This window comes from Eutrigla gurnardus (assembly GCF_963514095.1).
Source record: "Eutrigla gurnardus genome assembly, chromosome: 3".
Lineage (NCBI taxonomy): Eukaryota > Metazoa > Chordata > Actinopteri > Perciformes > Triglidae > Eutrigla > Eutrigla gurnardus.
The window spans coordinates 13,359,552-13,480,888 of record NC_139917.1 but is presented as its reverse complement, the minus strand read 5'-3'; the positions used below and the strand labels follow the sequence as shown (position 1 = coordinate 13,480,888).

General features: G+C 43.7%; 2 long non-coding RNA genes and 1 pseudogene across 3 annotated transcripts; 2 read left to right on the top strand and 1 right to left on the bottom strand.

Moving 5' to 3' along the window:
• Nucleotides 1-31,321: 31,321 nt before the first annotated feature.
• On the top strand, nucleotides 31,322-119,101 carry LOC311010616. The gene is made up of 3 exons (XR_014596807.1): nucleotides 31,322-31,333; nucleotides 107,236-107,436; nucleotides 118,963-119,101. It is a non-coding gene; the product is annotated as an uncharacterized lncRNA (long non-coding RNA).
• On the bottom strand, nucleotides 60,085-62,123 carry LOC311010821 (annotated as a pseudogene). Its single transcript has 4 exons — nucleotides 62,003-62,123; nucleotides 61,246-61,603; nucleotides 60,615-60,952; nucleotides 60,085-60,429 (listed from the first exon to the last, which is right to left on the bottom strand). The product of its transcript is annotated as an uncharacterized misc_RNA (transcript).
• Nucleotides 70,247-71,111, top strand: LOC311010901. Its single transcript, XR_014596835.1, has 3 exons — nucleotides 70,247-70,366; nucleotides 70,446-70,578; nucleotides 70,660-71,111. It is a non-coding gene; the product is annotated as an uncharacterized lncRNA (long non-coding RNA).
• Nucleotides 119,102-121,337: the final 2,236 nt, after the last annotated feature.

Sequence of the window (121,337 nt, the reverse complement as noted above, 5' to 3'; positions counted from 1 at the left end):
CCCAAGTGTCCCATGTGGATGCGTGAAAGCATTTCTGCTCTGAGTGAATGGGGCACGATGATTTTCTCTCCTTTTAGCAGGATACCACTTGTCTCTGAGATCTCGTCCCTGTGGTTCCAGTACGCTGCAATAGCAGGTGGACATTTCTTGTGTGACTCAGGCCACCCTGAGGTGATGACCCGCCTCAACATTGAGAGTTGCACATCTTGGGCTGTGGCAGCTCTGATCTCTGCCATTTTGTTGTCACTTACTGGCGCATTACTAACCACGGAGTGTATCTGTAAGTCCATGCCTTCACTCAGTGAACAGTCATTGCATTCAATCGGCTTCCTGGAAAGCGTGTCTGCAACTGGTATCTGTTTTCCAGGCTTGTGTGTGATGACGATATCATATCGCTGTAGTTGCAGTATCATACGTTGGAGTCGTGGGGGAGCTGCTGCCAGAGGCTTCCGCATGATTGACTCCAGCGGTTTGTGGTCCGATTCAACAACCACTTGACGACCATACAGGTACTGATGAAACCGTTTGCATCCAGAAAGCACTGCATAAAGCTCTTTTTCTATCTGAGCATAGTTTTCTTCAGTCTCATTCAGTGCTTTGGATGCGTATGCGACTGGTTTCTCTTCCTGGAGTAATACGGCTCCTAAGCCGCATTTGGATGCGTCGACTTGCAGCTTTACATGTTTGGTGTGGTCAAAGTACGTGAGCACAGGGCCAGGCTCCTGTGTCAGAAGGTCTTTCACCTGTTGAAAAACTGTGTCGTGGTTTGAGTCCCACACAAACTTTGTTCTCCTTTAACAGCTGTGTTGCGGTTCTAACCTGACAAAAGAAACTAAGGGGAGCAGTACGGGCTGCTACGACAAGACTCTTGGACAAGATTAATCGGGAGGTTGAAAAAGAAGATCCCAGCACAGATTTGCTGGATGAATACTTGGAGCATCTGACGGCGAGAGAAAGAGCTTTAATGGATAGTGACCATGACATTGAAGCGGAGACAGCAGTGGATGATTTGGAAGATGAGGTTAATTCAGCCTTGGAATACATGGATCCAATCATGTCAAGAAAGACCAGGATAAAACGCATCCTGAGAAATATGGACGGCAATCAGAGCGCAGCTTCAGTGTCTTCCCAATATTCAAACAATGAGGTGAGAAGACAAGCAGTCAAGTTGCCAAAATTGGTCATTGAGAAGTGTTCCGGAGATGTCAGTAAGTGGCAAAGTTTTTGGAGCCAGTTTGAGACAGCAGTTGACAATAATGCGAGTCTAGCCAAGTCTGATAAATTGACATATTTGAAGTCGTTTTTATATGGCACTGCAGCTAATGTAGTTATGGGACTTTCTTTATCAGACGAAAATTATGACAATGCAAAGAAAATGCTTATCAGCCGATTTGAGCGTAAAGATCTCATCATAAATGCACATATGAATAAGCTATTAAATCTGACACCAGTAAAAAGGGCCTGGGATGTCGCAGCTTTACGCAGGCTATATGATGACATTGAGATACAAGTGCGCAGTTTAGGCTCAATGGGAGTAGTCTCTGACAGTTATGGCAACTTGCTCTGCCCTATTCTCATGAAGATGATACCAGAAGAAATGGCTTTGCAGTTCACCCGTCAAAACGGTAGTGAAAGAGATGATGCAAATAATGACAACACGTTCAGTGTCCAAAGCCTGATGACGTTCTTCCAAAAGGAGGTTGAAAGTCGTGAAAGAACAGCCAATCTCACCCAGAATGTGCACCAACCAGATAAAGAGAAACAATGGGAAAAGTCATATGCGGAGAAAAGAATACCGGGAAAAAAGGAGATCTTACACAGCCTCTACAGCCTCGTTTCACGCTGTCAGCGTCAGAGATGAGCCAAAGTGTATATTCTGTGGAGGAAACAATCATAGATCTAAGAACTGTACAGAACTGACTCTTGAACTGAGGAGAGAAAAATTAAGAAAAGAAGGCAAGTGTTTTGTGTGTTTAGGCAGCAGACATATAGCGCGTAATTGTAAGACGCAGGGAATTACCTGTGAAGAATGTGGACGAAGACACCACAAAGTAGTCTGCCCTCAATTAGCCAATCAACAAGAAAAACACACAGAAGAGAGACAAGAAAGCACACAGCAAGTTGCCCGAAATATCACGCCCAGGACACAAGGATAGGACTAGGATGCAGAGTTTTCAAAAGGACACAGGACTTTATTCAGGCCGTACAGAAATACCAAAACAGAAGACGCCTCAAAGGAGGGATGGCTATGAAAAACTTACAACAAAACAACCCTATGAGCTAAGGGGGAAATAAACAAAACAACGCTCTAAACTGAAAACGCCTCCGGGGAGGGAATAACTACTACTAGGACTGATAACAAAAAACCTACTACCGATACGGGGAAAAACAGGTCTAACATAAAACGCCTCCGGAGAGGGAAAAACAACAACTAGGTCTGATAACAAAAAGCCTACCATCTATAGGAGGGGAAAACAGGTCCAACATAAAACGCCTCCGGAGAGGGAAAAACAACAACTAGGTCTAATAACAAAAAGCCTACTATCTATAGGAGGGGACAACAGGTCCAACATAAAACGCCTCCGGAGAGGGAAAAACAACAACTATGTCTAATAACAAAAAGCCTACTATCTATAGGAGGGGAAAACAGGTCCAACATAAAACGCCTCCGGAGAGGGAAAAACAACAACTAGGTCTAATAACAAAAAGCCTACTATCTATAGGAGGGGAAAACAGGTCCAACATAAAACGCCTCCGGAGAGGGAAAAACAACAACTAGGTCTAATAACAAAAAGCCTACTATCTATAGGAGGGGAAAACAGGTCCAACATAAAACGCCTCCGGAGAGGGAAAAACAACAACTAGGTCTAATAACAAAAAGCCTACTATCTATAGGAGGGGAAAACAGGTCCAACATAAAACGCCTCCGGAGAGGGAAAAACAACAACTATGTCTAATAACAAAAAGCCTACTATCTATAGGAGGGGAAAACAGGTCCAACATAAAACGACTCCGGAGAGGGAAAAACAACAACTAGGTCTAATAACAAAAAGCCTACTATCTATAGGAGGGGAAAACAGGTCCAACATAAAACGCCTCCGGAGAGGGAAAATCTACAACTGGTTCTAATAACAAAAACCTTCTATCTATAGAGGGGAAAAAACGGTCTAACATAAAATGCCTCCGGAGAGGGAAAATCTATAACTAGGTACGAGGATTTCTAAACTAAACAGGCTATGAAATTCTACAACGGCAAAGGCCAACAAAAAACTCTCTAATGAGGCAGACTGCTGAATTGCTATAACTTTGACTTGACTTGATAGATGGCGACTCCACACACGACAAGACACACGCGCACAAGATAAAGGGAGACGCAGACTATTTAACACATGAGGGTAATGGGTGACAGGTGGAGACAATCAGGAATCAGGGGTGACGTCAGACTGGGACATGAGGAAGGGCAAGTGACCTGAAACGAGAGGAGAGTTACTTTCCAAAATAAAACAGGAAATGACAAGACAGACATGGAGACAGGAAAAAATAACTCTACTTGACAAACCGGTGTGACAGAAATCTTACAGCAGATGCAGTGATAGCAAGTGTAGCAGTAGTTCTATGAGTAGTACAGTTTTACTCCAAACAGCTACCGTTTGGATAGACGCACCCACTCAAAGTCAGGTGGCTAGATGTCTTTTAGATGGAGGTAGCTCACGTAGTTTTATTCGAGAAGACATATCCAGAGCACTTAACTTGCCAATAGTAGGTAAAGAAACACTTAATGTTTTTGTATTTGGCTCCAAAACACCTCAAAGACTGACATGCAAGAAGGTGAAGGTGCGTTTAAGGAACATCAGAAATAATCAGAATATCGAAGTTCAGCTCCTGGAGACGCCCAAGGTGAGCTCTTCAATTATTAAAATGGCAAGTGAAACGATAAGAAATGATTTGGAGTCAAAAGGAATGCCTATGGCGGATGTTCCCGTGAGAGGAATGGAATCAGAAGAACTGGGAGTCCTAATTGGACGAGACCAGTACTGGAAAATTGTCACTGGTAAAATGGAAAAGCTGGAAGACGGACTTGTTGTGCTGGAAAGTGTGTTTGGATGGCTTGTGCAAGGAGAGGTCACCACACTGAATATTGCCACCGAAGCTGTTGACGTTGAACTGCTGCATGTCTGTGTTGAGCAAGATCAAACACTCTCCAACCAGTTGCGCAGTTTTTGACTGTGTCACTCGGAATAGGTAAGGAAGAATTACATTCCGAGACAGATGAAACAGTTCTGAAAAGATTTGAAGAAACTGTGAAGTTTTTTTGACGGCAGATACGAAGTTCGACTGCCCTGGAAAAATGAGCATGTAACTATGTCTTCAAATTATGTTACAGCTAAAAACAGATTTGATAATCTAATGAGAAGGCTTAAAATTAATCCAACTCTTTTTGATAGATATGACGCTGTTATTCAAAACTATTTAAGAGAAGATATAGTGGAAATGGTCAATGATAATGTGACAAATGACCCAGTGTACTATTTACCACATCATCATAAAAGAAGACAGAGCTACGATGAAATTGAGAGTATTCGATGCCTCCTCTCATGAGAAATTTAGCTGCTCATTAAACGAATGTCTGCTTATAGGTCCAAATTTAAATCCTGACCTTTTGAACATTCTGATTAAATTCAGACAATATCCAGTAGCTGTAATGGCAGATATTAAGTCAGCCTTTCTGCAAATCTCCGTCGACAAAAGAGACAGAGACGCACTGCGATTTCTCTGGACGGATGACAAGCTGATGTCGCAAAAGGAGATAAAGGTGAAAACACTCAGGATGACGAGAGTCCCGTTTGGAGTGTCATCGAGTCCTTTTCTGTTGGCAGCTACTGTACGACACCATCTGAAACAGCATGAAGAAGAAAAGTCTGAAGTCGTTGGACAATAAAAGAATGTCTTTATGTGGATGATTTCATAAGTGGAGCCGACAACAGTGACGCAGCGGAAGAGCTGTGCGTAAAGGCCAGAGAAATCATGGCAAATGCGGGAATGGATCTTTGTAAGTGGAAAACAAACAGTCCTGAACTTCAACAAAAATGGTCACAGGAACAACAAGAACAAGGGAAGGATTCCACTCCATTAAAGGTTCTGGGCCTCGTCTGGAAAAGTGAAACGGATGAATTCGTCTTTGAAATGGCGGAGGTGATGAATTATGTCAAGGATAAAAAACTCACAAAAAGAGCTGTACTTCAAACAGCGTCAAGAACATTTGATCCCATTGGCTTCTTGTCTCCATTTATTATTAGAGCCAAAATGATGTTTCAAGAAATGTGGGAAAGAGGCTTGGATTGGGATGAAGAGCTGCCGACGGATTTGGTCGCATGCTGGAAGGAATGGTGCGAGGAACTGCAAGATGTGAGTAAAGTGTCAATTAACAGACGTTATGATAAACAATAAAATCAGAACAAAAACTTCCAAGAAATGCAAGAAATCCATGTGTTTTGTGACGCTAGTGAACGAGCCTACTGTGCCGTTGCGTATTTACGCACGACCAAATCGGATGGAACGAGCACTGTGGGTTTAATCTCTGCCAAAACTAAAGTATCTCCACTGAAACGAGTAACTCTGCCCCGACTGGAACTACTGGGAGCCCTCATCGGCGCTAGACTTGGTAATTATTTGTGTAACATCTTGAGTCTGAACAATGTTAAATGTCATTTCTGGACTGACACGACGATTACCGTTCATTGGATTAAAAGCACAGCAAGACAATGGAAGCCGTTCGTGGCTAACAGAGTAGCAGAAATCCAGAGTCTTACACTGCCAGAAAACTGGAGACACTGCAAGGGAAAAGAAAATCCTGCTGATCACGGAACTCGGGGACTCAAATCAGAGGTACTTGCAGTTGACACACTGTGGTGGAACGGGCCGAGTTGGTTACGCACAGCCGACGTGACGTCTGTGGAGGAAACAAACACGCCTCTACTGACTGGTGAGTGTATCGCTCAAAATCAGATAATGGAAGATGAAGAGGATGTTTGTTCTCTAACTGAGCCCATTCTAAAGCTGGACAATCACAGCAGTTTAAATAACTTGCTTAGAGTAACTGCGTGGGCAAGGAGATTTGTGCATAATTTGCGCAACACAGCGAAGCAGCGAGGAGAGCTCTGGGCTCAGGAGATTGAGGCAGCAGAAAGATACTGGATCATGCTGACACAAATGAAATTTTTCTCCAAGGAAATGAGACAACTGGAAACAAAGAGGGAATTGGACAGAACATCAAAGGTTCTCACCTTGAAACCCTTTTTGGATGAGGTAAAGCTGATGCGAGTTGGAGGACGACTGCAAAAAACAAATTGGGCTTATGGCCAAAAACATCCATGGATTTTGCCGTCAGAGGATACGTTTCCGAGTTGTTAATAAAAAGGTCCCACGATGACGTCATGCACTCTGGTCTACAGGACACCTCGACCCAAGTCAGAGAAAGGTATTGGCAGCAATATCTGCCATCACCAGCATGGAAGGAGGACGCCAAGCAAGTAACGTCCTTTCTTACCTGCCTCAGAAGCTGTACCAAACACAACCAGCTTGGGTAGAGGATGCACAGTGAACCAGCATGGTACAGTAAGTAGGTTAGGTTAGTTTATTGGTCTCCACCAGGGAGAAATTTTTAGATTTTTTCTTATCTGTTTCAGAGGCTAAATATCTAACAAAACCAGAGAAGACCACAGAATAACCTGTGGAGAATGAGAAAGCTATACACGGCTGTAGAGATCTAAATCATTGATTTTGAGAGAATACTAAAATATAACATTAAAGTGGGAAATGGATATAACATAGCAACTCTTAGGTCCCATCTAATTATTATTAACTAACCCATGGTGGTAGTACAGATATAAACCATAGAAGGGAGTTGAGTAACGGTCAACTTTAGGGTGGTTATAAAGATGATCAATACTTGTGCTTACTTCTTGAACGTCCGTGAGAATCAGGCTGTTTCTTGGACTTCTTGGTCTTCTTCTTTTTCTTCTTCTCCTCTTCTTCTGAGGATAATGAGAAGCTGGAGTCTGAGGAGGAACAGGGAGACTTTGAACTTGAAGATGAAGAAGTCTTTCCAGAGCCTGGAAGAAGGGGGGTGGGGGTGGGTGGACAAGCATAGAGGTGTATAAGGTAACAAAGCAAAAAAAGAATATACTTTTTTCAATGCAGGCTCACTCTTGGTACTGCCTTAAGTTTATTAAAGCAGACAACTGTAAGTGTCCTAAAACAGGCTTTGTTTTATTACAGATAATGGCTTTTATTATTTTGTGCTGTAGAGTGATCCAGAGCTGCTTACTGGCATGAGGAGAGCTCAGAGTTAATATTTCAAACTTTTAGCAGCAGCAACAGTGAATGAACCGTCTGTGTGTGTGTCTGTTAGCATGTCAGTAGGGCAGCAGCTGCAGCATGCAGCGATGGCTCAGTCCATCTCAGTGGCTTACATTACTAGCTGGGCAAGGGTTTATATCACTTTATGAGTAGCAATGTCATCAGAGACCTACGTCAGGTCACGTGGGAAAACGTTTTTGGAGGGGCTTGGGAAAATGGTATTTCTTGCACCTCATACAGTACAAATTGGAATGGCACTAACTAATGCTCGCCTAGTACAGTTTACTTTTAGTTTCATGTCAGCCCAATTCAATGACAGGATATTATGCAGGCCATGTCAATTAGGTTTCCTAATGACTTTTCTCCTTCCTTCAGATTTGCACAAGGTTTGCAGTTGAAGCAACTTGCCATGATCACTGAGGGGATAGCATCAAGCTCCAGGACATTGACAAAAATGGCGAAAGTACTCAATAAGGTTGTCACATTACATACTAGTCTCTAACTATAATTGATTAGGTAAAAAATAGATGCTTGATAAGTTACTACTGTAGACAATTGGATTCAATATTGCTACACAATTATTTGGTACACTCAGTGACACATGCAATGTTACATAGTCCTAAACTTGTGCATACATATTTATCAAATTCCATACTTCAGCCATTGTTACAACTCAACTTGCTAATGTTTTATTTCTTCATTTGAAGGTGTGCATTGCTGCCCTCAAGCGACTGTGGAAAAGAGGAATGGCGGTCGTCATCGATTTGTTGTTATCGACAAGAGCAAATTTGCCCACAAACGAAAGGTGGGCTGTATATTATATATATATATATATATATATATATATATACACTCAACAAAAATATAAACGCAACACTTTTGTTTTTGCTCCCATTTTTCATGAGATGGACTTAAAGATCTAAAATTCATTCCAGATACACAATATTACCATTTCTCTCAAACATTGCTCACAAATCTGTCTAAATGTGTGATAGTGAGCACTTCTGCTTTGCTGAGATAATCCATCCCACCTCACAGGTGTGCCACATCAAGATGCTGATCTGACATCATGATTAGTGCACAGGTGTACCTTATACTGCCCACAATGCCCTTGGTGCGGCCGCCTCTCGTGGTGCAAGTTGAGACACAAGTGATCGACATTCAAAGCCATCTATCTGTCACGTGCAGTCGTGAAGTGAAAAAACAAAAACAAGTGAAAAAACTACATTTCAGTAACAGAGCTCAGACGTGTGTCACTGCCTTCCTGACATCTCTCCTCCTCCCCCTGTGTCCTCCTTGCCGGCTGAAATGAGAGGAATTAGTCAAAGAATATCAGGTGTGGCTGTTACTTGGAAAAAGTCACAAAATCAATGACATTTCCTGTCGCCAGTAGGTGGCGCTCTGACTGTGAGGCAGTATAACAGTGCATATGTGTTCAGGAAGGAACTGTAATCAAGTATGGAAAGTTTGGAGCAGATCAGAGAAGAAACACTGCAGTTATAATAGTTTTGATGTTTATGGCAAAGGTTAAACTGACAGCTGTGTGAGGTGCATGTGAATGTGCCATATCTCCTCCTCCCTTTGTGTCCAGGCTGAAATGAGAGGAATTTACCTGGCATCGCATGCACCAGAGGCATGAGTTGAAGCCATTTGGGCCTCCCAGTAGAGGCCAAGGAGAGTCTTTCTTCTCATTGTCGGGGAGAGGGGACTCGGCTGCAGCCCTGAGACCCTTTAAAACAAACACATATACAATATTGAGGAGGTACTGCAGCGATTTGTCCTCCATAAAGTCAGGACATGCAGAATAGTGTTTGTGTGTGCGTAACTAATGTACCTGGAAAAAGGCATCCCACTTGGTCATGGTCATGGCGTCAGGGTAACGAGCTGCACAGTCAGCATATGTGCCACATATGAACCACTTTGCCCTAGCCCTCTATGGCAACAAAAATCTGGCCTTAGGGCAAAGTGGTCCAGAGGTATGTTGGCATTTTGGGCCCTAGTCTTGTTTTCTCCTGTCTCACTTTCAGTCTGAGATGTAGAGCTGCAAGTACCTGAAGTTCTGCTCCCATGAAGCCCTGCTGTGACGTAGACCTCAGCCTACGGAGAAGCTTAACTTCCTCAGACATTCTTCCCGATCACACGTTTGCAGATAGAAATCAAACACACAAGCACACACACACACACACACACTCCAGTGCATTAAGCGGCAGTTTACTGCGTGAGGCGCAAAGATCTTTCGACCTCTCACACAGCCGAGCGACACTCGACATGCCGTTCAGTCATTTCTCTACCTCACCGCTCAGCAGACGGCAAGAAGTAGGGTTGCCAACTGTCCGTTGAAAAACGGAATCGTCCCGTATTCAGAAACAAAAGTACACGTCCCGTATTGAGCTGAAAAGGGACGCACTTTGTCCCGTATTACCGTGAGAATCAAAAATAGTGTGTAAAATGTCAATGGAATGAATTAATACATGGCGCTTTCTAAGAAAATTTACGGTAAACCTATTCTCAGCCTCTCCTGCTCTGTGACCAATGAGCTGACAGCACCGTCACAAAATAGTATGACAATCTAGGTCAATCTAGAATCCCGCTCATCTCATTGGTCGAGGTACTGTTGCTTGCGGAGAAGATACCGGAAGACAACAAAGCAGCATGGACGACAGTGCTTTACAGGTTTCGGGCGGTACACCTTCTAGCAGCAATGCCTCCGAGAAAAAAAAAGAAGAAAAGAATGGAAATATACCGAGAGGAATGGGAAGAAGGAAACACATGGGTGGAAAAAGTGCGCGATAACATCTATAAAGCGCACTGCACTGTGTGCCGGCGGACTTTTTCCATAGCCCATGGTGGACTAACTGACCTAAAGCAACATGCTTCCAGTGGTGGGCACACAAGAAACATAAGGGACACCAAAACTAGGGGAACCCTAGACCAATTTATTGTCCACCAGGCAACGCCAGAGGCAGATATGGTATGTAAAGTATGATTTTTAACCCTCTGGTTAAGGTTAATATGGGAAGTACAATGAATGTCTGAATTGTATGGATAAATATATATATTATAATATTATTTTCTGTGTAATAAACATACAATTGCTAGATGAGTACATTAAATAGATAAATAATACATAAAACTAATACATAGATGAATAATAAAGAATACACAGTATACTGTATAACCTTACACATTTCTACAAGTTCAGATAGAGAGATAGTTAGATATAACATGCATCATTTGTACTGTACAGGCAGTGGATATACTACACACAAACTTCGCATTAATTGCGCACTATGTTCTGCTTTGTATTGTTGTAATATTAATTTATACAGTTTTAAGTTAAGCAGGACAGATATTTATTTTATTCTGTTAATTTTGTTATTTTGTATTAAAAATAAATTGCTGATAAGTCAAATATGCATCTAATTCAATTCAGGTTTGAGTCAAATAGTTAAAAAATCGCTTCACACATACAAAAAAGGGCTAAAAAGATTCACTACGCCAGGAAGGGTGAAGGCAATCGGGCCGGCCGGCCCTGCCAATGAGGTGTCCCTTATTTAATTTTCAGGGAGTTGGCAACCCTAGCAAGAAGCCAAAGCAAGAATGAAAATGGCCGATACTGTTTATGTGAAACACTTGTCATTTTAAGCCTAACCCCCCCTGGATTTGAATTCACCTGAGTATGATTTGAAAGATGACTTCTGCTAAAGCTGTTTCACTTGCTGCTCAAGCTCAACAGTGGGTTTGACTAATGCTTGTTTAAACCCCCTCGTCAGTTGCTAGGACACTGTGGGGATCAATTTGACATACATTTCTTGACATGTAATGTTATTATTTATTTATTGATGTAATGATCCAAAGTTACTGTTGAGAAGATCATTGTTACTGTAAACCAGTGGTCCCCAAACTCTTTGTCATGTCCAATGGCAAAAAATAAATAATTAAATACCGGGCCGGTAATTTATGGAGCGAAGCCTGTGAGCTAGTTCAGGCAGACAACTCGAGCTGCTCCCTCATATTCGTGACATACCTCATACTCCAATAATATTCTTCCCTCACATCCTCCCTATTTGTCGGTCTATTTAAGCTACGACACTTCCCATCTCCCCCTTTCGGCTGTCAGTGCCACCGCTGCCACGTCAGTATTGCTGTCTGCTTGCTGCTAACCCTCCACCTCCCCAGCATCCACCTGTAGGCTCCGGGGGGGTTAAGATATTTAGTCATCATCCCTTCCAATCATCTCTATGTAACCACATATGGGGAGTGATGATGCCGAAGCCTAGACGCCAAACTCAAACTATGTTTTGTTGCTACAATAAACATTCTAAACGTGAGTTGTCTGACTGAAATTCTGTTTTTATCAACTGGTTACAATGCTGGGGAAAATCTAGAATCATTTCATTACGTCCTGGTGTTCAGGACAAAAATATGAATTCAATTTACTCAAGAATATTCATATTTCGGATATGATTGACAGGTTTATGGACCTCACCAGCTACACTACAAATTTTTTGTCTCTCTCCCTGTCAAGTCTATTTATCTAACTTTACATATTGTCAGCTGGATCGCCACAGCAACCTCGATAGCAGCAGAGCCCTCTTTGTTTTTCCCTTAATGAATTAATCTGATTCTAAGACCTTTCAAGCAGCAGGCGGTTTGACTCGTAGCAGGAAATGCACGTTGATGAAATAATAGCTCAGCTTCATTAAAACGACTGATTTTTTCACTAAGCCCCGCCCATCTCAGCTATTGTTGCTATCGTTTTGTCATGCTTTTTATTCTGCAGAGAAAACAATTCATAACTGGATAGTAACGCTGTGATTGGACGGTCAGTTTTTGGGGGAGTGGTTTAGTGAACAGTCGTTTTAAAGCTGTTATTATTTACACCTGTGTTGGGCATTTCAAAGCAATCTGCTGTGAAAAAGGTTTATTCACCCTTTTTTGCGGTTTCACTCTACATTTTACCCACGTACCGTAAACCCCCCCTACAATACCTCTGAGCCCCTCCGCAGGGCTCCACCCAACAGTTTGGGAACCACTGCTGTAAATTATCCAGGTCAATGGTGTGTAGTATCAACGTTTGATTGAACAGGCGGTGAAGTGAATCATAAACGAGTCACTGTAGAATTAACTGGCGAGTCCTGCCTGGAAGTTGACACAGGTATAACAATTATTTCTGGGTTTTTTTATGCAGTTACAATGCAACCAGATTATATTCTGGACCCCCACAGTACACATAGTGTGCGCGCCTTCGCAGGATATCACAATCTGCATTGGTGTTGTCGGTTTTTTTTTTTATCGTGAGTTTGTATTCAATATTACTTTTCCACAGACAATCATGCGCTAGCATAGACACAGTAACTGGTGTTAGTAATATGCAGAGGGTTTTATCATGCTTGTCCATGGAGGGTATAAAAACCCTTTGTGTCTTCCTTTTTAAAAATGTATTGGATGTCATTCTTATTTGATGCCATCGCCTACAGTACTTCAACATGTGTGTTGTATTTTGTTAAGAGTAAATGTGATGTTTTGTGTTGAAATAAAGACTTTTTCCATTAGTCTTGATATATTCACAGAAATACTATTTTGGGCATTTCTCTTCCCCTTCAACAGCCTCCAACGCTGTGGATCCAAATAGAAAAATAGACATTGAATGTGTCACGGTTCAGCTGTGGCAGTCTGGCTGTTGTGTTGTGTTTTTTCCCTGTCTGTTTTTCCCTCCTCCTTCCTCTACTTCACCTGCTCCTTCCCTGTGTGTCCGGTGGGCATGGCGGCGGCAGCAGCAGAGTGGCGTACCTGCTCCTCATCATCTCATCGTTCCTACTGCCTTTTTTTTTGCTGACACTTGTTTTGGTTCACCCTCCAGAAAACCTCCAGCGCTCCTCCGCTCAGTTTCCTGCCTGCCAGCCTACCTGTTCGTCTTCCGACCTGCCTGCCTACCAGCCAACCTGCCAGTCTGTCCTCCTCGCCTGCACAAACCTTCTGAACACATCTGCTCAATAAAGCTTTTTTCCTGAAGTCCAGTCTCTAGTCTCTGTATCTGGGTCCACTGAAAACAACACCTAACAGAAAAAGGCTCAGGACTCACCTGTTCAGACTTCACCTCAACTCTTTTTTGAGGTGAAAAAGTTTTTTTTTGTGTTTGTTAAAACAGTATTTCAAGATTGTGCATTTTTGTAAGACTCTGCGTTTAAGTATTCTTAATAAATGGCTTACAATAACACGTAATAGTCATAATTTCAAAATTCAAAAGTCAACTTGTAATTTTTTTTTACAAAAACACGGTGGGCCGCCAGTGGGCTGGAGATCTGAATCTGACTGCGCCTGGTCTACGAAACTAGGGCCCATTTATTCATGTCCCTGCTTTGAACATTGTCTGTTGGAGTGAAGAGCTAAGGCATTTGCATTCTCTCTCTGGGAGGTGATCAGTGATGAGCATGGTATTGACCCAACTGGTACTTACCACGGTGACAGCGACCTGCAGCTGGACCGGATCAACGTCTACTACAACGAAGCCTCAGGTGAGTTGGCGCTGGTGTGGTGATTTAAAGTCCCCCTCCACTCAAAAATGTGTTTTTCTTATTTTTCTGTCCTCTAAAATGACACTGACTATATTTTTATATTATATATATATTTTTTATATTATGATTTTGTCACTAGAGAGGTGTTTTCACATTCCTCTCCTGAAGGAGGAGATTTCTGTGCACCTCTGTGAAATTTGAAATTCAAACGAATCCTGGCAAGCGAGATTATGTACTTCACAAATACACCCAACCAATCACTGTCGCAAACGCCGGCACCCCGAACGGATGCGCCGTGGGCGTTCCGCGTTTCGCACCTTCTAGTCGGGCCTCCCGATCGGACGCATCCATCCTCGTGTCGGTTCATAGCAGGGGTGGATCGGCCATAGGGAGTACCGGGAGTTTTCCCGATGGGCCGGTCAATAATGGGCCGGCAGTGACTGCCTTTTTTTTTTTTCTTTCGCTGCAGCCCAGGGAGAGAGACATGCACCAGCCCACGGAGCTCAGCTGCAGCCCACAGACACATTTGAGGCCCAGTGGCTTGTCTGGGGAGCATACGTCAGTCCGACGGCCCAAAAGTGCGACCGCCCATCTCTCCGACTACCCATTAATCCGACTTTTCTAGCCCCATTGGCCCGACTGCCCATTGCTCCGACAGAAAATAATCTCTGTATTCCGACCAGGGCTAAATCCGACCATCCAGAATTCCGACTTTGGACCGAACCGGCTCTGGGTCAGTTTGGAAAGGCTCGAGGCGAAGGAGATTCACAGTCATGATTTAAATGTTTGCCTCTTTTTGACCATCACTGGCCGCGTTTCCCAGATTCGATCGTTCTTAAGGACTTAAGAAGGCTCTTAAGAAGGGTTCGGCTAAGAAGGAGCGCTAAGATACGGGTGTTTCCCAGATGCGTTCTTAACTGCCTTCTTAGGAGAACCTAAAGATCAAGCAAAAGAAGCTTCTTAAGAAGCTCTTAGTGGGAGCTGTCCACCGCGGTGGTGCTGAAACTGAATCAATGGATGCCAGGCAAATCGATCACCCACCTCTTTATCAGCGCATAAGTCACATACAGCGCCCCGTGGTCCCCCCACACAGGTGCAATTAGGCTACGCATGTATTGTGTGTGTGTGTGTGTGTGTGTGTGTTTGTACCAACAGCTGTATCCAAGTAGTAATCAAGCCCATTAGCGCATATATACCCCCGTGGATATAGGCACACACATGTGAGAATGGAATGAGGGTGCCATCCACCACACCGATCACCCGGGGGATCCCAGCCACTGCGTGGAACCCTTGGTGGACCTGGCGGACATCGTCCCGTGTGGTGGACATCTTTATGTGGGTCCGGGCATGGCGCAGGAGAATCGGTGTCACAGCTGCCACACTCCGTGACACCGATGCCTTGCTGAGGCCGGTGCTGTCCCCCACCACCTCCAGGAAGCTCCCCACTGCGTAAAAACGCAGCGCAGCCAGGAGCTGCACCTCCGGGCTGAGGGCAAAATTGCAGCGGGTTGCTCTCTGGATGTGTGGAGAAAACAGAGTGATCAGCCGTTGGATCTCCGCACGGGGCAGCCAGTACATTGCCTGGACAGCCCGGTCTGACAGCACGTCCAGTGGGGAGAAGTGCTGATGCACGTATGCATTTATGGAAACTGTCTGGCTTCGCGCACTGTAAGGTAACCAAAACCGAACTATTCTTATTCCATGATAACACACTAAAGAAAATGCACGTTTTAAGCGTCACAGTTTGGCAAGTTGGAAAGTGATAGTGTATGTATATATATAAAGAAAAATGAGAAGATACACTGAAGTACAGTTTACAGTCAACATCCAGCAGTGCTTATTTTAGAAACAATACATTTTATGAATTATAGTTACACCTGTACCGAAAGTAGGTCACATTTTTGGGGAAATTCATTTTGTTACTGCAGAGTTTAGATCATGTGCTATCTGACTAAATGAGTAAAGCGTATTCCAGCGTACTTTTTTGGAAATCTCTGTACCTGAATTGGGAGTCTTCTTCATGCTTTGGGTTCGCTGCTGTTCCACTTCTCTCGGTCGTCAGTAAGCTCGGCGCTTCGGTCCTCGGAGGAAACTCTGGACGTGTCCGTCTCGCGCGGTTCCGCCGTCAGATGGACCGGAGTGGACTTTGTCTCCTTGCACGTCGCTGCACAGTGCGTGAAGACCCCGTGTGACTGCGGGCAGAGCAGATGCACAAAAGCCGTGTGATCAGCTGAGCTCGATGATGTGCACTTCGGCGGAGAGTCTCGGGACCGCACGACCAGGGTGAAATATATATGAGCGCACGGGGGGTGGTGGAGTTCCACTGAAAAATAAAATGAATGTGAAGGACTCAGAGCAATATAACAGCCCTTCTCTCTCAAGATCAATTCTTCTTATACTTTGCGTTACATAAACCCGGCCTTCATTATAATATTACATTATATTATAACATTATATAATAAGACCTTCTGGATAACACTGGGTTGTTCAATGTGTATTGTGAGCTTGTAATCAAAAGTGAGCTGGCGACTGTGATTGATTGATTGCCTGATTGGCACCGAATAACGATGGAAACAGCACCAAATGCATGGCACAGCATCTGTCCTTGGTCCCCACTGTGGTACTGGAACTGTGTACTGGTACACAGACTCCCATTCTGCTCAGATACTGACAAACTAAAGTGACAGAGACGTGCTGACGCTCTCTGTGGTCGGCAGGTGCACTGACCCAAGCACAGCGCACCTTACTTTGCTGCCAATTAAACATGTGCACACCTGGGACTGAATACATCAGACAATCTCAGATATAGCACATATTCACTGACACGTTGTAGGGCTGCAGTAAAACGCCTGTCCAATCTCGCCCTCTTCTGGCTAAAAGGGCAATTACACCAAAGGCTTTCACTCTGAAGCGAGAAAGGGGGATGTTGTGCTCCAGCAATATTAGACTCGCATTCATCTGTTATAGCAGGAAAAGCTCCAGTGGAACAAAGCAACATTAATGATGGTTCCTTTCAGGGCTTCCGTTAACTGACAAACGTTCACTCCTCAGATTCACATCCACGTCTCAAAAGCAGACTCAGTAACTTAAATTAGGTTAAATAACAATATTTACTTGGTCAAATAAAAGTCTGTAAGACGAGAGCACACTGCATTAGTGAGAGTCAACGGTTTTAAAATATTAACGAAATGATTCAATTCTAAAAAGGCTATGTTTTAGCTGATCCCCAGTTTGACTTGCTGCCAGGTGCTAGGCGTAGGAAGCACCTAATTGGTGTTGGAACTGCTGGGATACAAGCTACGACTGACCATGAAAAGCCAAGAAAGGCGGAACAAAAAAAAGCCAAGTGAAGTATTTGTCATGGATGATGATGATGATGATGATGATGAAAATTATGCTAATTCATTTACTGATGTGTATTTCCGAGGCAATGTGAACCGTGGAGCCTGGAGAGGGAGAGGAAGAGGAGAAGGATGGGGAGGACGGAGATTTGGAGATGAGAGCTGCTACAGTTGTGGTAAATTTGGACATTGGGCTCGAGAACGTAGAGCTCCAAAGGGCAGAGGTCAAAGAGGCTGGCGGGGGAGAGGAGGAGCAGGGAGACCCAGACGAGTTGATGATTCATCGGCGTGACTTCAATAAATCAGGTCATGCATGGACACACACACACACCAAGACACAGAAGATGAGGAGGAAGAAGAAGTATGTTCACTAGAAAGTGCTGAAATATTTTTAAGCATGAATCAAAAATGGATAGTCACCAGATTATTGGTTAACAATTATAAAACTTTAAAACGTTTTCTATGCGATACGGGAGCATGCAGAACAATTAGAATAATCAGAAAAGATGAAGGCAGTAGTAGACTGCCACTCAACACAGTAAAGGCATGAAGATAGAAAATATACATACACAAGAATACCTCAAGGTTACTGTGAAAGTCCAACTATCTTTTCTATGGCCATGTCCCCAAACTTAGCAAAATTTGAACCCTCGTGAAAAAGCCAGATACTATTACATGACATCTTATGGATGACATCTTAATAGAGTCTAAAACTGAAATAGATTGCAAAACTGATACTTTAGCTCTATTAAAATTCTTAACTGAACAAGGACATAAGGTCAGCAAAAATAAATTACAATTGTGGCAAACGGTTGTCAAATATTTAGGTTTTAATATTTCACAGTCAGGTAAACATCTAGACGAGAAAAGGAAAACAGCTATTTTACAAGCACCAAAACCTACAACCAAAAGACAAATGATGTCTTTCTTAGGTATGACTAATTTTTGCAGACAATGGATTGCTAATTATGCTGAAATAGCACAACCGCTCCAAAATGCTATATATGACCAGCCTATGGAGCTCAAGACAAAATAACATGGACTCAAGAAACTAATGATGCTTTTGTTAGACTCAAACTGTCACAACCGAACAAGGACTTGAACCCAAATGCACGACTCAGGAGGCAAAGTTGAAAATAAACAAATCTTTTATTATTTAAAGTACAACAGAAAATCACTCACAAGGAGGAAAAAGTCACGATTAAAGTACAACAGAAAATCTACTAACAAAACCCAAAGCTTGACAAAGTAGCAAATTAAAGTACAAAACCTGACAAGACGGGCTTGGAACGAAGGCTGAAAATTCTTGGTGAGACAATGACATGGAGCTTAGTTCACTGACAAACAGACAAGACGAACTGGCAACAGACAAAGGGAGACGCAGACCATATATACTGTGGAGAAAAATGTAAATACATAAGCTAATCACACATGTTTTAAATTACTACACATAGACTCAGATGTTCAGGCTAGTGAAAAACTATTGTGAGGGTCAGAAACTGTGTCAGGGCATTCCATCTGTACGCCATACGTTGAAAACAGGAAACACAAGAGAGGATCACATTTGGGTCACACACACACACATGACAAGCTCATGATATACATCCCGACAACATACAATGAACGGACACATTGTGTAGCTGCACCCGGAAGGAGCACATGACAAGCTCATGATATACACCCGACAACACACAATGAACGGACACATTGTGTAGCCGCACCAGGAAGGAGCACATGACAAGCACATGATATGCATCTCGACAACATACACACACAATACATAGAAGACAGCACCCGGAGGGATGGACCGTATGAGCCAGTGTGGGTGGAGATACCCAGCGCTCCAACCAGGCCGCGGCATGCTAAAATTACGCTCCGCCTGCATCTATAGAATGAGCCAATCAGACTCATGCGGAGTCTCTTGAAATACGCTGCGCACTCTGTTGTAAAGCGCCTTTTGAGTGAATTCAACCCTATGTTGAGTTGACTACTAGGTCCGTGCACGTTTAACTGCCGGAATATGTTTTCCTGATATTTGTGCTAATAAAGCGCTGTTATTGATACAACCCATAGACTCTCCTCCTATATTCAAGCTTACTATTTTTTTCACAACAAATCTGGTAGCAGAGGATGGTTTGGAGAAAAGCTTGAGGAGGAAAGAATTGCCCAACGACTACCTCCTGTCTTGCAGAAGGAGGGGGGCTTCCTGAAAGAAAGTGGAGGCCAGAAGGATTCATCCACTCTCGGGAAAGTTGATCACATGAGCGCTCAACCGAAAAGGTAAGCAGAAACCTATTTAATTGAATTCTGTATATTGAAAAATATAAATTAGGTGATCAACAAATACCGAGAGTGAGTATGAATACTTTAGACAAAATTTAACTAAAGGATAAAATGTTAAAAAATAGAAGGAAAACATATTCTGCAAAAGTGATAAAATAAACCTGCCATAGTGTGTACACATGTGTGACTGAACCTAACAGAAAACACGAGATGAAGGACGAATAGAAGGGCTTTTATGTGTACAGTATCGTGAAGTAGCGGACCCACCATACTCCGTGAAACATGAGAATTCTTGCACATAATTAAGTCACTCTATTAACGAACATAGCGTGTTTTGGGTTAACCAACAGACTGCATAAATAGTACTTTGTAATTTGGAACCGATACAACTCCTCCGGGACCTCGCTGTCGAGTAGAGAAGCGTAGGCAGTGGTTGTAATACAGGAAAACTTATAGTAATTTGGAAACGATACAACTCCTCCGGGACCTCGCTGTCGAGCAGAGAAGCGTAGGCAGTGGTTGTAATACAGGAAAACTTATAGTAATTTGGAACCGATACAATTTCTCCGGAACCGCGCTGTCGAGCAGAGAAGCGTAGGCAGTGGTTGTAATACAATAGAAATTTATAGTACTTTGTAATTCGGAAACCGATACAATTTCTCCGGAACCGCGCTGTCGAGCAGAGAAGCGTAGGCAGTGGTTGTAATACAAGAAAATTTAGACATGGCATGGAGTTTTATGACATAGACATAGAAGAGTTCAGAGAGATAGATAACAAAGAAGAAGAGGAAGCAGCCGACACCCTGTTGCACGCTCTAGGAAGTGACACTCTCCACTCAGCAGCAACAGCAGAGACACACATACCAACGATAACGGAAGTGAGTAGACAGATACTAGAACTAGAAAAACTTATCAAGACGAGTCTGTTAAATAAACCTAGTGGGATTGGGGCTGGTCTGGGTAACGTTAGGAGCGATTCTTTTGATTATATTGAGGGATTGAACGAGGGGGAAATGGAAGATTTCGTAGAGACCTTGAAGGCTAGAGTTATGACTGAGGATAGAAGTAAAAAGGGAGATGGGAAGATAGTTAAATCAGTAGCGAAAAGGTGGGAGATAAAGGGATGGATCACCAAGGACGGGCTGCCATCAAGAGAAGCTATGAATATAATGGTGAATGATGTCAAACAAAGATTAGAGAGAGCTCGACAGAACATGGAGGTTGAAAAGGACAAGCGATCAGTTTTCAAACCACTCAAAAAGATGTTTGAAGAACAAGAAGAAGAGACAAGAGTAACAAACCTAATGCTAAAAGATCTATTCCAGCAGAGAAAAATGGAGAGGGGAGACAAACATGAAGAGACACAGGGAGGGGGAGGGGGCATATATCCAGTCCTGCCAGAGAAGTTAACAACTGGGCCTCCAGAAACGACACCTCCCCCAACAGCCCCACCTCCCTACACCCACCAAAGATTTTTGCCTGCACAGACCACAGACACAGCAGTACAAGCACCAGTACTAACATTGGCCGGCGTGGAAGTCCTCGTACAAGACCAAGACAGAGAGGAAATGAAGAGAGAAGTGGAAAGACTGCAACAGCGAATAACGGCACTGGAGCCCCCTGGAGGATCAAGGAGTCAAGGCAGTTCAGAAAAGACCTGGTCAGAAAGTGAACCAGAAGGACCTCTCACAAAAAATCCCTCGAAGCCACCTAGTGGTGGAAACCATATCGACCCAAGGAAGGAGGGGTCAACCAGAGTAAAGTCACCTGCCAGCAGTATTGGCGGCCAGAAAGAGGAAGAGGAACGGGGAGCGGCTGGAGGATACAACCCTAAATCAGCGGCATGTGGATACGATCGGGACTTCATGAGAGATAACGAGGACCACTTTGGCCTCCCCACAGGAGGGGTAGACATATCTCAATTGACTGATCTAAGCAACATGGCCGCTCCAAGTCCAAAAACCCCGCCAAGGAGCCCAAGCCCCACCAGAAGAAGATATGTGGTGCTTCACGGGCCCCCATACCACGGATGTCTCCCTCCCAGAACACATACCACTGCCAAGACAACATGGACTCCCATGTACGGATCACCCAGGAGCCGCAGCGGTTTTGAATACGGTGAACTCACGATTTTGGACTATAACCCCCCATGACGTAGGAGCCCTGGAAACACAACCAGTGATTGTCACCCTGAAAGACCCAGATGCACCTCCTATTTATCGACGGCAGTATCCCCTAACCCAAGATCAAATGAAGGGAATTGCCCCCACGATACAGGGCCTTCTGGACGTCGGGGTAATATACGAGTGCCACTCCCCATGGAATACTCCCATATTACCGGTACAGAAAGCAGGGGGAAAGGGCTGGAGAATGGTACAAGATTTCCGCCCTATAAATGATGCAACGACTCCAGATGTTCATCCAGTACCAGACCCACACGTAGCACTCACGAGTTTAAGCCCAGCATTTCGATACTTCACTGTCATAGATTTGGCAAACGCTTTCTTCAGTGTTCCACTGGCACAAACATCACAAGCCATGTTTGCTTTCACGTTTGGGGGCAAACAGTACACCTACAATCGGTTGCCACAGGGGTTCAGGGACTCGCCAGGTCTCTTTAATCAGGTACTAAAAGCACACCTACTAGAACTCCAATGGCCACCAGGGGTTGTGCTCATCCAATATGTAGATGATCTTCTCTTGGCAGCAGAAACATCTACCCTCTGCCTGGAGGCCACTGCCCTACTGTTCTCAGTTCTGCACAAGAAGGGCTACAAAGTCAAGAGAGAAAAAGTGCAGCTATGCAGAGAAGAAGTCTTATTCCTGGGCCGACAAATCTCGGCATCAGGATTGGGAGTATCTACGGCCCACAGGGAATCAATCCTACACCATCCAAAGCCCACCACGGTGGCAGACATGCTGTCATTTCTGGGACTAACGGGCTACAGCCGATCCCACATACCTGATTACTCCAATCGGACACAACCTTTGCGGACAATGATCAACGAGGTAGGGGCTCGAAACCTCACAGAACGACTACCCTGGACTTCTGAAGCTGAACAAGCATTCACTGACATGAAACAAGTACTCTCCCAAGCTGCTGCACTCACCTCACCGGACTACACAGAAGTGTTCCATTTGGATGTTTCTGAACAAAATGCATTTTTAAATGCTGTTTTGTATCAGAAAAAAGGGGGAGAGAGGAATGTGTTGATATACTACTCTTCAAAACTCGACGCAGTGGAAACCGGACAGTCAATGTGCGCCAGATATGTTGCAGCGGTAGCAAAAGCTCTCCAAAAAACAGCACATGTAGTGATGTGTCACCCATTACAGGTCCACACTGAACATGGAGTTGCAGCGTTTTTGGCAAGTAAGGAGTTTACTTTCAGCATGGCCAGAAAAACCAAGATTCAAAGAGAATGCACCAGGCCACATATAACCTTTGTCGCAGCCGAAAGGAACATGGCTGGAAACTTTGGGAAAGGAACCCCACATTCATGTGAAGAACTTGCGGTCAAGGAAAGTAAGCTCAGACAAGACCTGAAAAATGACATAGATCCCAAAGCAGAACTCTGGCTCTACACTGACGGATGCTGCTACCGAGGAGAAAACGGACTGAACCAGGCATCATATGCAGTGGTTCAGCAACACTCCAATGGAAGACATGAGACGCTCAAAGCAGAAGTAATACCACAACCCGCTTCAGCGCAAATGGCAGAAGTCAAGGCGCTCACCGAAGCCTTGAAACTGGCCAAAGGAAAGACGGTGAACATCTTTACAGATTCTGCTTACGCACATGGGGCGGCACAAGTAGATGCACCCATGTGGCAACGGAGGGGATTTGTAACATCCAGCAACGCCCCAATCAAACACCAAAGAGAAATACAAGAGCTGGTGGAAGCAATCACCCTACCAAGAGGAGTATCCATAATGAAGTGCAAAGGACATGAGAAAACAGGCACCAGGATCAGTCAAGGAAACGAGGCTGCAGATCAGGCGGCCAAAAAGGCAGGAGGATATCAGCCAAAGCAAATGATACTTAAGCTGACGCCCCCCCAACCTAAACTCACCGAAGAGGACCTAAAAAAGATACAAGAACAAGCAGGCCCGTACGAATGGTCGACATGGGCACAAAAGGGGGCCACAAAGAAAGAAGGTCTCTGGAGATCACATGATGGAAGGATAGTGGCACCAGCAAAATTAGTAGCGACCCTACTAAAAGAAGCCCATGGACCAACCCATGAAGGACAAAGACAAACACTGTTGAACATTTCAGCACTCTGGTGGCACCCACACCTAGACAGCATGGCAAAACTATACTGCGAAGAATGCGTCGTCTGTGGAAACCACAACCCAAGAAAACCATTCAAAACGCCCATGGGATCCTACCCCGTACCTCTCGCACCATTCCAAGATATTAGTATAGATTATACAGATATGGGACAGGAGAACGTAGTACAGGGAAAGAGGTACATCTTGGTAATGGTAGACAGATTTTCAAGATGGGTAGAAGCAATCCCCACAAATAGAGAAGACGGGAAGACAGTAATAAAGTGGTTGCAAACAGAGCTAATACCCAGATATGGGGTACCGAAACGTATCAGATCAGACAACGGGACACATTTTAATAATCAGATGCTGAGTGAAGTGGAGGCATTCCTGGGGATTGCACACAGTTTTGGTTCGGTCTACCATCCACAGTCCCAGGGACTGGTGGAACGCGCGAATCAAACATTGAAGGCTAAAATAGCCAAGGTATGTGCGGGCAGTAAGATGACATGGTTGGAGGCCCTCCCTTTGGCTCTCATGGCCATGAGAACCTCAAAAGGGGGAGGCACGCACCTGTCGCCCCATGAGTTGTTGACGGGAAGGCCAATGCCTGGCCCGCCACGTGATGGAGGACATATACCTCCTTTAGATGTGTGTCAGATAGAAAAATCCGACTACATGAGAGAACTAATATCTCTTGTCTCAGCCCTCTCAATACAGGTGCAGAAGGCACAGGAGAAGGATCCCGAAGAGCAGGGGACGATAGTCAAAGTAGGAGACTGGGTCAGGGTCAAGGTTCACAAAAGAAAGTGGACGGACCCCAGGTGGACTGGTCCGTACGAAGTGAAGGAGGTTACTTCACACTCGGTCCAGGTCAAGGGAAAAGCAGGAGCTCCCTGGCACCACCTGACACATTGTGCCCCAGCATCACCACCTACTCGCTCACTCCAGGAAGTGAGAACAGATTTGGCCCAAAATGACGACTCCGAGGAGTTTTAGGAGACTCTCCGGAGATCCGTCTGTTGCACCGGAGGAAAGACGGAGGTGGAGATATGCAGACTATCTCCCATGGGGGAAAACGATGTGCACCGTGATCATGGGTGTAACCGGGGTGGCGGTAATACTCCTTCTACTAGGACTCGAACTAATAAACAAAGAGCGAGACAATTCCACCAACATTTACCTAACACGTCCCAAAAGGGAACAAACGAAAACTTTCCAGATCCCCGAAGTCGCGTGCGGTGCTAAAATAGTTTTAAATTATACTGCCGGGGATACCACAATGTTCACATTCGACCTGTGCTCCGTGATAGACTGCGGGGAATCCCAAGCAAGTTGGCGGGGCTACGATGTCTATCTGTGTAATAGTCCACGAATAGTGGAGAGCTGCGAGGCCACTGGGAATGCTTACCAACATGGGTTTGGGTTCTCGGTGGATTCACAGCCATTTTGTCCCGATTGGTATCAAGTAACAAAGTTCACTGGGACTTGGTCCGGTTTTACCAGACACACACACAGCGAGTTTTGGGACCACATTTCGTTCCAAAGAGATTTCAGTCCAACCGGCAATCCGCTCACTCTCTCTATCAATAACATTAAGGCAAGCTCCACGGGAAAAAATCGCATATGGATCGCATTAGGAGTAGACGTCACCGGAAAAGACCAGATACGAGGAATACAAGTAAACATATACCCGCCCAAATACGCCCCCACTAGTAAAGGTAGTGCAACGAATACGACCACAGCTAATTCCACTGCCCTAAAGCCGCCCACTACCAGTCCGATAGTGATGACCCAGGATTACACAGAATTAACTCCTTTAGACGTCGTAAAAATGGCTACAGGCTTCGGAGAAAGTAACATTTGGTTAAGGTGGATTACGGATAATGCTAAGCGCCAGAACATGACGGGATGTGTAGCATGCGCGGCTGCGCGTCCTGCCATGTTCATCGAACCTGCCCCCTTATATCCAGACAAAGACAAAGTAGGTTATGAATGTATGATGAACTTAACCAGAAAAGCCACACCCTCAGGATGCCAATCCCTGGCATCAGTCTTCCCACCCATTGATAATAAAACTAGGGCCGGCTATTTTACCGCCATAAAAGGAAAAGATCCCAGGTATCAGTGTTTCAACTTCGCCAGCAGCAAACCAAAAGTTAATGTGGGAAACATACCCTCAGATTGGTGTAATAGGACAACATCTGGGGATGTGATAGGACCATGGGCCCGAGCGGGACTGTTTTACTATTGTGGAGGGTTGCGTCTCTATTCTCGAGTAGAGGCCGACACCACCATAGGCACCTGCGCCATGGTCAGACTAGGGATGCCCCTTACGTTAATAGGCAGTCGAGTGATAAAAAACCCCTCAGGACCTAACGCCCTCGTCCGGCGAAGAAGAAGACATATACTTGCTAAAAGGGACACAAGCTTGCAAGACCCATTTGGAGGGACCACATACGTGGACGCCATAGGTATCCCTCGAGGCGTGCCAGACGAGTATAAATTGGCCAATCAAGTAGGGGCAGGGTTCGAATCAATCTTTCTCTGGATACTCCCCAATAAAAACGTAGACCGCATTAACTATATCCACTATAATATTTTGCGCCTCGCTAATGCCACTAGGGATGCAGTGGAAGGGCTGGCGGAGCAGCTCGCACCCACATCGATCATCGCTATGCAAAATAGAATGGCGCTAGACATGCTCCTAGCTGAAAAAGGGGGTGTCTGTGCCATGTTTGGAAAACTTTGCTGTACCATAATCCCCAATAACACGGCCCCAGATGGCTCAGTCACTCGAGCATTAGAAAACCTAAGAGCACTCTCCAAAGAAATGCACGAAGCATCAGGGGTCGATGACCCGTTCACCAAATGGATGGAAGTAGTGTTTGGAAAATGGAAAGCGGTAATAATATCTTTAGCAGCCTCAATAGCTATCTTCCTGGCCATACTAGTCACCTGTGGGTGCTGCTGCATTCCATGTCTGAGAACCATGGTTTCCAGGTTAGTGCAAACTGCACTGACTAAAGAAAAAGACCCACCAAAATATATGATGCCCCTACTAGATAATGAGGAACTTGAGGATGGGAGCCTGGACATGGAAGACGAGGAAGGAAAAGAGTACCTTTAAACAAAATGTTCACACCTAGTTGGTGTGAAAAGGGGGATTTGTGGAGAAAAATGTAAATACATAAGCTAATCACACATGTTTTAAATTACTACACATAGACTCAGATGTTCAGGCTAGTGGAAAACTATTGTGAGGGTCAGAAACTGTGTCAGGGCATTCCATCTGTACGCCATACGTTGAAAACAGGAAACACAAGAGAGGATCACATTTGGGTCACACACACACACATGACAAGCTCATGATATACATCCCGACAACATACAATGAACGGACACATTGTGTAGCTGCACCCGGAAGGAGCACATGACAAGCTCATGATATACACCCGACAACACACAATGAACGGACACATTGTGTAGCCGCACCAGGAAGGAGCACATGACAAGCACATGATATGCATCTCGACAACATACACACACAATACATAGATGACAGCACCCGGAGGGATGGACCGTATGAGCCAGTGTGGGTGGAGATACCCAGCGCTCCAACCAGGCCGCGGCATGCTAAAATTACGCTCCGCCTGCATCTATAGAATGAGCCAATCAGACTCATGCGGAGTCTCTTGAAATACGCTGCGCACTCTGTTGTAAAGCGCCTTTTGAGTGAATTCAACCCTATGTTGAGTTGACTACTAGGTCCGTGCACGTTTAACTGCCGGAATATGTTTTCCTGATATTTGTGCTAATAAAGCGCTGTTATTGATACAACCCATAGACTCTCCTCCTATATTCAAGCTTACTATTTTTTTCACAACAATACACACAGGGTAATGGGGAACAGGTGGAAACAATCGGGGCAGGGAAGACAATCAGACTGGTGGGAAAAACACAAGGGGAAGGGCAAGTTACCTGAAACGAGAGGAGAGTAGAATTTCAAAATAAAGCAGGAAACCATAAGATAACATTGACACAAGACATTTAAACACCGCCAGCTTTCTTGGCCATGACACAAGTTCTAGTGAGCTCTGTAGTATTAGCTTTCCCTGGTTACTCAAAGCTGTTTGTTCAGACTTGCGATGCAAGAACTGGTCTTGTGACTAGTGTTCTAACACAACCATTTGGAGGAAAACAGAGACCTATTGCATATTATTCATCAAAACTCGATAACATCACAAAAGCTATGCCACCTTGTTTGCAGGCAGTACAGGCAGCTGCACTCAGTGTGCAGAGTTCTGCTTCTATAGTGTTATTTCACCCACTGACACTTATGGTGTCACATGCAGTCTCAGCACTTCTAATGCAGAACAAAATCACTTTTATGTCACCAGCGCGACATCTTAGTTGTATGACTATCCTACTGTCACAGCCACATCTCACTATAGAGAGATGCACTACATTAAACCCATCAACCCTGCTGCCAAACGAAACAGATGGAATAGCACATGATTGTGTAGGAGAAACTAGTGCTAGAGTTTTACCAAGACCAGATCTCACCGATGTACCACTTGATGCTGCTGATATTGTGATATTTGTGGATGGCTCATGTAAAAAGAATCCTGACGGAACAAATGTCAGTGGATATGCTGTAGTAACATCTGACAAAGTTTTGAAGTCAGGCTCCTTACCGTCGCATTTCTCTGCACAGGCAGCAGAACTTGTTGCACTTACAGAGGCGTGCAAAATAGGAAAAAATAAAGATACAACTGTATACACAGATAGCCAGTATGCATTCTCAACACTTCACGTGTTTGCACAACAGTGGAAAAATAGAGGCATGGTAACATCTACAGGGAAACCTATTACACATAAAGATCTCATTTTGCAGCTACTGGATGCCGTTCAACTGCCAAGAAAAGTTGCAATATGCAAGTGTGCCGCACATACTACGGGTAAAGACTTTATTTCAATGGGGAATAAAAAAGCGGACGAGGAAGCAAAACGAGCGGCTACTACTCAGAAAAATGTAGATGACATTTATACCACCGAGACTACGCTTACACATATAGATCATGACATTTTGAGAGACATGCAAGATAGCTCAACTGAGACTGAAAAAAAACGTGGCGAAATAAAGGAGCCACACAGACAGAAATGGGAATTTGGGAGAGCCTCGACGGAAAGCCTATACTACCAAAAAATGTATTTAGATGTGCTGCAATATTGAGTCATGGGATTACCCATGTCTCAACAGGAGGGATGGTATTCACAATAGAGAACATTTGTATGCCTCATGATTGATATGCTCTAAGCACAATGCTCAAGGTAGACTACGTCCTAAACCAGGTAAATTCCCAGAAGCAACTTACCCATTTCAATGTATCTGTACGGATTTTATTGAATTAAACAGAGTTGAAGGAAAGAAATACTGTTTAGTAATAGTGGATATGTTCTCCAAATGGGTAGAAATTACACCAACAGTGAACAATGAGGCAATAACTGTGGCCAAAATTCTAGCTACAGTCATAGCTCCAAGGTATGGTTTTCCAGAGAAGATTTATTGTGATAATGGTCCTCATTTTAGGAATCAAGTAATACAAAAGCAATCTGAAATATTTTCAATCCAACTCAGGTTCCATTGTAGCTATCATCCACAGTCAGCAGGACTGGTGGAAAGAAACAACGGAACTATTAAAGCAAAACTAAGAAAGGCTATGGAAGAAACAGGGAAAAGTTGGGTAACATGTCTACCAGCTGTAGCATTAAGCTCACACATTCAACCCAACAGTACAGGATTATCACCATTTGAAATATTATATGGAAGGCCATTTAGGGTACCGCTAATAGATACAAAGGGAGATGATACAAGATTGACTGAAACAATCGTTGACTACATATAAAAAATGATGAAGAACAAGAGTGTTATCTCTACAGTATCTCCTCCTACAGATCCAGCACCAACAGGAGGGCCAATAAACCCAGGAGATTGGGTGTTTATCAAAGTCCTGAGGCGGGGGATTGGTCAGCTTCCCGCTGGGAAGGGCCCTATCAAGTACTATTGTCTACACCCACAGCAGTCCGCATAGCTGAAAGACAGACGTGGATCCATCTCACACACTGCAAAAGAGCACAAATACCACTGTCAGATAAGTAGAAGCATTCACCATGCCGGAATTAAAACTATGTTTAATAACTGTTTTATGTATGACCACAATTGCATTCCTTATCTCAAATATAGCGACACAAGGCCAGGTACATGATAAAACGAGGGAAAGAGCTATAGGAATACAATCCAGGTGGGACACTAGTAGAGGTGCAGTGATAATAGAATGTACTTAAGGGATGAATTGCATTGCTCAGATTGATGCATGTCAGGTTTGCCCCTGTTCAGGACAACACTTTTACAGGCTGGAGACAGAAAAATATATCTGTGTCACCACGGCGGCATGCACCACATATGTGTGTGGGGTAGAACTGTTCACGGGTATGGGTGTGCATGCGAGAAGTGGAGTTGGGTAATTGCTAATACAGGAACATGGGATTGGGGATACAACCCAAATTCTGACTTAAAAAAAAACGACTGAAAATGATCAAGATACTTGCAACACAAGATATTTGCGGAACAATTGTAATCCTGGAAACGTATGCTCTAGAAACAAGATTCACAGACTTAAATGTATGGCTACAATGAATTGTTCACACAGCTCGAAACAGCAAGTTATCTTCTTCCAGTTGTCTAGCATGTGCAGCAGCCAGGCCGGGGTTAGGCACAGTGCCTTTTCCCCTTAATCCAGATAATGATCCAAAAGGTTTTCGTTGCATGCTAGATTTATACAAATCATAGAATGCTACAAACTTCCCCACTTTGAAACTTCTGTTCCCACCAGTGTCACCACAGATTAAACCACCTTGGTTTACGCCGTACACCGGAAATTATACCTGCTTGAAACGAAACAAAGGTACTGTGTCAGTAGGGATATTGACAACCTGCAAAACCATCATTGATGTAATTAAGGGCGAGAGCAATGTCACTGATGGCATAGTGAGTGATCAAACCATGGCCAGAGCTGATGTATGGTGGTTCTGTGGAGGTAAGATACTCAGAGCAAAATTATGATTGGAAGGGAACTTGTACTATGGTACAATTATTAATGCAGACATATATTTTACCATATGACACGACATTAGAAAAAGTGACGACACATAATTCACGTATTAAGAGAAATGCACCAGCAGGATCATTTGATAACAGAGTCTATATAGATGCAATTGGTGTTCCTCGAGGTGTTCCTGATGAGTTTAAAGCCATAAATCAGGTTGCTGCAGGATGTGAATCACTCCTGGCTTGGTAGGTAACCGTTAATAAAATGTGGATTGGATAAATTACGTCTATTATAACCAACAAAGATTTTTGAATTACACTAAGGAAGCAATTGGGGGCATACATCAACAGTTAGATAAGACTGGTTTAATGGCATGGCAGAATAGGATGGCGTTAGACATGTTGTTGGCTGAAAAAGTATAAAGAGTATGTAAAATGTTTGGAGATATGTGTTGTACGTTTATTCCTAACAATACAGCACCTGATGACAGCATCATTAAGGCGGTGAATGGATTAACCTCTCTATCTGTATGGAGCTAGAACAGTCTCATAATTCACAAATGCACACAGAAATTCACAAATGCACACAGAAATTCACAAATGCACAAAAAAGATTTACAAATGTATTTGGGGATTTGTATATACATGTGACTCAAAACACAAATACATTTTCAATGCACACACATATGTTTCATTTCATATGTAAGTAAAACATATTCACATATAAAAAGCAATATTCATAAACATATTTCCAATGCACACACAAATCTAAAAAAAAATCACAAATACATGAATGTTAAAGTATTTGCAATCTTCATCAAATATGCATTTGGGGCTTGTTACATTCATATATGAACTGTTGGACCTGTATTTACAAAGTGCTTTTAATTTGTAAACCTCCCTGCATTTGTGTGTGAAACTTTTGAGACTCCCCTGACGTGACTCTGATCCACAAATGCGTTTTTTCTAAGAGGAGGTTGTCTGTAGCCAATCAGATGTCTCCCTCCTTTACAGCCAATCACGTGAGTGTCTCCCCCAAAAGTCTAAAACACAACTCCGCCCGCACCGGTTCATCTTCCCCAGAATGAGGGAATAAATTACTTCCATAAAATGCTTCTTTATAAAAGAAAAATAGATATTTATATAACTGTACACCTAATCTATACAGCATAAAGACAGGGAGCACAGGAAGAAGGGAAATTATCTCCAGAAATAAGGTCGATTCTGGCTCTAGCACCCATATCCCTCCAACGCAACGCACTCACGTGATTGGCTGTAAAGGAGGGAGACATCTGATTGGCTACAGACAACCTCCTCTTAGAAAAAACGCATTTGTGGATCGGAGTCACGTCAGGGGAGTCTCAAAAGTTTCACACACAAATGCAGGGAGGTTTACAAATTAAAAGCACTTTGTAAATACAGGTCCAACAGTTCATATATGAATGTAACAAGCCCCAAATGCGTATTTGATGAAGATTGCAAATACTTTAACATTCATGTATTTGTGATTTTTTTTTTGATTTGTGTGTGCATTGGAAATATGTTTATGAATCTTGTTTTTTATGTGAATATTTTTTACTTACATATGAAATGAAACATATGTGTGTGCATTGAAAATGTATTTGTGTTTTGAGTCACATGTATATACAAATCCCCAAATACATTTGTAAATCTTTTTTGTGCATTTGTGAATTTCTGTGTGCATTTGTGAATTTCTGTGTGCATTTGTGAATTATGAGACTGTTCTAGCTCCATATATCTGCAGTGTCTGAAAATTCTGGTTTTGATGATCCTCTGACAGGATGGCTCCAGGACATTTTTGGAAAATGGGCCGGTTCTATAAAAGCTGTGATGTTATCTGTAACCGTAATGATTGCCATTCTAATCGTTTGTGGATGTTGTTGTATCCCCTGTTTGAGAGGACTGTTACATAGACTCATAGACACTGCTGTGACCAAAACAACTATGCTGTATGAAAGGATCCCCATCACCGATGATCACCAAGGGGACTATGAGAATGCAGCACAAGAAAATGTTACTTCTGATCTGACAGATGATGATTTATATGGTAACCTCTTTGATGAAGATAAGGACACCACGGACTAACAGATAATTGCTGTTATATGTTTATTCTACTGATTATGATGAGGCTACAGAAAATCTAATTGAAGTTGTAGATTTCTGAATTGACCAACTAGAGCCACTTAGGAGAAAAATATTCACAGCATTTGTACATATTGCAGGTGACCCCATTTCTTTTGTTCTTTTTACGTGCAAGGGATAGTTTAACTAGGTAGGGATAGGTCCGTAGCCAGGGCCGATAGGTTGACTAGCTTGGCGAGGACATTTATGTTTTGTTTTTGGGGGCAACAATGTAATCAAAATGCTTTTGAATTTATGCTTATTTTTATATAATTTCTGTGCCTTGTCAAATGGAGTACCTGCGGGTGGTAGCCGGGGCAGTGGGACCGTGAGAGAGTTTCCCTTTCTAGAAGGATAATGGATAATAAAGAATGTTTTGAACTGCCCGGTAGGGTTTTCGCTCTCACACTTCACAAAATGTATGTTATGATTATGCTTAGAATCAGCATAAACAGGAGGGATATGTGATGGAAATGTTGTACCTCTTGATGAGAAATATCTGAACTGAAGACCAACATGAGAAGGTTTAGTGTAAATAGACTTTAGACTTTAGACCTTTATTTATCCCACAACGGGGAAATTTACTTGTTACAGCAGCAGGTGGAGCAGACATACAATAAATACACCAGCAGGTAGACAGACAGACATCCAATATACAGGGGACATAAAACAAGTAGACTTAAAATACTAAAAGTACAAGAAGGGATTTCACTAAGAGACAGAAAAATATAAATGTGTAGAAAAATAAAATAAAATAGGATAAAAGGTATTTACAAGGTAATTATTGCACACAGTAATTACACAGTAATTACACAGAATGGAGGAGGTAGAAGTGGTAGTAGTGCAAGATATGGTTATGTTAAGGTGCTTATGGTGCTACATTAAGAGATTGTGGTGTTGTACAGTCTGACTGCAGATGGAATGAACGACCTGCGGTAGTGTTCTGTTTTGCACCGTGGATGGAGCAGTCTGTTACTGAAGGAGCTGCTTAGGGCCCCCACAGTCTCATGTAGGGGGTGAGAGGGGTTGTCCATAATAGATGTCAACTTGGCTAACATCCTCCTCTCACCCACCTCCTCAATGGAGTCCAGAGGACAGTCCAAGACTGAGCCGGCCCTCTTGACCAGCTTATTGAGTCTCTTCCTGTCCCTCTCTGAGCTTCCACAGCCCCAGCAGACCACAGCGTAGAAGATCGCTGATGCTACCACAGAGTCATAGAAAGTTTTTAGCAGTGACCTGCACACACCAAAGGACCTCAGTCTCCTCAACAGATGGAGACGACTTTGGCCCTTCTTGAACAGGACATCTGTGTTGTGTGCCCAGTCCATTTTATTGTTTATGTGAACACCCAGGTATTTGTACTCCTCCACGATCTCAATGTCCAAACCCTGGATGTTCACCGGTGCAGATTGAGGAGGCTTCCTCCTGAAGTCGATCACCACCTCCCTTGTCTTACTGGCATTGATGCGCAGGTGGTTCAGTTCACACCAGGCGACAAAGTTGGTGATGACCTTCCTGTACTCCAGGTCGTTCCCCTCTGCCACACGTGCAACGATGGCTGTATCGTCGGAGAACTTCTGGAGGTGACAGCTGTCCGTGTTGTAGCTGAAGTCAGATGTGTAGAGTGTGAAGAGGAAAGGGGAGAGCACTGTACCCTGTGGAGCTCCTGTGCTGCAGATTACCACATCAGACACACAGTCGCGGAGCCTCACATACTGCGGTCTGTTTGTGAGGTAATCGGTGGTCCATGCAGCCAGGTGGCAGTCGACTCCGGCTCCTTCCAGCTTCCCCCTCAGCAGTGAAGGTTGGATTGTGTTGAAAGCACTGGAGAAGTCAAAAAACATGACTCTCACAGTGCTCCCGGTGCTCTCCAAGTGTGAGAGTGACCTGTGCTGCAGGTAGGTGACAGCGTCATCCACACCAATGCCAGGTCGATAGGCAAACTGCAGGGGGTCCATCTCACTGTTCACAAGCTGTCGAAGGTGGGTGAGGACGATCCTCTCCATGGTCTTCATGAGGTGCGAGGTCAAAGCCACTGGCCTGAAGTGGTTGGGCTCCCTGGGGTGTGCATTCTTGGGGACAGGAACCACGCAGGATGTTTTCCACAGGAGAGGAACTCTTTCCAGACTGAGGCTCAGGTTGAATATGTGCAGGAGAACTCCACAGAGCTGATCTGCTCTATAAGTGAGTTAACAACTGCTCTATAAGTGAGTTAACAGAGCTGATCTGCACAGTCCTTCAGCAGTCTGACCTGTGGCCTGTGGCTATTTGTGTGTGTTTTGCGACCCATGTGTGGTTTACGACCTAGGTGTGGTTTGCGACCCATGCAAGGTCTAGATAAACATCTGAGTTTACTACTTCTATCTCTGTGAACTGAGAGTGAGAACACACCCACAAAAGATGGATAAATACTACTGTAGCACCCTACCCTATGAACTAAGGAATCACTACTTTACTTTAATATTAGGGCGGGCTCTGGGTTCTTAAGTTTTGGTGTGTGGTGCCGTATTAACCTGTGCTAATAAAATGGAACAAATGACAAAGCTATGTTTTCCCTTTTCCGAGATAAGGTAAGTGTATACATTATTTGGTGCCTCCACTTAGTAGAACTACAAATTAAATAGAATGTAAATCCTACTAAGAATAAACATAAATTCCTCCGAATGTAATTTGTCTCTTTTATATTAAAAAAGAATAAACACACAGCACATTACTTCACATGTAGTACATGGTGACAATCTTTCTTACACAACAAAAAGAAACTCTCAATATCAGTGTCACTTAATATTTTCTGAATGCTACACACTTTTCAAAATCCTACATAAACACTTGTGTGCACACAACCCCAATATAGAAAATAACAAAAGTTGCAGGCCTGAATCGTGGCTTGTGAGTGGTGAGGTCTCAAACCGGGTGACCACTTCACTTAAACAAGCAAAAATAAAAGGCAATGAGTCAATTCCGGTGTATTGGTAACTGTTTGTACTCACAGTCTGTCCTCAGTCAGTTTGTATGCTGCTTGTTGGAAATGAGGATGAAGGGATGAATGGTGTGAATGAATAAGGAGGGAGAGAGGAAAAGAAACCCCGGGGACTCCTGACCGGTCGCACGCACTGCCGCCGCTAGCCGCCGCTCGCCGCGTCGGGTAAAAGCACAAAAAAGGTCCAAGATGTGTGTCCTGGTCCGGATCTCTGGCGAGCATACACACATGGCTCCAATCACTCATATTCATAGGCTCTGTGCAATTCCATGAGCTCATTCCGAGTTCACATAGCATACTGTAGTAACACACACTTAACACATAGAGTAACGTTAGGCTACTACATTCAAAGGTGCGTAAAATCACTACTAGCATGTTAGCACAAGCTAATCGCTAATCGCGGTTAGCATTCATAATCACAAACAGTAATAAAACATTCCGTATTTATCACAAACATACAGAAACAACATTTACCTTCGGTACGCCTAAGTATGCTCCTGTTCCGCTGATAAACTCTGCATTTACCACTTGAAATGAAGACAATACTCAGCACAATAGCAAACGCTACATTGCATGCGTCGCTTCCAACACGTGTGTATCCCGTCTCTCAGAGCAGCGGTACGAGCAGCGGTATGAGCAGATGAGAAACACGGAAGAGAAAGTCAATAAGAAGTCACGAAAACAGCAGTTGTTAACTCACTTATAAACACAGAATAACCCGTGAGAGTGTACCTACCTGAAGCAGAGAGGTGGTCGAGGACCTGTGGGTTATTGTTTTCGGCAGAGACTTGGTGAGTCGCTCGAGCTAACTAGCGCTAGCACATGCTAACCGGGGTAGCCACATCGTGATTCAGTCTGTGAGAGGGCAGAAAGCTTGTTTACTCATGAACGTGACCTGCCGCTACTGTTTACTGTGTGTTTTAAGTTGAGAGTTAAAGAGTTAAAGCTGCATATTTTGCTCTGATAATCTGATTAAAATATGAGGTGTGCTATTTATTTTCATGTGTGTGTGTGTGTATTCACTCTGAGATGCACTGTTTAGGGTGTGTGTCTGTTAAATACTGCTAAACATGTCCATTTATCACAGAGGCAGAAACTCTGAAGCACTGAATTGATATTGTGATGTGTGTTAAAGGTGCATTTAGCTAATTTTCAGTTCATAATTCAATGAAAATGTGTGAAATGGTTAAAAAGGATTCAAATGAACAATATTTCATGTGGAAAACTGAGTTGAAATGATCATAATTCATGGTAAAGAAGCTAAAATTATCATAATTCATGGTTAAATAGCTAAAATAATTCATGTTGATTTAAAATGATTAAGAATGTGTGAAAATACTCACCTTGAGATAAAAAAAAGAACTGTACAGTTAAAAAGATACTTCATTTAATCACTATTGTGTTCCAGTAGTGTGTTGAGATTTATAGTATGTATTGAATATGCCCATAAGAGAAGTTTGGTGATTCTGTGTTAAGTGATAGCCCTGTCTCTATACAGGCTAGGTTTTTTGAGACCCTTGAGAAACCTTTTGATGTGGATCTGGATTCTCCTGATTCAGGGAGATGGTGAGCCAGTGAAATGTTCCTTGCCCAAAGGAGCAGAGAACCAGCACCTGAGCCCGAGAAGGACATCCAGCCCTTCTTCACCTTAACTGAGTGTGTCTGTGGTAGGACCACCACACACACACCTGACTCTTTGAACTTTCCCCTGACTTGACTTACACACAATTGACTGAAGCGCGCTGACCAACAACAAGAACATTCAAGAACATTAAAGGAACGTTACGGTTCCTATTGGACACTTTTATTTGGTTTTATGTTAAAGAGAGACTGTGAAACATTGAGCAATCAGATGTCATTGCATTGAATTTTATTTTTATTTTATTTTATTTTCATACAGTTCAATACAGTCAACTTACTTTAAATATACGCCGTGGCTCCATTTATTTATTGTGTCTGTCACTTCCTCTTTAAACCCTCCTCTACGAACCTAGTCTCTGGTCCAAACTCTATAGTAACTAGTGGGTTACACGCTCATATATATTTCACCCTGGTCGTGCGGTCCCGAGACACTCTGCCGAAGTGCACATCATCGAGCTCAGCTGATCACACGGCATTTGTGCATCTGCTCAGCCCGCAGTCACACGGGGTCTTCACGCACTGTGCAGCGACGTGCAAGGAGACAAAGTCCACTCCGGTCCATCGGACGGCGGAACCGCGCGAGACGGACACGTCCAGAGTTTCCTCCGAGGACCGAAGCGCCGAGCTGACCGACGACCGAGAGAAGTGGAACAGCAGCGAACCCAAAGCATGAAGAAGACTCCCAATTCAGGTACAGAGATTTCCAAAAAGTATGCTGGAATACGCTTCACTCATTTAGTCAGATAGCACATGATCTAAACTCTGCAGTAACAAAATGAATTTCCCCAAATATGTGACCTACTTTTGGTACAGGTGTAACTATAATTCAGGAAATGTATTGTTTCTAAAATAAGCACTGCTGGATGTTGACTGTAAGCTGTTTTTCTGTTTATCTTCTCGTTTTTCTTTATATATACACTATCACTTTCCAACTTGCCAAACTGTGACGCTTAGTCTTCGCCCCCTCTGTTGTTTTGGGCCAGTTTGTTTTTCGGCTGAGTGTGCAGCACCCAGAGGAGCACCTCGGGGTCCCCTGGGTATTAAAGTCTGATGTGCATCATCATCATCATCATCATCATCTGTCCTTCTCAGCCTGACCTTCTGTGTGGATGTGCTGGCCCCTTCGGGCTGCGCTCTCCACATGGACTCTGTGTGTTTGGCTTTAACAAACGTTTCGGACATTTGCTTGCTCATGATGTCAGTGCACATGCTTTCGCCTGCTTGTGTGTGCTTTTGCATTGTAAACACGTGACTATATATATATATATATAATGTGTGCTTGTGTGTGTTCTTCAACACATCTCTGGCTTTGCTCAGGCACCATCTGTGCGTATCCCCTCTCCTCATTTAGGAACACAGGATGGACTCTGGGAAGAGAGAGCAAGTGCTGGAGATGAAGCAGACAGAAATGTGGCCCAGGCTGATGCTTCAGGCTTGGGTTGAACATAGGACACATTTTACTGAGTTTGAAAGAAAAAAAAAGGTGTCGCATTCATTCAAAAGACTAAAACCAGACCATGAAAAAAAGCTAATATCCGTATCTGACCATCATCGCTGTCCAAGTCATATCTAAAGAACAAATTCTTTGTTCAAGTTATTTGTGAGTTTTGAGGGGGTCTTTGAAATAGGATATTTTAACATTTTTTTTCTAAGCTCTGTTTATAGTATTTATGCATGTTAAAGTGCATGTTAAAATCTGAATTTTCTCCTGGTGCTATGACATGGTCCACATTCAAACTTATGTGAGAAACAAACAAACCAACGGCTTATTAAAGTAGTAATTATGTGCAAAGCAACACAGCAGGTTGGAGATGTCAGTGCTTGACCTTTCAGGGAATAGAAATATGGCAAAGGTCATAGAGGTGAGAGACTGGCCTGTTTAAGAAATCTTATCACCGTCAACTGTCAGTTTCTATCTCTGGAGATCCTCAATGCTGCACCTGCACTGACGGCACCGTTCTACAAACACCCTCAAACTGTTTGCTGTTGTCTTTCTCCAGCGGGAGATTAGCCCTGTAGGTGGTCAGCCTGCTCAGGAGGCTGCCAGCGGGCAACAGTCCTCGTCACTCATCGTGTGTGATGATACTGATGCTGACTCAAATCGCTGACCGGGTATCGGAGACAATGGGTAGTTATATTTAATTCTCTGTTTATATTACGTACTAGAATTTTAATTCCTGTTTAAGTGTTGACCAATTTGTTGCTGCATTAAAAAGGTTTACACTTAAATACAATTCTTCTAAACTTAGATTTTTTTTTTTTTTTACCAAGTTGCTGGTATATAATTTATTTTAACAATAACAATTTATTACATTTATGTCTATGCATTTTTTTAGTGCTGTCAGACTAGTTTGTAGCCACAGCTGTCCTGGGGCAGACTGAGGGAAGCGTGGCTGCCATTTCGCGCCAAACGGCCCCTCCGACCACCTTCAAACATTCATATGCATTCATACACAATATACATACATAGTCCTTGCATGTTAATTTTACGTCACTGTTCCACAGTTCCCTGTTTGTCCTTTACCTATAGCACTTTGATGATAGCACTGTTGTTCTTAAGGTATGTTTGCTGAACAGCTACTACTTTACTCAGATGAGGATCTAACACTTGTTCTATTTTTAGCTCTTACTTTATCGGCAATGATATGTTGTGGTTCCTTTGTTTCTTTCTTTTGACAAATGTACTTATTGTAAGTCGCTTTGGACAAAAGCGTCTGCTAAATGACCTAAATGTAAATGTTGTCCAAACACTCTTTCAAGCAAGCTCTGTCTACACTGTTGTGTAGCCTTTTTGCAAAAGTATGAAAACATTAAATTACAGTACAGTCCACAGTTACTAAAGTTGTTTTCTTTTCATTTGACAAGTGCCTCTTCAAGATAAATCCAGACAAGGGATCAAAAGTGGGGTGGAACACCACCAAAAACAACCTGCAGTCAGTCCAAAGGTTTTCACACTGATCACCAAAATATCAGACTACGAGTGGAGGGAATAAGAAGTGCTCACAAGTAATGGATGCCTTGGATAGAAATAATACTGTGAATTGGTAACTCAACTTTTTTTTTTTCTTTTCCAATTCAGTTGATTTTTTTTTTGTTTTGATTTAGAGCCAGTCATTTTAATGTAATTGATTTTTGAATATTGCTGTAATATTGGTTACCTGTTACAGTTGAATAAAAATACTGAGAATGGGAAATTGTAGCTGTTCTTGTTTCAATGTTAATTTACCATCTATATGGGTAATTTCATTGTTTTAAAACCTAAAATGTTTGTAATTAAACGTTAAAAACAACATAAAATAACTAAATATACATTTGATGTGATCTAAAATTAACATCATTTCATGTTACAAACCTAAAATGTTTGTAATTAAACGTTAAAAACAACATAAAATAACTAAATATACATTTGATGTGATCTAAAATTAACATTAAATTGTTGCAATTTTAAACCCAATATCTAGTTTTTCAACAGTTTTATGACATGTTTTGAAAGATGAATCACATTATTTTGAGTGTCATATACCGTTATATATATATGGTTAATTGGAGACTCTAAATTGCCCATAGGTGTGAATGTGAGCGTGAATGGTTGTCTGTCTCTACATGTCGGCCCTGCGATAGACTGGCGTCCTGTCCAGGGTGTACCCTGCCTTTGCCCAATGACAGCTGGGATTGGCTCCAGCCCCCCCGTGACCCTAAATACAGGATAAGCGGTAGAAAATGGATGGATGGATATACTGTTATATTACATCAAATATAAATGATTATACAACCTCTTTCCATAAAATAATGTCATTAAAACCAACTAATAACCACACATTTGCTGGACAATAAAAGTTTTTTTTGCAATTTATTTATTTATATTTTTAAACAGTGAAGTTAACAACTGATCAGTTAAACTGAAGCCTGCCACCGTCCTTTCTAGCTGCCAAGGAGCGTCCCGGCCTCAAGTTGGGTGCTTGAGGCCGGGACTTGCTGGTTGACCCGCGGCTGGACCGGCGTCCTGCAGGAAACAAATGCAAACACTGAAGGGCAGCAGAGTGACGGAACCGGCAACTTTTTCTGATGTATGGTCTTAGTTTTTTGAATAATGTTCTAATAATAGAACAATAATGAATTAATTCTAGTTTAAATTAGGCAAATCTTCCAAGGAATTTCCTCTGGACATCAAAGACTGCTTATAAAGTCACAAATAATAACTTTGTCAGAACTTTGGCTCTATTTTCCTCAAACTTAGTGCCGAGTTTTCCCAGGGAAACGCCTAAACAATGCTCTAATTACAGTTTCTCTACAATTGCTAAGCCACAATTTCTGAAACTAGTTTGTCAAAATTCTACGAACCAAAAACATTTACACAAAACGTCACTCACAGTGACACTGACAGTGTGACTTACTGTTGGCGAGAATCTCCTCCAGCTGTCTCTGGATCTGGGCCACCTCGTCGGAGGTAAAGCGCCAGCGCTCCTCTGCTGCTTGCGGCGGTGGCTGCGGCGGTCGGGAGCTCTTCTTCACCTTCAGCTTTTTGGGAGAGGTCATGCATGAGGTTGGGATGGAGCCCGTCGTCAGCCCTTCTGGGAACATCTGAGCGATGACCTTGAGACCTGGCAGAGGACAGCAGAGTGGGACGATCGCTCTTCTCATACATGCAACCACACGCACAGATGTGAGCTCCACTCAGCTGCTACTTTACCTCCAGACAGCAGAAACAGATTCTCGAATCCCCGTTCACACATGATGTTGGCGGCCTGGATGGCTACAGTCTCATCCACGTCGTACACGATGACCATCTTCCCAGCTGCGTTTTTCTACGGATGGTGGGTTAAGTTCAGACAAGACGATGGTCAGTTGACTGCTTTTCAAAAGGGCTGGTCAGGTGTGTCGTTTGCATTGAAGGATACATATTTCAGCATGTCTTTGGTGAAGGGGTGCATTCTTTGAGACAGCTTGACAACGGGCCAACTGTGTGCTGTAGGGGAGAGAGAGAGAGAGAGAGAGAGAGAGAGAGAGAGAGAGGATTAAAACAAGAAATCCTTTTTCATAAGAGGCTTGGTGATGCTGACACCTACCACCAATAATGTGGCAGCAGTCGTATTGGTCGCGGTCCCGTGCGTCCAGCAGCAGGAAGGGGCAGTCGGAGTAGGGCCTTTCGCCGAGCTGGGGGCTGGACACCAACGTGGTCTCCATCTCCTGATGCTTCCTGTTGAGGTTCAGCTCTCCCACTCCGGTAATAACACTGTAAGTGTAACAAGTTTGAAGCTGTAAATGTGTCAGAGATGCAGTAATGTGTTGTTGGACGATTCGACGAGGGACTTTCATCTGGTTATGATTTTAGTAGTGTTTCAGAGCACCAGATTCCCTTGAGAAAACCTCTCTTTTTACTGCTACAGGGTCTGACAGTCTGCCCCACGCTGCCCTGGTCCTTGATCTCCCATGCCTCCCTTCCCACCAGTGGAACCAGAGTCTGAGATCAAGGAGTTTCTGGTGAACTATTTCGTCTTGTGGGGAATTGAGGTATTAATTGGAGGCGGTTTTATAACCAGTTAAAGGTTTCATGTCGTAACAATAAACTTTTTCTACACTTTAAATTGAGGATTCCTTAAGTTCCTTGTTTGTACGGGTTTTGAATTCATAGACATTTTGGTTCCAGCACTCTTAATAATGTTAAGTAAGCAATAAGACAAAATTAGTAATCCAATTTAAGAAAATAACTGATGAGATGAGGTACTTTATTGTTATACGATGCAAGTGTGGGTTGCCAAACAAATGCAGTGGCAATTTAGCTACCAAAAAGGAAAAAATATTTATTGAAATGATTTTGGTGAATGTGACGGGTTTCCTTAAAGTCGTTTACCATGACAAGGTTAAATATAAGCAAGCGTATTCTAACTTCATTTTTAAGAGGACGCAGGTGAAAACATACTGAGTGAGGTTATTGTGCTGTGTACCAGAGGGGGGACACGTTGAGTGTAGATACAGGTGTGGTGGGCGTCGTTTACAGGTGTGCTTGTTTTTCGGGGTTGTGATCGCTAGATGTGTGTGTGTCAGTGTGTGGATGTGTGGAATACAGTAAAGGAGCAGATGGCAGGATCCCCGTTATGAGTCACAGCCCCCTACTACCTGGGAACGCTGCCGCTGCACATACTCAGAGGTGCAAACACACACAAACAGTATTTGCCTTCAGACACAACACCAGGTAAGGTAGGAGCGATATGGCGTGTTGTGTGCAGTATGATGTATTCAGTAATGTTTCCCAGGGTGCATAGCTGCACGGTACCTGAGCAGGGTTGACCTCTCAGCACGGCAGACGTCTTCGGCTCTTGCATCCTGGCGATCTGACAGAGGCGAGGGGGAAATTAACCCACATCCACTGACAGCGACAGACAGTTTGAATCCAATTTTAAAATGTTAAGGGCCCATCTGGACATAAATAAAGTTTCCCAATGTTGGCTGAATGAGTAATTGTGTTAGTTACCTCCTGGGTCGTGTGATTCGCTGTCAATCTCATTTTCATTCAGATCGGCTGCAGAGGCGACCTGAAGTATCTGAGAGGAAAAACAGGTTTAGGAATCTGAGACGTTTGCACCGGGAACACAAAGAGGAAACGCAAAGAGAATATTATCCTGCTGTCTGTAAATGAACGTAACTAACCGAGCTAAAAGAATTCAAAGCCGTCCACTCAAAACCATTCTAGCAAGTAGTCCATCAACTATTAAACACTGTAAGGGGATCAGGGTTTCTCTTCCCGCCATCTCCAATACAGACATAACTGGACAATGGATTTTCCCAGGAATACGACACATGTATTGTGCAAGCCTTCACAGTATTGCAAGAAAATAAACATTGATGCTCACCATTTGTGCAAAGGTCGTCAACTTTAACCGTTTGAATATTTCATCGTTTCGGTAATTGAAATCTGAAAAAAAGGGGGTTTGAGTAGGAAGGAGCCTGAAAGTCCTGATGATACTCAAAAAGTCAGACACCTGATGGGATCGCTGGGTTTGATTATTACTTAAAACAACTGTGTAGTTACTTTAGCCGTCCCAGGGAGCCGTACTGAACACAGCTCACCTGGCTCTCCCAAGTCCTCCTCCTCACCCCCCTAGTGCTTCACTTAACACCAGCACTGCCGTTTTTGGGCAGACTGGAAAGTGTTTCTAAGGACTGTTAGGACTGTTAGGAAGACAATACTTATATCTATACAATTTGGGACTTGGAAATTACAGTTAAGTCATGTAAAAAAATAATAATTCTGGATTCAAGTTTTCTTTTTTTACTGAATTTAAAATATAAAACAAATGTGATGTTAGAGTGCATCAAATAAAGTGCATAGAGTAGAAATATTAACATTTTAAAATGACTTGCCAATGCTGATCCCTCTTCAAATGAGTCCTGTTGTTTTCACCCTTATATATATTACAGTGTTTCAAATAAAAATTGGGTCACAGAAATAAATGAGGAACTTACTTCTTTGGATGTAATCCTGTCTTTCCATATACTTAGTATAGCTACATCCTGTATTATAAATAAAGAATATAAGCAATAAGCATTTATACCTGTCATAGCAAATGACGCCAGTTTGTTACATTGTAGTACATGTACCTGTGTCCAGCTTGGTTTTGACATGTTCATATTTGGGATTCCTTGGCACCCTTTTATCCATGAACTAGAAGGAACAGACAACGAGGTTGTGTGTTAGCTGCAGGCCCGGTTCCAGAACAGAATGCCTTGGGGTGCATCTGAGATTACAGAGGGTGCACCAGTACTATACTAAAACCAGCTACCCAGCTTCAGTTCAGACTTCGCTTTTATACACACAGGCCTCTCTACCATAGACAAGCACTTCTGCGTAGTTCTACTGACATGTTGGGACAACAAACATTTACTGTGCTTCACTGCCGTGCGCGCCATAGATATACTAAGGGTGCGCGCATTTTGCACACGACACACGACGCGGCCGGCCACCGGCCGCCGAAGGCTATCACAGCAGCGCTGATATAGAGCGACAACATTGCGACCTCGAGCGTGATATTACTTTATACAACAGTTATATTTCGTAAAATGTACTGTTAATAATAATAATAATAATAATTGACAATAGATTGTGATTTGTTTGTTTATTTAATCATATAAACGGATGAAATTGCTTCCGCCAACAAAAATAGATCCCCACTGAGCGGACTGTTGCCAAGCAACATATAAACAAAACACCATACATAAATGCGGAGTGATTTTGACAGTTTGGTGAACAGTCAGAGTGATGTTGGAAGCTCATATCTCAACGGTATTTAATGGAAATTGTCACAAGTTTAACTACAATTTGTTTTGTGAGCAAGTATTTTATTATTGTTATCATATTTCTAAAAATGAAAATCTTTTTTTTTTTTTTTAATTGAGGGTGCAAACTATTTTTTGGGGGGTGCAATGCATGCTTATGCACCCCCGTAGAACCGGGCCTGGTTAGCTGTGTGACCGGAAACAAACACTGGCTGTCAAATGTCTGACGGTAGTTCAGTTAGCTTGCAATCATGGGAGTTTCCCGAAAGAGCTAATTTAGCTAACGACATTTTTGTAACGGGTGCATTGCGTTGATATGGCAACATGATAACTTAGCATAGATCATAGCTAACTAGCTAGCTCGCTAGGAAAGCTATATAGCTTCGCTGTAGCTACGTTTTATTATCTACAGTTAGCGTACTTAAAACAAGAAATACTACAGTTAGCGGTTACATAGAAGAAGAAATGCTGTCAATCGTACCTCTTTAGCTCCAAGGCTCTGATACGCCATCCTTTCCAACTGTCAATGTCCAAGTGTACGATCAGTGAAACAGCGGTTTGTCGCTGTTTCACTGGCCAATCAGAGACGCGGATACTCCGCCGCCTACAAATTCTTTGAGCATGCGCACTGGTTGCCCAGCGCAGCATTCAGGCCGTGCTGCATCCATGTCACAGGGGAATAATATCCCTTGTTATAAATTAAAAAAACTACTGTTTTTTGGCATAGGGGTCACACATTCTATCCGCGATGCCTCTCAATTATCAAACGCTTTCTTAATTAACTTAATTTCCTCATATTTTTTTTAATTATTTGATATAAACCAATTCATATTAGGCTGCGGGTCCATATTCAGAGCCTTCACTAATTTGATGTGCCGCAAAATTCAGTTAATTCAGTTAACCCTATAACGCCAAACGTATCATATGTGATACATGAGTTTTTGAGCCCTCCACATGAGCAGTGTGGCAATTTCTTCCCTGAAAAACCCGATGTATACAATTATATACATGCAGTACACGGATAATCCACCAGGGGGCAGTAATCTGCTCACTAGAGGGCTTTCCAGCCATGTTACAAGACTGCCATTAACCAGGAAGTGGACACATGTGAATTTTGCAGAAGAACTTTGCCAATCTTGAAAAGGTTAAGGTAAGAAAAAAATTATAATTTTTTGTGAAACATCAATAGGAACAGTTACTGGGTTGATGCAATGTGAAATTACTTAATATTTCATAATCTATGGTTTAGTAAAACCATGTTAAAAATGACATATCAAATTTTATACAGCGGGTGTATAAGGTCATGTAACTCTAAATAAGTCAATTGTCATTTTATTGTATTTCATGCATTATAAATAATATCAAGCAACATACAGTCTTTTTATTTTTCAAGTAAACAAATTAAATGTTTAAATTACATTATTTGGTACATTCAGAGCAAAGAATTAGATATGCAACTTGCTGACTAGTTGGGTGTTGCAATGGTATGATTGATAGCAACTTCGTTTTGCTTACTGATTTTCACTAAAACCTGACAAATTCAAAGAAAAAATATACAATAATCTGTTTTTTTGTGTGCATGTGTGTTTAAGATGGCAAAACAAATCAGTGTTGAAGATGCTCTGAAGATGATTATGGATGGGAATTCAAGTGACATGGAGCAGCTCGAGGAAGATGATGAGGATGAGGAGGAGGATGAGGAATGGACTCCTACTGCAAGGATTGGGGAAAACCCAGATAGTAGTGATGATGAGGAAGAGGAAAACCCAGATGGTAATGATGATGATGAAGGCCCAGAAGTCCCAGGAGAGGACACAACACTAAAGCAGTTGGCAAGGGGCAAAGTGAAAAAGAAGGAGTATTGGTGGAGAAGAAAACAGTTTGAACCTCCATCTGTTGAGTTTGTGGAATGTGTTGAGGAAGACTCTGAAGAGAGGCTTGACTGGACACCATATATGTATTTCAAAGATTTTGTGACTGAGGAAATGCTACAGGAAATTGCAGAAGAAACAAACTTGTACAGTGTGCAGAAAAATGGAAAGTCAGTGAACACAAATGCCCAAGAAATTTAGCAAATTCTGGGTATGTACATGCACATGGGGTTAGTACAGATGCCCAACGTACGAGCTTACTGGGAGATGGAGACAAGGTACCCCCCAGTGTGTGATGTGATGTCACGGGGTCGGTTCCTGAATTTGCTGACGCTGATTCACTTTCAGGACAACCTCAATGTGTCTGAGGATGCAAAAAAGGATAAAGTGTGGAAACTCAGGCCATGGTTAGAGAAACTACGCCAACGATTTCTTTGCATACCTCCTGAGGAATGTCACGCTGTTGATGAAATCATGGTGCCTTTCAAAGGAAAATCACATCTACGATGCTACATGCCAGGAAAACCTCACAAGTGGGGGTTCAAGATGTGGGGACGTGCCGGCCAAAGTGGCTATCTCTATGACTTTGACGTGTGCCAAGGGAGAGAAAATCCAGACAAAGAGAAATCTGATGTTGGTGCTACAGGAGATGTTGTCCTGAAAATGACCTCAACCCTTCCAGCAGGAAAAAATCACAAAGTTTTTGCTGACAACTTCTTTACATCAGTTCCATTGGTGGAGCATTTGAAACAAAGAGGAATCTACTACATAGGGACAGTCCGAATGAACAGGTTGAAGAACTGCAAAATGATGGATGAGAAAGAACTGAAGATAAAGGGAAGGGGGTCTCTGGACTCCAGAGTAAATCAGGAAGAAAACATCATCGTGAGATGGTATGACAACAAAGCTGTGAACCTGCTCTCTTCTTTTGTTGGTGTTGAACCACTGGGCAATGTGAAGCGTTGGGATCGGAAAGCCAAAACCTACATAATGGTTCCCAGACCAGCCATTGTTGACACATACAACAGGTTCATGGGAGGCGTTGACCTTCTTGATATGCTATCTGCACTGTACAAGTTCAACTTCAGATCCCGAAGATGGTACATCTACATTTGGTGGCACACTGTTACAGTGGCAGTAATCAATGCATGGATCCGCTACAGAAGAGACCAGGAGAAACTGCAGCCCAGGCAGAAAGCCCTGCCCCTTCAAAGGTTTCAGGCTTCTGTTGGCACCGCCCTCACAAGCGCAGGAAAGGTCAAAAAGTGTGGCAGACCACTGTCCTCTCCAGAAGCAACGCCAACCCCTCCCCTTGATGTGAGAAAGGATGGCCTTCATCATTTCCCAACATGGGAAACCCGACAGAGATGCAAGCACTGCGTAGGCCACTTTGCCCATGTGTACTGTGAGAAATGCAGAGTGCATCTTTGTCTGAACAAGGACAGAAACTGTTTTCAAGCCTACCATTACTCAAAATAAAAAGGGTGTGAACCGCCAAATGAGTAAAAATAACTGAAATGTTATGTCTTCCAGACTTCCACCCTGCCAGTTCCATTTCTGCATTGTTTTTGTTGGATTTGTTGGATTTGTTTATGTATTTTTTGTTCAAGAAAAAAAAGAATCTTTGAGCATTGTGGCCCACTGTATCAAATATGATACAAATTAAAACTCCTATATGGAAATTGATGTTTGAAAAAAAGATTTTTTGTTTGCTCAAAGAATTGGAATTTTCTGTCAATTATTTAATGGTTTGGGCTTTACAGGGTTAAATGAGGATTTTATGGTAACCAGTGGCGTAGGGAACAGTTCCGAGGAAGCGAGACACAACCTCTAAGATGTTTTACGGGGTGGGAGCAGAAAAACGGATGTTGCAGTTTATATGTTGCTATTTCCCGTGGTCAGAGGAACTAGAGCGCCCAGCATCATTTTACCAGGACTGACACACGCCTCTCTCTCTCTCTCTCTCTCTCTCTCTCTCTCACACACACACACACACACACACACACACACACAGGAGACAGGGCCAGCAGAATAGCCGCTGTAGCTTGGCGCTACCAGCTAGCCACTCAGTGCGGACGTAATTCTCCTCATTAAAGGTCCGAAAACCTCTCTTCCTCTCCGTACTACGGAGCTCTAGTGTTGGCCGGCCGTCAGATTTAATCCGGAGTTGCTGTAGTAGAGGCATCCATCCATCCATCATCAATGGCCTCTGCAAGAAAACGCCACTTACAGCAAGGAGAAATGCATTATTTTAAACACTGCCAGGTGGAATATGGTATAATAATATATCATCATGTATTATTTGTTTTTAATTTTGTATTACTAATCAATCTGCAAAGGGAATAGTAGCTAATGTTGTTAAATAAATACAGTGGAGTATCTGAAATGCAGGCCTAGTCTATAAAGTAGTAGGAAATGTTACAACATGTTTTAGATGTGCCTGTGCATTAATGTGTGTGTGTGTGTGTGTGTGTGTGTGTGTGTGTGTGTGTGTGTGTGTGTGTGTGTGTGTGTGTGTGTGTGTGTGTGTCCAAGCAATCGAGTGGCAACAGATTCATGTAACAGCTAAGGCGTGCGGTTGTGTGGGAAAGGCTCAGGGTGGATGTGGGATGCGGTTGGAGATGGGCTTCAGCCTGGTGGTGGGGTGGGGTTGCATAAGTCATAGGGAAGTTTGGGGTGAGCTGCAGCTGTGCAGTGGTGCTGCAGCTGTGCAGTGGTGCTGCTGCGTCTCTGCCTGAGTCCTCGGCTCCAGGAAACGCCTTCAGTTAGTGCTGTCTCATTGACGGCCAATGAGTTTCCTGGAGGAGAGGTGGTGGCAGGGGTGAGTGTGTGTGTGTGTGTGTGGGTGTGTGTGTGTGTGGGTGTGTGCGTGTGTGTGTGTGTGTTTGGACATGTGGCAAGGCAACCACTGCATGGGAGAAAGGGAGAGGGGGAAAACGAAAAACAAGTGGATGCTCTAGGAAGCCCTTATACACCCGGTCTCAGGACCACACAACAGGAAGAGGTGCTTTCACAACGCTGCTCTACAGTCGCCTCTGCCCGCTCTGCTGTGTCAGGCTGTTCCTGCTTGGTTGTGAAACCACAGAGAGGACTGATGGGTCACACATTTAATTGCACAAACTAAAGGTTTTTTTGTTGCAACACGATGAATTTACCGTGATGTTGGGAGTTATTTAGCAAAATATGATATGTAGATTTGATATTACTGCAGCACACTGGTGTCATGCCTCAGAGCAGAGGTTCTCAACCATGTAGCTTAGAACTTTTTCAACCTTATCTCCATCTGTCCAAATTAGCTATTGAGTTTTTTTTTTTAAAACACTTGCGGATGTTGCTGATGTTCTCTGTGTCTCTGGGGCGCAGCTGCAAAGTCTGTTCTTCATCATCACAGAGACATACTTGGTAAGGAAGAACTACAGAGAGCTACTTCACCTTAGTAATCTCTTCACTTGACCTTTCAAAAGGCAAAAACGGCATCCCACAATGAGTGTGGGAATAATATGTATTTTTTTTTTTTTTACAGTTTTCACATTTCACAGCATTTTGGTTGTCTTAGATATTCAGCAGAGTTCAGCTGCGAGAGTATAACTATTTGTGCCTAACGTGCTCAAAGCTCTGCTCACACCTTCAAACCAGCTTTATTTGTGTTCCATCATCTGCCCTTTGAGTGGAGATGGAGATATATATATATATATATATATATATATATATATATATATATATATATATATATATATATATATATATAAATATATAATATTATATTAGAGGAACGCTAACGTGTGATTTGATCTGCAGTACTGTAAGTTAAATATTGCAAAGATGTCGGTCAGTAAAATTAAACCGTATAATGTTGGCTGGGACTGCTTGTGTGTTAACCTTCTTTCCTTCATTCGATACACGAGGCCAAGCAGGGTGATGCTGGCCAGCCTGGGTCTTAGAGATAAAGCCCTGGCTTCCCCCCCTCCGTTGTGCCCCTCTGGACACACCCACTTCCACACAGAAATACCAGCAGCGCTATTCCATCAGACTAAACCTGCAGGTCTCATTGGAAAAATGGGACAAGCTAGAAGGTTGTTACTCCTAAAGCAGCTTTAACGTGCCAATAATGAGGATGCAGAGATTTACTGCAGAACATATTTGCCCACACACAAATTATTGTATAATTAATGTTTTGAATTATACGTAGTAGAGCATAAGAGGAGAAAATACTCAGTGACGATGTACAATGTATAACTTGCAAAATGTCATAGATAAAATAAGTTTATTTATCACCTTGAAGATATATAAAGCATGTTCAGATAATAAAGCATAGGTTAAAAATAATTGCATTTTTATTTTCTTACATAATTTGACACATCTTGCAAACAGACAAGCACCTTAACTCTCTTATCATTTGCATCACCAACATCGTGTAACAGGGTAAAGCTGTATCGGCTAGTAATCTTTGTATTGGTGTGACACTGTGGTGGATTTTGCTGTGAGTGTGTCTGCAGTGATTGCATGGTGACGGGCTAACTGGAAACAGGTGTGCTGGATAGGTCGGCAACCAGCTTAATTACCCACACACACTCTCTCCTTCAGCCTCCCTCTGATCTTCCCTGTGACAGGTGGCGTGTGGCGTAGGCTGGAGTCACTTTGGACGCTGGGTCAGGTTGGAACCTCAAGGGCTGAACAGAAGCGCTTTACAGCCACGAAGTGGAGTGCAGCAGTCTGCAGCAGTTGTAAGCAGCACAGCACATAGCGCCAGCAATGATGATACAGCCTTGACACCGAACCAGTTCACCAACTGACCAGCAGATCCAGCCAGCCTGCCAGCCTGTGTGAGTGAAGCCCGGCCACTCACCAGGCCACACGGAGCCACGCTCTCAGCCACCTCCTCCAGACTCTTTTAATTACTTCCCCCATAGACTTGATTAGTTTTATATATTTCTATAAATAAAAAGGACTCCTTTAAACCGTACCTTTTTGTCTTGTGTTGCCTTGTCCACTTTCACTGGTTGGTCAAAGAACACTTTACAACTGGCGTTGTCGGCAGGATTGACCAAAAAAGAAACCAGTGGTGGGCAAGGCCAACATGACAGATCAAAGTGAGCCTCAACCTGGTCCTAGTCGAGAAAACCAAGCTCCTAGTGCAATGTCCAGACCGGTTGGTATGGTTCCTATGTTTAATCTGATGACATCTAAATTTAAAGGAAGAGATTCAGACATTGGTTTAGGAGAGTGGAAGAGTAATCTGAAAACTACCTTCGCTTTACAAGGAGTCCCAAACGATTTTAGAGCTAAATTAACGCTATGTTGTCTGGAGGGAAAAGCTAAGAGAGAGATTTTGATTTTACCTCCAGAGAAGCGCAACACAGCTGAGCTGATTTTTGGGGAATTAGATAAGCTGTATGGGGATAGAGCCACTGCCTCAGTCCTGCGCTCTCAGTTTTTTAATGCCCGCCAAGAGCCACATGAGGACATTAGTTCTTTTGCATTGAGACTGCAGGAAGACTTTCTTAGGCTCAAGAAAAAAGACTCAAGGGGCATCAGAGATGACGATGTGTTGCTCCGAGATCATTTGATTGAGGGGCTGAGAGACTCTGCGACGAGGGGGGAGTTCAGAGCCAAGATTCTATTGGATGATAGTCTGACGTTTCAGACCATCAAGGCAGAGCTCTCCTTAAAGGAACAAGCATATGGGGAAACATTTGAACAAGCACACTGCCTTGCCATGAGGGGACACAACCAAGTTAATACTCCTCATGTAAAGGATTTGGAACAAATCAAGACACAATTAAGGGATGAAATGAACACACAAATGTCAAATAAATTTAATGAACTGTCCCAGTCTTTAATTCAAGAGATCCGGTCAGAGCTGCACCAGAGGGCACCACGGGGTGCAGAGTGGAGCCAGCCTGCCCCTCGAAGTGGACCACCGAGGAGGAACCAACCCCGGTTAGGTTCAGCAAACCGGTATGATGGTCAGGGTAATCCCATTTGCAACCTTTGTTCTCAACCTGGACATATAGCACGCTCATGCACAAACAGACAAAGGTCAGCATCGTTAAACTAGAATACACCACTGTGGCGGCCCAGACAGTGGGGTGTTCAGAAGTGAATGGGCCTCTACATGAAGACACACACAAATTAATTGGAGATGTCCCTAAAGTTAACCTGTTGCTTGGTGATGTCCCTGTTAATTGCATCCTTGATACAGGGTCAAATGTGTCGTTGATGAAGAACAGTTTTTTCTTGGAACATTTTGCAGAAAAAGGTGAACGGCTTAAGGAGGCTGACAGCTGGCTGACCTTAGAAGCTGCTAATGGACTGGACATTCCTTATTTAGGTTATGTGTTGTTACCTGTTAAAGTTGGAGAAGTCGAAGTTCCTGAGGGTGGGTTTCTGGTTGTTAAAGATCACTGCCTAACTGATACAGAAGGGGTGGTGGGCATGAACATTATTAGAAGTTGTTGGAGAAACATGGACAACAAGCCCTTGCACTGTCTTTCTGGCAGTCGGTGCCAACAACAGGCGTGGGCTATGGCCTTTAAAATCTGTTCCACACAGGCACAGTTTGTGGCTCCAGATGGCTCCATTGGGCACGTGCGCACCATCAATCGCCGTCCTGTGAGAGTTCCAGCTCAGAGTGAGGTGCTGCTGTGGGGCCGGACCAAGGCGGGACCAGGTGGAAAAGACTACCAGTGCCTCGTGGAACCTGAGGAGGTGGGTGGACTTTTTGTAGCTCGATCCCTGTCAACAGTTCAAAGGGGGAGAGTTCTAATTAAAATCAAAAATCCAAATGACTCCCCAATGTATCTTTATAGACATCAGAAACTAGCTAAGACGTGTGAGGTTGATCCAGCCGATATCACACCAGAGCATAGTGTGAGTATGGTCCGGGTCAGCACCAATGCTGTTAAAGTAAGCCTGGAGAAAAGTAAACATACTGAAAAGAGTTCATTGCCTGATGTAGCTGACCTTGGTTTATCTGCAGAGGAGAGAGAAAAAATGCAGACCCTGCTGCACAAACATCGAGCAGTTTTTGCCACACATGATGAAGATTATGGCAGGACAAGCACCGTCCAGCATGTGATTCCCACTGGTGATGCTCCGCCTGTGAGGGAACGCTACAGGCAGATTCCACCAAAAATGTATCAGGAAGTGAAAACCCTGCTTCAAGGTATGTTGGATTCTAAAATCATTACACCCAGTGCTAGTCCTTGGGCTGCCCCCATCGTATTAGTGCGCAAAAAAGATGGAACACCACGATTCTGTGTGGATTATCGGAAGCTCAATGCAGCAACCCACAAAGATGCTTACCCACTCCCTCGAATTGAGGAGTCATTGGCCAGCTTGAACAAAGCAAAGTATTTTTCCACATTAGACCTGGCGAGTGGATATTGGCAGGTTGAGGTTGCCCCCGCCGACAGGGAAAAGACTGCCTTTGTTACTCCCATGGGGCTATATGAATTTACCCGAATGCCTTTTGGGTTGTCAAATGCGCCTGCCACATTCCAAAGGTTAATGCACACCTGTTTAGGAGACCACAACCTACAGTCTTTGTTGATTTACCTTGATGATGTCATAATATATTCTCCTGACTTTGATTCACACCTAAAACATTTGGATGTCATTTTGGACAAACTGAAAAAAACATGGCTTAAAATTAAAGTCTGACAAGTGCCACCTGTTGAAAAAAGAAGTGCAGTACTTGGGACATCGTGTGTCAGCAGAGGGGATCTCCCCAGACCCCGAGAAGGTGAAGTGTGTTCAAGAATGGCCGACCCCCAAGACAGTGAAACAACTACAGTCTTTTTTGGGACTGGCCGGCTATTATCGCAGGTTTGTGAAAGACTTTGCTAAAATAGCCAAACCATTAAACGAACTCTTAAGAGGAATCAGTCCAAAACACTCAAGAGCCTCAGGTCATCAACTAATTGCTAACTGGGACTCAACTTGTCAGGATGCTTTTGACACACTAAAGAAGACCCTAACCTCTGCACCAATACTGGCTTATGCTGATTTTGACCTTCCTTTTGTCGTGTATACAGACGCCAGCAGCCGAGGCCTGGGAGCTGTACTGAGTCAGGTGCAGGATGGAAAAGGGAGGGTAATTGCATTTGCCAGCCGGGCCTTAAGCCCCACAGAGAAAAACGACAAAAATTACAGCTCCTTTAAGCTGGAATTTTTGGCTTTGACCTGGGCAGTAACCCAGAAATTTGCAGAATACTTGCACTGTGCTCCATTTGTTATATATACGGACAATAATCCTCTGGTGCACTTAAACTCGGCTAAACTTGGGAGCTTGGAGCAGAGATGGGCAGCGCGCCTGGCGAGCTTTCAGTTTGAAATAAAATATAAACCAGGACGTACTAATCAAAGTGCAGATGCTCTGTCTCGTTTTCCCCCAGAAGCCCCCACATCAGACTCTGAGGAGAGAAAAGAGGGGCTGGAGATACCAGCTTTCACCCATATTGGAGCCAGGACTGTGAAAGCACTGTGCATCGGTGCAGGAAAGAACATTACAAAGCCGAGCCTTCAAAGTGCTACACCGGGGATACCCTTGTTTCCGGAAAGGACACCTGACCAGTGGAGGAGTCTTCAAAATGCGGACCCCACTTTGGTCAGAGTAATCAAGTATGTACAAAGGGGCTTTCTGCCCAATAAAGGAGAGCGACAACGAGAGACCAAGCCAGTCCAGCAGATCCTGCGTCACTGGCCCCGGCTTTCCCTGGTGGATGGAGTGCTGTGTCGGACACGACAGGACCCAAAGGAAGTTGACCCCATAACCCAACATGTGGTTCCTGAAGGGGAGCGACATTATATCTGGCAGTTGTATCATGAGCAGGCTGGACACTGGGGCCCTGAAAAGACTGTCTCTCTGATTCAGAGGAGGTTTTTTTGGCCACAATTGGCCAAGGAGGTAACAGATCGGTGCGCACGATGCCAGCAGTGTGTTTTGCGTAAGGCTCCTAACTCTAGGCCTGCGCCTCTGACCCCTATTTTGACCTCTGCTCCCTTGGAATTATTGTCTGTAGATTTTGTCCATAGGTCACCCAGAAGAAGCATACCACAATGTGCTGGTTATGGTAGATCACTTCACCAAGTACGCCTGGGCAGTAGCGACCAGAGACCAAACAGCAACAACAACAGCTAAGGTACTGTGGAATAAAGTAATCCAGCCTTTTGGTGCACCTAAACGTCTGTTGTCTGACCAAGGCCCTAATTTTGAATCGCATCTCATGAAAGAACTCTGTAACTTGCATAAAGTGGCCAAAAGCCACACTACGCCTTACCACCCAGCAGGAAATGGCGCTTGTGAACGCTTTAATAGGACCCTCCTAGGACTGCTGGGGACCCTGGGGGAGGACAAGAGGAACTGGCATGAACATCTCCCGGAAGTGTTACAGGTATACAACAACACAGTGCACAGCTCTACTGGCTATCCCCCACACTACTTAATGTTTGGGAGGCAGGGATTTCTCCCACAGGACCGCCTCCTAGGACTCTCAGAGAATGTGGGCTGCTCATCAGCAGAGGATTGGGTCAAATGTCACCAACGGAGGCTGCAGCTCGCATTTGAAAGGGCCGTACAACACAGAGACTCTGAGATGGCCAGACAAAAGACCTACTACGACCAGAAGGCGGATGGCTCACCACTGACCACAGGCCAACAGGTACTTTTACAGGACATGAGAGCCAAGGGCCGGGGTAAACTGGCCAATAAGTGGGAGCAACAACCGTACATGGTGATTAAGCAGCCAGACCCCGAACTTCCAGTGTATGTCATCAGACAAGTGGGGAGAAATGTTGAAAAAGTTGTGCATCGTAACCTCTTGAGACCCCTGTCAGCACCACTACAGCCTGGGATGCAAGGCCCCGGTCAGGTGTCAGATGGCCCGAATCATCGAGTGATCCAGCCCATAAGCCCCCAGCCACAGACCTCAAACAGGGGTCCCGTCGGGCCCCCATGGGTTGGGTTCTGGGTTCCTACAGATGCTGAGGCAAGACCAGCGTCCAGGACTCCAGAGCCCAGACGATCCACCAGAGCGACCAGAGGCATGCCCCCACAGCGCTACCAGGACCGTTAGAGCCAGTGTGCCGTGGCACAGTGGTCATTGGGACAATGACCGTTTCAGCAGGGAGGGGTGTAACAGGGTAAAGCTGTATCGGCTAGTAATCTTTGTATTGGTGTGACACTGTGGTGGATTTTGCTGTGAGTGTGTCTGCAGTGATTGCATGGTGACGGGCTAACTGGAAACAGGTGTGCTGGATAGGTCGGCAACCAGCTTAATTACCCACACACACTCTCTCCTTCAGCCTCCCTCTGATCTTCCCTGTGACAGGTGGCGTGTGGCGTAGGCTGGAGTCACTTTGGACGCTGGGTCAGGTTGGAACCTCAAGGGCTGAACAGAAGCGCTTTACAGCCACGAAGTGGAGTGCAGCAGTCTGCAGCAGTTGTAAGCAGCACAGCACATAGCGCCAGCAATGATGATACAGCCTTGACACCGAACCAGTTCACCAACTGACCAGCAGATCCAGCCAGCCTGCCAGCCTGTGTGAGTGAAGCCCGGCCACTCACCAGGCCACACGGAGCCACGCTCTCAGCCACCTCCTCCAGACTCTTTTAATTACTTCCCCCATAGACTTGATTAGTTTTATATATTTCTATAAATAAAAAGGACTCCTTTAAACCGTACCTTTTTGTCTTGTGTTGCCTTGTCCACTTTCACTGGTTGGTCAAACAAAGAACACTTTAAAATCGATTTAACCAAGTTTAGCAGAGTTCATTTAGTCCAAATCTTCATATGATTAAGCGTGAGTGGCAGTCACACCTAAAACAAGTCATACCCATTTTCATTCAATAAGTGCTGGAATGAAACTTATAGCAATAAACGTATTTTGAGATTAATCCTTGAACTTGTGGTCCATTTGTGTAGAAAGAAAGCAACAAAAAAAAAAGAACAGAAGAGTGTCGACCCTTGCCTTTGTGTTTGAGTCATACCCTCTGATGGTACTAATTCACAACCAAATGTTTTTACATTTGTTAATCATTTTATAAACATTATCTGTTCATTCAGTTTTCAGTACTTTTCCTCCTTGTGTCACCAGAGAGTCTATGCCATCGTTCACCGTTCTCTCTGCATTTTTTGCAGTCTCGCCCGGCTTTTCCAACGTGTTTTTGTTGCTGAGTTTCCGTCGGCCCACTTCAGTTACCGCAGATCCAGCAGCGGCCCCGATGGCTCCACCAATCACACCCCACAAAAACACACCGAGTACCAGACCCAGTAATGCGCCCGCTATGACGGCCTTGGGCACCTGTTTAGCAGTAGTCCCAATTTTCTCCCACAATGAGCTGTCCGCCACCATTTTGGCCCCTGCTTTGGCCCCAGAGCCCACCTTCCCCCACACCGGACTCTCCGCCACCTTCTTTGCACCGGCACCAATTCCAGCTCCAACTCGCGCAGCTCCGGTTTTGGCCCCGGATCCTACCTTTCCCCACATAGGACTCTGTGCCAAATTCTTTTTCCCGGCTCCGATCCTAGCTCCGACACGCATGGACCTGTCTGCCACCAGAATGGCCCCCGATTTGGCCCCTGAACCAACTTTTCCCCACACTGGACTAGCCGCTACAGACTTTGCTCCAGATCCCACCCATGTAGAACCATCCACCACCACCTTGGGGACTCTATCTCCTACTAGTTTGGACGCATGTCCAGCACTCGCTCCCACCTTATCTCCAACTACTTTGGACATATGTCCAGCACTCTCTCCCACCTTGCCCCATACAGAACTATCAGCCACCATCTTGTGGACATTTTGTGCTCTGCTGCCGACGTTCTCCCACACCGGACTACCTTTCACCTTCTTCGCTCTCTCACCGACCCACACAGAGCTGTCGGCCAACAGTTTGGGTAACATCTTTGCACCATACTCCATTTTCTCCATCACGGATTGGAGAAGTGAAGGCGACATGGTGGAGCGTGTAATAGGAGGAAGGCTCTCAATTTTCATTGTTCTTAAACTCATCTCCACCTCATCCCTCGTTTTCTCAATCTCATCCTCCCTCACTTCCTCTTCTCCCTCGGCCACAGGCTGCATGTAGGGATAAAGTAACCGTCGTTCAGAGCTAAGCTCCAGTTCTCCCCTCTTTCTCTCCCTTGCTATCTCTACCTGCCTCTGCCTCACTCTGTCCTCCGCCTCCTGAAAAGCAGGATGAGAATAGCACCTTCCTTCACCATCTGCTCCACCTTCTCCAGCAGCTCCGCCACATTCCTCCTGTCCCTCACGCCTCCTCCCGTCTCCATCACATGGAACCTGTCCCGCATTTCTCCACAAGCTTTAGCAAATCCCCCCGCTGACCAGCGATGTACGCCTCCACGCTCTCGTTCCCTGCCTTCCCGCTCTCCCTCAGTTTATCTGCGTACGTAAAGAGGAGCAGGGTGTGTTTTCAGACCACCTCTGGGCCAAAAACAGCCTTGAGGGCCCCGAGAGCCTGCAGCTCGGTCTTTGCAGGCTGGTCTAGGGGGACGCACATGAGGAAGGCGTGCGGACCAGGACTGGACAACGCAACACATGAGGAGATCTGAGTTCGCACCTTGTCTGGGGTTTGTTCTGAATTGAACCAGTCTGGGGTATCCACCACTGCCACCTGCAGGTGAGAGAGGAGAGATGCAGCAATATGAAGAGTTGATTCATGGAAAACCAGCAATATTTAATTGTTTTATGACACAAAACAAGAAGAGTGTAAAAGATTAGATATGGTAGAGGAGGGACATGGGATGGCACATGGATGGGATGAGTGAAAAGAACTGAAAACATCAGGTAAACACTTACCGGTTTTCCTTCAACCACTGCTTTCTTTTTCTCACACTCCTGAGTGATCGCTCTGAGACTGTACGGCCGTGACTCAAACTCCTCCCACCCCAGTATGTTGTTGCCAGCCGCACTCTTGCCTGCTCCAGATCGCCCGAGCAGCACCAGGCGTAGCTCCGGAGAGGACGAAGATGAGGGCGATGAGGCGAATGAGGAAGGAGAGTAGGATGAGGGGAATGAGGTGGGAGAGGAGGAGAGGGTTGGTGTGGAGGGGGAAGAGGAAAAGACGGGCGTACGAGGAAGGGAGGTGGGAGACGCCTCCGGGGATCTCTCTTCAAAGCTGTTCATTCTGTGGTGAACTGAAAAACAATCACCGGAGAGTTAGAGTTTAATGTGGAAAATTGCAATGATTTATTTTGTGTTTTTAATAATATCCTAACATATTAGCAGTGCACTTTTAAGGGGCAATATGAGACAGTGGGAGCCTGCGACTCACAAGTTGTGACCACTTTCGGAGTTGATTTAACCTCAGACATTTGAGTATAGCTCCATCTACAGAGGGAATACAGCAAATATGAGTGCTGTGGGTTTCATTTTTACACATGGCATTGTGATGTAGAATAACAGGGATAAAAAAAATGAATACATTCACCTGCATTTAGTCTTAAACTGGGCGTCCTGTCCACCTGCCCGTCGTGATGCAGCTCTGGCTGTTGCTCTGGTGCTGGAGTTGAATGAAGCCCGTTAGATCTTTGGCTCACACCCACACTTCCCTCCACCTCAGCCCTCTCCTCTCTCCTCCTCCTCTCCGAGGCGCTGCTGTACTCCACCCTCCTCTGCGTTTCAGTGTTTAGGACGTGCGTTGCAGCGACCGTCTCTCTTCTCTCTTCCTTTTGAGCTCTGTAACTTTCCATAAGTTCTCGCTTTCTGTCGCTCACCCGTTTCTCCAGCTCTCGCTCCTGGGCTGATTTCATATAGTAAACCCCATTTTTCGTCACCATATTGTCCACCTGTTACATAAAAAGATAAACAATACATTTAGGAGATGCCCCCATACTCACATTCCCTATTATAGTGGCACGTAGTCCCCACTACGGCTGTGTGATTGTAGAAGTGTGAAACAGGGCGTTGATGGGAAATCATGCATGCTCATCCACCTTCTCTGACAAATAAAACAAAGAGCTCTACCACGTCCAGTATGCAATAAAACAGAATTTCACTTTGTGGATTTAAAAAAGTTCTAGACAGAAATCTACAAATGTTTTTAACTATACACCAACACTGATTCAACTGCGAGATGAGAACCATAATCGGTGTGCGATCAGTGAAACCAATCACAACACGGGCTGCGAAACGCCTGCAAACTCTACTCTTGACGCCGTAAATTGTTCTCAACGCCAACGTCTCACCTTCTCCAGCAGCTCACGGACCTGCTCCCTGCCCTGACGCTGACGATTACTGATGACATGGTACCTCCCACCACAGCGCTCAATGATCTGCCTCAGGCCGGGGTGTTCTTGCTGCAGGTATTCCTGAAGAAAACAATTTAGATTTGACAGGGGTTACCACTTTCTCCTGCTGTTATTTAAAATAATTAAAAAAAAAACCACAAGACTTTAAACATACTAAAACTAAGAGTGCTTGAAATGTAGATCATAACACACCACAGAGTGTATAACTCTTATACCTGCACTGTTTTTCTCATCAAGTAGTCCCCCCCGGGTGATCGGTGTGGTGGATGGCACCCTTGTTCCAATCCACAATCCCTCCCTGGTGGATCCATGCTGGATCGGTAGGAAGCACTACGCCCATCTCCTCCGCGGTGAACGCCGGTGCCCGCTTGGTTCGCTTGTTGCTGCTTTCTTCCATTCTCACATGTGTGTGCCTATATCCACGGGGGTATATATGCACTAATGGGCTTGATTACTACTTGGATACAACTGTTGGTACAAACACACACACACACACACACACACACACACACACACACACACACACACACACACACACACAATACATGCATAGCCTAATTGCACCTGTGTGGGGGGACCACGGGGCGCTGTGTGTGACTTATGCGCTGATAAAGAGGTGGGTGATCGATTTACCTGGCATCCATTGATTCAGTTTCAGCACCACCGCGGTGGACAGCTCCCACTAAGAGCTTCTTAAGAAGATCTTTGGCTTGATCTTAAGGTTCTCCTAAGAAGGCAGTTAAGAACGCGTCTGGGAAACAGCCGTATCTTAGCGCTCCTTCTTAGCCGAACCCTTCTTAAGAGCCTTCTTAAGTCCTTAAGAACGATCGAATCTGGGAAACGCGGCCATTATATGTAGCAGCAGTGAGTACCCCTATGGAGTCAGAATGGTACGGTCTTTTTTTCATAACCACATTTTGCGATGATTTGATGAACAGTGAATGAGACTCCTCCGAATCCAATCAACGACTATTCGGGATCACCTCTAGTGTTAACAAAAGTCAAAACTAACGGAACAGCCTACCCAGCACCCCTCAAAACAAACCAGTATATGGTTATTGTCCCCAGCACTTTTCAAAATAAACTGACGCCCCACTTCTGCAGCCGTCTTGTCTGTGGATTTCACTGAACAAAATGTCATGCAGAGATTATTATTTTATCTTTTTTAACTTTAGTTTCTTTGGGATTTTTGTGCGTATTATGGAGCCGTTTTGGTCCGTGTTTGTAAGTCTTTCTGGATAAAATGTTCTAAAGTTGCAACAGTGTGTGATTGAAATCCACCACGGTCTGCTTCCCGTTCAAGGCATCTCCTCCTTCGGATGCCGAGACTTTGTGTTTATTAATTAAGCTTTCACTGACTGTATCACATCTGTGCACATGTTTTAAAAAATAAAAGGAACAGGAGCAGGACCCACGCACTTTTGACTACACTGTGGCGCCGTCAAAATACAGGAGATTAAGTTGATATCTCAGTCTATCCTGCTTCTGGGCCGGATTAGTCGGTCTAATACACTGTCGTAATTACTGGGAGTCGTAACACCGGGCATACTTAGGTCGGGGAAATGGGAGGTCGGACTAATGGACAAAAAAATATAGAAATGTATGGTCGGAGAAATGGGAAGTCGGAGAAATGGGAAGTCGGACAGACGCCATGCGCCCCAGACAGACAACCTGCAAAACTAAAATGCACCAGCAGTAATGCAGTCATCAGTAGCTTGAGATGAATACATTTGTTACAGTTTTTCATAATTGTTAATAACTTAAAACCTTCCAACCTTTCATCTAAACTGTAAACACAAAACCCAGTTTTCAAACTACATTCACAAAACCTCTGATTCTTCTGGATAAATCAAACCATCACATACTGACTGTAATTGTGTTTAACTTCTGCAGCCTGTGGTCAGCATAATGCATCAGAAGTAAACGTTTTGTACAAAGTCCATCCAGACAGGTTTATCCAGACACAAAACAGTTTTTTTGTTTTCCGGTTGGTGGCGGTGATGCACCACAACGTTGTTTGCCAACCGCTAAAAAAGACCAAACGAAGAAGAAACCGCGACGCACCCGGATGTTCTCTTTTCAACAATGGCGCCTTTTTTCAGTAGAAGAGTTCCTTCGTGGTGTTGAGAAAGTGTCTGTTAGCTTCACCAGTACTGATCCATCAGAGTCTCTGTGTGTCTGGATAAACCTGTCTGGATGGACTTTGTACTCTTCACCTTTTATTCTGAATATTTTAACTCTGAATCATCTCCCGGGAGCCTACGAAGCTAAGCTAGCTAGCTTAGCATGCTAGCTGGAAACAGATTTTGACGGAGTTTGTGTGGAGTCAAAACGTCTCTCTCGTCGCGGGAAAATGAGTAAAGTCCAAGTGACGAGAGCTTTGGTGGAGCAGCGACTAAGTGCGGCTGCTGAAGAGATATTTGGGCTGTTTGAAAGAACGGTAGCAGAATACGAGGAGGAACTTTCTCGTTCTAAAGAGGAGAACGAGCGACAGCGGAAGCTACTTGACGCTGTTTTCCTGCCTGAAGTCCGGTTACACAGAGCAGGTTGGTGCTTACTTTTTATACGTTAGGTATGGCAGTGTTCTAATCTGAGTTGCGTTAACGTGTGACATGAGGTAACATGCAACACGCATAGGACCAAAACGTTTACTTCTGATGCATTATGCTGACCACAGGCTGCAGAAGTTAAACACAATTACAGTCAGTATGTGATGGTTTGATTTATCCAGAAGAATCAGAGGTTTTGTGAATGTAGTTTGAAAACTGGGTTTTGTGTTTACAGTTTAGATGAAAGGTTTTAAGTTATTAACAATTATGAAAAACTGTAACAAATGTATTCATCTCAAGCTACTGATGACTGCATTACTGCTGGTGCATTTTAGTTTTGCAGGTTGTCTGTCTGCCTGTTTTGTTTCAGAAAAAAAACAGTGTACTGGTGACTGATTGTTCTGCTGTTTGAAACGTCTCTATATTCTGTATGTATTTATTGTTTTCCTGCAGACGTCCAGCAGCTGTTGGTGACTAAAGACGAGGTTCCTTTTGAGCAGCAGGATTGGAGCCCCAGTCTGGACCAGGAGGACCCACACCCCCCACACATTAAAGAAGAACAGGAAGAACTCTGGACCAGTCAGCAAGGAGAGAAGCATCGAGGCCTGGAGGAGGTTGGTATCAAGTTCTCGTTGACTCTTGTCCCTGTTAAGAGTGAAGAAGATGACGATGAAGAGAAACCTCAGCCCTCAGGGCTGGTTTCAGCTGCAGCCAGAGACTCGACTGAACAGATGGAAACAGAAGCTGTTGAAGAGGACTGTGGGGGACCAGAACCAGCCAGGAACTCAGATACACATTTACAAACAGATACTGATGACAAGACTGGAGACTGTTCTGAACCTGAGACTGATGACAATACTGGAGGCTCTTCTGAACTTCAGACTGATGACAGTGCTGATTGGCAGGAGACCAGAGAACTTCGGTCAGGTTTAAAGGCTTTGAAAAATTATCCTGACAGTGATTTTAGATGTAGAACTGATAAGAAACCATTTAACTGCTCTCAGTGTTGGAAAACATTTAGAATCAGTGGAAATCTAAAGAAACACATGAGAACTCATACAGGAGAAAAACCTTTCAGCTGCCCAGTGTGTGGTAAAGGTTTCACTGTAAATGGAAATCTGAAGACACACATGATAACTCATACAGGAGAAAAACCTTTCAGCTGCTCAGTGTGTGGTAAATGTTTCACTGACAATGGTACTCTGAAGAAACACATGAGAACTCATACAGGAGAAAAACCTTTCAGTTGTTCCGTGTGTGGTAAAGGTTTCACTGTAAATGAAAATCTGAAGAGACACATGAGAACTCATACAGGAGAAAAACCTTTCAGCTGCTCAGTGTGTGGTAAAGGTTTCACTTTAAATGGACAGCTGAAGGATCACATGAGAACTCATACAGGAGGAAAACATTTCAGTCGTTCCGTGTGTGGTAAAGGTTTCATTAAAATGTATGATTTAAGGGGACACATGAGAACTCATACAGGAGAAAAACCTTTCAGCTGCTCAGTGTGTGGTAAAGGTTTCACTTTAAATGGACAGCTGAAGGATCACATGAGAACTCATACAGGAGGAAAACATTTCAGTTGTTCCGTGTGTGGTAAAGGTTTCCTTAAAATGTATGATTTAAGGGGACACATGAGAACTCATACAGGAGAAAAACCTTTCAGCTGCTCAGTGTGTGGTAAACGTTTCACTGTAAATGGAAATCTGAAGACACACATGAGAACTCATACAGGAGAAAAACCTTTCAGCTGCTCAGTGTGTGGTAAATGTTTCACTGTAAATGGACATCTGAAGGGACACATGAGAACTCATACAGGAGAAAAACCTTTCAGCTGCTCAGTGTGTGGTAAACGTTTCACTGTAAATGGAAATCTGAAGACACACATGAGAACTCATACAGGAGAAAAACCTTTCAGCTGTTCAGTGTGTGGTAAATGTTTCACTGTAAATGGACATCTGAAGGGACACATGAGAACTCATACAGGAGAAAAACTTTCAGTTACATAAGAGTCTGGCAGCTGACGGTTAATCAACTATAGCAATGAAGTGAAGTTTGCACTGTGCTATCTAGATTTGCATGAGGAGAAGATGGAAGTGACAGGTTTCACTCAATAACATTTTATTCATTGTGTCATATCACAACAGAAGTTATCTCTGGACACTTAACACACAGCAGGACACACGTTTTCATGACATATTTTGGATGATTTGTTTGATTTCTTAAATATATTCTACTTCTGATGTTTGTATTTGTGCTAAAATATGATCACATAATTTTTGTATATTAGAAATGCTAACTTATGCTTTTTGGACCTCTGTGAACACGGTCCTGTCAAGATCTTGTAAGTGTACATCAGCATTGATACAAATAAAGTGGATGAACGCCAGGTCTGTGTCTGCCCCATCATTACAGCGCAACTTATTCTTTAATGTTGTTTTGGGGGGTCAAGAAGCGAAGCTGCGAGACCCCCTATTAGTGATTCTATGTTTTCTTATTATTACTCCTCTGCCATTGAAGTCTATGGCAGCCCATAGAACGCCTTGGTAAAAAGTGCTGAAATTTGGCTGAAAGTTTCGGACCACTGTACTGACCACTCACACTCATTTACGGACCTCTAAACCCAGCCGTCTAGCGCCACCAACGGGTCAAAATTTGGCCGAAAATTGAACCGCTTGGTCAAAAGTTATGAAATTCAGCACACAGATTCGGGACTGTTCCATGATCACTCTCACCAATTAACAGAACTCTATGCCCAACACTCTTGCCCCACCAATGGGTGAAAGTTGGACATGCATTCCTGATGTGGACCATGACTCGTGCGTCTGATTTTCACTAAAGAGGTAGGGTTGTGATCCTTGGATCAACCCAAGTTCAACGATACATGGTCCGTCACTTTCGGCCTTATTGGACCTCCGATATATTGGATTTATCTCAGAAAGCTTTAAAAACCTTCACGGGTCACAAAGTTCGTTCAATTTGCTCGAAACTTGACACAGATGATTTTAAGACCAATCCGCACAAAAGTTATTTCAAAGATTTTTCAAATTCATGTTTATTCTCCTGTGAGAGGCAATTGAAAATGACGGCGAGGCTGCCAAACAGGAAATGAGCTGACGTCTCACCGATGCTTTGACTCAACGTAACCAAACTTGGTACCTGGAGTCAAGACACTGTCCCAGTCACTCACACCAATTTACAGGCCTCTTCATTGAATGCTGTAGCGCCACCACTAGTTCAATGTTTGACATGCATTTATGCTTGTAAATCCTTTGAAATGCATGCTGCTTACTTTGCTTACAACTCTGTGCTGCATAACGTTGCAATCACTCATCAATTTGTGTGCCACTGCATTGAACGCTCTAGCGCCACCATCAGTTCAATATTGGACATGCGTATTTGCTCTTAAGTTCATTAACGTGCGTACAGGTTACAATGCTTACAGCTCTTTGCTGCATACCTTTCCAATCACTCAAATCATTTTTGTGCGTCTGCATTGAAAGCTCTAGCGCCACCATCAGTTAAAACAGGAAGTGAATCCATATCTCAGCAACACTTTCATGTATGGAAACCAAACTTGGGACATGGACTCGGGACCCCATCCGGAGGATGCTCAACAGATTTAGTGATTTTTGACCACTAGTTACCTGTTAATGTTTGTTAATGCTTATCTAATGCTCAATTAATGCTATGATGTGACCATCATTGTGAAACATTACCCAACAAAAACATAGTATATTCTCAAAACCACACTATTGATTCATGATTAAGAATGTATGCAGGTGTGCAATAATAATCCAAATTTTTCTGTATCAACACCAAACTTGCTACATAGACTCAAGATAGCCAGAAGTTTCAGCCCAGCAGCGTTGCACACATGCATCACCTCTTCTGATACACGATGTTGTAATATTACATTCTGAAAGGAATACTTCACCCATTTGAATTAAGCTTTGTGTCGTTAGAAACCCGGTAGTATTTTTGAATGGTCATGCATAATTTCCTCATTTTCCCCAGAGATGGGAGATCTCCGCATTTCTATTCTGAAAAAGAGCATCCGATTACTCAAATATCCTCATTTTGCGTTATCGGAGGCTGCTTGGTTAGAGGGAGTAAGACTACAACACCAGTTCCTCATGTTTTCAATCTGCCTATAGGGGGCTGGACCCACTGAGACTACAGACCTGTAACAGACCAGAGATGGGACCTCACTTAAGACTCGGGTTGTGAGCGGAACTGAACCGGTCGTTTTAGAATAACCAGCCTTACCACCTGGTAAGCTGGCCAACGGACAGCCAGCCCGGTAAGTTCGCCACCGACCATTCTAATTTGTTTCATCAATCATCTGCATTATTAAAATGGTTATACATCCTGTAGACAAAGTAAGAACCCAGGATATGAAGAAAGGGAGGTCAAGGGATAACACTGGTTTACTTGGAGTTTAGGGAGTCAGATGAGGAAGTTAAAACAAAGAGCAGATGAGCAGGGACAGGCAGACGGTCAATCTTTTTTTTTTCCTACAGGGTATCGATTCCAGGAAGCAAGGTTGTGTTGCCATGGAGCTGGGACCAGCTCTTGCACCAAGAAAGGGAGGGTGGTGATGCACCACAACGTTGTTTGCCAACCGCCATAAAAAAGACCAAACGAAGAATAAATCGCGACGCTCAAGGTTTGCAAATGTATGGGCAAGCAGTAGAGAGGGTAAAAGAGTTGAAATTATTGTGAGTAGTTTGTGATGAAAGACTGACTTACAAAAATCACGTAGACAGTATTGTGAGCAAGTGTGGAAATGTTATAAATGTCATGCGGTCCCTATCAGGAAGTTTGTGGGGTGCTGAACAGGATACACAGATGATGATTTACAGGGCAATGGTCAGATCGAGGATAGATTATGGGTGTTTGTGTCACGGGACGGCAGCAAAAACAATTCTCAAGAAATTAGATGTAGTGCAGGCAAAGGCACTGAGAGTCGTCTGTGGGGCCTTCCGTTCCACCCCAATTGCAGCCTTACTTGTGGAAATGGGGGAGACCCCATTGGGTATCAGAAGGTCTAAGCTGGCAATGCAGTATATCTGTAAATTAAGGGGACATCAAGGGGAGAATGTGGGGGAGCTGGCTTTGGAAGGTGCATGGGAGTGGGGAGGAGCAAGAGTGAAAAGGGAATGTTTCATTTTTAAAGTCAATGAGGAAATGGGGAGGATGGAGTTTGGGGAGGAGGGGGTGGCCCCGGTAGTGTACTGGCCAACTATACCACCATGGATTCTACCAGTGCCAGAGATAGATGTAAGTGTGTTAGCTCATGAGAGAACTGCAACAGTTGGGGGAATTGTAAAGGAAAGGCTAAATAACACGTGGGGACAGTACATACAAATATATACTGATGGGGCTCAAGACCCAAGGACTGGGAAGTCTGGGTTTGCTTTTTGCATCACAGATTTGGATGTTGTTAAGTATAGGTGACTGTCTGAGGGGGTTTCAGTTTACACCACAGAGCTGCTTGTGTGACAGGATGGTCGGGTAGTTTCCACCGTTCCCCCTCCTCCTTGCTTGATCCACACCAGGTGTGTGTCAGTGCGCTGCACTGATTGTAGGGCGGAGCCGCCAGCGCTCCTGGCGCAGGTATCTATTTAATCCAGTCTGTCCTTCATCTCCCTCATGGCTGGTATCTTGGCGTGGCATGGCGCTGTGTGTGGTCTGAGCTGTGTGGCGGTTGGCGTCGCCGATTTTGCCGGACCCTCTCCACCTTGAAATTGTAAGTCCTTTGTGTTGCGCTATTGGGGTATTTCTGCGGTCTCTGGGCATTACACCTGCTTTATCCTTGTGCCTTGCAGCGTGGCGGTCAGCTGGCTACTGCTGTGTGGGATTGGAGTTGTCCGTGCTGCGGATTCACTCTCTCCAGGATTTACCTGTGGCTTGTCGCTCTCCCTCTCCTCTGTGTTAGCAGAGCCGCACCTGTGCTTCGGGGTATGTGATCTGTACCGGTTACTCCTTTCGGTCAGATAGTGATTAGTATTAAAATTGAAATCTTTTGTGCATGCTTTCCAGGTACGCTCTCGGCCTGGCTGTGCGCTGCGGTGCTCCACTTACCGGCGTCTGACGCTTCGGTGCACCGGGACTCTACTGCTGTCTTGTAGTGTTTTAATGTCCAGTCTCACGATCACCGTTTACTTGCTCCCTTTCCCACTTACTATTGGTCCTATTGGACCTTAAGTGCTCCACCGTTGTGTAGCCAACCAGTGAGCTCTGATTTATTATCCTTAGTATGTTTATTGATTGTTTTGCATGAATATTGTTTCCTTTTTTTTGTTTATTATGACTAATTGCTTTGCTTTTGTGTGCTATTAACTGTTTGCTTTTCTTTGTTTTTGTTTAATGGTTATGTTTGTTTTCTTTATTCCAAGGTTTATTTGTTGTATATAATTGATTGTGTCGTTGTTTTGTTTTTGAGCCACTGTTACCTGAGTGAAGAAAAGGTGGTTGAAATATTGCAGCATTTAAAAGAGTAGGATGTCACTGACTAAACTATTTAACTTGTATTTTTATATTGAGAATGAATAAAATTAATTATTTTCATAACTCACGTCTTGTCTGGGTGCATTCGGACTTGTGTCCTTTAAAACTAATTTCCTGGGGGCGAAATTCCCCCAGGTGGCGTTGTCGAGCAGCACTTTATCCGCAATTTAAATTGTTAATTTTGCACATACCACCCTCATGCCACACTTGGCGTTGTCGGCAGGATTTGCACCCTTAGAGACAGACGTGATTTATTTTTAGTAAAATAATATTTTTAATTGAAAAAAAAAAAAAAAAAATTACTCAGTATTGTGTCAGTGGGAGACGTACATTACTGAACCTTGTTTTTTTGTGTATTTAGAGACAAGACAGCAGTAGTTGTCCAGATATTTAACCTGCCTGTTATTTCAGGACTCCATTTGGTGTGAAGCTTTGGTGCGGCTTGCCCCCTACAGTCATGGAGGAGGAGATGCAGCAGCTCAGAGATTTGGTCGCCCAGCTAAGGGCAGAAAATGAGCGCTTGTATGGTTGTGTTAAGTCATATATATCCTTGCAGGAGGCTTTCTTTTCCAGGAAGCAGCAGGAGGGAGAGACATTGTTGGAGTTCTCCTTGGCTTTGATGGCTCTTATGGGGCAGGTGAGACAAACGTGCACCTGATGGTTTGCTTAATGCAGAGGTCTTACTTCGGGATCAGTTTGTGGAACATGTCTTGGACAGTGTTCTTCGCCGGAAGCTGAAACAGTTTGTTCGCCGCCAACCCACTGCTACCCTGTTGGAGGTGCGGGGGGAAGGTAGGCAGTGGGAGAGAGAGGGATTCCCTGGGGGTGCAAGGGAAAGCAGCCACTCCCTTCCCTCCATGTACGGCCTGCAGTATGGTGTGCAGGGCAGTTCTCGGTCAGCTCCTCCTGTCTCTCCACATGGCTCTGAGCTGGGTGAATTAAAAGAACTGTTGAAACGCCAGCAGGAACAACTCGATCAACTCACCCGCACTGTTGCCTCCATGCAGCCTTCCTTTCCACCAGCTAGATCCTCACGTAGTGGTCCTGTGATCTGCCGGCGCTGCCGCCAACCTGGTCACTTTGCTAGGGACTGCGAAGGAGAATGGGTCCGTGCTGGCCCCTCTGCTGGTCTGTCTTCTACTGTGGCCAGGTCCTCCAACTCCTGTCGCCAGCCGGAAAACTAGAGCCCACTGAGCTGCCGAGCCACAGTTCAGATGGGGAGTTAGCAGGCTCACAGGTAGCAGCTGCGGCCGGGTTAATGGCATCCTGTCCAAATATTGACGTTGTCATGAGTGGGGTCACTGTTTCCTGCTTGGTGGACACCGGGTCAATGGTGTCTACAGTCACTGAGAGCTTCTTTCTTGAGCACTTTGCACTTTGGGGGAATGATCGACTCCAGTCATGTCATTGGTTGCAGCTTCGGGCTGCTAATGGTCTCGCTATTCCTTACCTGGGTTACCTAGAACTGGATGTCATTCTTTGTGGGAAGACGATCCCTCGTTGTGGTATTCTGGTGGTGAAGGACCCTGTCAGCACTGGGTCTTCTGTCCCTGGGATTCTGGGGATGAATGTCATTCGTCGCTGCTACCGAGAGCTCTTTGGAGCCCATGGCCTTTCATTTTTTAACCTGCCTGCAGTCACACAGTCTCCTGATCCCGTTATTCAGGCCTTGCAGCAATGTCATCAGGTGGTTAATCAGCGCCATGCTCCATTCACTGGTGCTGCTAGAGTTCGAGGCTCCAGAGTGGTGCGTGTCCCTGGTGGGGTAATGCAGATGGTTGCTAGCACTTGCCCAGAACAGTTCTCTGGGCAGTCATTATTTTTCGAGCCCCCAGAGTCTGGTTTGCCTGCTGGGTTGCTGGCTTCCCCCTGTCTCATTCAGGTTGTGCGAGGTACAACTTACATCCCAGTGGTTAATGTTGGGACCACCGAAATTGTCCTCTACCCACGAACCTGTCTTGGCATCCTGAGTCCAGCTGAAGTGGTCAGTCTTCCCCCAGGTGTCACAGAGGTTAGACCCTCTGCCACTGTTTCTTCTCAGGTGGCAGCTGGTTCAGGGCACAGTGACATTAAATGTGTTGATTTGTCTAGTTTGGCAGAATCAGAGCAGGTGCAGGTCCGGTCATTGTTGCAGAGGTTTAGTTCAGTCTTCTCTGCCCATGAGGATGATCTTGGTTGTACCAATCTGGTCTCACATGACATCCCCCTAATGGATGACATCCCAGTTCGGCAGAGGTACAGACGTGTTCCACCTTCAGAGTATGAGGCAGTCAAGACTCATATAAATCAACTTCTTGAAGCCCAGGTGATAAGGGAAAGCAGCAGTCCTTATGCCTCTCCAATTGTCTTGGTGCGGAAGAAGGACGGCAGTCTACGCATGTGTGTCGACTACCGCCTGCTTAACGCAAAGACGCGAAAGGATGCTTTTCCGTTACCTCCCATTGAGGAGAGTCTAGACGCGCTCTCTGGGGCCCAGTGGTTCTCCACTCTTGACCTAGCGAGCGGTTACCATCAGGTACCAGTCTCAGAGCAGGATAAGCAGAAAACCGCCTTTTGCACACCATTCGGCCTCTTTGAATGGAATCGTATGCCGTTCGGGCTGTGCAATGCACCAAGCACTTTTCAGTGTCTGATGCAGAGGATGTTTGGAGACCAGCAGTGTCAGTCTCTCCTTTTGTATCTGGATGACATCATTGTGTTCTCCTCTTCAGTCTCCCAGCATGTTCAACGGCTGGAGGTGGTTCTGGATCGTCTCCAGAGGGAAGGCCTAAAGGTCAAACTGGAAAAATGTTCATTCTTCCGGCGAGAGGTCAGCTACTTAGGTCACATCATCTCTGACCAGGGTGTTGCCACTGATCCTGCGAAGATTGCAGCCGTAGCCAAGTGGCCGCGTCCCAGTCAGGTGTCGGAGCTGCGCTCATTTTTGGGCTTTGCCAGTTATTACCGGCGTTTTGTTGAAAGCTTTGCTAAGCTAGCTGGCCCGTTGCACAAATTGGTGGCCAGGCTGGCTGGTACAAAGTCCAAGAAGGGATCTGGACAAGTGTTCCAGATTGCGTGGACTCCAGAGTGTGAAGAGAGCTTTGAGGCTCTCAAGTTCAAATTGACCTCTGCACCTGTGCTTGCTTTTGCTGATTTTTCACGCCCTTTTATTTTAGAGACGGATGCCAGCCACAGTGGACTTGGTGCTGTACTCTCACAGGAGACCGAAGGTGGTGTTAGGCCAATAGCATACGCAAGTCGGGGCCTTCGACCGACGGAGCAGAACATGGTCAACTACAGCTCCATGAAGTTGGAGTTTCTCGCTTTAAAATGGGCTATGACAGAGAAGTTTCGTGAGTACCTGTTGGGGCACAAGTGCATGGTTTTTACTGATAACAATCCCTTGAGCTATCTGCAATCAGCCAAACTAGGGGCTGCTGAACATCGCTGGGCTGCTCAACTTGCAGCATTCGATTTTGGGATCAAGTATCGATCTGGTCGCAGCAACAAAAATGCTGACGCACTCTCCCGGCTGCCCACATCCAGTGCTAACTTAGCAGAGCAGGTCTTGCCCAGCACCTCTGTCCCTGAAATCCTCCAGTCAGTGCCTCGTTCTGGCCAGGTTTCAGCAACGCAGGCTGTCGTGTCGGTCTTTCCCCTTCAGTCTTTCTCTGACCTCTGTGCTTTGCAGGAGGCTGATCCCCTCCTGAAGGACATCTTGCCGTTCTGGCGGAGGCAGATCCAGCCTACATCAGAGGAGAGAAGGCAGCTCCCCAAGCTGGCTCTGACTTTATTAAAACAATGGGCTCGTCTTGTGGAAGAGGAGGGCGTGTTGTACCGCCGGGTCCATCGTTCAGATGGGGGGGAAGAAATCCTTCAGATTGTCTTGCCAGCTGTCCTTCAACAGGACATATTGACACAGCTCCATCAAGAACATGGGCATCAGGGTGTGGAGCGCACCACAGAGCTTGTGCGCCAGCGCTGTTATTGGCCGGGGATGACCTCTGACATCAGGCAATGGGTCCAAGGTTGTGAGCGTTGCCAGGTTGCGAAAGACACCAGAGCAGTGTCTGGTAGCTTCATGGGGCACTTATTGGCATCACGGCCAAATGAGATTGTAGCCATAGATTTTACAATGTTGGAGCCCTCGCAGAGTGGTTTTGAAAATGTTCTGGTGATGACAGATGTGTTCAGTAAGTACACTGTGGCTGTCCCAACTCGGGATCAGAGGGCATCCACTGTTGCCCACGTTTTGCTAAATGACTGGTTTTTTAGGTTTGGTGTCCCAGGTCGCATTCATTCTGATCAGGGCAGGAGTTTCGAGAGCTTGTTGATCCAGCAGTTGTGTCACCTGTATGGGGTCAGCAAGTCACGCACTACTCCGTATCACCCTGCTGGAAATGGGCAGTGTGAGCGGTTTAACAGGACGCTCCACAATCTCTTGCGTACCTTGCCAGCCTCACAGAAACGTGACTGGGTCTCTTGTCTTCCCCATGTACTTTTTTGTTACAATACCACCCCTCATCAGCGTACTGGCGAATCACCACATCTTTTAATGTTCGGTCGTGAACCCCAGCTCCCCATTGATTTCCTTCTGGGTCGTGTCCAGGACCCGGCGCCAGGGAGAGTTGAAGACTGGCTGGTCGAGCACCAGGCCAGGCTTCAGGTGGCTTTTGGGAATGCTCGAGGGCGGTTGCTGGTGGCCGCTGAGCGTCGTAAAGAGCGCCATGATCAGGCGGTACGTGATGTTCCGCTTACAGTGGGCCAGTTGGTTTACCTTCGTGATCACAGTACCAGGGGTCGCCATAAGATCCAGGACATCTGGAGCTCAGTTGTTTATCAGGTCCTGAGAGCTCCTTCTGGTGGCGGACCTGTCTACACCATTGCACCAGTGGATGATTTGCAGAAGACCCAGAACGTCCATCGTGACCTGCTTAAGGCCCAGATCGGTCCTGAACCGGTTCCTATTCTCCATCAGTCTCTCAACCTCCAAGGACCTCAGAAACCTCTGATGATTCTCTTGGGGGTGATCTATGGGTTCTGGTTCCCGACACTCCCGCACCACTTGTTTCTGGGGCCTCAAGGCTATCAGGGTCCACAAGGCCCCATCAGGAGGCTTTGGCCAGTCGGCCTGTTCCTGCGACCCCTGCAGCAGTTCCTTCTGCTCAGAGGCATCTAGCACCTGCTGGTCAGCCAGTTCTGCGTCACACTCCTCGGTCAACAGCTGGGCAACATTCAAACATGAATCATATTCCTCGGCCGGTGTCAAATGCACAGTCTGCGGTCTTTCGGCCTTGGTGCTAGTGTGTTTTGTGCTTTACCCATCGTCGGGGCGACGATGCAAAATTTGGGGGTAGAATGTGACAGGATGGTCGGGTAGTTTCCACCGTTCCCCCTCCTCCTTGCTTGATCCACACCAGGTGTGTGTCAGTGCGCTGCACTGATTGTAGGGCGGAGCCGCCAGCGCTCCTGGCGCAGGTGTCTATTTAATCCAGTCTGTCCTTCATCTCCCTCATGGCTGGTATCTTGGCGTGGCATGGCGCTGTGTGTGGTCTGAGCTGTGTGGCGGTTGGCGTCGCCGATTTTGCTGGACCCTCTCCACCTTGAAATTGTAAGTCCTTTGTGTTGCGCTATTGGGGTATTTCTGCGGTCTCTGGGCATTACACCTGCTTTATCCTTGTGCCTTGCAGCGTGGCGGTCAGCTGGCTACTGCTGTGTGGGATTGGAGTTGTCCGTGCTGCGGATTCACTCTCTCCAGGATTTACCTGTGGCTTGTCGCTCTCCCTCTCCTCTGTGTTAGCAGAGCCGCACCTGTGCTTCGGGGTATGTGATCTGTACCGGTTACTCCTTTCGGTCAGATAGTGATTAGTATTAAAATTGAAATCTTTTGTGCATGCTTTCCAGGTACGCTCTCGGCCTGGCTGTGCGCTGCGGTGCTCCACTTACCGGCGTCTGACGCTTCGGTGCACCGGGACTCTACTGCTGTCTTGTAGTGTTTTAATGTCCAGTCTCACGATCACCGTTTACTTGCTCCCTTTCCCACTTACTATTGGTCCTATTGGACCTTAAGTGCTCCACCGTTGTGTAGCCAACCAGTGAGCTCTGATTTATTATCCTTAGTATGTTTGATTGTTTTGCATGAATATTGTTTCCTTTTTTTAGTTTATTATGACTAATTGCTTTGCTTTTGTGTGCTATTAACTGTTTGCTTTTCTTTGTTTTTGTTTAATGGTTATGTTTGTTTTCTTTATTCCAAGGTTTATTTGTTGTATATAATTGATTGTGTAGTTGTTTTGTTTTTGAGCCACTGTTACCTGAGTGAAGAAAAGGTGGTTGAAATATTGCAGCATTTAAAAGAGTAGGATGTCACTGACTAAACTATTTAACTTGTATTTTTATATTGAGAATTAATAAAATTAATTATTTTCATAACTCACGTCTTGTCTGGGTGCATTCGGACTTGTGTCCTTTAAAACTAATTTCCTGGGGGCGAAATTCCCCCAGGTGGCGTTGTCGAGCAGCACTTTATCCGCAATTTAAATTGTTAATTTTGCACATACCACCCTCATGCCACACTTGCAATAATCTGGGCTATGCAGTGGGTGGAGGAGGTCAGGCCAGGGTCAGTTGTGATATGCTCCGACTCTGCTTCAGTGCTGATGACATTGAGGGAGGGAGGGCTTGGAACCAGGTCAGACCTCATGGTGGAGCTTCTTACCCTGATGTACAGGATTGAGCAGGTGGGAGAGTCGGTGGGGTTTATGTGGGTCCCAGCTCATGTGGGGATAGAGGGGAATGAGCTAGCTGATGGGGCAGCAAAAAGGGCTTTAAGAAGGGAAGAAATCGATGTAAAAGTGAGGCTGGGAATAACTGAGTGTAGGTCAATCATTAAAAAGAACATCATGGCTGTGTGGCAGGAGGAGTGGGATAAGGAAAAGAAGGGGAGGCATTACTACAGCTTGCAGAATAGAGTGACAAAGAGCCAGTGTTTTTTGGGAAAGGAAAGGAGGCATACAGTCATGATGACCAGACTGAGGCTGGGGCATTGCGGACTCGCATGGGACCTACAAAAACTTGGGAAACATGAAAATGGACTATGTGGAGTGTGTAAAAAACAGCAAACAGTGAAACATATCCTGATGGAATGTACTGGACTCACTCGACAGAGGGAACATCTGTATGCAGCTGTGGAAAGCCTGTGGAAACACCGGTTACACTAAAGAGCCTTCTTAATCCCACTGAGAACCAGCCTGGGACTAAAAAAGCTGTCCTGGACTTCATAACGGCCACTGGATTACTCCTATGGAAATAGGATGGACTGACTGCGTTTGAAATATATATATATTTTTTTTAATTTGATTGATTTATTTATTTTTGTTTGGTGGTTTATTTATTAGGGCCCGAGCGCCGACAACGTCGGGCTGCGAAGCCCTATTGGCTGCGAAGCCCTATTGTTATTCAAATGTTTTTTATTATTCTTACACATGTTCGAGCTGCGTTTTGGGGGTCTTCGCCTGAAAAAAAACTAACGCAAATTGGAGTGTCTATAGGGCCTGGTGAAAAATTTGAGAATTTGGCGTCGGTCAGGAAAAAGTTGCTCGCTAGCGCCACCTAGTGGGAGATTTGCCATCCTCGCCGCACCGTAAGTCCGATTGACATGAAACTTTGCACACATGTGTAAGCAAGTCTCCTCTACAAAAAAGCCACTGGGAGTATAAAAGTCCGCCTGGCAAAATTTTCCGCCATCTTGGATTTTATGAAAAAAAGGAAGTTGCGCATTTCTCCGAAACCGTTGGTCCGATTTGGACGAAATTCGGTACGCATACTCTTTAGACCTAGCTGGGGGGATGGTCCCAAAAGGTTTCGAAAATATGCATTTTATCAGAAGATATCGGCCAATGAACATTAGAGGGTGGGGCTACCAAAATGCAATTAGCATAACTCTATAACCTTTGCCCCCATAATTACAAAACTCGAAACCTATGTTGCAATAGCTTCACAGAACATGCATGTCAAGTTTCATTTAAATTGGGTCATGTTTGGCGCTGCCACAAATTTCCAAAAAGTGCCATTTTTGGCCGTTTTTGCCTGTTTTTGGCCATTCACAGGGGTCACGCAAAATCAAAAACTGATTATACCGTTGATCTGATCGATACCAAAATTTAAAATGTGGTTGGAAAGTCCTAAAGGAGAAAAAGTTAGTAAAAGATGTCCAGAATATTTAGGGGCGTGGCCACAACGACGCCTTGACTGCGCTACTATTTTCAACTTTCGCCATAGGCATTAAAGCTGTTATAACTTCACCGTTTCTTCTCCGATCTGCTCCAAAATATTCATGCTTGTTAACAATCACGTCCTGAACAGAACTGCATTGCAATTTTAACTGACAGGTAGAGCGCCACCTAATGGCAAAATGAAATGTGACCGATTTTATGCCCATCTTCTCAGCAACAGCCCCCCCTCTAGGTAGGGCGTACACGCATGAAATATTTTTTCCTAGATAGCCCAAGTGGAGCTGTACAAAAAAGCCTCTTGGACCCACAGCCTCAAGTCATGATAAAGTAGGTAAAAAAATGTTTTTAGCCAAGTGTGTAAATCAGCCAGTTTCTCACTCAATCTGATTTTATGCCTTTTTTCTAAGCAGCAGCCCCCCCTCTAGGTAGGGCGTACACGCATGAAATATTTTTTCCTAGATAGCCCAAGTGGAGCTGTACAAAAAAGCCTCTTGGACCCACAGCCTCAAGTCATGATAAAGTAGGTAAAAAAATGTTTTTAGCCAAGTGTGTAAATCAGCCAGTTTCTCACTCAATCTGATTTTATGCCTTTATTCTAAGCAGCAGCCCCCCCTCTAGGTAGGGCGTACACGCATGAAATATTTTTTCCTAGATAGCGCAAGTGGAGCTGTACAAAAAAGCCTCTTGGACCCACCGCCTCAAGTCATGATAAAGTAGGTAAAAAAAATGTTTTTAGCCAAGTGTGTAAATCAGCCAGGAGGAGAGATGGCATAGAGACACAGGCGCACAGCGACCACCAGATGGAGACAGAGAGAGATCAGTCAGTGACACATGGAGAACTGTGAATCTCACATGCAGCTTCAACAGATCAACAGCCATGCCACTTTTAATTCCTTTTTTTAATTCCTCTAATTTCAGCCTGGAAACAAAGGGAGGAGGAGAGATGATCTCCACATGCATCTCACACAGCTGTCACTTGAACTCTGCCATAAACATATTAACTTCAGTGTTTCTTCTCTGATCTGCTCCAAACTGTGCAGACTTGATAAGAGTTCCTTCCTGAACACATCTGCACTTTGATATACACTCACAGTCAGAGCGCCACCTACTGGCGACAGGAAATGTCATTGATTTTGTGACTTTTTCCAAGTTAAAGCCACACCTGATTCTTTTTAACTAATTCCTCTCATTTCAGCTTGCACGGAAGACACAGGGGGAGGAGGAGAGGTCACACTAGGTGGAGGAGGAGAGATGTCAGGAAGGCATGAACATGTGTGTGAGCTCTGTGACTGAAATGTAGTTTCACTTTGGATCACACCAGATCAACAGTCATGCCACTTTTAATTCCTTTTTTTAAATTCCTCTCATTTCAGCCTGGACACAGAGAGGAGGAGAGATGACACACTTTACATGCATCTCACACAGCTGTCAGCTGAACTCTGTCATTAACATCCAAACTATTATAACTTCAGTGTTTGTTCTCTGATCTGCTCCAAACTTTCCACACCTGATAAGAGTTCCTTTCTGAACACATCTGCACCTTGATATTCACTCACAGTCAGAGCGCCACCTACTGGCAGCAGGAAATGTCATTGATTTTGTGAATATTTCCAAGTAAAAGACACACCTGATTTTTTTTAACTAATTCCTCTCATCTCCGCTTGCAAGGAGGACACAGGGGGAGGAGGAGAGATGTCATGAAGGCAGAGACATGTGTGTGAGCTCTGTGACTGAAATGTAGTTTCACTTTGGATCACAGCAGATCAACAGTCATGAAACTTTTAATTCCTTTTTTTAAATTCCTCTCATTTCAGCCTGGACACAGAGAGGAGGAGAGATGGCACACTTTACATGCATCTCACACTGCTGTCAGCTGAACTCTGCCATAAACATCCAAACTATTATAACTTTAGTGTTTCTTCTCTGAGCTGCTCCAAACTTTCCACACCTGATAAGAGTTCCTTCCTGAACACATCTGCACTTTGATATTCACTCACAGTCAGAGCGCCACCTACTGGCGACAGGAAATGTCATTGATTTTGTGACTTTTTCCAAGTTAAAGCCACACCTGATTTTTTTTATAACTAATTCCTCTCATTTCAGCTTGCAAGGAGGACACAGGGAGAGGAGGAGGAGAGGTCACACTAGGGGGAGGAGGAGAGATGTCATGAAGGCATGAACATGTGTGCATGTGACAGACAGATGGCTTTAATTCAATCGCTTGTGTCTAAACTTGCGCCACGAGGAGGTGGCTGCTGCACAGGTAGGCGGCTGCCACGCGTGTGAATGCAGGCACTCCACGACCGCACGTGACAGACGGATGCCTTTCGGTGTCCATCGCTTGTTCTGGACTTGCGCCAGGAGAGGCGGCCGCGCCAAGGGCAGCGTCCACGACACTGCCCTGTGACCGCAGGCACTCCACGACCGCATATGAGCTCGGGCCCGTCAAGACACTGCTCGCAGTTTTAATTTATATAATTTTTTGTCCTGTGGGTGGCAGCAATGTGCCGCAAAGGCATACAGCCTGCCGAAAATTAAAAGACGAAGAAGAAGAAGAGTCGCTGCGGATGTTCTCTTTTCAACAATGGCGCCTAGTGTCAGTAGAAGAGTTCCTTCGTGGTGTTGAGAAAGTGTCTTTTAGCTTCACCAGTACTGATCCATCAGAGTCTCTGTATGTCTGGATAAACCTGTCTGGATGGACTTTGTACTCTTCACCTTTTATTCTGAATATTTTAACTCTGAATCATCTCCCGGGAGCCTACGAAGCTAAGCTAGTTAGCTTAGCATGCTAGCTGGAAACAGATTTTGACGGAGTTTGTGTGGAGTCAAAATGGCTTCAACTCATGCCTCTGGTGCATGCGATGCCAGGTAAATTCCTCTCATTTCAGCCTGGACACAAAGGGAGGAGGAGATATGGCACATTCACATGCACCTCACACAGCTGTCAGTTTAACCTTTGCCATAAACATCAAAACTATTATAACTGCAGTGTTTCTTCTCTGATCTGCTCCAAACTTTCCATACTTCATAACAGTTCCTTCCTGAACACATATGCACTGTTATACTGCCTCACAGTCAGAGCGCCACCTACTGGCGACAGGAAATGTCATTGATTTTGTGACTTTTTCCAAGTAACAGCCACACCTGTCTGCTTGCTGCTAACCCTCCACCTCCCCAGCATCCACCTGTAGGCTCCGGGGGGGTTAAGATATTTAGTCATCATCACTTCCCATCATCTCTATGTAACCACATATGGGGAGTGATGATGCCGAAGCCTAGACGCCAAACTCAAACTATGTTTTGTTGCTACAATAAACATTCTAAACGTGAGTTGTCTGACTGAAATTCTGTTTTTATCAACTGGTTACAATGCTGGGGAAAATCTAGAATCATTTCATTACGTCCTGGTGTTCAGGACAAAAATATGAATTCAATTTACTCAAGAATATTCATATTTCGGATATTGATTGAACAGGCGGTGAAGTGAATCATAAACAAGTGTTGGGGATGTAGCAGGAGCAGATTTGGTTATCAACAGCTAATTATTAATGTCAATATGATTATCGATATTAATAATTATATTTAATATATTATCATGATATAATCATGAATAAACGGGGCACTACCCTGGGATCAGGGAAACGATAACCTAAAACTGTATTCAGTCTCAATATATAAAGGTTTTACACTCACATGTCAATCATCGTGATCATTGGCATAGAAGTATAGAACCAATCGAACAATTAAAAAGGCGTGAAATTCAAGCACTAGCCTTCACAACCTGCTGTTATCCAGTGACATATACACAACAAGCACAAGAGACCGCTAGTTATAATATAATAAGATTTATTAAAATCAGTAATAATGATCACAATCAATAACACTGCAATTAACAAAGCCATATTACCTAACTACCAAACACACAAAGCTAAGCTAAACAAAGGAAGAGACACACGTGGAGTGCGTGTGCGGGTGTGTGTGTGTGTGTGTGTACCCACCCAGCAGCAGCAGGTAGACTCCAATGATGTTCTCTCCCTGGTCAGACAGAGGGGGGTCCCGCCCCCCTCCCAGCACCAGGCTGCTGTTCCTCCAGGGTGGGGGGCCTCCGGCTGCAGAGCTGAGGGACATGTTGCTGCTGCTGTGAGACTGAGGAGCTCTCTGAGGGACAACAGGAAGTCTCTCTGCTGATATTCTCAGGTAAATATAGGCACCTGATCCTGGTGCAGCTCAGAGCTCAGCAGTGGGCGGGCTGGCACCACACCAGAGCACCACAAGGGACCAGGTCTGAGGTCCGGTCTCAGAGCGGTGGAAACAGCAGGTCTGTGATTAGCTGATTGATTGATGACGCCATAAAAACTTTATTGTACAAATACACATACTTCACTGCAGTATTTCCATGTTATTCTACTTTGGTCATCTACTACTCTGACAGCTGCAGGTACTTAAAACACACACACACACACACACACACCCACACACAGACACACACACACACACACACACACGCCTATCTATATATACATATACATTCAATAATTTTCACATTTCTTTTTCTATCTAGTTATTCATATATACATACAGTATGTATAATTTTGCACATACATGAGTCTACTTTTTCTATATATGTTTTGTTTTTTTTATCTATTATCTATATTTGTCCGTTCCGGGGTGGGGAGTGCACCACCTGGGACGTTACTTTCAACTCCACTCTTCCCCAGGCAAAATATTGCACCTGTGGGATCATGCAGCATTGACGAACTGCAGCCTGGTCCCTCAACTGCCACTTCATCGGTCGGAAAATCCACTAGCAAAAAAAAGGGTGGCAGCAGCAGCAAAGATTTGCACGACACTTACCTGTTGAATTATGAGCGCAGGACAACTGTGTGGAATCCCTGGTAAGGCCGGAGTTGGCACAGTCGGGGAGAATGAAGGCAAAGAGAAGAGAGCGATTTGAAAAGAAAATGGTCACATGCATGGGTCAAATATTAACCCAACTGAAAAATATTTCCCAACAGCAACAAAATGTGATTGCTTTGATGGAGTCACAAATAAATGTTCAAAAATAACTTTGTGTATTTGTGTGTTTTTGATCTCCTCAAACTGAAACGCTACATTAGCAGTGGTAGGCTGCATGTTAAAATGTACAATGGTGCTGGGACTGCCCCTGAGAACACTGATCATCGATCCCCTGCTGATTTTGCCTGGGTTCTTGTACCCAGTTACCATGAACTGCCACGTGGAGGCACAGCAGAAGTCTTGATGATGTAGAGGCACTTCAATCAATAGGTAATGCCTAATCAAAGGTTACCTTCCACCTATTTGACCTGAAGTGTCTCTCATCACCCTGTGGCATATTGCACACCAGCTCACAAAAATATAAAGTGCTTCCCCTGTAGGCCACAAAATAGACTGTGTGTTGACCAGGGAACAAAAATAATGGAGATGGGTTGACACAGTTGATTCTGAGATGTTGAATCTGTCTGCCACACCCCTGTAGGACTCCTGGTTAGCCAGTGTCCACAGACAGGCAAGAACACCGTGCGACACCGACAACTTGGTTTGCTGTCTGTTGATGTAAAATGGCCCCAGTGTCACCATGAGGTCCTAGTTGGACTCTCGAAGCTTAAAAGTTTTTGACGACTTAAACTTTGACTTCTTTATCTCAGGCCCCGACTTTTGGCCTGTGTAGACTAGACTTATCGTTCACTTAGTTTATAGACCAGAAGGACTGTTACATGACATCAATTTTGTGCCAACTGCACAGAAAGGAGAGTGAAAATATGCTGCGATCGTACCATTTATAAATAACTTTGCTTTGCGGTGTAAGTAATAATCAATTAAGACAGTTGTAGGTTCAACTGAGGAGAATGGAGATAACTTGTGCAGCTTAATACACAACTCTGTCCAAGAGAAAGAAGAGAAAGATTGTGCCATTCAGAGCAGACTGGGGGCATTTGGGATGTGGAAATGTGAGTCAGAGAAGAGAAAAGAGACAGAAAGAGAAAGCATGTGATACATAGTGGATGCAGGAGCAGTCATTACACTGCACCTCGCACGTAAACGTAGGGATAGACAGAGATTTTGAGAAAGTATGGTATGAAGTACAGAAAGAACCAGAAAAGTTATGTTTGAAGCCTTTCTATTGGACAGATGAATGTTCTGCTGTGTCAGTGACTCCTCCCCTCTTGTAAAAAGAGAAAGACGGACACGGCACCGCAGGCCTTGTGATGTATTCAATGATTGTCAGAACTACGATTAGCTTAAATTTGCCGTGCATCATATACGTGTTGCTGTGTACAACGACGGCCTTGTACGAGCAACTACCGGCTTTTTATATGCTTCGGATCGACGTTCTCAGCTAAACTCAGCTTGTCTAGTCACGCATCTTCAAAACGTTGACGTAAATAAACACAAGGTACAGCGCAGGCATCTCCCCCTCCCACCTCAACTGAAATGTGATGCCGTCGGCATAGGTTTCTGATGTTTTTAATTTTGCAGAACGTGTTGTAAGGACAAATGCGGTTCAACCGTTTGCATAAATTTAATGGGTTTAGCCACGTACACCAAAACCCTACTCAGACGTAACACTTGCTGTTTCCCATATTTTGCATGCTCAGCTTCCTACCACAGTCCAAAGACATGCAGGATGGGGATAGGTTAATTGATGACTCTAAATTGCCCATAGGTGTGAATGTGAGTGTGAATGGTTGTTTGTCTCTACATGTTGGCCCTGTGATAGACTGGCGTCCTGTCCAGGTGTACCCTGCCTTCGCCCAATGTCAGCCTGGATCGGCTCCAGCCCGCCGTGATCCTGAATACAGGATAAGCGGTAGACGATGGATGGATGGAGAAGACACCTCATCAATCTGCTGAAAGATGGCTTGGATATCATACAACGTTGATGGAAATGGCCTTCATGCACAGGTGAAAGCTGCACTTCCATCACCACCTAGTGCATTCCAGCATCACCTGAAGACTGGGTGATCATCAAAAATCACAGGAGAAAACCCTGGAAGCAAAGACACTACACAGATCCCTTCCAAGTTCTCCTGACCACAAAGATGCATTCAATGCAAACACATTCCAAGTCCGGAGGGAGAAGATCCTCTCACTGGTTCGACTAAGAGGCAAGGGTGAAATAACACCTTCCTCCACCAGTAGCATGCCAAGCTCCAACAAGTGACAGCTGTGTCACCACCGACAGTGAGTAGTCAATCGCATCACCACAACCTAACACTCCAGTGCGAGGGGAGGAGTGCAGACTGGGTTCTGCCCGCACTCCGAGCTTCAATACACGTCAAGAAGGTGCGACAGTTGTGGTGACGTAGGAGACGTTCTCTGTCCAACAATGAAGCCATGGCACCCTTTCAGGTTGCGTGGTTGGAGTTTGAGAGAAGAAGCATGTGTGTTACTATCACTAACTAGTGATGGCACTTTTCCTCATCTGTGAATTACAGCCTTTGGAAAAGTCCTCCACAACAACAAAATCATCCACGAAGATGGTGACGACGATGATGTGTTCCCAGAGCTGCCTCAGAGTGGAGAATATCTTGTCAATGGCAGACAAAGGAACACAGGCAAAGACAAACAGAGGAGGAGAGATACTGTGAGTACAGAAATCAATCGCACGACCAGGAGGTATGGTTATGACATGGAGGAGGAGACCAGCAGTAAGAAGGAGTCTCTGCAGGTCAAGTCTTCATGGTCGGAGTCAATGAACCAGCTGATAAGGAAACTGGACCACCTTAATCTAGACATAGAGGGGGCTCTGAGTGCAAACTCCTCCCCCTCCGACACACCCTGCACCCTAGGATGCTTTTTCAAAGTCCACGTTACAACAAGCCCTGAATGAGCGAGTTCTCCAAAGACCAGACAGAGGGAATCATTGTCTCCCTGAAGCTCACTGTGGGAACTGGATGAAGACATTCACAAGCGGGAAGCTGTGTGCTTGCAGGAGCCTGGACACTCATTCTCAGCAGAGCACCCGTGGACCCAAGTCCACAGGTTCATGAAGCAAAGGGTCTGTGCCCTACTCTCAATCTGGACTCCAGTCCTCTACTCACTATCCTCGCAACTGATTTCAGGCCGAAAGTCCTGAATCTCCTACGCATGGTAAAGCACAAACCGAGCTCCATCACCTTCTCACACTACAACCGTCAATCCGGATCTGGCGGACATTCTTTTATCAATGAGAGTTCGGACGATGAAGTCTTCACGGAAGGAGCCCACAGAAAAGGAGAAGATCAATCTAGAGGATGAGAAGACTTCTGCAAACAAAGCTAAGGATGACAAAGATAGTGATGAGGATTGTTTGTAAGGAATGAAATCATGTGTCTTCTATGAGTTAGAAGGACAGCAAAAGCTCTCAAGGACTAAGAGTTGTTATGATGTTATGTTTTAAATCACTGTGAATTTACATCATTGATGTCTGGCTCTTAAAGTCTTTGTGTACTGAATGAAGTTGTATGCTTAGCTGTTCGACTGTCTTTTCTGTTTGTCAGAGAATGACAAAAAGGGAGAAATGTGATGGGAATTTTTCATTTAGTAGTTCATTATAGTATAATTAGTAGTTTGAGTAGTTTTAACTCATACTATTCCAAGTGTCAGTAACCTGTATTCTGCACTTATGTCATGTCATGTGTTGCATGAGTTGTGAAATGCATCTTGTGACACCAGCACAGCTGGCAAGTCAATATGGATCTATGGACACTGATGAGTGGTTCAAACACCACATTCTGGACAAAGTTCTCCGTCTACACAAACAACGGAACAATGCTTCTCTGATGACACATCACAAACAACTGTATAAAAAGCCCTTCTCAAGACTGAAGACTTGGTCAGACTCTTAAGGAGTCTGCCCCTATCTGGCCAGATAGTTTGCTCTGAAGCTGTGTGTCGGTGATGCGGTCCGCTTGGACACCCTGTTTGCGAGGGCTTTGACTTATTAGACTTTGTCTGTTTACAGTCTGTCTGTAGCGACTGCTAGCCTGTTTTGGACTCTTTATAGAATAAATGACTAAAAGCGCTGTTAGGAGTTGTATTCTTATTTCTCATCAGGTGATCATGAACTGATTTCCACCACACCATGTCTCAAGGGCTTGTTTGTGAAAGTTAGCGAGTTTGACAGGTAGTTTACCTGGGATAAAATTACAGGAAAGCAAAAACCTTAATCCACCACACTTGTCAAACATCATGTTGGGAATAAAAAACCATGGGGAATTATTAATTAAACAATGTTTTAGCCAATTAATCTTAAATATTCTATTAATGGTTTGAAAATCCAAAACATTAAGGCCTCCTTCTGAATATTGTCTAATAAGTGTTTTCCTCTTTACATACTCCATCTTATTTTTCCAAATGAATTTGAATAAGAGTGAGTCAATAGCACAACATATAAAGATAAAGCTGGATATACCAATCTGGATAAACCTTCCGCCTTAGAAAGTAAAACACGGCCCAAAACGGTCACGTCTCTTTGCAACCAGCAGTTAAAAATGGTTTTGGTTTTTCCAACTTTTGGTAAAAAAAATTTTAGAGATCCTTTCATCTTTAGATTTACTGATAGTGATTCCTAAATAATTGACAACTTTTTAAACCTTTATTTAATCAACTGAGAGGATATTAGAATCGTGTACAGTCATTATTTCACACTTATCTTTATTAATAGTGAGGCCTGATGCAAGAGAGAAAACTTTAACGGCGTCTATAATGATGGGTATTTGAAGCTCATTTTAAAAGGAATAAACAAGTATCATCAGCCAGCTGGCTAATGGTTAACCTATCTTCATCCTTCTACACCTACGCAGTTGACAATATACAAATTAAGAAGTTCTGCAGTAATCAAAAACAAAAACGGTGAAATAGGGCACCCTTGTCTAATCCCCCGCTTGACATCGAAATGAGAAGAAGTGTCATGTGCTAAGTTAGCCTTCTCACACTACAACCGTCAATCCGGATCTGGCGGACATTCTTTTATCAATGAGAGTTCGGACGATGAAGTCTTCACGGAAGGAGCCCACAGAAAAGGAGAAGATCAATCTAGAGGATGAGAAGACTTCTGCAAACAAAGCTAAGGATGACAAAGATAGTGATGAGGATTGTTTGTAAGGAATGAAATCATGTGTCTTCTATGAGTTAGAAGGACAGCAAAAGCTCTCAAGGACTAAGAGTTGTTATGATGTTATGTTTTAAATCACTGTGAATTTACATCATTGATGTCTGGCTCTTAAAGTCTTTGTGTACTGAATGAAGTTGTATGCTTAGCTGTTCGACTGTCTTTTCTGTTTGTCAGAGAATGACAAAAAGGGAGAAATGTGATGGGAATTTTTCATTTAGTAGTTCATTATAGTATAATTAGTAGTTTGAGTAGTTTTAACTCATACTATTCCAAGTGTCAGTAACCTGTATTCTGCACTTATGTCATGTCATGTGTTGCATGAGTTGTGAAATGCATCTTGTGACACCAGCACAGCTGGCAAGTCAATATGGATCTATGGACACTGATGAGTGGTTCAAACACCACATTCTGGACAAAGTTCTCCGTCTACACAAACAACGGAACAATGCTTCTCTGATGACACATCACAAACAACTGTATAAAAAGCCCTTCTCAAGACTGAAGACTTGGTCAGACTCTTAAGGAGTCTGCCCCTATCTGGCCAGATAGTTTGCTCTGAAGCTGTGTGTCGGTGATGCGGTCCGCTTGGACACCCTGTTTGCGAGGGCTTTGACTTATTAGACTTTGTCTGTTTACAGTCTGTCTGTAGCGACTGCTAGCCTGTTTTGGACTCTTTATAGAATAAATGACTAAAAGCGCTGTTAGGAGTTGTATTCTTATTTCTCATCAGGTGATCATGAACTGATTTCCACCACACCATGTCTCAAGGGCTTGTTTGTGAAAGTTAGCGAGTTTGACAGGTAGTTTACCTGGGATAAAATTACAGGAAAGCAAAAACCTTAATCCACCACACTTGTCAAACATCATGTTGGGAATAAAAAACCATGGGGAATTATTAATTAAACAATGTTTTAGCCAATTAATCTTAAATATTCTATTAATGGTTTGAAAATCCAAAACATTAAGGCCTCCTTCTGAATATTGTCTAATAAGTGTTTTCCTCTTTACATACTCCATCTTATTTTTCCAAATGAATTTGAATAAGAGTGAGTCAATAGCACAACATATAAAGATAAAGCTGGATATACCAATCTGGATAAACCTTCCGCCTTAGAAAGTAAAACACGGCCCAAAACGGTCACGTCTCTTTGCAACCAGCAGTTAAAAATGGTTTTGGTTTTTCCAACTTTTGGTAAAAAAAATTTTAGAGATCCTTTCATCTTTAGATTTACTGATAGTGATTCCTAAATAATTGACAACTTTTTAAACCTTTATTTAATCAACTGAGAGGATATTAGAATCGTGTACAGTCATTATTTCACACTTATCTTTATTAATAGTGAGGCCTGATGCAAGAGAGAAAACTTTAACGGCGTCTATAATGATGGGTATTTGAAGCTCATTTTAAAAGGAATAAACAAGTATCATCAGCCAGCTGGCTAATGGTTAACCTATCTTCATCCTTCTACACCTACGCAGTTGACAATATACAAATTAAGAAGTTCTGCAGTAATCAAAAACAAAAACGGTGAAATAGGGCACCCTTGTCTAATCCCCCGCTTGACATCGAAATGAGAAGAAGTGTCATGTGCTAAGGATACACAACTATTAATGTTAGTATAGAATGTACTTATGATATTCCTGAAGTTCTCTTCAAACATATTGTAAAGCCTCCAGAATGAAAGAATGCTCAACAGTATCAAAAGCTTTGTAAAAGTCCAAAAACAGTATCAATGACTTGTCATCAAATAGTTCTGGGTAATCTAAAATGTCTAAAACCAACCGGATATTATTAGAAATGTGCCGACCTTTTATAAATCCAGACTGTGTTGCAGAAATGATTTCTTCCAAACCAAATTTTAATCTTTTAGCATACAACGCAGCAAGTAATTTGTAGTCTGAATTAAGCAAGGTAATAGGTCGCCAATTATCAAGTAATAGAAGATCTTTGTTGTTGTTGTTTTGGAAGAAGAGATATTACGCATTGCTTCATAAAAACCGTCAACTCCTTATTTTTGACACAATCTACCAAGGCTTCCAAAAGCATGTGTTTTATATCTTCCCAAAAGTTTACATTAAATTCGTAAGGTAATCCATCTGGGCCAGGACTTTTATTAAGTGGCATTTTTATAACAACAGACTGTAATTCATTTAATGTTATTGGACTTTCACAAAGCTCACAATTTTCTGCAGATATTTTTGGTATAAACGGGTTTACTTTGTCAAAAAATACACGACAAGCACAAGCGTCAAAGGAGGATGTATGTCTTTTACGAGTAGCTTTAGGTCAGTCACAAACTGGTCGAAGCTCTCACTTTCCCCCTGTTTTTTCTCATGAAACTTGTAGCGAGCAAAAATGGGGTTTGCTTTTGGCGTTACATAAGCTCCAAACCTGTCGTAGTATGTATTTAGTAGTTTTCTTTCATCCGCCGTAAGAGTCCATGTGTTAAATACGTCGCGGCCTTTCTCGCCGACCCAAAGTAGCAGGTAGCTACATCGCTCCTCTTCGTCTTTAGAGCGTAGCGGACCCGAAAACATTAGCTCTACATGCTGGCGAAACTTTCTCCATGCATCAGGCAGGTTAGACGAATCCCAGTCCATCCGTGGCGTGAGGATACCTGTGCTGTCCATCTTCCATCGGCAGGTCGATGAGCACTTAACTCCGACACAATGTAGTATTCACAGCCCGGATATAATAAATACATACAATGTGCTTCGGTCTCACTCCGGCGTGCGTGTGCCGCTAACCTTTATTATGTTTTACATGACCGTAGCTGTGTCCCAATTCAGGGTCTGCAGCCTTCGGAGGACCCAGCCTACGCGGTCTACGGAGGCAACACCTTCAGAGACTCCTCCGAAGGCTGGGTCAACCGTCGGTAAATGGGACGGTCTAACCTACGGAGCATTTCCTGATTGCGTCGCGACGTCATTACTTCTGCCGGCTAAGCCCGGGAAAAACACCGGTCAAAACAAAAATACGACAGACGAACATGATGGAGAGTTTTTAAACTTTTAATTTTTTTTTTTTTTTTTGAGCAAGAGGAGGCGGCTGCGGCGACACCGGCGGCTTGTTTATCTCCGGCTGGGAGAGAGCCGTGGGGAGGTAACGTTAGAGCCGTTATTTTAACCCATATTAATGTTCATACATAGCTAGCTAGTACGTGGTAATTAATATACCCGTTAATAAATGATACCGCTAAGTGACGAGCCATATTAAGTATAGATTGACATGGATAATGTCATTTAACCATAAGACTTAATACAGGGTTCGTACAGGTGCTTAAAACATAAAATCTTTGAAAATGCTGTAATTTTAATGCTGTTTTTCAAGGTCTGAAAAGTGCTTGAATTTTTGTTTAAATGCTTGGCTTATAAAGTGATTAAATTGAATAGTAAAATGTGTACGAACCCTGTAAATAACCCCGACTTAATTCAATATTTTATTCTTGCCTCTCTTTTAAACATTTTAGTGACATGGCAGCCGTCGATTGCATCAGCCCTGCAAACCCCGATGATGGACGATGTGGTGGACAGTGGAGACATGCATCCCACACGATGTCCCATGCATCCAGATGATGTCCCACTCAGAGCCAGAAGACTCCAGGGTCCTTAGCATCCAGTCCAGCAGCACCACCAGGGACTCCTGCTCAGTCAATACTGTATATATATTCTCTGTAAATAGTTATTTCTGATGATCTTTTGTAAATAGTTCTACATGTTAAGAACACCCACTTGTCAATAGTTATTGTAACTTTGTAAATATTTGTTAATTACACAAAAAAAAAATTATTTTCTTGTCACTGAAAAGCAGTTCAAAAGTTGACTTTAGTTGTAAATAAGAAATGGAACAGATAATGTTACAAGGTAATAAGATTTTAATTTAACTATATACAATATTTGGAAAAGAAAATGGAACAATACAATATTTTTAATTAACAATTTAAATTACAAATCAACACAGAACTTAATCGAACAGAAAAAAAACATCTACCACCCCAAAAAAAATCAACGCCCCTCAACCATTCTCTCCAATAAACTAAAAAGTCTCTCCATCCTCTCTCTCTCTCGTTTCCTCGCTCTCCCTCTGTAACTTCATGTCCTCCCTGATCAAATCCAGCAAGTCATCTGTTTTCCTCGTTCTTGCTGCTGTCGGTGGTCCTGTGTTCTTGGCCTCAACAGGTGGTCGTTCTCATCCCGGACCCGGAGTTTGATCAAATCCTCAGTCTGCTCCTTGCTCTCTACAACAAAACGACGTGTAAAGCACATTTCCTGTTATGTCAACATGCAAAATGATTGTACGATATAATAACGATATTAACAGTAATAATGATCCTAAGGTTAGCTCTGTATTCAATCCAAACGTTTACTGTTTTACAGCCTAGAAATACAGCGGGGGTCACAACCCATCGTTAACGTTATATATTCAGCTGCGAGAGGAGCGAACTGTAGCCTACACAACTTACAACGAGAACAAATTAACTGAACAGCACCACGGTTACAATAAGATATAAGTTACCATCGGAGCTTGTAACATTTGAAAGTGAAGGGTTTTAGGCTTACGTTACGTTTAAAGGCTTAACGTTAACTGAGCTCCTCGTATTAACAGCCTTAAGCTACATCACGTAGCTGGCCCTACATTCCGGTGGCTACACGTATTAGCATTATTAACTTCACGCATTTTAACACTCAAATGTGTTTTACGGCACCTTGAACGTCCGACGTTAAGCAAAAACACGTTACTTACATTTAAATGTGTATTCGGCACTGGTGCCGGTGCCGGTGCTGCTGCCGTCTTTCGCCGCCATTGTTGGTTGAACAGCGGCGCGCAAAGCATCTTGGGATATGGGAGGCCGCGAAGGATAGTAGCGGTGCATCCTCCGAATACGGGGGAAAGGAGGACACATTTGTCGGCCGCATTTGGAGGAGCCTTCGAATTTAGACGAATTGGGACAGCCTTCGCGCAGCTCTGTGACGTAAGCGGCCTTCGAATGCAGCCTCCGAAGGCTGCAGACCAGGGGCTGTATCCGAAACCGCATACTATACTGCTAGTACGTACTGATTTGGCCAAAATGTATGCAGTATGCAGTATGCTACGGAGCCCCCCTGGTGACATTGGATAAAAAAAAAATAACGCGTGGCCACGCATTACTATCTCGTGGCCACGCATTACTATCTCGTGGCCACGCGTTATTATCTCGTGGCCACGAGATAGTTAATGCGTGGCCACGAGTTAATTATTACAGTCATTTCAGAGACTGTTGATGGTTAACATGGACAAGTTTGATTTGATTTCATTTTATTTTAATCTAGGAATGAATTACAATGACATACTTAAGTCACTTGCGGTTAGGCATGGAGTCATTCTTAGCAAGAGACACTTAATTCGGGTGCTCAAAATGCATGGGCTTAAACGCAAGGAATATGCTGATGTCGGGGAAGTCATAGATTTCATCATTCAGCAGCTGGAAGGACCTGGGAGACTACATGGCTACAGGTGGATGCACAACAAGTGCTTAAAGAATGGCATTCGTGCAAAAAAGGAAGATGTTCGTTTGATTCTTGCAGCTCTGGACCCTGATGCCTCAGCCATCCGTCGATCCAGGAGACTAAACCGTAGGCAGTATTTTGCTCAAGGACCGAACTATATCTGGCATGTAGATTCTTACGATAAGTTAAAGCCATATGGAATCTGCATCAGTGGTTGCATAGATGGCTTTTCGCGCAAAATAATTTGGTTGAAAGCTGCATACACAAGCAGCGACCCACGCGTCATAGGGGGCTACTTTATACAAGCCGTGGAGGAGTTCGGTGGCTGTCCCCGGATCGTCCGGACAGATGCAGGAACGGAGAATGTGGTTGTCCGAGACATCCAGACCTACCTCCGCCGCAGTGATGTCGACAGTAGAGCTGGTGAACAAAGCTACATCGCAGGAGCAAGTAGGCTACTACAAATCAGAGGATTGAAAGTTGGTGGGGTGTGCTGCGCAAAGAAGGTATGGAGTACTGGATACAACTTCTGGGCGAAATGAAAGATGAGGGCCTGTGTGTTGGGGACTACCTGGACAAATCACTTGTGCAGCTGTGCTTTCGGCACATTATTCAGGTGAGATTGGAAGTCTCTATCTTCAGTGGACTGCTCTTCCATCCCCATCCTATTTATGTTAAAGCACAAATATTAACAGTGATCTTAACACGATACTTTTATTACAGTACCAGTGCATTTATTATTACATTTACTGCCTCCTTTTTGTGCTTGGAGGAGCAACTGATGATTAGACGGTTTGTTAAAAAATTAGGAAATTTGGCAGTAAAATGTAGCCTAAGTGTAATTGATAAAGTTCTGTAGGCCTGAAGTCTTCATATAGGCTATCAAGTTAAAACTTTGGACAAAATAACGTCGACCTAACTAATTTAAAGGATTAAATGGGACTGTATCCTATAGGCCTATTGTTTGTTTATTAGTGATTTAGTGGGCTGTTAAAAATTGCGAGGGGTCAGTTGTTATGATTAAATAACAAAAAAACGATGATTGATTTAACCGTGAGTTTATGCACGTTGTCTTTCAACTTCTAGGAGGAAGCGCTCACACAACGGACGTATAAATCAAGCGTTACAAATCCGTCCTCCGCTCTGTATATGGACAGCTCCATACTACACGCATACACACTAGGCTACGCAGCGAATAGCGCTGTCCATGGTTCTGAAACAACAGCGGTAGTCGATCATGTGTCTCTGCAAATAATTTTATTGTTTTGCTAGGGGTGTGGTGTAGGCTATACCGGTTCGTACAGAAAAGCGGTCTTTATTAATGAATACCGGTGAATACCCCGAACAGCGTCCGGAACATGTGCAGCAGGAAAGTGTTTCAACGGGGACCGTTTCACCGCTGCTCACCTATGTCCATGGGCGTGCTTGACGATCGCGATCGCGGGCCATTTGTGTAAAAAAAAAAGCTGTAGACTAGGCAATTGTTTTCATTTGAAAACTATACAATTACAGTATATTGTATTAAATTCTGCAAAAACAGAATATTGTGGCTATATTGACTTCTGACTATTGTATTCATTTCAGATGAATAAAACAGGGCCGACTAGTATTGAAAATTATTAAAAGAAGCAGCATGAGTAATAGGTTTGGATCCCAGGTTGAAATGAAGTTAATGTTTCATATAATTATTTTCTGGAAGTCATTAAGGAATGCAAGATCAAATTATGTTATTGTTATTGTAAGACTCAGTGTTTATCATGAACTGCAAAACATTACCTGGAGTAGCCCATGAAGCTCATATTCATTTCTCAACAAGCATGTTTATTTTTATTTTTTATTTTTTATTTTTTTATATCTGGTTAGTCTTTAAACTTTTCTTTTAACCATAGGTACATATTCTCTTTTTAGGAAGAGCTTGATGAAATCAAGGCAGTCTGGAACATCCACCGCATCCGGCCAACAAGGAATCACAATGTACCCAGTGGGATTCCTGATGTGATGTACACTGTGCCACAGCTCTGGGGTTCTGAGGACTTCATTGTTCCACATAATGATCTTGATGTCTGCAAAGAGGCATGCAAATTCCTCTCAGTTGTCCCATGTAACGAAGATATATTTGACCTGTGTAATATGATCATGTCAGAGTTGGACCTTACTTTTCCCGAGAACATATTGCAAGCTCAAGAGTTTTACTTGACAATTCGGGAGGCTGTTCGCTCACTCATCTTTAACTGAGCAGCCTAGCAAACTGCATAAGTGACAAGTGAAACGATTAAAAATACCCTCCAGATACGTTTTAAGACTTCAAATACTCTGCTTTTAATAATAATTTGCCTCGCAAGGATTTCCTCAAAAACATCGTGGTCTGATTCTAATGTTTTTCTATTGCTTTGGATTACAATGACACAAAGCAGGATAGGTAAGCTAAAACGATCAACAGTTGACAGCAAGTCTATAGTTCACCTTGTTTAAAAGTCTTGAAATTGCATGAATAAGCATACACTTTGATGCTTACAACCTGTTTTACTTTAGTTGATTCAAAGGCTTTGCATTCTGTTTCTCTTTTTGCTTTTCAATTAGTGTAAAGGTAATATGTTTCTTATTAATCAATGGTACAATGCCAATGTTGGCATATGTTTATTCTGTGTACAGCACAGAAAATAGCAAACATGTGTATTTAATTGTATATCAAGGCTTATGGATAACACATGAAAAAGCTTCTTTCTACATAAAAGTTAGGGACATAGTCTTTCAGTTTATATTTTAAATGTAATTTCTTTACCTGTGGTTCTGAATCTAAATTTAATTGTCAGTGTCACAGACAATGAATGAGTGTAAAATAAAATATATTTTCTTTGTCCAACTCTTGATTGCTCTGATGTTTGTTTGCTGAGATTTGAGCAAAATCTGTTTAAAGTATACCAGCAAATATAGTGTTAGTGTGCAATGAATGGTATAAACAAAATACTTTTTAGTGGTTTTTATTTCAACAGATATATGGACAAAGACAGATTTTGTTCTGGACCAGTAAAATATTAACTAAAGTTGAACATTGTAATACTGGTATGAAAATACATGTCAAAACAGCTGCCAATTAATTTCCTGTGTGCTACACAAGAGCAATTGGTTTTTTAAAGTGAAATTTCCACATCTTTTTGTATATTTAAGTAAAAAATAATAATAACAATAATAATAACTTGGTGTGGTTCTCTCCAAAATGGCAGCTCACAATTCACAACTTGTGAATACTGGATAACAGGAAAAAAACATAATAATAATTGTGTTTGCACAATTAAATCTGCCTTAGTTTGCTTCAATAATTTAGATTATGTCCATAACCCAAATGGAGCTTCTTAGCACAAGATCAAAGTCATTACGAAGATCTGGGTAGCTTTGGTAGTTGATGGGTAACATCAAATAGCACCCACATGTATGTGCCTGAGGTCGACACTGGAATGCAGTTAGTGGCGCTTTCGGGCTTCCGTAGTTATGGCATGAGGAGGAAGCGGGAGTGAAACACAGCTGCTTTTTTTTTTTCTAGACGTCTCTATGAACTGAACACTGATGAGGTGTCCAAACAGAATATCTGCCCCTGTGCAGAAGCGAAGGAATGACTTCAAAGTAGTGTTGTCTGATTCCCCTATGTACCTCTTCAGATGTCTTGCCACAGTGTTCTGAAGTGCAGTCATCTGTTCTGGGAATTTCAGAAGTTCCTTAACACGTTTTGGTGTTGGTACATGTTCCTCCATTATCTCAACAAGCCTCTGTGGATACAAAGTATCTGCCAAAGTTTTCAAGATGGGTTTCCAGCATTCAATAACAAACAATGGAGTCTGGATTAGGGTTTTGTGTCCTAACTGTGAAATTAATCCAGCCATTGTGTCTTCAGAGGCAGAGTAGTGGCAGTCATGTGCATCCATCCAGCACATCCATCAGGTCATCTTTGTCAACAGACTCAAATGATTCCAGTGCAAGCTCAAGAATTTTCCTCTCTTCTTTTGAGACATACTGCAGGAAGCTATCTGTCACACTGCTGTAACTTGTACCATAGAAAGCTTCTTCCAAAAATGGAAGAGGGAGAAGCAGTGGAAAATACCTGACAGTTGTCCAACCCATCACAAGAATCCTTGCGATTGCCTGCCATTCCTGGACTTGATATACTGCCTAAGGTAAGGTGTCTTCACTTCAGTACCTAATGTGCATTTGCTGTAGAATTCTCCCCAGAATTCTGAGAGGCAATCACGTAAAACGCCGGAGCCTTCCCCCTCTTCCAGTTTACCATTGGGAAGTTTTCTTTTAATGTGCACATCTTTGTTCATGATATCTGGGTCAATAAAGGCTGCCAAGAGGTCAGCAAGGCAGTTACCCCTTCGCACAACAATGATGACCTTTGGTTTTGATCCCTCCCAAGGCAAAGTTTCATCCAGTTCAGAAGGATCCTCGGTTGTTGCTCCAACTGTCACTTCACTATCATTGGAATTGTTAAGCAGCATCTCTCCAGCTTGGGTCTCAGGAATAACATCTGTTACATATCCACCTTCTTCTTGTCCTATACTTTAAGACTCTGTTGTCATTTCTGGGGTTTCTTGGTCTGGTCTTTCTTCATTGTGCAATCCTCTCTCTTCTTCCTCTACTTCATCTATGATATAGTCATGAAGCATCTGCATATTTGTTATTTCTTCATCCAATAGTATGACATCAGATTCATGTAGCAAAGACAAGTCAATAGTTATGACCTCTGGTTCTGATGCCTGAGCTTGGCTAAAATCCTGAGCAACATTTCCTGTGACCTCTGAGGTTGTTGCTGGGGGAGTATCAGTCAAGTCCTCGTCTTGAGCATGTTTCTTGGTGTAGAGGTACAATCTCAGTATTTTGACTTTGTTTTTCAAGTACAGGTCCTCCACTGTGCAGTCTTGGTCAATCTCGTTTTGTGAAAAGTCACTAATGTAACAAACATGATCCTCTAGCTTCAGCGACATGAAGGCCCCATTTGGGAAAAAAAGTGATTCTGCCATTTCTTGGACCTCTCTAACTGTAGTGTATCTGTCAACACTGACATGCCTGGTTCCACCTCCCTTCACAGCTCGTACGTGCTTGAATTCTTTTTCTTTTTCGTTGAAGTTCATCCATCCAATTTCTAGCCTCTTTGCCTGTCTTTTTGCATTTTTATTCCCTTTTAATTTCTCTGAAAACCCTGCTCTTTTATCAGCCTTGCTATCTGGAATAGAGACCTTTGCCCTTATTCTTTCAAGCAGCTGACCTCTCCTGGATGTTTCTGGATCTGAACGATGAGTGTTGCGACAGAAGGCAACAGCTGCCAATCTGTCTCCATAAAGTGGGATGTACTTTGACAGATCCTTTTCGGACATCAGTGGAATTACTGAAGAATCAATCTGCAAAAGAGACATCAACATTTTTGTTTTCTATTAAAAACAACTTAGGAGCCAAAATATTTAGCAAATTGAACCATCACAGAAAAACATGTGATGGTTGTTCTATGCCTCCTAAAAAAGCAATGAAACACTCAGAAATAATTTTGCACCAGCACCAACAAATTCTACACAAATAATGATTTAAATAAGACTATCCTCGTGTCCACAGGCTTAGTTCAGACCGTTTTTTTTTTATTTTAGTACAAAACTTCAGCAACACCACCAAACCTTTCCTCTTGGCTATACCACCATGTATAAGGGCATTCTTTTAATTCTATTTTTATTTTAACTATTTTAAGTTTTATAGCAGGAACTAGCTTAAAGGAATAGTTCACTTTGGGTGAAAGTCCAAGTGTTAGGAAGCTCCGCGATGCCACGCTGACTTGAAAAGACCTCATTCACACCATGTTTTTAGCCAAAAACTTCACTTTATCCATTGAGCTGAACATGAAAGTAAAGAGCACTAGCTATTTGACAGCTACAGTGAAGATTTTGGCTAAAAACATGGTGTACATGAGGTCTTTTCAAGTCAACTTGGCATCTCTGGTCTTGTTGAGACTTGAAATTTCACCCAAACTATTCATTTGACACATCTAATTCATTAAACAGTCAACATTTTCCTACCTGGACTGAGACATGGTACACTAATATTGCAACAAAGCATATTAGGATTAATTAATCCACAGAATCAATGCAAATATGTATAGGTTTATTGAGTCACAGGTTTGTTTAGTAAATGTGAAATGTTTATGACATTGTTAACCAATAATTGCAATTTACAAATACAATAACCTACATGATTGTTCAAACGACTAATATAGACTGAAACTTCTTACTGTGTTAGAGCTTCTACTTCCTTGTTGATAAGGTATAAGGTGAACAATTACCATTAACAAGAAAATGTTCAGCAAAACATACAGAAAATCCTAGTAATATTCAAATAAACTAGGCTATTTTGGGTTAAAATAGGATCTCTTCACCTTAAGGCGGACTGTGGGTGTGCCCATGTGAAGCTGAATAAAAATACTATATATGTAATTATGTAGACTATGTTTATAAGTCTAAGGTATGACAATTAACCATTGCAGGACCTTCTTAATTGTATATTTTCAACATCCCAACTAGAGCATTGCACTCCCAAGATGCAGGGTTCTGATTTGATCTGGGGAAGAATAGCTCACCTTGTCATTTTTTAGTTTTTTTATGATTTCTTCTTGAATTCCACGGTCCCGCAGAAACTGCAGGATGGCGTCTTCCTCTCTCTCCATTTCATATGTAGCCTTTGGAAACATAAAATTTAACATGTTAAATTTCACAATTTACAGATTTGACAGAAAAATTATTCTCTAATCATAAAAAATCGTATGAAATTGAACAAACATGACAGGATCACAAAGTAGTCTCATGAAAATCTGTTTCACTGGTAGGTGATTGGCCTCGTTCCTGCTGACTCTACAATAATGTAAAGGAAGAATGTGATCTAACAGACCTAAACAGTAACACTGTAAACACCCTGAAAGGGGAGTATTTGAGCGAAAGAATTGTAGACAAACTTCCTTCAGGTCATGTATGTATTGACTGAATAGACATGGTAACCACATACTATACAGTCACAATTAAAATTCAATTACCACTGAATACCAACCTGAAACATTAGGCTACATATCGTATAAGACTAAACTGAAATATTAATATTGAAAATATACAGCTACATTGGTAATTCAACATGTGTATTTTGTAGCACTCTCCTTAAGTAAACAACTTTGGATGCCTGTAATAAAGTAAACATGACTACTAGTGCAAAATAGCCGACAGCATTTCACAAAATACAGTGTAAATTGGCTTACTTCTACTGATACTTCTACAGAAACATGGCGTATTAATTTTATGGGGTTATTTACTTCACAATGGAAAAAAATAGCTCTGAATGAACAACAGCTGAGCAGAAGCGCTTGTGGACTGTCGCGGAGAAATACGCGTCTGGTGTGAACAGGGGGCAGCGGACCACGCGCGATTTTCATCGGCGCGCCGCGGCGCTTCCGCGGCCGGTGTGACGGAAACTCCTCCAGCCTGTCATAGCTGTCATAGCATTATTATTGACATTACAGTTGCCATGACAACAATAACAAAGCTACTCTTGAATACAAAATCAGACTAGGCCTATTTTACCTTTATTCACGGACTGACAGGCAGCTCCATGGATAACATTCCGCTACTGAAGGTGAACAATATGGCCACGCATTAACTATCTAGTGGCCACGAGATAATAACGAGATAATAACTCGTGGCCACGCATTAACTATCTCGTGGCCACGAGTGGCCATGACAACAGCCGTCATTTGGGTAAACTAACCGCACATTGGGGATCTAAACGGTTACTTTCTCGCATGAAAAAATATTAAAATTTAATAAAGTGACATAATAACAGCGCTACAGCGGGACATAAAACAGCTTTTCGCCTGTTTTACAACTACCGCTGCCGGTCGCCACGAAATGCATTCTGGGAAACTTGCATACTGCATACTGCGGTGTGAACGGCGTCGGTCTGCTGAAGTAGCATACTGAATCCCACATTCAGTACGCAGTATACAGTATCTAACGCAGTATGTAGTAGGCAGTACGGTAGTATGCGGTTTCGGATACAGCCCCTGAATTGGGACACAGCTCCTGTCTCTCGCCTTGGCGCATCTTGCTTACGTCATCAGTTAGTGAACTCGTAACTATGCCCAAATACTACATCTACAACATGTAATGTATTTATTACACTGTCACTGTTACTTTGTGATTTAGAAAAATGTAAAATGCAAACTAGTGGAAGTTCACTGTGACAGGTAGGCTTTTAATTTGAAGAAACAGCATCCCTTTTCTGTGATGACAGTTATATACATTTACAATGCTTATATTAATCTATAAGGGCATGTACTACTGTATCAAAATTAAAAAAGACAAAAATAAAATGGTTGCAGTGTGTCTATGGCTGATAGAGAATAAAAGTCTACCAAATATATAGTGTTGTATCGTTTCATATCTCGTGAATTTGCAGAGTCCAGGTCACACAACGTGATGTGCAACAGCATCTGTGTAACCTGGTGCTGCCCTCTGCTGGGCCTGAGATGTAGTGCAATAATTGAGGAATCTCATCAGCAGATCAATAGAAGCACAGCATAATGTGAACGTGAAAATAAAAACACAATTCCACAATAGCATTTTAATTTTCTTTTATATTCATACAAATTTGAGTGAAAATTCAATAATTAAATCATAATTATAACCCATATATATTATATATAACCCATTACCAGCGATAGACCAAAGGTGAGAGCATTAACATGACACCAGATTGTGACAGACTTACCAGAGCAAGTCTGGTTTCTGGGCCCTCAGTGGTAAGCTCCACTAATGTCCTTTCTAAAGCTGGAAGTTCAGCACAGCTCCCTGTCTGTCCTGTACATTGACTACTGGCTATGGTCCTCTCTTATCGAGGTTGTCGAGCTGGAATCTGATTTTGGAATCTGGATTTTTTTTCCGACCTTCTATATGAAATTTGCATGACTTTTTTCGACATACTATACTATGACTTTTTTTCGACATGCTGTAGCTACTATGACTTTTTATGATTCAAATGGTTAGAACATGGCATTTTCACTTCAGGTTAACCAAAAATAACACCATGCATTGGCTCTGAATATAACCTCTTAGAATCTAAAAGGAATCAGCTCCCCTGCAAAAAGAACCAAAATATTCAACCATGTACACAAACTGAAATCAGACAGCTACACCTACATTCACCCTGTAGGGTGTTGGTTTTATGACATGCATATTTTTTGTCTTGTGCGGGCAGTATATTTTATTTATTTTATGATATTTTATTACTTTTAACTTTATATTTTGTACTTCATCTTTTTATTGTGTTTTTATTGTGTTATCTATGTATTGTGTTTTATCTTGTTGCACAGCACATTGGAAACCTTGTGTTTGTTAAAATCGTGCTTTATACATAAAGTGGATTGGATTTGATCTGTCCATTACAAGAAGCCCATCTCGGAGGCAGAGTCTTGGAAATTGAGGGCTGGATGGAGTAGCCAGACTGTCCATGCAATTTACAATAAAAAAAAAGTCGTATTTCCATCCTGCTAAGCAAAGACACACCATACTCCCATATTTCAACTGTAACTGACACAGAAGGGCATTTCATCATAATTAACGGTAACATTGACAACGTAACACTAGCGGGTATCTATGGCACAAACACAGACTCCCCCACATTTTTCCACTCCCTATTTGCAGAATAAGCCATCTTCCCAAACTCACATATAATCTTAGTAGGCGACTTTGACACTTTGACACTTTGACCCAGACCTAGACCGCTCCACCAGTGGCGTTTTCTTGCAGAGGCCAAGGGAAGCCAGGCTTCCTCAGTTGTTTCAGAATATAGCATCATTTAATAAAATCACTTTTTTTAACAGTTTCCGTAATCCCTCTGTGATGTATCTGTCGTCTCCTCCTCGTCTCTCTCCATTAATTATTGAGCGTTTCATGATGTGTAAAACAGCGCCCCTCTAAATGTTACGGGGTGAATGAGCGTTGAAAACATGTTACTGCACCCTGTTGTCTGTGAGGAGGCCAAGCTGCGCTGGACTCCCTTGGTGAAAAAAAAAAGAATGATTGACCAATCAGGTGAGGCTATTGTCACGACACTGCTCCCCTGTGATTGGTCAGGACAGTGTAAAGGGAAGCCGTGAATAGCCGGCATCAGGCCAATCAAATCACAGTATGTTATCGACGTCAACGTCAATGAATGAAATAACGGAAGATTCGTTGCTTTGTGTTCATCTCTTGATAAGATAGCTATTTTTAAGCGCGATTATGGAGGGTGGAGATTTGGAGTATTTAGTAAAAAATAATTTCTGGGTATTTTATTTCTCTAACATAACATATTACAAATAACAAATTTAGCAACATCTGGTCCTTTTATTTCATCCGTGCATATTTTGATGATGCAGCCTGTCTTACCGATGTTTTCACTCCTTGTTTAGGGCCCACATGCATAAAGGTCGAACCCACAGACGAACAGAGGTGAAGAGAGCTGGGCAGCGCCAATGGGTCCTTCTAGAGCAAGTGGACAACCCGAGAAAAGGGTCAAAACCACGTGGCCTCCAGCAGCATCTCCACCAGCTCTTTCACCGCTATGATGAAGAAGAAAAGGACAACAATGAGGAGGAAGAGTAGAAGAATGTGTAACACTCTCCCCCGCTCCCTGGCTCTGCCCATGTGAAAATCCCCCCTAATCCTATGCATTTGCCACATGCAATCCCAGTGTGCACCACGGCACCTCAAAGCTACCACCGTCTTCCCACTTACGTCCTGGAAGATGAGCTTTTGTTAAAAAAAAAACACAGAGGAATACTATTCACATCAACTAACTCACAAACCTAAAAGGTAACTTTACCTGCAAAATACTGGTACTACTCTCCGAGTAGGTGCTTGGACTGAAAGACAATATCCCTCACACTGCACTGCCTCTCACAACAAGTTTCTCAGATATCCGTTACTTAAAAACGGTCTCACTCACTGTACTAGCCTCTCTGCTTCAGATTCAGATTGTCAAGATGTCACACAGAGAAAACCAGACTGTATCGACACTGAATTTAACCGCTGCTGCTGCTGTGTTTTGTGTAGGCTGTGTGTACTCTGTCTTTGGGAATTATATATTATCTATAATCTAGACATTACTGACATCAGTATCCTAAGAATTAATAATCACCCATGTGAAGTAGAGCAGGCATGACTAACCAACATCTGTCATTACAATCCAAGCTTTGACTGCTTTGTAGTTCTATGGATTGCTCTTCTGACTCTCTTTCCTTTCTGTGTGTCTTTCTTGCCTGTGTTCTTATGTTTAGGTGTATTTGTTTTGTTTTTTTGCCTTTTTCTCTTAAAATGTTGATCTTGGCTCATGTCGTGTGAATGGTGAGTATGTGAATGAGATTGTACTGTATGTAAGAGTGTGAGCTGAATACTGTAATGTCAGCAGGTTTGGAGACGGTATTTGTAACAGAACAGCTTCGGTGATGATACGCTGGCTGTATATATACTGGCCTAATCCTCCGGTCAGAGAAGACGCAGCAACTTCTCCACTTGAGATGACTTTATTGACCTCCAAATGAACAGGACACTGTAGTACACTGTAGTGTGTGTGTGTGTGTGTGTGTGTGTGTGTGTGTGTGTGTGTGTGTGTGTGTGTGTGTGTGTGTGATGTCTGCAGAGGACAACAATAATAAAACAATATTAGTAATAATTGACCTACTATACAGTAATAATAGGATAACATGAATTACAATAGACATGAATAACGTGTCATACTGCAAATCACCGACAGGGGTCAGTGTAGGATCGTTGAACAACACTACGGCTTGGTGCAACAGGCAGGTCACGTGACCAAGCTAAAATGAGACAGCCACGTCGGCTACCGGTCCGGTCAATTTGACACGCTAATATGATAGCCGCCTCAATGAACGACAGCTACATTGATAAATAAACAGTCACAGAAGGAAATCAAATGTATGGTAATTAAGTTACATGTCGGGCCGTCCATGTTTCATGGGGTTCAGTAAGACATGCTAAATGTAAGCTAACAAAGCAAACCGAGCTCATTAACGTGGTAATATTAATAGCTCTTGTTACATACAAAATATAAACAATATCCATTCATCAAGTAATTTACATCATCACCGACGCACACTGTTGTACACAGGAATAAAGAAGAGCGCTGACGATCGGTGGAAGATTAACTCGACTATTTAACTGCACATAAAGTTTGCTGTGACGTGTACTCCTCCCAGCAGGGAATTCACAACAGTATTGTCAGAATTATTACAAGCTGATTTTAAATGGTTTCTTCTGAAGATGTCTTAGTATATTTTTGATTTTGAGTTTAGTTTACAAGTATATATCATTTTTGTTTGCCACTGGTGAATAAGTTCATCACAGCTATTTAACTGTCACTTGTCTGATATTACATTAGTGGTAAAGGTGATGTGGTGTTTCTGCTTTAATTATTGTTCAACTTTATCTGTAGTGGCACTTTCAAAGACAATTAGGTGACACTTAGTCAGCGGGAGTTTGATCTTCGATGCGTGTCCACAAACCAAAAAGACGTCACTTATATCTCAGTTGTTTCTTTTATTTCATATAGTTCTTTACAGCTGAAAAAATATTACTCACGATCGAAAGATGTAGCGTGACGCTCCCGCTGATTCTGAACAAAGACTGAAATCAGTAATCACACTTTTCACCTGCGCTTCACCTGGCTGCGCCCACAGTCCCCTTTGGGCGGGGAGCCCATCAGCACCTCAAATAATAGAATTAAATCAATCGGCCAATACAACCCGGCCCCTAATTATAAGGCAGGGGAACTTATAATTAACTAAAGCAGAGCATCATCACCGTTTCACTGTATCACAAAATTCTAACTACTTACTATCCTTATAGTTCATACATGTACATAACATAATATAGCAATACAGAAGTACTTGATCTTATGGGTCCTTGCTGTAAAAGAAAATAGTCGTTTCTGGCGATCCGCCTACACCCCTTTGTCAATGTCAGTCAGTCGTCCGTCATTAGTTATTAGTCAAGTGTCAGTCTCACAGACGAGGCAGAGCTTGTCGATGGGCCTTTCAAGGGTGCTGCTCCTAGTCTTGACATGTACCCTCCGAACAAGACCTCTGGCGTCCAGCGTAGTCTGCTCCACTCTGCCTAGTAACCATGAATTTCTTGGCGAGTTTTCATCCATTATCATAACGACGTCCCCAACTTTGAGGTTCCTTTTTATCCTGTTCCACTTTTGGCGCTCTTGAAGGCTTGGTAGATACTCTTTTGTCCATCTTCTCCAAAATACATTGGCCAGATACTGGGCTTGCTTCCACCGCCTTCTGGAGTAACAATCATGCTTGCTGAAGAGACCAGGGGGAAGCAGTGGCTTTTTCTTAAGTAGCAACAAATGATTTGGCGTTAATGCCTCTACGTCACCTGGATCATCCGACGTAGTGGTTATAGGCCTATCATTAACAATTGCTTAAACCTCACAAAGCAGAGTTTGTAGGCATTCATCGTCCATAGTTTGTTCACCAAGCACTGACTTTAATATTCTCTTCACCAGCCTTACTTGCCTCTCCCATATTCCACCAAAGTGTGGTCCAGCCGGTGGGTTGAAGAACCACTGTATTCCTTTTTTGGCCAGAGTGTTTTTGATTTTGGGGGGTTTGTCAGGAATCAGCCAATCTTCAGGCAAGTCTGCCATTTTTTGCTCCTGACCTCTTGCATGATATTTTCTGCAAACCACACAATGAAATAAACTTTTCTTACTGCTGCGTTTGCTGCAGGTATCCAGTAGCGCTGTCGGAGGCGAGAGAGCATGAAGTTCCTGCCAGAATGTCCAGTTTTTTCATGAATGTCTTGCAATAACAAGTAAGTAGCATTGAGACCTTTCGGCATTATCATGGGATGTTTTGAGCTTTCAGGCAGGGCGGATTTATGTAATCTTCCACCAACTCTGAGCAGGCCATCCTGGAGGCAAGGATCCAACCTATAGATTGGGTTGTTTCTTTTTGGCGCTTGCTTTCCTTTTTCCAGAGCTGAGATTTCTGACTGAAAGCTGCAACGCTGACAGTACCGCACAATCGCCACTTCTGCTTTGTTCAATTCTTCCACAGTCAGCGGTCCTTGAGGGGGGGAGGCAGAATTTACTATTTTTCTTCCCTGTGTGCCTTTGAAATCAGATAGTCTCTTATTCTCAGGATCCAGGCTATGGCCCGTTTTAAGCGCCACCAGCTAGAGTAGTAGTCTATCAACCTTTCCACTGCACACAAGCCTTCAGCGACTGCAGAAAACGCCAAGATTGTTTTTCTCACCTCTGGATCATCCTCACCAAGATTCAAGCATTGAGGCTTGTCCACCGCTCCCACAGTTGCACACTGTAGGAAGGCAGGCCCTTGCAGCCATGTTTGGTTGGCCAGGAACTGCTCCACTGTGAGTCCCCGTGAGGCACAATCAGCTGGGTTCTCGGATGTATTGACAAAGTTCCACTGCTCCACACTTGTGGCCTCCTTAATGACATTAACTCTATTAGCCACAAAGGTTTTCAGCCTCAATGCTTCATTTGTGATGTATCTTAGCACGGCTGTGCTATCTGTCCAAAAAGCTGAGGCTTGGAGGTCCCACTGGAGCTCCCTTTTCATCACCTTATCAATGTTTACAGCCATTGCCGCTGCAGTAAGCTCTAATCGTGGTATGGTGGTTTGTTTCATCAGGGCTACTCTAGCCTTGCCCATCATAAAGGCGCAATGAACATGGCCGTTCTTATTTGTCAGCTTCAGGTATGACACCGTCCCATAGCCACTCTCACTGGCGTCTGAAAAGTGATTGAGCTGGGCTGCGGCTATCGGACCAAAATCCCTTGGCTTGATGCACCTTGCTATTTGGAAGTTGGATATTTGGGGCAATTGGTTCACCCAATTTCTCCAATCATCCAAGAGGGTCATATATGGAGCTGACCGTAGAAAGAACTGCTCTTCTTGTGTTTGGCTTCTCTTTTGTAGAAACCTTGAATTTAAAGGAGTCTGAGTTTTCACACCACAATACACCCAAGGCTCTCTCTATGGGAAGGGCGTCTTTAACAAGGTCCAATGCTCTCACCTCTTTTGCTCTGTCATTCTCCGGCACCGACTTCAAAAGGGCACGGCTGTTACTCGTCCATCCAGACAGTTTGAAGCCTCCAGTGGCGCATAGTGTTGTGAGCTCTTTTCGTAATGCTATGGCAGCCTTCTCACTGCTAACTGACTTTATGCAGTCGTCAACATAAAAGTTTCTCATTATTGTTTCCACAGCTTCTGGTGATGACCTTATCCTGTTGTCCAAAGTTCGCGCAGCTGGCAGATGAGGTGGCTCAGAAAAGAACTAAGTACTACCTTGTGCTCAGCCATCTCTTGGGACAGGTCTCCGCCTGGCCACCAGAAAAAGCGTAGGAGGTCAGTGTCCTTCTCCGGGACTCTCACCTGGTGGTACATGGCTTCTATGTCGGCCATCATGGCCACACTTTCTTCTCTGAATCGAATCAGCACACCTATGAGTGTGTTAGTTAGGTCCGGGCCTTGGAGCAGCCTTTGGTTGAGAGACATCCCCTGGTAACTGGCAGCACAGTCAAACACAATGCAAAGCTTTTTCTTTCGTGGATGGTATACACCATGGTGAGGTATATACCAAGCTGGGAGTTACTGCGTCTTTAACTGCATTTCAGGGAGCTTGACAGCATATCCTTTATTCAACATGTCTGCCATGCAGTTGGAATACTCTGCATGAAAGTCAGGATTCCTGCTCAGTCTTTTCTTAAGGGTGAGTGCACGCTGGATTGCTGCTTCTCGATTGTCCGGCATCTTTATCTCTGCGTCTTTCATTGGTAGCTCAATGTAGTAGTGTCCCTCCTTGAATTCCACGGACTTTGAAACTGATTCCATGAATCTTTTGTCTTCAATTGACATTTCCAGTTTGTCATCACGGCTGTGTTCTGGAAAGTCTATGCTGTACTGCTGCAACAGCATCTTTTCTATGTTTTCCACTGCTATCCAGTTAACTGTGACAGCCTGCTGTTCTCTTTCCACATGTGCCCTTATTGGTCCGTTAACTGTCCATCCCAGGATTGTCTTGACAGCATATGGTCCATTGTTGCGACTGTGAATCACTCTCCAAGGCTCAAAAACTTCAGGAGTGTCATTTCCAATAAGGAGCCCTGCATCAGCATCGATGTCTGGTAATTTCACGTCCCTGAGGTAAGACCACTTGCTAATGTCCTTTTGGTGAGGGATGTTTTTCTTTCCAACTGGAATCCTCTTTTGGACAAACACCTTTGAGAGAGTTACATATTTGTCCTCATTGATCCCACAAACTTCCAGTTTTCTTACAAGACAGCCCTTTACACGCTTGGTTGAGTTCATGGTGCTTAAAACTATCTCTGTTCCTTTACCATGCAGGTTAAGCTGTTTGACCAGTGCATCCGTGCAAAAGGTTCCGGAGCTCCCCGGATCGATGAATGCATAGGTCTCCAGAATTTTTGTCCCCAGTTTTGCTTTGACACGCACGGGAAGAATTGCCAGGGTGCAGCTGTCTCCGGCCCCAGTAGCGAGAGAGACGCTTCCTCATCCAGACCCACGAGAGCAGTTGAAATTATTTGCTGATTTTCAGTGTATTCAGTTTGACAGCCTGTGTTAGTTTGCTTTGTAACATTTCCATCTTTATGAATGTGCAACAAGCTTGGGTGTTTTTGTGAGCACACCTGACATATCATTCTTCTGCTGCAATATTTGCTAAGATGCCCCCTCAATAGACAGCCGAAACATATGCCGTTCTTTCGTAAGAAGTCCAGCTTCTCTTTGTGTGATTTTTCTAGGATTTGGTGACACTCAGCCATTGCATGATTTTTCCTGCAATACAGACATGGCCTGGTGAGGGCAGCATTGTTACATTATGCGGTGGGCCTGTTGCTTGTATTGACAGCTTCACTGCACAATGACACGCTGGTGGCAAAACTACTGCCTCTTGGATTTTCTTTCTTTGACATTTTTACAGCAACAGGTATTTTTCTTTCTTTTCCTTCACCTGCCATTCCATGCAGGTCGCCAAAGAGGGGGTCATTTGCTATTCTTGCCTCTTTGTCCACAAAGGTTGCAAGATCCACAAATCTTACCCGGCTTTGCTTTGTCTCAGTGATGTCAAAGGCTACAGCTCTCCATTTTTCTCTCATTTTATAGGGGAGTTTTGCAACCACCACTCTCATGTTGGCCGGGTTATCCAGTTCCTCCATATATTCAACATCTCCCAAAGCATTTATGCAGGTCACAAGAAAAAGGGAAAAACTGTGGAGGGATTTGGCATCTTCAGATTTAATCTGCGGCCAGTTCAACAATTTATCAATGAATACTGTTGCAATCTTAAGGGGGTTTCCATAGCGGTCCTCCAGTAGGCGCACTGCTTCTCTATAGCCCCGGCCAGAGGGCATATGTTGGCAGCTTTTCACCAGGTCATGTGGCTCACCCTTTGTAAACTGCTCCAAGAAGAAGAGTTTATCTGCATTGTTGTCAGTTTTTGAGTCTATAACATGTTCAAATGCCTTCAAAAAAGACCTGAAATCAAGTGGGTTGCCACAAAACACAGGCACATCACGATGAGGTAAACAAGTTGACTGTTGTTGTTTGACAAGCAATTCTGTTATATCCGTCTGCCTTTTTATAACATCATATAATTCATTGTCATGCTTTATTGTTTGTTGACGACCAGTGTTGGGCTTATGCATTGTCTCACGTGGCCCTTTAATCTTGGGTCTTGCTCCCATTGATGAGACTGGAGGCTGCATGGGATATGTGGGGGGAATTGTCACCCTTTGCAAATCAACACCCTTTTGAACATGTGAAACAACTGCTTCTTCAAGATATTCATTCATCCCATCAATTGGTCCAGAATCATATTCTTCATACACTTTAATCTTTGCATTAGACACCGCCAGTGCAGTTTGAATCTTTAGCTCCTCCTTTTCAGCAGCAAGCTGTGCCTCCTTTCTTCTTTTTCTTCTTCTTCTTCTTGTGCAATTCCGGCAGTTTAAACACTATTTAGCGTATTACTGCCCTCCACAGGTTCGATGATGAACTATATTTTCACATATAATCCTGTATTGCGCAGGAATTGCAAAATTGCCTTAGAGATCAACTGATGGTTCTCACGATGTCCAAGCAAAGAAAAAACAGAAAAAGCCTGAACTCCAGGTCCTAACAGTCTATCAAATAATGTATGTCTTTCTGATCCATATTTTGGACACTCCAGAAGAACATGTTTTGTTGTCTCAGGACTCCCACACTCACATAGACCAGACACATGTTTCCCTACAATAAACAAGGAGTGATTTAACCCACAGTGACCCAGTCTTAGTCTACACAGTTTAACTGAATCCCTACGGGACTGAAAAGTGCAGGTACATCTTTTTTTAACAAGAGGTTGTAAAGAGAAATAGTGTCTACCCCTACTTTCTTTTTCCCACCCTTTCTGCCATTCCTTCATTAAGCCCTCTTTAATTATTTCTCTCAGCTCCGCTCTCCCCCAGGATATATGGACATCTACTTCTCTATTCAAACTCTGTTTTGCAATCTGATCCACCTGCTCATTCCCCTCAACCCCTGCGTGTCCCGGAACCCAGCAAAAGGTGATGTTAGATCTAAACCCAATTCTAAAAAACACAGTTAAGATGTCAATAATAATATCAGGTCGAGCCTTAGATTTTCCCCTTCTTAAGGCTTCCAGAGCAGCTGCAGAGTCTGAACAGATGATAACCTCTCTAGATCTGGTTTCCTCAATCCAGTTTAATGCCCATAAGATTGCCATCAACTCAGATGTAAAAACAGAGCTCCCATTAGAGATGCGCCGGCCAATCTTCACCCCAATCTGCTCCACAAACATCCCAAACCCAGCTCTCCCACTAACTGGATCTCTAGATCCATCTGTGAAAATAATCAAAGTGTTGTCTCTGATTGAATTTAGATTTTCTACTACTTTTGGATTTACCCGCTTTTTTTTTTTATCTTTTTCTTGTAAAAAGACCAGTTCAATGTTCAGCTCAGGCAGCACCCAATATGGCATAGGTAGCCAGCTTGTATGTTCCGCTACGCTTCCCTGTTCCAAACCCAGCCTCCCAGCCCACTGATTTATATTTGCAAAGAATGTTTTATACTTGTTGCCTCTGTCAGACTCTTGTAACAGGCACCTTGCTGGAAAAGTTTGATGACACCCACAATTTCACCCAGTACTGTAACCCTAACTTAATGCGCCTTAACCATAAGGGCATTTCTCCCATTTCAATAAGCAGGGCAGGGACTGGGGATGTTCTGAAGGCCCCACAACAAAGCCTCAAAGCCCTGGCCTGCAACAAATCTAGCTTTGCCAGAACAGATTTAGATGCAGACCCATACACAAAACACCTATAATCAAGAGAGGATCTGATCATGGCCTGGTAAATTAATAGCATTGTCTCCCTGTCAGCCCCCCACTCACAGCCAGCCAGACTTCTGATAATATTCAAAACTTTTTCACATTTCAGCAAAATTTTTCTGACATGCACAGCCCAAGTCATCCGCTCTTCAAACCAAACACCCAGAAATTTGAAAGCTTTGACCTTCTCCAGTGGGGATCCATACATATGCAATCCAATATTAGGCAGCTTCCTTTTAAAGCCAAATACTATATATTTAGACTTAGAAGCAGATATTTTGAAACCCCATGTGTTCCCCCATTCCTCTACTGACACTAATGCTCTTTGAATCTGCTTTAAAATAAACTCAACATTTCGCCCTCTTTTCCAAATAGCCCCATCATCAGCAAACAAAGACAACCCAAATGCTCCCTCCATTTTGCAGAAAATGTCATTAATCATTATATTAAATAAAACTGGACTAATAACACTTCCCTGTGGGGTTCCATTCTCTATTTCTACACTCTCTGAACTGACACCACCCACCATAACTTGTATAGTTCTATTCATGAGAAAATTCTTAATCCAGTTAAACATCCGCCCCCTCACTCCTAAGTCAAACATTTTAATCATTAGACCCTCCTTCCACAAAGAGTCATATGCCTTCTCAATATCTAAAAATACACTAACTACACTTTCCTTATTGCTAAATGCCCTTTTTATATCCTGATCTAAGATCGCAACTGACTCCATTGTGGATCTCCCATTTCGGAAGCCATTCTGAAAACCGACAAAGACTCCTTTGGTCTCTAAAAAGTACACTAATCTATGAGTAACAATTCTCTCCATAATTTTACATAGCACTGCTGTGAGTGCGATAGGACGGTATGAACTAGGGTCAGATGCTTCTTTGCCTGGCTTCATGATAGGGACCACAACCGCATGTTTCCATTCCTTTGGCAAGCAACCCTCTGCCCACACAGTATTAAACAAAGCCAAAATGTCCTCGAGTACCAAATCATCCAAATGTTTAAATAACTCATACGACAACCTATCTCTCCCTGGGGAGAAGTATTTGCCCCAGACATAATTGCTTCTTTCAACTCTTTAATAGTAAAAAACAGATTAATGGGATTAACATTATCTGAACTCACCTCCAATTTCCACTTATTAGCTGTCAACAACTCTGTCCTCTTCCTACATCTCTCAACTCCCAGGCTCCCTGAGCTGTGTACTGCTTGAAAACTTCCAACAAACATGTCTGCTTTTTCTTTATTGGAAACTGCTGCAATCTCTCCTTTCCATAACATTGGTATTGATCTGCTTTTATATACCCCTGACATTTTATGTACAGCTAACCACAACTGCCTTACTGGAGTCTCAGGACCTAGTGTACCACAGAACTTCCTCCAACTACATCTCTTCGCCTCTTTAATGACTCTTCTCGCCACTGCCCTTAGTCTTTTATACTCTGTCACATTAAACGTTATTGGATATTTTTTTAATCTTCTATATGCTACATTCCTTTTCCTTACAGCTTCGTCACACTCTTTATTCCACCATGGAACCAGTATACGGGGCCTCGGTGCCTGCTTCACAGGAATGGAACATCGAGCAGCCTCGTGTAACATGGAACTAATAGCAGCATTCCAGTTGTCCACAGAATCACTATCAACCTCTCCAATTAAGCTTCGAGCACTTTCCTGAAATTCATCCCATTTGGCTTTAGAAAAATTATATTTAGGAACTTTCTCTTCCACTTCTCTCCTCAAATCCCTTCCAAACCTGCAATTAATTGGATAATGATCGCTACCCAGATTATATTTGTCCATTACCTCCCATTCACCAATTCTGGCTAAGTTTGAAGAAGCAATTGATAAATCTATATGACTACATGCATTTCTAAGAATATCACATCTAGTTGGTCTTCCATCATTTATCACTACCAGATCATACTTATCTAAAAAATCTTCTATTATCCCACCATTAATATCCCTGTGATCACTGCCCCATAAGGGATTATGCGCATTAAAATCTCCAACCCATATAACGGGACACCTTACCTTCTCCATTATCTGTGCCTCCTTTAATGCCAGTGCTTGCTTTTGTCCAAATGCGCTGCCTTTGCTGCCAAGGCTGCTCTCCTCGTTTCCTCTTTAATGCGCGCGGAGGATGTTGATGTTGCGCTAGAGCGCGCACTGTGTGAAGTCGATGATCTTTGTTTTGACACGTTTGACACACTGTCCAGCGGAGATAATGCATCCCCCTCATCAGCAGCCCCGTCACTGTGGGGTTTTGCCTTGGCCTCTTTGCACCACAAAAATACTGTGATGTGAATATGCTGGGGGACACAATCGGTGACGTAATTAGCATCAACTGTGTATCAAGGGAATTGAGTACAGGTGTGTGTGTGATTGCGGGCGGGAGGTCGTCTGGAAGGTGACAAAGGACAGAGCAGAGGGGGCACGGGAAAGCATCTGACTGCTGTGGTTCGGCACTCTTGGGAGGGAGGGTGTCGTTCGCAGCCGTTTAGGACTGCCGGCGATGAAGATAGTTAGAGAGGGGGTCAGAGGTTCCTGTGTGAGGAGGGGAGGTTTGCTGCCTCCTGTAGGAAGTTAGGGCCGGGCTTTAGAAGAGTGCAGGAGCCGCCACTGCTCTTCATACTCCCTGCTGCCGTGCGCGACACTGACGCCAGCCGAACTGTCTGTGCCGTCCAGCGAAGCGGGAGGGTCTTGTCAAGCGGGCGAGTTAAGTTTGACCAATATTGTTGTTAAATGTATTTCTGTATGTGTGTGTGTGTTTTATATAGGCCGTTGTGTAGTGCAGAGGGGGAGGAGATTACATGTGGGAGAGCTATCGTCATATGCGGGACATCCATACGGTTTCACTTTAAACGGTGAGAGTGGATTGCTGTGATTTCTCAAGTTGCTGTGATTGATCAATTGCAGTGCCTCCTGCGTTGAGGGTGTTGCGTGCTGTGATTTGAAATGGTGTGCCTTAAGCTAGAAACTAGCCCTGTGTGTGCTGTGTAGTGGTTCTTCACCTAGATGAAAGGTGCAGTGATCGTCCTGTGGTGACTGTTGACCTCTAGTCAATTGTAGTCCTCCCTACCTCTATGCAATAGTTTTATATATTCAACGTGTGATAATTGAATAAAGATTGTATATTTTCCTATACCGTTGTGATTATTTAAAGGCTCTGACACTGGCAGTATTTTCCTGCCAAAGGATAAAACCCATATTTATTACAATACCTTTTGAATGAATATCTCAAATCTCTTCAACTTTGGCTGAAACCATTGCTCCTGGTCAGTGCGCAGCTCCTCCGCATTTAAACGCCGTTGAACGGATTCGTTAAGCTCTTTGAACGTCTCGAACACAGCGTTGAAATCCTTCATCCTCATCTTTATGTCTCGATAGTCCGCTTCCTTGCCCAAAAGATCCTCGATCTGGTTTGACTTTAAGGTGAGCTGCCTTAACTTTTGTTCTCCTTGCACCGATGTCATGATACAACTCATCATCCTCGCCTCTTTCCGCAGGATCAGTATCACCGGTGTTTCCACTCGTCATGTTTCACAGCCAAATCATTGGGCGCGTTTCGGATCGCATGCATTTGCGCCGATGCATGCACAAGACTTGAGAGGATCCGCCGGAACTCGTCATAAACACGTCAAGTTCCCACTATGTCAAGTCGGACACAGGTGCACTTCACGGACTTTTTTTTTTTTTTTTTTAATTTAAACTTTATTAATAATTGTATACATAACAAAAACTATCGCGCCAGGGGAAACTTCACGGACTTTGCACAAAGAATATGGCCTGCCCAGTGGCGCTGGCTTTCTTCGTCGCTGACGAACTCGAGCCGAGGCATTTGAAGTCCCGTTGTTGACGGAGGCTGAGGAATTTTCTCACGTGGGAAATACCATGTGATAATTCTAACCAACTAGGGCAACGTTGAGGGGAGTGTCTTATGTCCGCACTTATTTCAGACCATCTGCAGAGAAAAGCATGCGAAGGGAGGTACCCTGGAGATACCGCAAGTTTTTAAAGTCATGTGACATGTCGCAAAGGGAAGTTATCACCAGCATTTGTGACGTTTTTTTCCCAGAATGCCTTGTTTTGCGAGGCAAATGCATGCGCATGCTTGATTCGAAACCAGCCTATTTATTTCATTCGTTATGGAGGCAGAAATCACGGCTTTCACTCTTATGGCATGTTTGACCCGATGGATTCCAATTAAATGCAACAGTCGATCTCCACGTTATCTTTCGATTTATTGTAGTGGCACTTTCAAAGACAATTAGGTGACACTTAGTCAGCGGGAGTTTGATCTTCGATGCGTGTCCACAAACCAAAAAGACGTCACTTATATCTCAGTTGTTTCTTTTATTTCATATAGTTCTTTACAGCTGAAAAAATATTACTCACGATCGAAAGATGTAGCGTGACGCTCCCGCTGATTCTGAACAAAGACTGAAATCAGTAATCACACTTTTCACCTGCGCTTCACCTGGCTGCGCCCACAGTCCCCTTTATCCCCGCCCATCAGCACCTCAAATAATAGAATTAAATCAATCAGCCAATACATTATCAGTTTGTCTTTGAACAAGTGTCGGACCAGTTCTTGGCAGTCGCGTGCTGTGTGTTTGTGAGTGAATGAGTTGCAAAAAAAAAATGCGCCAGTTTCTGTCGGCGAAGAAAAGAAACATTTATTTTACACAAGCTGCATATGCACTCCTGAATGTCAGGAGGGAGCACCTCCATGTTTTCTGTGCACAGGATATGAGGTCGAGTATATCTTAGCCACAGAGATTCATTTTGGCAAGGCAGATGATAAATACAAGATAACGATACACCAGGCACAAATGCAAGCTTATTCACAGCTCGGAGCATTGCTATTGTATGTATCTACTGTAGTATTCACAGCCCGGATATAATAAATACATACAATGTGCTTCAGTCTCACTCCGGCGTGCGTGTGCCGCCAACCTTTATTATGTTTTACATGACCCTGTCTCTCGCCTTGGCGCATCTTGCTTACGTCATCAGTTAGTGAACTCGTAACTATGCCCAAATACTACATCTCCTTTCTTTTAAAGAACAAAAGACCATTGCAAATACTTTCTGGTAACTTTTAGCAAAATCACACGAGCTGGTGTTTCTTTGTCGGTGCTGTTCTCAGTATTTAGGAGGTGGCGTCTGGTGCGTCTCAGCACCTGACCTTCTTCTGTGAGGATGTTGTATGATCTCTGGGTGCCTGCTGGATCCACAACTGTTGCAGGCTCCCATCTTCCATTTGGCAGTTGGAAACGGACTGCAGCTCCTGCAAGCAGGGCAGGTTGTGCTTTTGCAGTCTTGTCAAAGTACAGTTTTTGCCTTGTCTGAAAAACCTCTCTCTGAATGTGAACTGTGTTGCGACAGACGAGCTCCGGTTGAAGTTGTTTCTCTGTGGACGGAAGGATTGAGCGCAGACGCCTGCTCATCAACAACTGTGCTGGCGATTTCAGTCCATCGACCGGAGTGTTCCTATACTCTAATAGGCTAATGTAGGGGTCTGTCCGCTGTGCATGCGCTTTGTCCATGAGCGTTTTGGCTGTCTGGACAGTCTTTTCAGCCAACCCATTGCTCTGTGGGTACAGTGGGCTGCTTGTGATGTGCTCAAAGTCCCACGCTCGAGCAAAGTCTTCGAACTCCCTTGAGCTATAACAAGGTCCATTGTCACTGATTAGTGTCTGTGGTATACCAAACCTAGCAAACATAACCTTCAGTTTTTGGATGACATTGTTGGACGTGAGGCTGGTGATTTTTTCCACTTCAAAATATCTGCTGTAGTGGTCGACCACAACAATGTAGTCAGTGTTGTTCCATGTGAACAAATCTGTGGCGATCACCTGCCAAGGTCGCTCCGGAATAGGATGTGAAATCATCGGCTCCTTTTGGGTGGAGTTGCGTCGCTGCTGGCAGATGCTGCAAGATTCTACCAGCACCTCTATCTCTTTACCCATCCCGGGCCAGAACAGTACATCTCTCGCTCGCTGCTTACATTTTTCCATCCCCAAGTGTCCCATGTGGATGCGTGAAAGCATTTCTGCTCTGAGTGAATGGGGCACGATGATTTTCTCTCCTTTTAGCAGGATACCACTTGTCTCTGAGATCTCGTCCCTGTGGTTCCAGTACGCTGCAATAGCAGGTGGACATTTCTTGTGTGACTCAGGCCACCCTGAGGTGATGACCCGCCTCAACATTGAGAGTTGCACATCTTGGGCTGTGGCAGCTCTGATCTCTGCCATTTTGTTGTCACTTACTGGCGCATTACTAACCACGGAGTGTATCTGTAAGTCCATGCCTTCACTCAGTGAACAGTCATTGCATTCAATCGGCTTCCTGGAAAGCGTGTCTGCAACTGGTATCTGTTTTCCAGGCTTGTGTGTGATGACGATATCATATCGCTGTAGTTGCAGTATCATACGTTTGAGTCGTGGGGGAGCTGCTGCCAGAGGCTTCCGCATGATTGACTCCAGCGGTTTGTGGTCCGATTCAACAACCACTTGACGACCATACAGGTACTGATGAAACCGTTTGCATCCAGAAAGCACTGCATAAAGCTCTTTTTCTATCTGAGCATAGTTTTCTTCAGTCTCATTCAGTGCTTTGGATGCGTATGCGACTGGTTTCTCTTCCTGGAGTAATACGGCTCCTAAGCCGCATTTGGATGCGTCGACTTGCAGCTTTACATGTTTGGTGTGGTCAAAGTACGTGAGCACAGGGCCAGGCTCCTGTGTCAGAAGGTCTTTCACCTGTTGAAAAACTGTGTCGTGGTTTGAGTCCCACACAAACTTTGTTCTCCTTTAACAGCTGTGTTGCGGTTCTAACCTGACAAAAGAAACTAAGGGGAGCAGTACGGGCTGCTACGACAAGACTCTTGGACAAGATTAATCGGGAGGTTGAAAAAGA